Here is a 144,179-nt window from a genome sequence, read left to right as displayed (position 1 = left end):
TGCATCCAAATTCACCCATTCTTCTCAGTTGAACTACTCGCGAACGAGCCTACTCATGACACAGACATCACAAGTAGCCTATCACATCACATGAAAGAGCTTTTTCACAGCTTTTAAACTATGTTAGCCGTTAATTGCTGTGGTGAACGGTTCGCGAGAAAATTACACTTAAGTGAATAATATAATTCAATTTAATCATAATTCTACTGAAGGTTCTGCGCCCATCTCCCTACCCATTCATCTCGGTGGAATACTTCACGAACACTTCGTTCAACACATAACAATCCATATATCAGAATAAACAGCTGACCTTACCTAACAGAAAGGTGTAAAGCAGTCCCCTGTACAGTTAGCCGTTTCAGAGTAATCTAGTTCTGAATTTGCAGCAAATTTCGACATGCATGGATGTCTCCAAATTTGGGCTTTAAGTTTTACAATGTGGGCAATTCCATGCAAAGGTCATCCTTACCATGGAAAAAAAAAGTTGTGCATACGCAAATAGAACTGTTGTTAAAATCTTCATTTAGGTCTATATTTTATTGTTTGTAACTGATCTGATTGAATTTAATGGAGAATTACATCTCTTTTTACATCAGAAATATGCTGTGCAACCATACCAGAAACAAAATTTTTCACATGGTAATAAAAAAATGACGGTAAAAAAAAAAAAATTTTCTTTTTTATATTTTAAATGACTTGTCCTGATTCTTCCTGTGGATCTTAGTGGGCACTGAGGAGGCAAACATTTCATCGCTAGTTTTTCATGATTGCTATTTCAATTGTTTCATATCAAAATTCACTACTTAATTATGTGTTTTATGTAGTTTGTCGAGGACTGGTTCAGACACGTCACATCCATAACGTGAAACCGTCACATCCATAACGCCAGTTTTTCCTGGATTACGAAAATGATGCATAGTTTCAAAAACACACTTTTTGTGTTCATTCAAGTCTCCTTCATGCTACATATATCATAGTTTTGGCAGTTTTCTTCAAAATTCACAGAGTTTGTAGAAAACCTGTACAAAAGTGTGTCCATTTCATGTCACATCCATAACGCTGATAAAATGCCTTGTATTCTTAGGATGAAATTGATTATATTAAATTTGAGGATTTCTCAGTATTAAGAGGACAGAGGTTACATTAAAAGTTATGCAAATTAATTCACTGATACTAATGTTGCCCCCACTCTAAGGCATTTTGTTTACCAATATGAGTCCAATTGTCACATCCATAACGCTGGAACTGCCCATGTGTTTAAATTATTCTACATGATTTCATAATGGGCCAAATACAAAATAAATGTTACAAATATCGCCTAGATATCGGTAAATCAGAGGACAGCTGACTAAGAGTTTGTGAAAGTGGCCTTAATGATCACAAAATGCTAAGCATGCATCTATGCTATTTGAGTTTCTTAAAACTGAGCTGTGCTTATTTTTTTTATTTTTTTTAAACCTTTATTTTACCAGGAAGGTCCCATTGAGACACAATGTCTCTGCTGCCAGGGAGTCCTGGTCAAGATGGCAGCAATTATTATTATTATTATTTTTTTAAAGACAAAGAAAATACAACATGGGACATGGGTACAGAGCAAAGACATCAACAGCACACTAACACAGAGGACACAGAGTCAGAGACAACAAAGCACACTAACAACAACAGCACACTAACAACTAATTTAACTAACTAATTGTTCAATACATGATTTCATAACAGGCCAAATATAAAATAAATGTTAAATATATCCTAGATATCTAAATATTAGATGATCAGATGATTTACAGTTCTATGTAATATGTTTCATGTTTTTGTAATGTTTCATAGGCTACAGTGATGCAGGTCTACTGCTGTGAATAGGCTCAATACAACTTTGATCATTTTTATAGCCTACTACTGTATAGTTAACTTTGGCCTTGCCCTGACATGTGGCCTTTGTGCCCCCTACCAAATATGCCCGACTGAAAGTAGCCTTGCCCCTAAAATGGTGAAATTCCATTATTTAATGACATTTATGTCAAAGATACAGGAGAGTGATAATACACACATAGCAGCCAATAAAATCTGTTCAATATCTGACTGCTTGTATTGCCTCATGACCTCAAAATTTGCCTTGTTGTGTGCAGTAGAATTTTGATGCATCGCAATGCATTGCAATACATCGTAGAATCGAATTGAATCGAATCGTTACCTGGTGAATCATAATCTAATCGAATTGTGAGGGCAGTGCCAATGCACACCCCTAGCATTACATATTCTACTGCTCTTCATTCTATTCATACTGTTCTGTTTGTATTCTTTTTGTTTTTTATTTTTTATTCTTATATGTTAAGTGAGTGTTGTACTTTAAGAGCGAAGATTAACCTCGAGTCAAATTCCTTGTTTGTTTGCGCGAACCTGGCCAATAAAGCTTCTGATTGAAATTCTGATTGGAGGTAGAAACAGATGGTCAATGATTTAAATTTTAAAAGATCCACATTATTAAAGCCATTCCTGCCTACCGCTTTAACAATTTACAACAACTCCCTTTTCATGCCGCGAGACGTTAATCAATTGCTGCTGTTACACCATAATTTCCATTTGGTGATGAATAAAGTAGTCTATCTATCTACAGTATATTAAAGCATTTATGGATGTTAAAGACATGGGGGAAGGTTTTATGGTCACATGGCAATGAAATAGAGCTTTTTGGCCAATCCTCAAAGCAGGACATTTGGAAATCAAACACTGTGTGATTATGTGCAGTGATATCATTGTGTGGGGATATTTCTCATTTATGGGAACTGGGTGACCTTTTGGAATCGAAGGGACAATGAACAGAGGTTTTACACAATATCAAAAAAAAAAACTGTTGTTGGTTGTCAAACTAAGATTTGGGAGAGTTTTTACTCACCAGTTGGATAACTACCAGCATTACTCAGTCAAAGTCCTGATCAAAATCCAACTAATAATCTGTGGGACTACAGTGCAGGAGCATTATCCATCAAAGATGTTTCATACAGTATATGAAGAGGAATTGGGGGGAAACTGTGAAGAACAATGTACAAAGCTGGTATCACATCAAGTGAACATAGGTTATTATTATAAGTGTAGTATTAAAAAAAAAAAAAAAAAAACGCAGATGATTTGCAGGGGAGTTGAATAATTTTGCAAGCCACTGTAAGATGGTGTTGAAATTCTGAAAGTGCTGAGCTGTAGGTCTGTAATACAGAAGTACCACCAGGGGGCAGCACATGGCCATAGCATAGTAGTCCTCAAATCACAGTCTCAGAGTTAGAACGGGTCCAAATGAGGTGCCTTATACCAGGTGAGGTGAAATAAAGCTATATATATATATATATACAGCTCTGGAAAAAATTAAGAGACCACTGCACATTTGCTGAGTGACACTGGAATTAGTTGGGGGTCATATCCAAATTTGCAGTGGTCTCTTAATTTTGAATATGACCGTCAACTAATTTGAATGTCACTCAGCAACCGTAGGATGACATCAGAAAAATGTGCAGTGGTCTCTTAATTTTTTCCACAAATATACACACACATACACATACACACACACTGAGTGACATCTGGCTACCCTCTCTTCATGTCTGTTTTGTTTATGGTAATTGTTAGTATGGTATGTGAGAAATTAATATATGGAGTAACTAAAGGGTTTGTTAGACCCCATGGGGCAACAGAACTTTTACTAAACTCAAATGTTACTATGGGAAATAGTTGGTTATGTGTTATAACATATTTTACGATACCTTGTAATTGCTTTCATAGGCCTTATATAATGAACATTTGGACTTTATTGTATAGAAAACTAAACAGGTCTTTTGTAGCCTGTTTTTCAGAGGTGTTAAAGACCACAATCCCCCCCCCCCCCTCCAAAACACACACGCGCACACACACACACACACAAACGTGCAATTTTTCCAGTAATTATATTTCCAGTGATTGTAAACCACACGGGAACTCAAGGGGCCTTTGAGGCTGGACATTTTTGCATATGTTTCCAGTCAGTGGTTCTGTTTAGTGTGTGTGTGTACATGTATGTGTGTGTGTGTGTGTGTGTGTGTGTATATGTTCTTACTAAACTCCGCAGGGTGTGGCCTCCTCAGATGGCTCTGTTTGTCTCTGTCTCTGCCCTGCTACAGCAGGAGTGTAGGAATATCCATGGCTCATGGGGGGAAACGATCCGCTGCAACCTGTCACTCATAACTCAGCTCACTTCAGCTGCGGCCTGCCAAGCGTTTCCTCCCCACGTTTTTATTAGCCCCCCATCCACTGAGTGAAATCCCATACCCTGTACCCAAACTGACCACTAACGGAGAAAATAATGACATCGAAGCAGGACGCCAAGGAACTCTAAATCAAGTGGACGTGGAGAACATTGTGTCTTCTCTCAGTTTTATTCAGTTGGGACACAGATAAGGTTAGTTTTACTGTCATTTACCACTAGTACGGGTTTCAGCACGCTGACTCTGCAGAGTAATTCCCATCCAGAGATTACATCTGGATCATAATTTTTACAAAAGAGTGAGAGAGCGAGGGAGAAAGAGAGAGAGAGAGAGAGGATGAGGGAAAGAGACTGAGAAAGGAAGAGAGAAAGAGCACAGCCTGTCGTTGCTGTGTGATTAGTTCATCAAACAGTGTTAGCACTCTGTGAAACTCCCCCACATGGCAAAGAGCTCGCGGCCTGACAAGGCACCTGTGTCCCACCACGTCTTGCAAACAAACTGCAGCCACAGACTCTTGGACTCTTGGACATGGACTTGGACAGGTCAGATAAGGAGACGTTCCTGAAACCCTTGCACTACGATGGAGGAATTTGCTTACAAATGAAGTGTGATGTACAATAGTTTTTTGTTTTTGTTTGTGTTTGGAAGGGGGGGGGGGAGGAGAATTGAAGTGGGAGATAACTTTTTGGAAGCAGCAGATATTACCTACAGCATGAACTATTATTTGCCTCGGTTAATGGAATCCAGCCGGGTCCTCTGAACACTTTCCAATAGTATTTCATAAGAGTCTCACAAGTGGACTTCATGGGGTTCGTTTAAGGGGCTCTGCGCGAGGTGCGGCTGGCCCTGTGTACACTCTGCAGAGGAGGACTTAATTAAGGAGCCTTCCTCCTATCGCTGGAAACATTGACCACGCGGATGTGAATTTCCTTTGGCAGAGGTGTGTTTATCGGGGTGCTCTCTCAGCGCGGCCGAGCTGAGTTCATGGGAGGTGATCCCAAGACCCTCCAATGAAAAGAAATGTGTTAGAGTGATCGTGTCCTTTCAGACCATGAAGCTCCTGCAGCCAAACTCACAGGTTATGTGAAAAAGTTTGAGCGCCGCAAGACAATTGAAAATAGTTCACCGCACATAGATGTAAAGATGTTAGAGCCTGTTTTCCAAGATTGAGTGCTTTGGGTAATGTTCTGTGGCTGACACCGATAATTTATTCCTCCCTGGCACTGATTCGCCCTCTGTCCGTTGTGGAACGATGTGGATTAAACATAGAGCTGCTGTCCTCGGCAGGCGCAGTGTCCGGCCTGTTGTGCAGCTGGCAAGAGCGCATGCCTGGGACTCATGTTAGGCTCCTTGGCCCGATATATTTAGATTTTGGAGCATAGCTAAACGTGAAGCATTCTGCACGGGAACATAATGCCTCTCTCTCCACAATTGAATGTGACAGCTGGGTGTATAGTTTTATTGCCGTGCAGATTGGAGGCCTGGACTTAAAGACGCTGATGACCACCGAGGTCGGAGCACCGACTATTTGCCAAGCACACTTGTCATGGTGCACTCGTGCTTTCATTTTTGCCCTGCCGATCACGACTCGGCCATAATGTCTGGCACCGGTCCACATATTCACATGCTTGGTGTTTGCACATTTGGCCAGATTTTCTGCTACTAACGGTGGCGGGTCGTTTTAGGATAGAAAATCCTCGTCATTAATGCCAGGACATTTTTACTCAACAATCTCCATGGACAATTGTGTGATCAAATATTATATATATATATATATATATATATATATATATATATATATATATATATATATATATATTTTTTTTTCTACTTTACAGTCATAAAAACAATATCTCACTGTACAAAAGTATTCAATTAATGCTTTGTGATTCTTCATTGCCCTGTTGATTGTAAAGCTCTGAATAGATCATTTATTTTCTACTCAGGTATGAAGAATACACACTAACCTCTTAAGTTTCTTAAAAATGCAAACCAACTGGAACCACCTACGCTGAATATTTTTCCTCTAAATTTAGGATGTTTTTGTTTTGTTTTCTTCTCCAAGTGGTAAGGATACTGCCCAAACACATGATTAAAACTGAGATGTGATTGCTGGGGACTGAGGCTTACCTATCAAATACGGCAAGGAAATTGCTTCCCTCAAACCTTTTCCTTAGGTGGCCAGGGGACTTGTGTGAACTCTGGGTAAATTTGAGATCTCTCACCCACACTCTGTCAGGAGAGGAAGGAAAAGGCAGGGCGCTTGGGGAATTTTTCTTAATCAAACAATGACTAAAGCGTTTCAGTTGTAGAAGCGCTCTCTCTCTCTCTCGCTCTCTCTCTCTCTCTCTCTCCCTCTCTCTCTCTCTCCTTTCAGTTAAGTGCAAGCCATAGCAGATTACCAGATTCTTGGCTCGGAGCACACTGCTACTGGAGCGTAGCTGCTGGTGAGATGCAAGGGAGATTTCCAAGACCAAACCTGAAACTTTGGCTGAGCGTAATCCTCTATTTGAGATGACAGCATAACCCAAACAATGGCGCGATGTTAACACAATGGTGCTTATCTGTGTGCTCATCCCAGAGCCAGCTACCTTAACACTTCCCTTTCACCCTATCGGCACCAGTGTGCCAGCATGCTTTGGGTATATTATCAGTTTGTCATCATGAACTGTGTTGTGACCTGTTTCTACGAGGGTAAGAAGACAAGAAGTTCATTGTGGAGCATAGGGTGACGACCTCCAGGCCAGACAGTTACCCTGTTATTCATCTCTACACACTGTCCACCGGGATTTAGTCATCACATTCTGTCATAATAGTTTTGAGATTTCTCTTTTCTTCTGGCCTTGTCACAACAGAGTTGCTCTCACAACAGAAGTGATTGTGCCCGCAACAAAACCCCTCCGGATGTCTTGTCTCTGAACAATTAAAAAAGAATGAAAGTGGCAGGCAGTGGCCAAGTCTTTATTGGCAACATAATGGAATGAGTTGGGCCTGGATGGCGGGGGTGGGGGGACCCCACTTGTCATGCTAGCTCTCAGCTGGTGAGCGAACTGGTGAGGAACATCATCACGTTCTGCCCCCCCCCCGGGTCCTGTCCAGTCCTGTTCCGTCCCATCTTGTCTCGTACAAAGGAGAGGTTTCTGGCTGCTGCTGTGTTTGGGGAAGTGGGCGCCAGGGGAGGTTGCATTCTGAGGCTGAATGTGGATCACGCGGGGGTGATGCTATTGCATGCTTTCTCCCCCTCCGTGTACTGAACCCCAAGTGTTCCGTACAGTATGTTCCATCGAGGTTCCAGAACCCGTGCACCAGAGAGAGAGAGAGAGAGGGAGAGAGAGAGATAGAAAAAGGGAGGGAAAAGCTGTCCAGTAGCAAGTTTCAGGGGCCAATTTTGAAAGTCAAACATAACCCCAGGAGTAATGCATTTACAGCAGTGCAAGTATGAGACCATTTACGCTCAGAATTTGTTTAACATACATTAAAGCAACACCAAAGAACTTTTCCTCTGTCGCACGCACGCTATTTGTTTATCCAGCAACGGCTTTGCAAATAACGATGTCCATAGACAAGGTAGAATATGTTGCATGATTTTATGAAATTACGATGTATTGCGACATCATGCAAGTCAAATTTGTAGTTTCTTATGTCTCATTCCATCGAACTACAGATCCGCTACCCGATCTTGCAAACTTACATAGTGCGGTTATAGCCGATAGAGGGGCGCGAAGCGAATGCAGAAGTGCCGTTCACCCTGTTACGAGTTGATGAACTCGAATTTTGGAAACATTATTTTAAGGTGCAAAAAACTCTTTGGTGTTGCTTTAATGCATGCTATGCATTAAGTCTGTGTAGAATGGTCTATTCAAACGTTACCAAGCACATATGGCTGCCATATATAGAAACTAATAAAAATCAGGAACAGTATGTACAGCTGGAGTGTGACTCCCACAGGCTCTTAAACAGACACCAACCCACAACGTGAACTTTTAGTCCTCTACTTCAGCGACTTCAAAACACAGCCCATCTGTATTGTTTATTAATGGAAGTAAGTGATGTTGATGTAATGAATTGCTAATACTTTCAAACCCGCCTTTTGACCTACATCTGCACGGGCTGTAAATTCAGCCTCAACGTGCATGTGTGCCTGTCCTCCTTTCCACGAGTGTTCCTTCGTGGTGATGAAAACCACTTACAAAGGAAGGGGTTGTTCAGCCTTGTGACGGAATCTGTATGTGCTCATGTGCATTTCTTTCTCTCTCTCTCTCTCTCTCTCTCCTCTTCTCTCTCCTCTCTCTCTCTCTCTCTCTCCTCTCTCTCTGTGTGTGTGTGTGTGTGTGTTTATCCATACGTAAATGCAGTCACTGCAATCTGCGGTGTGTCCTCTCAACAGGCACTGCAGACACTGTTCAGAGGGACACCTGCTGGGCTGTAATGAGAAAGTGAACTGCAAGAGAGCAGAGCAAGCAGTGTTTCCCAAAACCTTTACAGAATACAAGGGCCGCGCGGGGGGTCATGCCTGTTTGTTTGTTTGTTGCAGCTGTGGAAGAATGCAAGTTTTCCCACCACCTCACGTGCATACAGTGGGCATAAAATGTACAGACGCCTTCCTGTAGAAATTCATTTAGGCTCACACATACACACCAAAACATGTTTGTGTACACCAAACAGATTCATAACTACAACATACATTACTACAGTACAAACCAACAAACAAGCAGACAGACAAACACATACGCACACACACACACATGCCCTCAGACATACACAGACGAACACATCTCCCTATTGATTTACAATGCTTTGGTGGGAGTTTCTCAAGCTTAACATGCATCATTAAAGAAGGCTTGCAAAAAATTATTATATCTAAAGAGCAAGGCAGCAGTGACATGGATTATGTGCCAGTTGTCGGATGGTCTTAATAATTTGAGAACAACCCAACAAGTAGAAGTCTCTCACAGTAAACCACAAAAGTTATGTTCAGCTAATAATTTGACAACTGCCTACTCGCCAAAACAAATATTTTTCTTATTAACAACAAATGTTTGCTGTAATCTTTTTAGAAATAGATTTGAATGCAGCCTTATGTGGTGAATTGACATACTCCTAGTGTTTTTGGTATTATGACACACAGTCCAATGTAAATTGCAAGCTGTCAGGCCAGTAGTTTTCTGAATGTTGCTGTACTGTCCATAGAAACATTTTGTCCTACCTTGTAACATCAGATAATGTGAAGTTGGAGGATAGTTGAGTTGAAGAGAAATTAAATTATAAAACAAATCCTTCTTTTAGCTATACTCTGACGCAATGTACAGTTGAGGACATGAGTTTGCTGGTTTGTTTGGATATTGTATTTTGTCTCCTTGAGTTGTAACGGTCTGTAGATGAGCCCCATAATCCTCTTATACTATTTCCATTTGCCTTGACATTACGTAAGAAAAGCTAACATTTCTCAATAAGTCATCTGCCTTTACAATTCTTCCTGTAGCCACTTGCCAGTTGGGCCCCAGATGTAACAGTTTAAAGCTGAACAAGCTAGGGAGACTTCCACGAAAGGAGAGGACAGAAGAATCCGGGGATCTGAAATTGTTTCTGTGAAATTGCTGCAGCTGAAGTCATTACTATTACTTGAATGTCTACAAGGGTCAATTGCGCACTACTGTAGTCTGTTGGCAGGAAGCCAGTGGGGTGTCGAGTAGTTTTCGCTGATGAGACAAGCAGTTCCCCCGGCAAAGTTGTTTCCTTCGAGAATTGCAGATATTGGATTTCAAATTTGAAACAAAAACAGTACTCTCTTGTGGTGAGACTTGGAGGGGGGTCACTTGTCAAATTGGACATATTGTTCTTTCCCTCTTCAAAAGACTCAAGTTGATAATGGAAATACATTAAATGCCAGATGGCATAGACCTAGTTTTACTGGAGCTCAGTGGGTTGCACATAGCCCAGCAGGGCCGTACGGAATTACAAAAGTGGGGGAACATGGAACAGACTGCTTCAGTCACGTTGAAACATCCACAAGATGTAAGATGTAGGCTACTCCTAATCACCATTAACCAACACGCATTCAGTACATATACAGCCTACAAAGCCCCATAATGGTAAAGTTGTACGTGTTCTCAGTTGACATCCCACTCTGGTAATTCATAAGTTCTACTGTATGTTGCATTCTAGTCCTGGAGAAAGAATGTGTCATGCATCTCTATGTATGACCCATGTATGTGGAGCAATAACAATAAACACAGACTTGATATAACTTAAAATGAAGGAGTCATATTGAGCCTCGAAACTCTGTAACACACAGTAACACATCTGAAAGAATGTAAATATGCTAAACATAAATGCTGCTGTTTATGCATCAAAGGATGTAGGGGATGTAATGTGAAATATATGACCTGCGTTATGCAATATATTGCTGAAGATATTCCCCTCATGTGGGGAGGTCCACAAAGTGTTGTTATTTTTATGCTAAAGGTAGTTGAGAAATAGAGAAGTTAGAATAGATGAATATTAAACTGGACATGTCCCTTGCCTCAAGTGCAAATCCATGTATGGCCACTGAAGTTTGCCTGTAGTTCCTGACCAATTTACCCTCCACTGACTTCCATCTGTTTTATGGCTAGTCACTTAGGGAAACTTGGCAGGATTTCCCCCTCTGCTGAAGAAATTGTGCATTATGCTATTTCAAACTGTGGAAAAAGGTAACAATAAGGCACATGGATTTGTTTACAAGCTAGCAAAACGGTTAGCATAAGTTCGGCAGACAATGTGGATGTTACAAGGTAAGAAACACGATTTAAAACAAGTTTCTTGTTTCTCACTTCTCTTTCCGGGATGGTAGTCTCAATGTTGCAAGGTTGGTTTTACGCTAAGGGCAGCGGGAAAAGTCACAATTTTCACCGGAACAGGTCATTTAACCATCCAAATGATTTCTAAACGGGTTTATTATGTTGAAATAGTTGCCAAGTGCCCCTTTAAAGGAAACACTATGCAACAATTTACCACTTGTTTTGGCATGTTTTTATGGGAAGCTCGTTTGGGTATCATTTTCAAATTCAATTTGATGATATATGGCTCTGTGAAGGACAGTCATTCCCACAAATCCTCCAGGATATACACTAAGTAGTTCTGCGTTCTGGGCTGGACCACCCTAACCTGACTCTCGCCAGATGAATTTCGTTCCAGGTTAGGACCACCCCACAGTAAAGCAAGAAAAGCTTTTACAGCAGGACACTGCCAACTATATCGCCAGTATACAGTAGTTAGTATGTTATCAGGCTATACCACTGCCAGCTAGGCAGTTGTTGGTGTTTTTGTGCACCTTTTTGGGTAGTTTAGATTTTACTGTAGTTATACAGTGCTATTAAAAGTAGTCACCCCCTTGAATATTTTCCCCTTTTATTGCTTTTATAAATGGAATCTTGGTCAATTTAATTTGACTTTTATGCCAAGAATTGACAAAAAACCTCTTTAATGTCAAAATGAACACAGATTTCTACAAAGTAATGTTAATTACTTACAGTGACTGACCTAAGTCAACAGCAGTCCAGCCAACTGATGCTAGTAGCCTCACAATTAGTGAAATGGGAATTTCTGAGTACAATGAATATGTATAGTATAATAGTATAAAGACACCTGCGTCTGGAAGGTCCAGTCACTGGTTAATCAGTATTCCTGGCTACGATTCCACCATGAAGACAAAAGAACACTCTAAGGCTACGTCTACACGAAACTAACGGGTGTATTTTCTCTTACCGCTTTCACACCTTTAACGATACCGGTAAAGAAAAAAACTTGCGTGCACACACAGAGGTGAAAGCGGCTAAAAGTGCTTTAGGCCTAGTGCATATGCCAGACCAGTAGATGGCGCCGGGCCGTGCAGGAGGCTTCACATTTAATTCGCGTAGAAGACAAAACATTGTTGAAACAGTTTGTTAAGCAGTCGCATGAAATAGGGAGACTACAGACAATTCGGTTTTCAATTCAACTGTTAAACTAATAAAGTTCAAAAGTCATTTCAGGGAGGTATCACAACCCCCCCCAAAAAAATAACTAAATAAATAAAAAATGAAAATAAATAATAAATAACTAAATAAATAATAACTAAATAAATAAATAAGTAATAAATAAATAATAACGTACTACTTAGATACTGAAATACAGATTAATATGTTTGTTCAATAATGTCTAGTACACCAAATAAGGAAGGCCTATAGATAGAAATTGTGAAAATAAAATATGTAGATTTTGGTAGTTTGGTCTTTTCATGTAGCCTTGGCAACTAGTCATCTAGTATAGGCCTGAATAATATGCACATGAATTGACACTAGTTTAACTCACCTCATGAATTATGAAAGCCTGAGTCAATTTTTTTTCATGGGTTTTTACTCTTCTTAGAGCATGAAAAAAACAAATATTAACTTTTTTTCCAAAAATATGATTCTTTCAGAAAGTTACAGACATGTCCACTACACTGGACTAGATGCGCTTAAACACTCAACATAAACAGAATAAACTTAATGGAAGAATGAATGAAATTGAATTTTATTATAAATCCATGAACAGTTATTTCATTTTATTCTTTGAAAAGCATTTAACTATACTTTCACACACTTCAACATTCTATAGACCTATTATTTAGGTCGAAATAAGAGAGCAAACAGCGCTCGCAACTGAGCTTCCATCTAAGCTTTCAAAACATCTCTAAAAGGAACAAACATACTCCATACTTCTTCAAGGATGCAGGACTGGTAAACCAGGTCATTAAACATGCATTATGTTTTCAGCAACAAGAACAGTCAGTCTCTGCATCACTGAATATCTATATCTCCAAAAAGTCTCCGCTTCTCCAAACATTTTTCTTTTCAAATGAGCCTCAGTGTATGCTCAGTTCATCAATCCTAGGCTATATGAAAATTGTCAAAGCATCCAGGGCAGAGTGCCACACGGCACTGCATGCAGATGTATTTGGTCTTCCGTGTACATGCAGCATCGTGGCATCTGTTTGCATTTTTGACCTGGGTGAGCTTGGGCCAATGATTTTCCTGTGCTGAACCTGACCTCACTGGGTACTTTGGTCACTGTTCTGCGCTTTGCTGGAGGTGGGGTCCCACTGGGTCTCCCTCTTCTGTTTTGCTGAAGGGACCCAGCATTTATCAGTGCACGGGCCACAGAAGCTTTGAAGATCAGGAGATTCATCTTTTCCAATCCAGACATTAGGTAGAGGCGCCATGCATTAACAATGGTCACATCCAGAAAATGAAAAAACACTCGGATGTACCATCGCTTGTTTCTACATCTGTGGGGATACATTGCCACACACTGGTCAACAAGAGCCACCCCACCCATGTGTTGATTGTATAGGGCCACCGAGAAGGGTCTTTGGACGCTGATCATTGTTTTTTCTTTCTTCAGCCATCTTTTGGCCGTGTCTTCAGGGGACTGACCAGCACAGGTTGACGCCAGGTGGATGACTGAACTGTCAAGCCAACGTGTGATAGTGATGTTTCCATTTGTGCTGACAACAGAGCAAGCTCCTCTGCCCTCTTGTTTCAGTTGTTTTTCGCTCTTGAGTTTTTGACTTGCTCCTTTCACTCTGTTTGCTCTGCATGTTCCTGTGCCATAAATGCCTAGGTCTTTCAAGGCTTCAAGGAGAGGAATGCTGGAAAAGAAATGATCAAAAAACACCTTGTTGTTCTTGTGTTTCATGTCATCACAAAGGCGCATCACTACATCTCCAGCCATTCCCAAACCACTGCTGTGACCCCTATTTGCTGAGCCCTGGTACACTTAAAATCTATACACATAACCTGAGGACCCTGCCCTCACCCACACTTTCACTCCCCAGGGCTTGGGCTTTTTGGTATGTATTGCTTGATTGACAGTTGGCCTTTGAAGGGAATCATCTGCTCATCAATTGAGTGGAATTCTTCAGGGTCTGCTGCCACTAGGAATGTTTTCTGAAGTGTACTTAGCACTGGTCTTACTTTGAAGAGCCTATCCGTGTTTTCTGGCTCGTAAGTATAGTTATCCACAAAGTGGGGATAACTCAGAATTTGCTCAAATCTGTTTACAGACATGGCATCTGCAATTATTCCTAGACGAAGACCATCCTCACTGGACCAGTACATTCGTGCCCTAGGATATCGAATGTACCCCATGATCATGTTGATCCCTAGAAAAATGTGCATTTCTTCACTTGTCACTGCCAGATTTTCTTTCCCTTCTGCAGAGCATACATGTTGATGTTGTGCATCTCATCAATGAGAGCTATGGGAAACAGATGCTTCGACAGACAAATCGACTGGTTCTCTTCCTTCAACATTCACTCTCCAGTCTCCTAGAAAAGGTGGCAAGTCTCCATCAAAGTCGTTGTCTTGGAGTTTCCAGACATATTTACGGGCTTGAGGTGCCTTGCGAACATTTCTCGGGGCAGTTACCATGCGGACATTTCCCACAGCTCCCTCACCATGCTGACCTTCGTCTGTATCCTGTCCCTCATCATCTTGGCCCTCATCATCCTGACTGTCAGCATCCTGACTCTCTGCATCTTCTTCATCATCCTCATTTCCTACATCTCTATTGTTCTCTGGCAGCCACTCATCATCACTGTCGTCACTATAATCATCATCACTGGAGTCGGAGGGAATTTCCTGGACCATTCTATAGTCTTCCCTATTCTTTGCTGCACTTGTGGTCTAAAAATATGATAAATTATTTTTTTATTTATTTTTTTATTAAAAAATATGATACATTTTTTTTTAACACGAACTACATCTAATCTGCACAAAAATTGACAGATTTTTAAAAATAACATAAATACACCAAAAATGAACTGAATTTCAAGATAAGATAACCAAGATAAATCATAATAAAAGATGAATAAACCACATGACTTGTATTGGAAATATACTTAGAAATGCATGACGTCCACTATATTGGACACAACGTTAATCGCAATTTATGACTTATTTGAAATAAAATTGTCAAAACTAAAAGAATTATATTGTTCATTAGATATTCCTGCATATCATCATATATTTTTTACCTCTAGGGTTCTTCTGGTATAGAAGGATTGACAAGATATCCCAGCAGGGGCCGACCCATGTGGCTGTCTGTCGGCCATCTTGGATTCAGAGGCGGTTTACTTGTAGCTCTAACAACCAAGGGGGGCAGCAGAGAGCATTCTAACAACTGATATGGAATTCCACCATAGAAACAATTGCATTAAGGAAAAAAATGACTTTTAAACAGCTGTCCACTGTAGTGACCGCTATGCGCCAGAGGGTTAAGTCGAATAGAAGGAACTTCAATTGTATAATGACCAGCAAATTGTATCAACTGGTCCTTAGTTAATGCATCAAACACAACCTTGGAAGGATTTTCCACAAAATGTTTAACAAGTGATGTCATTATTCAAGCGATTGCGCGCCTATCGCCAACTGAACGAAATAGTACAGGAAACTAATTACACCAAAGCCAGACCAGCAAAACTAAAACCGGGAAGCCCAGCGATAATTTAAACCAAGACCAACAATCATTCCCCCCAGGCCAAAGAAAACAAACCCATGTAATTAACCAAACGTGAAGCTTCAAACAGGCTGGTGGCGGGATGAATTAAACACCAAGCCCACAGGTATGGAAAAACAACCAGAAAACTGGCGATTCCACCAATGCCTCGGAGTGCCCCCGAGACAAATGGTCTAGCCACAACATATAACCACACGTCCCACAAAACACGCAAGCCTGAAAGGAAAAGTTAAAGGCCTAGCAAACATATTGCAGAACTCACCAAACCTCAATGTCCGACGTTTCGGTGTAGAATGCGCATTGATTTCACTCCAACCTAACACTTATCCCGAAGTTGTCGGAAAAGAAAGGAAACGAAAGGTGGAAAAAATACACGGTTAATGAAAAGTACAGCGTTTAAATATCCAACAAATATATCATACCAGGCCTCAGCCTGAATACTTAACCCGACTGTTCAATAACGCTACTCTCCGCATGTGAAAGTAACTTATTAACACACACTTAATGAATTAATTAAATAGCGCATTGCTTCACAGAAAGCGCCCAGGACAAATATTTTAATCTAAGGCCTAGTAGAAATTAAAACTAAACGCACCGCCGCGGCCTCATGCATCAAGAACAAAGGCGCAAGTAACACGGATATCTGCGTTAAAGGCGGAATAAACGTTTGGACAGAGCCCCCATTTCTTACCCGGCTCAACGGTAACAAAGAAATGGGGCAGGAGACAGTGTGACAATTCACGTCTAGGGTTTAATTACGTGAAAACATATCTAATACAAAATAACTTTAACAACAACAGAACAAAACACAACGCAAAGCTCCCGCCGCTTCTCTGGAAGGCCAGGCCAAATTTATCCGGCAAGGTGGGACACGCAGGATCAGGCCTACGAGAGGAGAGGCAGACAAAATGAGTAGAAAACAGCCGAGAGGCCAAAGTGGCCGTAACACTCAAGAACACTTCAACATTGTCAGGACCTTCCAGTTGCTGGACGACTCCTCTACCTCCTGAGTCACTGCCGCCCCAGAGATTTTTGTAAATTCTTCCAAAACAAATCCTAATGATATTGACCATGATTCCATTCATAAAATCAATAACAGGGCAAAATATCCAAGGGGATGAATACTTTTTATAGGCACTGTATTAGTTGATTATTTAAAATGATTCATGTGAATATTGAAGTGCTTTACCAACAAACTCTCTGAGATCAGCTCGGCAACTATAAAGTCATCACTGCAACTAGGCGAGCTGACCCATACCTGAAAGGATTTCCCTTTTGTTAAGAACAACAGCCACACTGTCATCCCAAAGGAGAAGTATTGATGTAGTGTGACGTCTGGTAATTCAACTGTAAACCAAAAAGTCTATGATAAATGAGGCCACAAATATCACACAGTCTCTGGGTTCATGACTTCCATGCAACCATGGGCACATTTTCCACTGGAAAAGCCAAATTGTTGATGGACCACAGAATTAGCCCCACATAACAAAAGGGTACCTAGAGACGTTGGGTTTATGTTAATGAACTCCATGAAACAGAGTTCAGTTGAAACAACAAGGCACTCCATCTTGTGTGGCAGCCAATTGCCATGCTTCAGTCGATCCCATATATTGGAAATGCGCAGCGTCGGTATCCCACTTACAGACCAGGGAAGCCATGTTGACACGATTTTACCAGACATGGAAACAATAGTGGTTTTGTCTGTGTTCCTGTGCATTTATCTGCTGTAGACACTCTGCGTGTCCTGCTGGGCGGATTGAAAGCATACTGTCACGATAGCTGTGAATACTCATGCACTGATGTGTGCGGGGAAGATTAGGGTGGTGGAGGGAGTACAACACTTTTGCACCGTGGGCTCTGTCACGTTCGCCAGTGACGAAGAGCGGTGAGGTAGACCCACTGTGTGAGGATGCTTCACACCGTACACATATCGTACATTTTGTCTCCGGGTCTGTTTCCGATTCAATGCTGCGGTATGTAATCTGATTATTCGGCGGCAGGGAAAGGGGGCGAAAAACAAAGCACGCACGCTAGCTTTGAGACGAACAGGAAGTGCAGGCCAAAGCCCGTAAATGTGTTTCTTTGTGAGATCAGAAACATTCCTGCGACGGACGTTCTCCCGAGCCTGGGCAACACATCATTCACAGCATGTTCCCTGGACATAGGACATCAGCCTTCTCACACACCAGTCCCGCAACATGGGACTCAGGCCCATTCAGTTCCTGACACCCTGTCAGAACCTATTCTGTGATGGGTTTGTTTTTTGTTGTTGTGTTTACGTGCGCCACCTTTTGAGGCAAGGGTTTTGGGGTCAACATGGTCTTTTGCAAATGTTATGAAGCGATTGTCTGTGAGGGTGGAATTAATTTATTCCAGATTGAACAACAAAGATGTTGTGTTTCCATGGGTGCTACTGAGCTTTCCATCATTTTCTTTTTATGCATGAAAAAGTTACTGTGGCAGTCTACCAAAGGGTCACAATGGAGCTCTCATGCCCATAACAAGACCAGTGGGGAATTGATGTTTTTGGTCAAAATTTGGTCAAATGACTCTTTTAAAATGTCTTCTTGTTGTTGGTGCCAAGATGTTTCTTCTCAAAGCACAACATTTTGACACTGGGTAGGTCAACTGGTAAATGAGATTGATCAAATTTACCATATTCAATTGAAAGATATTACAGTTTATTTAATCTGCAGGAGGTTTGTTTAAATACCCCCACAGAGACCCCTTTGGCACTGTTTCTGCTTCCCTTAATAAAGACTTCTGTTCTGCTGGCATGCCATATTCATAGTTACTAACATGGTCTTGCAGCCGCATTTAGTGTTTAGAGTTTGGGAAGAGCAGTATTTTAATTATGTAACTTGGGACAGAGATATGGCTTTGAGCCCTCAAAGCAAAACAATATTAGGTCTGAAATTCTGTCAGTGCCACAGTTTTGTTCTTAGTCGACCCTCTTTACCACTGGAGGAAGGATCAGTTAGCAGTGAGATGCTATCTTCAGAAACCATGCAGACTTAATTCAAGCGAGCCTCAAGAAACTGGACGCAGACCTTAAAACTGGCCGAGTGTGTGCTCACACTGTAACTTAAGATGAATTTGTCGTAGTGGGAGGATTTAGTTTGGAATGGACATTGTGAATAGTACATTTGCATGTCTCTCTCTCTCTCTCTCTCTCTCTGTGAGTGTGTGTGTGTGTGTGTTGTTTACTTTGTTTGGGCTCATATTTTCTCATGGTCTGATAAATTTACATGTCATCTTTTTGTAATTGTTGTGAAATATTTGACCTATGAATAAATAGTCGGGATACACCACATAAAGGCTTTTGTGTTGGGACTTACTGTGGTTGTGTAAGGAATTCCAAATCTGTTTGTTGTCTACTGACATGCATACTTTAAAGGGAAAAAAATGATTTGCTTTATATAGAAATGTACAACTGTGAGTCATAACAAATTAAATAAATCAAAATGATGGTCAAAGAGCAACAAATTAGATGACAGTAGTTACATATGTAGGAATTTGGTTACCAGGTGATTTTGAATGTGATTTTACAGGGAAATAAGGTTGTAATAACACATGTAACCTTCCATTGAGTTTTGTAAACAACTTAACAATAACAATAAAACTAGCTATAACTAAACTAGTTAAAGCTATAAAGCTAAACATTCTCCCAAACAGTACATCTATTTGAAATATGTGAACATATAGCATCATGTTTGTTTTATTAGCCTTGACAGTTCCTCAGAGATTGATATTGTGTCTGAGAAATAATGGGCTCTCTGGACTATGGAGCCCTCACCTTGTTTTGATTTGAGTATGACATGGATATTGCACCCTTAAGAATTGATGTGACTGTTTCGAGGGCAATAAGCCAGTGACTAATTTGAACCAAGCCTGAATGTTACTGATCCAGTACTTTGGGTTCTTTATTAGATTTAGTATTCCACATTTACATATCAGGCCAGGGAAATAAAATCGATCATTTGTCCTGATTGCAAAACAGAGTGAACATTGTTTTGGTCTGCTTGGATATCTGCTGTGTCATACTCTCATTATCCCCTTACCTTTTAGGCTACTATACAGTCCATTTGCCCATTTTTAGCTGTAAAATGGCTGAGTGCCTATTGCATTAGAGATGATCAGATCTTAGAAGAAGCGCAATGTGCATCAAGAAGAACTGAGAGAAGACAGGATTAGAACCCATCTCATGTGCATCTACTGTAGCAACAGTTTACCACAAATCAAAAACCAGTGTGACCTGGTGTCATCCTGACCTAAGCTGCACTGAGTGGCAAAAGGGGTATCATTTAGGACTTAATGTTAATAAAAAAAAATAAAAAAAACAGCAGGCTTAGCACGACATCAGAGCTTATCCAGTTTCCATGTATAAGGACAGCAAGGGGTTGTTAAAAAAAGAGTGCACCAAATGGGAAAAAGGGACAAAATGTCCGAGATGACCCTAAACTAATAACTTTAATTTCCACTGTGTGTCATGCAGCTGAGATGACTGTTAGCGCCTCAGTATTGTATGGGTGCCAAGGCCATAGGGGTATTTTCTTTCTTTTTGTTCTCTTTTGCTTTGCTTTTTATCTCCTCTAAATGGCCCACAACAGCCAACGTTATTGAGTCAGCACTGAAGGCTTCTTTCAGGCTGAAGTGTCATGATGCAACAGTTAGCTTTGATGTGATGGCTGGTATTCATGATGATGAAGATGCACAAAGCCATGTAGCTGACCCAGTGATCATGATACTAGAGCCTTTGCATACCTTCATATGATACCACACATGCACACTCCTTCCTATAAAAAGGGATCTGGTGTTTGGTAAGGACCACTCTGCTGGAAATTCTTTTTTTTTTTTTTTCACGGTGCCAGACACAAAGCAAGCATCCTGATGTGGATTAGGTGTAATTGCTACTTGTAAAAGTAATTCATGGAAGAAGATCCCTGTTTTTCTTCGCAGGGGGGCACTGGGAGTAAACCTGTCAGGGACTTTTATGGCCTGCACTACCTGGACAATATCACTTTTGCGTCAAATATCTCTTTGAAGTTTGTGGGGGTGTGTGTGTTTAGGGGTGGCTTTGGCAGGGAGTCAATGCTTTAATCCAGCCTTTGTGGTTCTCTGACATTTTCTTGACAAAAGTTCAACAGCAAGAAGACAAACAAACAAATCAGTCCAGCCATTCATGGCCACGTCTGCACTGCAGCCTTGTGCGTATGTCCATACGTATGCAAGAGAACTCTTGAAACAGCTGTATCAGCGGGCACACAAAGACATCCTGTGTGAGCCAAGCCTGGATCACTGTGTCCCGGAACATTAAGTTAAGCCTTTACTTCACTGTTCTTTCACAGACTCGACTACCTCCGAATATTGTCATGTGGTCTATAGTGGAGCCGGCAATGTGACCAGTGACAAATCTATTACAACAAACATCCTTAAATTGTTATCCGTGATTTGTTTGCATCGTAAGGACATAATCCACTCTATCTGATGAGAGGGATGAAGGGAATTCCCTGAGCTCTCTTGCTAACTTGGTTGTGTAAGGTACTTAGCAGGATTATGTCAGAACAGCTACTGATAATAGTTGTTGTAGGAATGTTTCACATTTTCCATGAAATGCAGACACGGTTATTACCTCATTCGAATGTTGAACATTTTCACATAAGAAAAGGGTTAATGTAAATAGGGATAATATATGCCTTTTTCGTCGTGATGAGATTTCAGCTTTCAAAGAGGCCTCATTATTTTGGTAGTGGGTATTGTGATGCAAAGCTCTATTCAAAATGTCACAGCATCATTGTGAGTGGTAGCACAGTTTGGCTTGCAACTCTACAGAAGAGAGTCAGATAATCAGGGTGTGATAACTGTCGTTTCATTGTGCTGTTCCCCGTTTCCCGGCCCTTGTAATTGCCCATTTCAGCCAGCTGCATGAGTAGTAAGGCATCAGAGGAGGAGTGAGGCAAAGGACCAGACAGTCTGGTCTCAATTATGCCTGTGTGTAATGAGGGAATATGTTTATCTTTGTTTGTGTTTGCCATGTGTTTGTGTTTTTATTTGTTCCACCCCCCACACAACACGCACACACACAAACACAACCTTTTTGTGTACGGTGTACAGTGTGTTACAAACTGCACGAGTGGTGACCGTTGCCGGTCATCCGGTCCGGCGTTGGGGTCAACGAGGACACTCTGCTTGGGCTGCACTTGTATGTGGGTGTGATAATAAACCAGGCTGAAAACTGCCCCTTCACCAGAGAAGCAGTTCGCACTGTGCACTCGGGAGGCGGACGTCTTCGTTTCTTCCCGCCCCACACACACACACACACACACACACACTTCTGTGCCTTTGTGCTTTCCACAGTGGCTCACCCCAGGACACGGCTGTCTGTGTCCTGACAAGACTATCTTCCCACTGTGGTTGTTGGTTTTGGCCAGAGGAGTGTGTGGCATTTAGAACTGAGAATATGAAAGCACTGTCCAAAACTTGCATGGGCGTTTTCACTTGCATGGGCTGTTCTGGCTCTGTGTTTTTGGCACAGACCTATAGGGGTTGCAAGGAGAGAGGTAGATCTTGAGGCCAACTCTTGCCTATCTGACAATAGGAAGGTTGCAGAACATTCCAGATTGCAAAGCGATAACTGCATTTAGGATTTTATGCTTCAGGCTCGAGTTCCATTATGTTGGGGAAGCAGCCAGTGACCGCCCAAAATAGAACTTATCTGTCTAATCTCGTCCTCTGGCAGGTTTTGACTTGGCCCTTACTGACGGTAAACCACGTAGAATGCAAATAAAGGACATTCCCTAGCTTTTCTAGCTTAGAGCTTTCATGGTAAACTTGAGCCTGATCCAGACATGCCCCTTAAAGAACACTATTGCACAACTTGGAATATATGCAAGTTATCAGAATCAGCTTTATTTGCCAGGTTTGTGTAAACAAACAAGGAATTTGACTCCGGTTAATCTTTGTTTTTTCTTACAAGTTGTTGACGTTTTTTTAATAGCTGGAGTACATTTTGTCTAATTAATGTTGGGACATTCTGTCACAAAAACAAACTCTGCCATGCTTACTGCCACTCTGTAAAGGAGCTGTGAACTTGTTTATCGCGCTCAGTTCAGGTGGAAATTCTGAAACAATTAGCACATTATGAGCTTTGGTATTAAAAGGATTTGAGGAGGAGGCAGGATCTTGCTGTTGTGGCAAGACAAATGGAACGCAAAACAAGAGAAATGGATAAAAACAACTCCTTGATTTGAATAAATGTTTGACCATCTATCAAATAGCATTTCAAAAGCATTTCAAGAGACCTAATGAAAGGAAATGCAGTTAGGAAGACATTCAAATCCTAGAACTCGGTACTGCCTCCTCCTGCTGTTTGCTATCCCTCTAAAAACCGACAGCTGATGTGCATTTGAAGTAAGGATACATTACCATGAGAGGAGAGTTTGAAAGGACACGCTGTGATCTTGTGTTTTCCTTGGCATGCGTTTGTTTGCGGGGGTGTGCTTTCGTTGGTGGTGTGACACAGTGTTCACATGTGCATTAGGCTTGGTGTTTCCTAAGTGCATTAGGCTTGGCTATGCCTAAGGAGCTGAAAATCTACTAACTATGAAATAAATCATTGGTTGACCGTAACTTGTATAACTTTGAGCGGCTACAGGATTATGACACCTTGTACTACTGATTGTGGATTGGGATTGATCCTGTTCTTTGAGAAGGGTTATACGTGAAACACTTGAAACAGCACATGTAATTGCTCTAGAAACCAAATCCAAATGCATTTGCCCATTTGTACAGTTTTGTATTGTGTAAACGATGGGTATATAGCTGGTTTCTAAGCTATCTCACTGACAGGACACAGTTTATAGATGCAGGTATAAAGTTAGACGCAGGTAGATGCAGGTCAGATGCTTTGGAGATAAAAAAAAATGGTGTTCCAGAAGGTTCTATCTTGGGCCCGCTACTCTTTACACTGTACATACTGTAAATGACATCTGTGCCTCCATAGAACATTGTAAAGCACACTTCTGCATGCTTCTGCACCTACAGTAGAGCAAGCAGTAGCACATCTTCAATGTGCTTTTACTGTTTACAACGATCCCTGCATAGCCTTAAATTGATCCTGAATGAGTTTAACACAAAATTCATGGTCTTTACTAAAGCAAGAAAACCTATCCATGATGTCCATAAATTCACTCACTTAATGGGGAAAACATTGAGCGAGTTAGTCATGTTAAATATCTGGGCATCTGGCTGGATGACAGACGTAAGGGATAATGGACGACACGGTGGTCTGTTCACAGAAATTAACGCACGGTCGAGATTGTAAAACGGCCCCGACGCAAAGCGGAGGTGCATTAATTTCTGTGAACAGACCACCGTGGAGTCCATTATCCACTGTCCACTGTTGCCACTTGCGTTGTGTTCATTTCCTGTTACAATTGAATTGTTTTAATCGCTAAAACTGTCTTGTTTGTAGAACTCATTTCTTCCAACACATATCAACTAATTTCTCAACTTGCAGGACAAACTGCCGTTACTAGTTCTAAATGGATGGTTGCTACGGCCAAAGGCCAGTCGTTAGTTCTATCTCTCCCGTTGTCAAGCGGGCGTATCCCAAGATTCTGATGAACTTTAGCTTTGAATCATCGCTATTTTACTTAGCCTGCTGTCATCCATCTAGCTAAAAGCCACCTCCGTCATATGCTACAATGTTGCCATGTTCTGAACGTCTGCATTTTACAGCTCGGATGCAATGTGACAGTTCATTTAAACTTCACAACGAGTTCGGCGAATTAATATACAAGTGTGATACGGGCAAAAAAATGGATCTACTTCATAGGTGTGCAAATAACATACGGTTAATGGTCATTCTAAATTATGTAGGACAATGGGAAATTCAACCAAGCAGTGGAATAATATCTTTTAAAACATATGTGGTCGAACTAGCTAAGAAGGTGAAAGTGAAGTTAGGTGATCACCGTTCACGTATACAGGCCATACAGGCGGGCGCCATCTTGGGAAAACAGTCACGTGACGTGACAGTTCAGCTCAAGTGCCACGTAGGGTGACCACCGCCATGACACTGAAAGTGAGGACACACACGGAATTGTGGTAACATTATGGGGAATACCATTAAAAAAGAAACAATTTCTATAGAAGGCACCTATTTATTATAACATAATTTATCATAGTAACATTTGTTGTTGTTTTTTGTGTTTGTTTTCACATTAGTCAACAATTTCCATTTCTAACATTCCCATACAAGGCAACTATAATAACTTAATAAATTAGTGAGCTCTGCAGCTGTGGTTGCTGCTGAAGCAAAAAACAATGCCACAGAGGATTTTTGGCTTTCTGTTTGTGCTTGTCTGTGAGAGTGTGCCTTTCTAAGGCACTCTTACCCTAGCCTGGTGTTACCATCCTACGTACTTCCGGCCAAAATGTGATTTCAGCCTCGCACGTAGTCTGGCCCAACCCACAGTATGCAGCTCGCGTACGACCGCGCCAAACAGCGAACAGTTGAGTGATGACGCGGAACTTGCCTGCCGAGTTGCTTGTAGTCCAGCGAAGCTTGTAGTTCAACAGCACAGCAACAATGGCGACGGAGGAAGAGACGCTAGAAGCTATCCGCGGTGTGTCTTGACGTGAGCTAGCCGGTTACCGAGTGGGGCTCAAGGCAAGGCTGCTGTGATTATGCTTGACTGGGACTAGCGGTTACCGAGCTGGGCTCAAGGTAAACCGCTCCGTGTTTGTGTTTGACAGAGGCTAGCCTGTGGCTGAGCTGGGCTCCAGGCGAGGCTACCGTGCTTGTGGACAGTAACGTTAGCCAGTCACTGAGCATGGCTCAAGGTGAGGCTGCGTTGTTTTATGCCGAACAACTGTTAGTTTAACTGAGCAAGCTCCAGGTTAAATAACACGTAGGTCGTCAGTACAATCCAACTTATCCGAGAGTGAAGTCTGAACAGCCCGTGTAGGACGAAGTAAGCTCCGTAGCTCCGACGAAGTCACCGGGCTGCGTAGAACAACAATCGTCTGATAAGTGGTGAGAAGAGATAAGAGGAAAACTGGCGTGTGACAAGATCTGATATAATCTCGGTGACATGACGCTTTTGGTATACAACTCTCGGTCTGTGGCTGGCGCAAGTTAGGGATATATCCACTACAAAGAGACTGCCCTGGCGGTCAGGTAGCCTACATACTAGCCAGCGGTCTGTTTACTACTGAGAGCAGAAGTGGAAAGCAGAGCCTGAAGTGGAAGTGGTAAGCGTAAGAGCCTGAACTCCGGCGCACAGCATACGTCATTACCAAACGTTGCTGATTGGTTAAGGGAACTCCAATGATTTTAAACCTCAAAATAAGCATCCGCCCATTACGGAGACAGATTATTATTACTTTGTTCCAGACTGTATGACGAAGAGAAACGTAGTCACAGGCGGTAAGGACCAGGCTACTCTTACCCCTGGAGCTGACATCAATGTCTGTTTCACAGTTTACAAAATGCATGGTATGCACCGCTTTTGGTAGCAAAGCGGTGTTCAGAATACCACACAGAGTTGAAAGACGTCTTTTGTTTTGTTGGCTGAGGGTCAGAAATGACACGTTGACACGTAACAGCGGTGAGTACAGAGGCCAGACGAAATCCGGACGGATGGCCAGATTGGCCACCCTAGTTCCACAACGTTGGACTGGTTGAACGCCGTGCAACATGAGCTGAACTGTCACGTAATTGTTTTCCCAAGATGGCGCCCGCCTGGCCCAGTACTGTCTTTCTAAACTATCTTTTTTTAATAAACTGTCTGTACACTTACAAAGTTCTCAGTGCTTTGGTTTACATGTAGGGACATACCGTGAAAGTATGATGCAATAGTTAAGATGAAAGGGTGGAAGGAGTTGTTTGACAGTGTCACATGAAACATGTGACAACATATCTTTAATCACGGTTTGGTTGAATTAGTTACAGGCACACACCAAGCTGCATGTGTCTGCATTCTAAATGTGAGTGATTGGAAGTACCGATGAGTGAGCCATGAGAACACTTCCTGTTGTCCAGAGCCAAAAACTCAACTCATCTCAGTTTACAAGTTTAAGTCCAAGTCCAAGTTCCAAGTGTGTTTTGTCCATACTTATAACTCAATCTTTTGATGTATTTTGTTGTACATTTTATGCATGTATTCTGTTCAGTTAAATTTGAACATGGTGCATTGATTTTGTTCTGTCTGTTCTTTCATCTTTTTCTCCCATTTTTCCGAATCTGTAAATTGTCATAGTTTCATCCATTGTTGTGGTGAATGTGGACTGGATAAAACCAAAGAATCAGTATAATTAATGTTTTCCATACAACTTCAGTGTTTTATGATGTAAACAACAGTCAGTAATCTTCACACATGCTTACAGAGTAGTGCGGGTTTGATGTGTGCTTCAGTATTGTTTTGTGATTTTTGTTTCCCTCTTGAGTGTATGCAAACTGCTTATAAATCTTTCAGATTTATCAGTCGTTTCCACCAAATGTAGATATTTCCATAAAAGTGTCTTTGCAGTATTAAGTTGGATTTAATTTCATGGATTTAATGTCTAAATATTTCTACTACTTGAAAGCCGATTGCATATATGTTCTCCATTACTTTTAAAACTATCTACTCTGATGTAATATTAAAATGCACTTGCTAGTTTTAACATTTCCTTGCTCCTGAATCTCCAGATCCTCTTACAGGTGATGTAGACGTATCATGACACGATGTCCTCATTGACTACACGAGAGATGTTCAAGAGAGCCAGCCTATTTCTTGGAGTTTATCTCCTTCTCAGCTGCTTCCAAGGGTGAACAAAAGGTTGATTTGTTCAGCTCCATCCCAGCTCATATGAATGACACTGGTGAAGGGAACAGCAGAGAAAAAGAGGAGGGGGAGAGAAAGAGAGGGAGAGAGGCACTTTTCCCAGTACAGCTTGTTCTTAGAATCTGTGTCAGATATATACTGCAGAGTAAATACTGGAAGTCTGCCAGGCCAATGCACCCCTACTACCATCACCGCAACACCACCAACACAAACAGACAGACGGGGGCGGGGACGGGGACACACACACATACAGACACACACACACACGTACAGAGACACACAAACACTCCAAGATCTCTGCACTATTTTTCAGTCCAAACATTTATTCTCTTTTGCTATTACATATAGACACTTTAAAGACGAATACATACACAAACTGCAGACATTGGCAGATACACTTATTCCATCTTTTTTTCATCCCTTTTTTCTTCAGTAGCCTATCTGGTCATTCTGTCTCATATTCAGAGACACACACACAGAGATAGAGAGAGAGAGAGGCACACACACACACACACACACACACTCACTTCCACACACGGACACTCCCACACAGTTTGAGCACACACTGAGGCACAAACATGGCATCATCTGCCAAGGAACAGAGTCTGAACTGAACGTTCTCAAGCGACCCACATTTGGCTAATGCAACGGAATCCTCTCACCTCCTCGTAGGTTCCCGTTCTCCCTGCTTTGCAGCACGTTTGCCCACTCAGCCTCTATCGCAGCCCATACCTCTGCACAGTACCAGAGTCAAGCCCTCACACAGTGCCTTAGCTCTTCCACAAATCATGTAAACAAGTGTAGAGGTTGTGATTTTCAGTGGGACTGGTTGTTATTGTATGTTGTAATTAATGCGTTAATCACAATGCCATTAAGGACGGCGGCTATTTTCTATACAAATCCTATGAAGTTCAGCGTTCACAGAGCTCAGCGCCCTCGGCGGAAAAAAGCCCTTGGTGCGGATGTTTTTTTACACAGCGCTCAGAGCACTGAAAGTTAAAATCTGCTGTTTAGAACAGCGCTAGGCTCGTAAATGTCACTTCTCTCTTGCTTGCCAATTCAAGGGGGGGACCTACATTGTTATGCAGTTAATAGATTATTATATTATATTATAAATTAATTATAGAATTATTCAGCAATTAATTATTCAGCAATTAATCGTGATTAAAAAAAATTTACAGCCATACTAACAATGCTTATTCAAGATGGACTACAACAGTTTATTACACCTCTAAATCTCCTCTTTGTTCTGTACTGTACATTCCAAAGTTTTTTTTTTCATGAAAAAAATCCCCTCCTGGCCTTAAATTTCCTAAATGTAACTTCACACCTTATCATTTTCTCACCACATACTGTTCCCCTGGCTACCGTTTGCCGCAGCCGATGCGAACTTGATTTTCACCGGATGATCTTTAAAATATGTTGTTGGATTATGGAAGCAGTGGAAACGTAATGTTTGCCCTTAAAAAATAATAATATATGCTCATTTTGTAAGTGTTCTTTCAAACTGTTTAAGGCATGGCCGTTTCAAACTATATATACTGTTTGTGTGTATGTATGTGTACTGTTAAAAAAAAGATCTTACATTAGCTCTTATCTTGAAGATGATTGAAACAGTCCTGTTCATCCTCTCCCGCTAGTCACGCTTGACAATTTGTCTCCATCACCTACTCCACCCCCTACTCTTGCAACTTTTGCATATGCTTGTATGTGCATGCCTGTGATTAAAACATGTAGATGGATTATGTAAACTGTGGAAATCACTATTTGCATAGGTATTTAAGTCATGGCCATTTCAAACTATTTCAAAACCAACTTCAAACATCCGCTCTCTGGTTTTGACCTCTGCCTTTTGACCGATATTGCCCCACCAGTAAAGTAGGTTTATTCTCTCCACTTGTACTTGGTCTAGACTCCTATGTCATCAATAAGTTTTGCTCGATGGTTATACACATATTAATGGTCACGTTACCTCAGAGGTCACTCAGGCAGCTTTATACCTTGAACAAGACCTCCATTCTCCTTGTTCAGCAAGTGTGTCTGACAGGTTTTTTTTTTTTAACTGGGGTGGCCCAAGTGGGACACAGACTCAAGACTTCCAAGGGGCACAAGGCCATCTTTCAGAAGTAACAGAAATAGTGATACGTCATTTCTAATGCGCTGTTCTCAATCAAAGTATTGCATGAGAGATTAACAGTAAGTAAGAATACACTCAGTTGCCATTTATTAGGAACAGTGAGAAAACTCTAACATGGTCAAGTACACCAGTCATGTAATAAATGTTTCATGAATGTTATAATATTCAGTATTTGTTTAAACTAATATCAGGGTTCCTATGCAGTATGGAAAAGTCTGGAATTTGATGTTAGTATTTTCCAGGTCTGGAAAAGTATGGAAAGAAGAAAGAAGCTTGTGGAAAAATATTTGTGTTTCCAGACTAGGCTGCTGCATCTACAGTAATTTGTTTTCTTAAATATAAAATTGTCCACCAAGAGTGCCCACCAGAGTGAGCTTGATGTCATTGACCTTGAAGCAAGGAAAGATATGCGACAGTGCAATTTGTTTCTGCATTGAATCTAGGCTGGGTTCTACATTGGGTGCAGATATGTTTGTATTCTCCACTAAAGTACTAGTAGATGGTTGTGTCGTGTGTGTATAGAAAATTTGTTTGGCCTTTTCCCCACTTAAATGTTGTTAAAGTTACTTAGAAATAGACACTGTATTATCTGATAACCCTGTTATTGCAATCAAAGATTATGTCTCTGGTGATTTCTGAGACCTCTGCCAGAAGTGAACTATCATAGATAGATAGATAGATAGATACTTTATTCATCCCCAGGGGAAATTCAAGGCTGACTGCTGAACTAAAAAAGAACGAAAAATGCATGCGCTGTAAAAACACAATTTTAAAATAATTAATTTCAATAATAACCATTTAGAGCCCTAATTTAAATAATGGACAAAGTGCAAAATCAGGTAAGGAGCATCAAATATGTACCCTGTGCATGTATTCTGTACACAATAAAAGTGAGCCATGACAGGATATTGAAGCTTAACATGATTTCCCTGAACTGAGAATCACTTATCCTGTTTACATATACATCCTGAGACCTATAACACTGATAGACTGGCTATTTTATTGGATATCACTTATGATGACATATTAACATGACCTGGCATAAATGAAGCATAGATGAGCTATGTCATGGGCACCATCTGAATATGAGATGAGTTATAGTGTGGGAACAAAGCTGAGATGTCCTGGACGTACCTGAAGCCTGTTCTTCCGCTTTGTGATTTGGAACAGATGTTTGTTGCTCTTAGCTGTAGAAATGGCCTCAACTGATGGGGCTTTTCTAATATTCTTTTTTTACATAGAGAAGAGTAGTCACCTGCGTTTATTAGAGCAAGCACTGCCCAGAGTGACTAAAAAAGCGGTACAGTAAATGCCACTATTCAATAACACATTTTTGACCTGGTCAGGGCACCAATAGCTTTAGTTTGGTATTGTGTCCGCCCATGGACGGATTATGAACTTTCGGGCCCCTGGTCCCAGATGTATTAAGGGCCCCCCACTTATTGTCGTATATGTGGGAGGGGGGGGGGGTTGGGGATCCTCCCCCAGAAAATGTTTAATTTGTTTGATGTGATTTCCTGTATTCTGGTGCATTTTGGGGATGGCCAATACTAAATTCAATCAGATTCATAGCCTACATCCTGATTTGTTGATATTGAGGCAATGATTCCATGCAAAGGCTTGGGCTTCAGGGCCCCCTGACCCCTTGGGCCCGGTAGGCCCGTGCAGTAATCCATCCCTGTGTCCGCCAACAGGGTCAGTAATTGCACTCAGTCGTGACCCCACCTGTCAGGTGACTGTAAAAGAAAGATTAGCACACTCGACACAGCAAGATAACTTGGTCACAGTATGTTGAGTGTGCTTATCTTTTTTTTTTACAGCATGACAACTGCAAATCCCACGGGATTAAAGATTTCCTATCCATTCATTCTTTTGTGAAGGAGAAAAAAGTTGTTCACATGCATTTGGGGAACTTTTGAAAAGCGTACGGAGCCCGGGAGAGCTCACTTTAAGTGATATTTTTTCTGGTCGTGATAATTTGTGAGCACGTTTTCCTTTAATTAAGCCCTCGAATTAATAAAACGTGAGCACGTTTTCCTTTAATTGAGCCCTCGAATTAATACAACGGACCCGTTGTAGGCCTAAATTGAGCTCTCGAAATATGTATTTAGTAATTCCCGACATTTTCTCACCGCTCGCTGTGCTGTGGTGGCAACTTCGTGTTACCTTGACATGGATTAGGCCTACAGCTGTCTGTAACAGTTCATATTGGTAATGTGATGATAACCGTAAGCAGCTAATTAAAGACTTTAGGTGGTCATGTTTTATAGCGGACTTCTACTCTTTGTAGCAGGGGCACTGTGGTGTCAACCGCCAGCTATGGAGACCCTATAATGGGGAAATTCTACTAGGCTACAAAGGCTACTCGCGGGCTCTATTGTAGCCTAATGACCGGTTTCCACTATCTCCTGGATTGTTGACTTAACTGTGAGGTCTAGAAGTCAATCGAAGCACATCACAGCGACAAGCTCCCAAACAATTACAACACGTAGACCTACTGTTAGTACAAATAGGCTACTGCGTATTAGTAGTATCGCCATATACCCACCCAATACAATAAGGTTCCCTCTAGCGCCCGATGGGCCTCACCATATATAACCCACGCGCACACCAATGATGCACACAACGAGGTAAGCTTTGATAATGGACTATGAAACGGAGACATAAACAGTGTCGCTCACGATGCTCAGCTTCTCAGGCTATGTAGCCCAGCTCACCATTCGCGATAAACACCACAGCTCTGCATACACTTGGACCTCAACAAACACTCAAAACTTCGCCAAACATTCAGCTGGACGATGTTGGCAAGGGGCCTGTACAAACACACACAATCATCTGCTTTCCCACCTACAGCCTACCTAACGGGCTATAACCAGGTGCACTGCAATCAATGAGATTCCCTCTACGCCACTACAAGCGACACACCTCCCGACGCCATTCCCGGGATACCCCTTGACACCACACTATGTTTTTGTGCACACAGTTTAATTTCTTCGAGCCCACGCTTTTAATTATTCGCGGGTGCGCTTTTAGTAGATCGAGATCTCGAATATACTATAACGTGCTCATGTTTACATGTGTCAAGACAATATTGAGTGCACGCTTTACAAATTGTGGCCACGCTTTAAGTAGATCGTGCACACAATGTTCTATAACCATGTTCACAAATTGTGCTCTCGTTTTAATAAATCTTGCCCTCGCTTTTAGTCAATCGTGGCGCTTCGTTTTTAGTAAATAGTGCACTTTCGTTTATTAAATTAGCCCCTCGTTTTACTATGCTTAAAATGAGAGCTCAATTTAGTAAAATGAGCTCACACTATAGTAAAACGAGAGCACAATATAGTAAATTGTGCACACGATTTAGTAAACCGAAAGCACAATTTAGTAAAACGAGCGTACGATTTAGTAAAAACGAAAGTGCACAATATAGTTAAACGAGGGCACAATTTAGTAAAACGAGCGACAATGTAGTAATGTAGTAAACGAAAGACATTCTCTCAACATGCAAAACATTTTGCGATGACCCCTCTAGGGCTCCGTAAAAGCGCATTATCTGAAAAATAAACCTGACAGCCTAGTCACATATGCATACCAATGAGGAATTATTTCAGTGGGTATTTGTGCCGGGACACGTGAGGGTTGAACTCTGTGATCAGGTTCAGGATAGGTTACCATCGACTGGATGGGGTGGGGGGCCTTGCTTGAGTGGTACAATTTCACTAAAGCTGCATTGTTAATTGGCCATAGCACATTATGTTCTGAACAAGGTGCAAGGGGGGGTGGGAGTAAATGGGCAGGACTGGTGGACAAAACAAAAAGATTGCTGAAATGACAAAAAATATCTTATGTAATCGGAATATTGGCATTAAAGGAAACACTGTGTTAAATGCAGGGCAGTGTTTCCCATACGTTGACTAATCTGTGGCGGGGCGCCACAAAATCAAAACCAGCCGCCCCACATTAATGTTCTATGTTGTACTATTTAAATTAAAGATAAGATAAAATCCTTTCATTGAGCTGTGCTTTTTATGCATGCAGCCTTTCCTTGCCCCGCCCCGCTCTCTCTCTAACAAGCCCGCTGCTCATGCTCTGCATGTGCATTTAACAAAACATTATAAGGATTGTTGAAGGATTGTTGTTGCCACATACTGTAGAAGCATTGCATAGAAGACGGCGTGCTGAATTGCTATTAAATCCGCTTAGCATCATGACAATGCTGCACAAAATTGTAAAGTTAACTTTGCTATGGTCTTATCACAACATATATTGAGGAGACTAAACTAAGTTAAGTTATGCAATCAAGCAGTATCTCAAAGCTAACGTTAGAATACTGTTTGGATGTCAAGTTTAGCATGCTTACCTACAGCTGCTTGTCAATTTCGTTACTCATGCAGGGCTGATTTTATTGACTCTGACACTGAATGTTTGCAAAATCCCAATGTAAATGGAAAAGTGTCCCCCATCCCCCATTGTCCAAGTCATGCTACCGCCACAAATTCAATCAAATTCTGTGGGAAACACTGCAGGACATTGTGCTCAGAAGATTGTTCCTCTGAAAACAGTTATCTCCTAATTACTAGGCTATAATGTAATTTGAAGGCTGATAACCTACTGATTTCGATATTTGAGTTATTCAAAAAGTGATAAACGATATATCGGCCGATAGACATTTTTAATAAAAAAAATTGTATGTTCTCCCATAACAAGGTTATAATCAAGGTGGGACATTATGTATTTGAATAGGCCAAGCTATCTAGATTCCTAATGAAAGGCTCTTCATGTACAGTAATTTGTTTAAGAAATAAAAGATTGTATAAAATAGAAAGAATAAGAATAAAATAGGTCTTTGTTCTGTGATAACCACATTGCCATTAACTATTGTGAGCAGTTTATACTTGCAGTGCCCGTTCAAACATGCTATTCCTGTAGAAACCCCATAGCCTGTAAGTAGGCATGCTTTAAAAATAATATGATATGGAAATAAATGTGCAGTGAGCAGAATTTAGGCATGGCTGCATGTGACATTTTTCACAGATCAAAGCCTAACAACAATTTTGAGTTAAGGCTATAGCCTTTGTTTATTGCCTATTTAATAAGTACATGATAGAGAAGACAAACCATTTTGTGGAATGATGCATCATCGTTTGCAATAATGTGACTTAAAAACAGTCTCTGGTAGGCAGCATAAGTGACATCTCGCTCTGTCTGCCAATCGTTGTCTATAGTGTTATTCTGAAATGTCCTTAAATTCGGGACCATTAGCATATCACTCGTTTTAATTTTGGACCTTGTAGTCAGAATTGTCATTTTTTTATTCAAAGTTTCAAGTCCAAAATAGCCTGAGCTATTCCAATTGTCTGGATTTCTAAGTGCAGCAACCTTGTCAATGAAGAATTGTTGAAAACTCTCACAGAGGGCGGGTGATGGCACAACAGGGGATTCATTATGAGGATTTATGAGAGAATTCAGTGTATTAAAAATAACCTGGGGTCTGTGACTGTTTCTGGAGACCAGGGTGGAAATGTACTGAGTTTTAGCAGTTTAGCATTAGAAAGTCTCTTGTAGAGCGGAGAAAGCCAATGTGTGGTGCTTTTACATATTTAACGATACATGCATTAGGCCTACTAATCCAAACAACGTCAAACTTGGCACTGCACATAGTCTAGTGAGTGTTTGGGAATGAAAGCTCAGTTGCTCATATTTATTTCGTGTAGACTTATTTTGGTCTTAAAGGGACACCAGGCAACGTTTTCGTGTTAATTACTCATCTTCGTAAGTCGGTATATGGTTAAATGACTCATTACAGGGTGAATGAAGACTCTCTCGCCGCCCCTACTGCCTGTAGGAAGAATATCCCGCTTGCAAGTTCAGTGTATTGTACCCGCCGACCGAAGCAGGATCAGTTTACATCCTGCATCCACAGCACAGTACCCTGGAAATCCAGAGTTCTCGCGAGAGCACAGTGGAATTGTCTCTGCGAGACACTCTGGCAAAGAGCAATGATGCACGTTACTTTTACCCCAACATTCCGGGAAACCAGCTAAACTGATGAAGACAGCGCTGCAATGTTGGAGGACAGTACACATTGGTCTAGTGTTATCCAATTGCATGCAGTGAGATTTTTAAATGCATGCTTGTTGCCGCCCCTCGAGTTGGGCCATTAGTCCTACATTGTTCTTTGCCAGACCCTTAATCTTTCTAGATTATCAGGGTCTGGATTTTCCAGGCTAACAGCACAGAGGCAGGCTAAGGAAACGCTAGCGATTGTTGCAAACGTGTGTATAATGCCAGAGCCGGCGAAGAAGCAGCGAAAACCCTTGACGGAAGATGCAAAGAAAAGGAATAGAGCTTCAGACCGAGCGAAGAGGAGTTTCGTAGAGAAAAAGCATCAGGCTTGCCTGGTGTCCCTTTCATGCAACATTTTACAAAGCAGCTCAGCTGACAGGGCCACCAAGGACTGTGAGCGAGTCAACAGCAGAAACCCCTAATTAGCCAGCAAAAATGTCCTAGCCTGGTGTTAAGGGAGCATCGTAGACATCGTGTCCTATATCTTCCATCAGAAAACCATCGCGAACATTAGTGTTGTGGCTAGCTAACTTAGCTCCTGTCAGTATTGTCAGAACACAATGGAATGACGAAAGAGACTGTTATCAATTTGCTTGGTATAACTGCGTTTATGTTTCACAACTACACCAACAAACTAGCCTCTATCACTTAACTTATGCAAACGTTAACATTATTTTACCTATGAATATAACATCAAGCTGGTGAAAGATTAGTAGCCTACCTGCAGTAAAACCCAAGCATGTCCAATAAACATTCTCAGGTTTATTTCAGCTTCAAGAAGAAATAGGAATCACATTTCACCTGAAAATCATCCTACCATTAGGGACTGTTCGTTATTTATTTAAGGGGCTACCGGAGGAGTTTTGGAAGCGTTAGTCAAAAAAGACGTGACCCTCAATCGCCATCAAGACATTTTTCTATGACCCTCCAAAGTGATTGAGAAAAAACGCATGACCCTCCCCAGTCCCAACAATTTATTGATGCCTTCTGTACTGGGTCAATTTGGGAGCTTGCATGCTACGACTCTACTTCTACTTCCTTGAAATGCCTTGAAAAGGCTGTCGTTTGCACAAATTCACAAATAATCACCGGGACCGAAACAAATCTGTCAACTTTTCCCGGGTTTATCGCGTATTTTACATTTTCCCTCGCTGTCTTAGGAGGAGCTGCAGTGTCGTCGCAAGGGGGTGCGAGGCCCTGTGCAAACTTGACAGATAAGGCCTTTTTCACTTACGTGCATGAAATCATGCGATAGCCTACTTTACACATAGCCAAGGCTACTGTCGGTGCATTTTAATAGTAGCCTAGCCTAGTCTAATAAGCTACACCAGCTTGTCTTTAAGAGGGGGAAATTGTATAGCCTATACCATTAGCTGAGTCACATATTTGGCCATATGGTGTTTATCATATAGGCTACATAAAAAAAAACAAATAGTGTAACAAAGGCGAACACTTTAACGGGGAGAATTAATTGGGCATGAATCATTGTGCTGAACGGTATTTGTCAATGAGCAGAAACACACACGACATTCAAACTGATAAGATGTGCACTATGGAAACTGGTCTGTAGGCTAACATTGGACAAATAAATGACACTGACTTGCCATATCCTGACAAGGAAAACATTTTCTTGCTTACTTTGCTGCAAACTCAGCAATGAAATCATAGGCCAGCAGGTAGCCTAACGTCTTTTTCAATTCATAGTAGAAGGGAGAGCCCAGTCTCCTGTGACATGGAGGTGCGCAAATAGTTTTTAATAGCCTGTTCAACTTTGAAAAGCTTCATTCACCCGATGCCAGTCACTGATCGCAATTTCAAAGTTCGGGAAGCTTCGTTCAATCTTTTTAAGTTTTAAGTGCAGTAGGCCCCTATCTGCTAACCTGACCATACGAACCTGACTCTCGCCAGATGAATTTCGTTCCGCCTAACTCCACTCATCCATCTGGGATCGATCCATTGGAGTGTTGCTTCAGAAGGCTGGGCCTTATTAAAAAATCCTTGCATAAGATTGGATAAGCCACTTGTCCGTCATCTATTGATCTGCTACTTCAACCACTCACATCGAAGCCAACCCGTGACGCTGAGAACAGAGAACTGAGACGCTGAGAACTTCTACGCTACGTCACATCTATGAAACTCCCGCCCTGCTTCCTGATTTGCTCTACCATACAATCTCGTGCTGAAATCACTCTCAACGGAACCGATCCCAGATGGATGTGAGTGGAGCTAGGCGGAACAAAATTCATCTGGCAAGAGTCAGGTTACCTATCTGCCCCCTTTGGAATTATATCTCGAGCCTATTATAAGGTCCTGGGATTCGGACGTGCTCAAAAAGAAAAGAAAAAAAAACATTTTTTTATAGATGGTTATGAGGAGCAATATGAGAGAGAAATTTGATGATCATTGATCGTTGTTTTGGGACGTTAAGCCTTTTCCATAGGCGTCAGTGAAGGAGATTGAAGAAAAACATGCTGTCACGTCAGGTTCATAGGTCTAATGACTTCATGCTACATTTTTTGAAGGTTCTTAGTGATTATAATGGACAATATGAGAGACACTTGGTGATCACTGATCGTTGTTTTAGGACATTAAGCCACGTCAAGCTTTTTTGCTTAGGCTATTGAAGAAGGCGTTAATGAAGAATAAACGCTTAATGTCATCTTTGGCCAGGTGCGAGGCCCTGGGCGACGGCCCAAATTTTGCTGTTCCATGAATACATACGTTAGGTGACCCTCCCTCCTAGACTAAATAAAGTTGGGTGACCCTCCCCTCAACAAATAATAAAAAGACGCGACCCTCCCCAATTTTCCTCCAGTGGTCCTTTCCATAAATACCGAACGGTCCCTTAATACAGAGCAGACAGGCAGCAGTTAGCCTGGCCTTCCTACGTACTTCTGCTCGATTTTCATCTCCCTCCACGACTCCGTCTGGGATTCCGGCTATTGGCCTCTCTCGCAACGAACAATTCGACCCCGAGCCAATCAGCGAGCAGGAGGCGGGAGTTGTGAGAGACGACGTCGAGATTCTGCGCTTGTTTGAATTGTAGTCCTCAAGGAGTTCCAGTAATGAAGCAATTCAGTCCGTGCTGGCTACACTTCCAAATATTCAGGAATTGAAGTCCGAACAAAAGGAGTGTTTAACACATTTTATTTCGGGCAAAGATGTCGTGGCCCTACTCCCTACGGCAGTGGTCGCCAACCCGTCGATAATGGAGCAGCGTGAATGCGGGACCGGACGGACCAACGTCTGACTTGAACCGAACGTAACCCCATGCAGACACACACACGCGCACAGCACCAATTTGCAGGCAGGTGCGCTCTCTCTCTCTCTCTCTCTCAACAGGACTTGTCACCGCTGAAGTCAAATTATGCTAGGTGCTTCTACATCAACTGCTAATTGACAGAAAATGAAAACAAAAGTTTAGCGATCAGGTATTTGTTCTCCATTTGAAGAATGTAATCGATTGCGGACGTGCACAGACAAGGAGTGCATTGTAGGCCTAGGCTTAGGTTACTTTCACTTTCTAGAGTGCGCATTCATTACGTGAAAGATGCTTCATACCAAAACAGCGATCAAACATTATCAAATTTGTCATGACGTATTGTCACACTTACTCCAATTAGAAAATCAAAACCAAAATCATGTAAGTAAAGACTATGTTAAGTGTTGTTATCTCATTGACGCCTGTATAAGGGGGTGGAGGATTTGATATTTTTGACCTGATACATTTGCCTAAATAAAAGGCCTTAAATTGGAAGTATTTTAGCTTTGATTTTCTTTTGACGCTTCAAGGTAGATCTTGCCTTTGTTCAGGGCGAGGTCAGGGATCTTGGGCTCAAAAAGGTTGGTGACCACTGCCCTACGGGATTTGGGAAAAGTTTGATTTGTATCGCGCAGTAGCCTCGATATTAAATTACAGCATGTGCGGCAGACCCGGTATGAACGAAGCGGCGTGATTTCAATGATCACATCTAGCTTTGACAATTGTGATGATAGTGTAGCGCTGAGGCTATTTGCCCCCGTGTTGGGCTTTCCCCTGTGTTCCCCTGTGTTTTTTGTTTTCCCGGCGTGTGCGCACATGTATGTGTGAGTGTGCGAGAGTGTTAGGCCTACCTACCTCTCCCTCCTGTGTCATAGAATGTGTCAATGAGTTCTGATGTGTTTTGATTGGGGGGAGGTGTCCGGGAGGGAATAATTTAGGGGTTCAGATAGGTTAGCGATTGATAAGGGGAGGGAATAGAACAGCGTGTTGAATTGTGACATGTTGTTCCCTCGTTCGTTTGAAATCTCAGCCTTTACCAGCTGTTTATAACATGTTTGTAGCATATCAATGTTCAACAGAATTATTTTTAAAAACGGAGGGGATATAGGCTATCAGTTTTTTCCCTAATAGCCTACCCTACTACGTATCTCTTAGATTTAGCTAATGTGTGTTGTAGGACAGTGTTTTTCAAACTTTTTTGTGCCACGGCACACTTTTGACACTTAAAATGTCCCACGGCACACTAACATCCTGTGTGAAGAAGAAATAAACATATCATAGCCTAAAATTTCAAATAATACACAGATATGGCCTTATTATGGCTTCTATGCAAGACCTGCTCAATAAAACAAGCGCCCTCTGTTTCATTTGTAGGTGACTATATCTAATTTAATGGTTATGAACTGGATATGTGATGATTCTGTGAATACTGGATATGGGGCCCCCGTTGTACAATGCCTGCATACCACAAATAGTGCAATCATACAATCAATGAGAGCATGTGGTTATAAATTATTTGATGCAACAGTTGCTTTTCTGGACCAGTGAGTGACATTTGGGCAATTTTCTGCAGCACACCTGATGATCTCTCACGGTACACTAGTGTGCCCCGGCATAGTGGTTGAAAAACACTGTTGTAGGAGATATTGACGGCACAATAACTTTTACAAAAGACCTGAAAACAATGTTAAGGCATTTGTGGAGAAGAAGGATGGTTTGTGTGTTTTTCCCTTCCTACACCTCACGGTAAGCTATTTCGTGGCTCTGATTGATTAGGTCTATCCAATTGAGTGCAGAGGCATTCCTCCCCTGTATCAGTTGAAACACGCCCCATAATTACGTCCCAATGGAGCAGTATCAGACTCATATTCTGACTAGAATTGAGTATGGCTACGTCAGGCTAGTTGTAAAGCTCTCTTAATTATAAATGCCAGATTAGCATTAAGGATGCTATACTGTAGATATCTGCCTAAATGGGTCATTTTGTATTCCCCAGTTCAATTATAGGGTTTTGATTGTGAATGAGCTTCTAAAATAGCATCTAATTATGATATTTCACAGACAAAAGTTCCATACCCTCTATGTTCACATCAGAGAGCAAGGTAAAATACTCTGTCCATCCATTTTAGGCTACGTCCTCTTTAACATTTTCCTTTAATCTCTTATAGCTCAAAAGAGCTCTGATAGCTCTTTTAAATAGCGAGCTGTTCACCATGTAATGCTTTTAGAAATTCAAAAGACTGAACAGAGATTAGATCTTAATATCTGTATCATCCATTCACATTGTTGACATTTCTGTGGGAAACCTCCTTTGCTTTCCTTCCAAGTTAACATAACTACAGTAGGCATAGCTTTATTTGCATGATATTCATGTCATCTAAAGAGGTGGGTGATTTACGCAAAAGGCTTACGAATGTGATGTAACGCATATTCTTTTCTTCTATCTTTAGCTCTGTAAACAGGACAGATTCAGCATTTTAGTCCATTTTGGAGGTGGTCTACCAGGCATTGTAGTCTACCAGGCATAAACACACCAGCCCCCGGTGGGATGCATCAATGTCCCAGCAAAGATTTCTACTGTGACATCAGGGGATGATTTAGTGTGAGAATGAGTGCTAAAATCACAGCCTGCTGACAAGTTAGATTTACAATAACAGGCATGAGAATGGATTTGGTGCAAATGGATTTCACTCCCAATCTTGCCTGGTCTGCAGAGTGAGTCCTTGAAACTTGGCTTGTTGCGGTTTGATCGTATCTGTTACACACTCTCACTCTTGAGTGAGATGAAACTATCCTAACAAACCCGACATGTTTCACATTGGTGACTATTTTTAGGGGCCTAGCAGGGAAGCTGCAGGACCCCATTGTGTTTCTTAGTTTCCTTATTATTATACTTTCTTCTGGCATGGGAGTCTATGGCAGCCCATAGAACCTCTGGTAAAAAGTTGTGAAATTTGGCACACTGATTAGGAACAGTCCCATGAATTATTTTACCAAGTTTCAAACTTAGTACATAGGGACAGGACCCAATTAGGAAGAGGCTCAAGAAATTACCTTAGACCTATAGGGGGCACTGTAATTAGCAAAATTAAGTTTTGGCCTATAACTAGTCGTGTCTGTTAATACTGTGAGAGGTCCAAAGGCCGACACATGCCAATTTGTGACATCAACATAATTGATCCAGCCGCCATATTGGATTTGATCAAAAACACTAAAAAGTTTTAAAGAAACACAAACTTGGTCCAATTTTCACGAAACTTGGCACAGATGATCTTCAGACCCAGCCTCACAAAAGATACCTATAGGCGTTTTGATATTCGAAAGCGTTCATTCAATACAGCCAACCAAAATTGGTGGCAAATCCGCCAAACAAGAAGTGAGCTCATATCTCAGCAAAGCTTTGATGTATGAAGTCCAAACTTGGTAAGGGGACTTGTTACCTGATTGTGATGATGCACTAGGAAATTGCCATCATTTGGCCTCTATAGGGGGCGCTGCAATACAGGAAGTCAGCTCGTATCTCAGCAACGCTTTGATGTATGAAGTCCAAACTTGGTACAGGGACATGATAGCTGATTGTGAGATCGCTCAAGGACTTTGGTGTAATTTGGCCTATAGGGGCGCTGTAACAAAGTTAATGAATTGATATCTCAGCCATTCTTTATCCAATTGCCATGAAAGTAGCTGTGAGTGCTTGCTCATGCCATGGCAATGCCATGAGCAAGCACTCACAGCAGTCCCCCACATTGCTGCTTGCAGCTATATTTTCTAAATAGTGTTGGGTGGTTTATTGTAGGCAATCTACTCCTTGACATCACATCACAATACTATTTTTCTACGTCTCATTGTGTTCTGTTGCAGCTTTTACTTCATTAATATGATCATGTTTTGTTGTATTATGGTATGTTATATTCACCTTGATCAAGTCAGAAAGTCAGTAGGATTTTTGCTGTTTGATGTTTGTCTGGAGTGATCATCTGCAGTGCTTTTGCAAATTTAAATCAATACCATACTGCTCACTCCTGGTGCCAATGTCTTGATGCAGTTTCCAAACAAGATCAAACTCATGATAATTCATGTACCCTTACCTTAAAGTGTTACCAAGTATTTTTTCAAATTTATTCATAAAGACAAACATTGCTGTACCCCACACTGTGTAATGTAATGGATACATATTAGCAATACAGACATTTAAACATAATGTAAACAAATTATGGACATAAAGTATGTAACTCTAATTCAAAGACATGTTTGTCATCATACACTGTTGTTTAAACTGGCCATGGGCTGCTTATGGGGAAAATACTGTAACCCTAATCTGTGTTTTAAAAAACAGGGGTAAGAGCCATTGTGATGTTAAAGTGTCATTGAGATGTTATCACAAAGTTTATACAAACTTTCTCATGTGGGCCAGTGGACAAACCGCCACATTAAAGGAACACACCATTTTTTGGGAAAAATAAGCTTATTTGCCATCTACCCCCACAGCTAGATAAGAGGATGCATAATCACATTTTTATGAGCATTAAATGTATGAGCGTTTTTTTTCCAAACTAAAAGCTGATTAATTACATGTAATAAAGAATGGGAACGTAAGTTTGATGAATATATATATATATATATATATATATATATATATATATATATTCATGATATATATTCTGCCCTGTATGTCCTGCTGGTGACCTGAGTGAGAAAGTCCCTGTTAAGAAGCTGTTAGTCATCTACAACTACTATGAATCACTCGTAAATCTGTCTCCACAATGTTCTTAAGCAACAATAGATTGGGAAATAGTCCTTAAATCAGAAGACCTTCGTAAGAGGGACACAACAAACTACTTTGGCTTGCAACGTTTTTGTGAAACTTGGCCCTGGGGGTAGACTGCAAATGAGCAATTTTCCTCAAAAGATGGCGTGTTGCTTTAAGTATAAGTATAATGGACTGTTGTATTTAATATTGGTCTATTGCCATAAATGAAAATCCAGTTTTGTAGCACACAATGACATTTGTGTGACTTGGAAACTGGCAAATGCTAAGTGATTAGGGTCAAAGAGTTTTATTTTTTGCATCAAAATACTATTATTAGGGTGTTACAGAATTAAGTACTGTGAGGTGTAGTACAGAACGGATTGGCAGGACAAGAGGGTTTTGCCACCTTGAAAGAGAGTATTCTAAACCAATCTGTTGGAATATGAAGAAGGCATGGAATCTGAATTTGATTCTAGGTTGTAGTCGAAGCGTATGGCCTATTTAGGACAGCAGAGGTTGCACCATATTGTATCCAGTCCATGTCTTAGATAGATAGATAGATAGATAGATAGATAGATAGATACTTTATTGATCACACAGTCAAGCACAGTTATTGTAAACTTTTGAATTTCACATCCATCATCCTTTTGGATGAATAAATGAAAACCAAAAACCATGGATAAATAAAAGTACCCGAAATGCCCTAAAACAACACATGGCTGCATATAAATCAGGACTGGAGACTGGCAATATGGATGACTACAAAGCAGCAGCATATACTGTCAGAAAAGCAGTGAAGGGTGCCAAGAGGGAATATGGAGAGAAGGTGGAGTCCAAATTCAAGAAAGGAGACCTCAAAGGTGTATGGCAGGAGCTAAAAATCATGACTGACTACAAAGCCCCGCCCCCCTCCTCAGGATGCCATTGCTCACATACTACACATTGTCCTGTCACACCTGGACAAGAGCAAGGGGAAAGTGTTGAACTATGTGAGACTATTATTTGTTAATTCAGCATTTAATACTATCCTTCCCTCCACCCTCATCTTAAAGCTCAGGAGCCTGGGGCTGAATGGCGCCCTTTGCAGGTGGAACTGCACTTTTTGACAGAGAGACCTCAGGTGGTGAAAGCGGGCAAGCACATCTCATCTTCCATCACCCTCAGCACAGGGGCCCCCCAGGGTTGTGTTCTGTCCCCTCTGCTGTACTCCCTGTACACACTGATTGTGCAGCCACCGCAGACTCCAATACCATCATTAAGTTTGCTGACAACACCGTAGTGGTAGGCCTAATCCACAACAATGATGAGACAGCCTACCTGTAAGAAGTGAGGTGCCTGACCCAGTGGTGTCAGAGGAACACCACTCCACCTCAACGTCAGCAAGACTAAAGAGATGCTGGTGGACTTTGGGAGGAAGCAGGCGCGGGACTACACTCCCTTATCCATCAACGGGACCCCTCTGGAGAGGGTGGATACATTCAAATACCTCGGTGTCCAGATCACCAAAGATCTGTCATGGTCTACCTATCTGGACACCGTGGTAAGGAAGGCCAGGCAGAGACTGTACCATCTAAGGAGGTTGAAAAAAATTCAAAGCATCCAAAACAGTCCTGCAGAGCTTCTACTCCAGCACCACTGAGTGCATCCTGACTGGGTGCATTACCGCTTGGTATGGAAACACCACCATGCAGGACCGTAAGGCTCTGTAGAGAGTGGTGCGTTCAGCTGAAAGTACCATAGGGGGGAAACTCCCTAACCTAGGGGACATCTATTCCAAGCGGTGTAAGGACAAGACCACCAAAATACTTAAAGACCCCAGCCACCCAGACTATGGTCTGTTCTCTCTGCTTCGCTCAGGAAGCAGATATTGTACACTGGCTGCAAGGACTGAGAGAGTCAGGAAGAGTTTCTTCCCCCAAGCCGTCCGGTACCTAAATGCCACTGTTTAAGCACTTTTTATTGAGTATACCACTGTTCCTCTGTAGAGAATACCATTTCTTCCCTATCTGCAATAACCCCCTGACATCTTGAATGTATTGTTTCTTGTCTGTTACTGTTTTGGTAGGTTGTTCTGTGTCAGTTTGTGTGTTTTTGCTTGGCATGGAGCCGACTGTAACATTTCACTGCATTGTATGTATGTGACAAATAAAATCTGAATCTGAATGCTGCGTTTTGGCTGAACTCAGCAGCAGTTTCAGAGGTAGCTATCTGAGTATGAAGCATTACACCAGTTTTGTTTTGTGTTTCTGCATTGTGGAATTCAAACCGGTTGGATTAACAAACCACGGGGGCAGCGAGCACAGAGAGGATCTGCCAAACATGGCTGGCTTAAGCCCATCCCAAGAACAGCTGCTGAAAACCTCGCTCTGACCTCGACTTCTCAGCCAGCTCACTGGACCGAGCCAGAACCAGTGCGATTCTCGCCATCAGACCTGGCCTTCGCCACTCGACCAGGAGTCCCAGATCTGGCAGAAACCGCGTGAGGAGACCAATGCCAACTCAGCTGTATCCCAGCCGGACAGTGAACGTTTGCTGGTTTGACGCAGATGTGTGCAGCTTCGACATTGCAGACCTAGACCTAAGGCCAAGGGGAAATTGCTTAAGCATTCAGTTTTGGCAGTGTGTTCATTAAGGACCCCTGTGAAAGTACTCATTAATCTTTCTTAGCATTGCATTAAAAACAAAGAGAAAAAGGGATATGTGCCGTGAAAACATTTAACTAGCTTACCATTTGCCAATTTTCCTTTCTTGACCCAATTTGAACATTCTGTTTATGTTTTCTATTTGAACAAATAGGTCTAATTAGTTTGCCTTACATGCACTTGATAGTCTCCTTATCTATGTAGTTGTCAAATAACAGTGAGTTTCAGGGAAACCTGACCCATTCATGCAGCTTATGTCCTTACTCAATTTGTTGTACTTGTTACAAAGCTCTGTAATGCTTGAGCGTGGCCAATAAAGAACACTAGTTGGCATCATGGCCTGCTGGCAGCCCTAATGTTACACATGCCAGTTACAAATGGAGCTGAGAAGACAGATGAGATAACGCCGGTGTGCTTTAGAGTCCGTTTTAGAAAGGTTGAGCAGTTCATGGGCCTCCTTAGGACACATGATGCTTTTATCTTCTTTTCATCGGCAATGCCAGCCCAGCCATATCTGGACGCATTTGATCCATGTGTTTTCTAGCGCAGAGAAGCACCAATGCTTTCAGTGCAAGAAGTGAGGTTCACAATTTTTGTTTGTCAAAATAAGATGATACCTTTATTCCACTGTGGCACAGAGCAAGGAAGTCACAAGAGATTTTGTTTGCAGGAAGGGTTCAAACAATGTCTGATTAGTTTCCAGATAAACGGTCAGATTTCTTGGAACAGGGGGGTTATTCCAAGTATATGGTTTAGTGACAAACCTGGGTAAGTTAACTCAGAGTAAGTAGTAAATCTCCTAATAGAAGAAGCTGTATGGCTCCTAACAAAACAATGACATAGGGCTCTTGTTGTAGGAGGTTTACCACTTACTCTGAGTTAACTTACCCAGGTTTGTCACTAAACCACGTACTTGGAATACCCCCCTGGTATAACTCTCTCTGCGTGGGTAACATTGACATCAACACACCCTATGTCTACTCCCTAACATCCCATGGAAAATTACAGTGTATAATTCCATGGATTTAACCGGTTGGTTGTAAAGTAGTGAAAATGTTGGAGGAGAAGAAATATTTGTTTGGTTCCTGTTGTCTTGATGTTATGATGTCCGTGTTGATGGACCCATTAATCTTTGAACAACAGGGGTTTGACCATAAAAATGGCATGCATGCCTATAGCCAAACTGTTTAGAACAGTGATTTATTGGTTGTTAGATCAGAGCAGACAACCAGATTTCAGCCATGTCCACATCTAAAGCATTTTACGAATACTTAGTGTTACCCATCCATTCATAACAAAACATAAAAATATCTAGAAAGGAAACAATATTCTGACTTTTTACTCTATTTAAAACAGAAGGGCATTGGGTGTCTTCAAATTGGGTTACCCTTGTGGTCAGCCAGAGTGACATAACGTTGCTTATTGTAATTGACCTACTACTCTGCTTATCAAAAGTACAACATTGTTGGCCTTGTTACATTGGAATGTCACTCACTGGTTCAGGGATGTTGGCCAAAGAAGGGTAACTTGCAGTCATCAGTGAGGGGATTTTCCTCCAGATGATAGCAACAGCCCTTTTAAAAGATGATATAGTGTTTTTAATGGATTATATCACAGATTTCTCTCTTTCTCTTCTATATGCCCACCCCATACACACACACACACACCAGTGGCAGACCGTCAGGGCCTTCAAGGCCTTCTCTGAAGGCCTAACTATTTTCAAACGAATGAAAAATAATAGTGTCTTTAATAACATTTTACTTTACCATTTATTATTCGCTTCTTCTTCTCCTTCCCGATCGTTAGGCTACTACCATAATCCTACCGCTGTCCGCTATATTGACAGATTGTGTGAACAAATAGTGAGGGCGTGTGATACATTTTTATCCAATCTCATGTCTTCCCTGGCTGGCCCGCATCAGGCCTTCACAAGGAATCACTGCATTTTCGGTACCTAATCAACCATTAGAAATCATATGTTTGGATTCGGGTTGATTGATGGCTACATCTGACTGATTAGCCTATCAAATCGACCTATTATGGCGAGGAAGGCAGGTCTGACTGCATTTGGGCCTGCAATGTTCGAAAAGAATACCCGGAACCGTTCATCACAAATTTTGACGCTATTTGACTTGAGGAACTTCCTGAGCATGATCTTCTGTCAGTCAGACTGACATTCACTGGAAAAGTACATGTCACACTGACATGGCTATGGTTATAGCTATGGACAGTATATTAGAAAAAATATATATTGATAAGCCTTCATTAAGCAAAATTATATCATGTAATGTTACAGTGTCAACTGGACTACATGTTAGCAAGATGCATATAATGTCAGCTAGCTCTGCACGTAGCTGGTCAGTAGCCTATGCAGGAATTGGTAAGTTTTGTTTCATGTTTATTTGATAACATAGACTTGTAATACATGCTTGTAATCTGGCACTTTTCTATATAAAAAAGTGTTTTTGTGCTGCTTGCAAACCGCAGCGCTTGGTTACTATATTGAATGCTAGCTTGAAGTTGTGTGTGAGTTGATGTGGCTTTGGTGAAGCTGTCTGGATCGGCATCTATGTGAAAATTGTCATTTGCCTTGGTTTCCTGCCCTGCTAGTCTGACTTTTTATATATCTGTGTTTTGTGGACATTATTGGTGAAATCCATGGCGTGGCCATCAGACATTATGAAATAGGCAACAAGCAGTAGTAGTAGCATAGGGCAATACATTTTCTGACTTTTATGTTTAATATCATGGTGGTGTGCTGAGACACTTTCTCATAAATACGTTTGGCAAACACTGTAGGATAGCCTACTGTAGTTCCACATTAGCTTTTGAGTAATCAGAGCAGCAGCACAACCTAAAACAGTTGCACTGTGACGTTAACGTTAAAGCTACAGCTAAGTAGGAGAGTCTAAAGCAAGTTTGCTGATGTCAGATTAAACTATTAAATGATTTGGACACATCATTGTAGACCTTGTGGCAGTGCCATATGTGCGTGCAAGTCATGAACATAAGTTAGGCAACCTATTTTTTTTATTATTTTTCGTCAAAAAAATAGTCATCATTGAAGGCCTAACCACTGAACACACGGTCCGCCACTGACACACACACACACACCATGACCATCTAACATTCATATTAGTAATGGTATGCCTTTCCATTGAAATGGCCTTGCAAGTTATAAGGTTATTTTCCTCCCTGGGGGAGTTTATCTAGAGTTTACAGAATTCTCCCCCTCACCTCATCTCCCTTCAAATGAAATCTGCACTTTTAGTTCTTTTGTTGTTCAGGAGAGAAATGGACTTTCAGGAAACTAGGCCACTATGCTGTTGACATCTTGGCTCTCTGTTTGGACTGTCAGGGCCTGCAAGATGTTTCTGAATGATCTTCCATCTCAGAATGTGCTTTAACCACCAGGCAGCTGACCTGGAACCTCAGATTACGCAAGACGTGCTATTCAGCATGACGTGTATGTTCAGCAGATACTGTGGAAGGTCTGTGTATAGGGGTCCTTTCAAGGCTAACCTGTTCATTAGAACTGAAAATGTCTTTTGGTTGCTTGCGTTATAATTGTTAGTCATTAGCTTTTTGAGTCAGAGAGGTTTCATTGAATGGTTCAATCAGCATACTGGAAACTCGGGCGAAATGTCATGATTCAGAAGTTCTTTTGGCAACATTTTAAAGACACTCGAAAGGGAAACTAATTGGTGAAATACACAAGAGGGGTCAGACGGGTCTGAGTCCTTTGTGTATTCACCATTTTATGCTTGAGTGATCGCAAAAATGATAACTTTATGAGGCTTGGCTGGCTGGCATGCCGGTTTTTCGATCTGTACTTGTCAATAGGTGGCACTATTGAGTCAGACAACTGTCAGCCTGGAAAGAAATGACCGTTTTACATCTGTTTGCAATGTGTCCCTCAGATGCACTGCATCATACTCTAAATTAATGTAAATCAACACCAGGATTGTAAAATCTGTGTTCGGCCCTGTAACATGCTTCCTGAAATCTCCTTCTCCACTCAGTCTTTTCAGCCTGCTTTCTTTGAGTCGCCAACCAACATCTGTTGCAACACTGCAATGGACCAGAAATTACTTTATAGACTTTCCAAAATTCTTAGCACAATATAAATGACTGGTTTCTGGATTTGGGTCTCCCTGAAAACTGATTTTATGTTTTCATAAACCCCCTGATGGGACCCTGAAAATGTCTTCTTACCAGTGCCTGCTTTGGGAAACAATGGATAGGCAGAAATGTGGTGCCCGTTCTTCTCCCTCTGCAGAAAAGACACGGTTGTGCAACAGCGGTGTGTTCTAATTTTAGGATATGCAAATGTTACACAGAAAATAAGTTAAGAGAAACTGCTTGTTTATTTTCTGTGGCAATTTTAAGACTTGTAAACCCAGTTTTGTCTGATGGATTGCATCAAAAATATCACCCGTGCCCTTTTTTTTCTGGAGACACGACACGGTTGGTAGTACCAGGTGATAGATAATACCAGTCAGTAGCTTGTTTTGCTTTGAAAGCATTCTTTGCAAACACCTGATGGAAAACTGATTTGCCACGGGTGGAGCCGTAATCCCTGCCTTAACCTAAATCTGTCTGACTCTTGTTAAATGACCGCGACCTAGTGAATGACCTCATAGTTTGATCTTGACCCCGAATGACCCTTGTAACTGGTGCCAAAGCCCTCTTTTCTCTCTTGATCTCCCTTAATGATCTACTAACGATGCTTGCTCTGTAGAACATGCCGTCGGTGGAACACTAGGTCCTTTCCCCCTGCGGTCTCTTGATCTGTTGACCTGGACCTGGTGTCTGACCTCTCCGTCACTGTGCGCTGAGACGTGTTAATTGGTGTCTGCTAGATGCCCTCCAGCATGTGGTGTGCTTGTTGCAGGTGGTCTCCCCGAAGCTGGATGCAAATATAAAGACTCCCAGAGATTTATGGTTCTGAGGGGTGTCTACTCCAATGACTACTCCTGCCCAGCAGTCCAGAGATCATAGCAAAGAGGTTGAGGCCCTTTCTGTTGTTTGGTCATTCACCAGTCAGTCATTTCAAGCCTTGTGAGTGTTCCTGAATGCAATGAATGTGGCATGTGAATAAGCCATGCTTAAAGTACACACACACATAAACACACACACACACACACACACACACGCACGCACGCACGCGCACACACACACACACACACACACATTATTTAGCAGATTCCCGGCCCTCTTCCCCTCTCTCTTTCACACATATAATCATTTACACAAAGAACACTTACAATAGATGTCACACATGAACTTTCTGTATTAGAAACAGATGAGACAGGTTCATCAGTAACCCAGGGATGAAGTGGCACTCCATCCATTGTGTGGGCATTTGCAGCTGATTAGCACCAGCACATTAAATGCACATGTGGCTTCAATTGGATTCTGCTGTACTTACTGGGGGTGGCTGATAGACCCCCTATCCCCACCTACTGTAGCTACCCACTCACCCTCCACACACACACATACACACACACACACACACACACACACACACACACACACACACACACACACACACATCCTTATTCAAGAGACAATTTTGAGATGAACAGATAAGAAGTGACCTCATTATGTAAGTTTATTGAAACACCTGACTCTCTCGGAGGTCAATTTTGAATGTGGATTTCCAAGGCTGTAGTAGAATAGTTTGGCAAAACATCTTGTAGGAGGGGAAGTCGTGGCTCGAAGTATTTCATCAACAAGCTCATCACAGACATCCAAGGTGGCACAATTGTGTGATGAAGGTGTGATAATATCACTGTATTGAATTTACAGTAATCCCTGAACCTGAAGTCTAACTTTTGACCCAGAATCAGCTCAAGAATCTGCAATGTCTAGAGATAACGGGAGTAAATCACTGAATGCCTTTCACAAGTGTAGCAGGTCTATCTAGTTTGTGTGTTTTGAATCTGCTGTGAGATATGATCACCTTGCATGTGACTGAACTTATGATTTTCAATGGGTGATTTTTTTTTATGATTGTCAATGGGTGACCTCTGCTCTGTTGAACTCAGGAAGATAAATTCAATCAGGGGATCCAAGGAGGCATGGTGCTGGCCCATGTGGTAGTCCCCTTCACACAGACACACACACACATATCCACACACACACACTAACACACACAGAGACATGTTGTGACAGCACACTAATAGGGTGTTAAGCAGTACCTAAGATTTACATTCTGCGGTTTTCAGACTTTCTGTTAACAGTAGACAGGTTCGGGAACTTTGATGATGATGACATGGTAAAATCCCCATCAGTTGATTCTCTGGTGACCAAGGAGGGCCACGGTTTTGAGGAAGGAGACAGCGTAATGGGAGTGTCACTCTGAGTTTGCAGGAAATGTGTTATTTCCAAAAACCGCGACTGAATACTCCTATTTCCAAACGAAACAAAGAAAATTGAAAGCGACCAAAAGGCATTTTTTTTATTTCCAAAGGCATAGTGATCAAGTTCATAGATAAACAGAGGCAAAAATACACTCTCAAGCTGACTGTTGCTTAACATTGGGAGAGGTGTTTATGTTTGTGTGACATTGAAGTATTTTTGTATGGGCATGAATTTAACTATGAGGTCTGTGGACAAATGCAGTGATTAGAATCATGCATCAACATAGACAAACAGAGGACAAATATACTCCTTACCTGTCACAACAGCTGGATGTAGCAAGAGAAAGGGAGTTGTTTGAGGTTTTTTTTTTAGTTTTTTGCTTAAAGGAGGCTAAGGTGACCGCACAGTCATCAGTGCTCATTCTGCTTGACTCATCAGCTGCCTTTGACACGGTTAATCACCGCATTCTTCTCTCTATACTCAAACATGGGGATCTCAGGCACGCTCTCTCCTGGTTTGAAACCTACCTCACAGGGCACTCGTTTAATGTATCATGGCTCGGACAGTTGTCCACTCCTCACTATCTCACCACAGGGGTCCCCCAGGGTTCGGTGCTGGGACCCCTTTGTTTATTGGCGTTTTATGCCCCCAACGTTGTCTTCAAGGCTGCGCTGCCTGGAAGGCGCTATGGTAAGGCATGGGTTAAGGTTAGAGTTAGGTTTAGGATAAGATGCCTTTAAGTCGACCGTGGCAGTGCTGCCTGGAAGACGACGTTGGGGGCATAAAACACCATCGAGCGACCCCTTCTCTTTGCTATCTACACACTTGCTTCTATGGATGAAGACACACCAGCTAAACCTCTCAAAAACCGAACTGCTGGTCCTCCCAGCTAAATCTGCTATACACCATCACAACATTGACAACATCACAACATTGACTCCCTGTCTGTATACAAAAAAATCTGATTGTAGCTTACAGCAGCCGACTATTTAGGTTAAGTTTATAACGTTGTGGACGGCCACCAAGCGTCTTCTGCCCCACGGCACATCTAGTTTTGTTGGTAAACGGGAAACCCGTGTATGCTATCCAACTCCTGGTACAGGCCTCAGTCATCTCACGACTTGACTACTGTAACGCCCTCCTGACAGGTCTCCCAGCCTGCACAGTGAAACCCCTTCAGATTATCCAGAACGCGGTGGCGCACCTGGTCTTCAACCAACCCAAAAGGGCACATGTTACCCTGCTGCTCACCCAGCTACACTGGCTACCTATAGCCGCCCGCATCAAATTACACTAATGCTTGCCTACAAAGTAGTCTCCAGTTCTGCTCCCACTTACTTGAATACCCTCATCCAGGCATATGTTACTTCCCGACCGTTGCGCTACTCAGATGAACAACGTGGAGCGCTCTCTGCCACCCGTACGCTCAGGACAATCCAAACTTTTCCCACCCGTTGTTCCCCTTTGGTGGAACACACTACCAGTTCCTACCAGAACAGGAGTGTCCCTCTCTACCTTTAAACAATTCCTGAAGACCCAGCTCTTCAGAGAGTATCTCCTCTTGTAGCACTACCTACAACTAGACTTGCTAATTTTAGCACTTACCACCTGACTAGAACTGACACTTGTATGGAAGTAACACTCACTGCTGCACTAACTTGTCCTTATAGTACTCTACCTGGATTGTTTCCAGTGTTGGGAGTCACTTAGGTTAAAAGGCGTCAGCCAGATGTAATGTAATGAAATGTAATGTAATGACTTGACAACATTACGGACCTCCTTAAAGCCTATTTTATGCTTCTGCGTCGAATCGGCGGCATACCCCCACAGACCCCTCTGCGTCGTCGTGAACCCCTCTCTGACCCCTCCGCCGTAGCTCGATGTGCACCTACAAAAAATTGTAACTTCGCGTTGAGGCGACGTGATTGGTCAACTCATCCTGTGTGTTGATAGTCGGTATCAGAGCCGTGTTTCAAGCAGCCTACTGTGGGGATTAGCAACATGCTAGTTCACTGACATAAGCTTGGCAAATAAACTCAGACATATTTTGGTTACAATGACGGGGTTATCCGTTTGTAAAGTGTTTATATGTCAGTAACGTTTTGAAATTAGCACTTCGCCAGCAAGCAGTACTTTGTGGGCAGTTGTGCTAAAGTTTGTCTGCTAACATAACTTAAACTGGCTGGCAGACCTCGCAAATAACCTCAGACTTATTTGCTGGTTTACTGTGTCTATTTCTCGATACTTTGTACAAAATCTAAACAAGAAAAGGCCAAACAAATAAGATTAATATTTTGGCACGACAGTCTATGGGGTTTGCCATTCTGAGTAGGCTACCGTTTCAGTCATACAGTCTTGTTTTGGTGGTGAGCGACGCACACACATGCGACACCGAACGTTATGGCGGTGAAATGCACCGCGATGCAAAGCAACTCGACGCAGAACCATAAAATGGTCACAACGCTGTAGGAGTGCCGGCGTAGCTACGCCGTGGAGTTGACGCAGAAGCATGTTGAGCCCTTAACTCTCTTGCTGTTACCGCACCATGGCCTCTTTTGCTACTGTCCTGTGACAGCCTGACGTGTGGTTTTCTCTTCCTGAAATTGGCAAAATAAAGAACAGCACATTCAGTCCAGTGCTGGCATAGCATCACCTCATGTAACATCATCAAAACACATCCCACGCAGAGAGCAGGAACATGCTCCTGTTGCATGTGCAGGCCTGTTTGTGTATGTGTATGAGTGTGTGTTTATGTTGTATGTGTGCGTATGTGTGTGTGTGTGTGTGTGTGTATGGGGTGTGTGTGTGTGTGTGTATGTGTGTGAGTATGTGTTTATGTTGTATGTGTGCGTACGTGTGTGTGTGTGTGTGTGGGTGTGTGTGTGTGTGTGTGTGTGTGTGTGTGTGTGTGTGTGTGTGTATGTGTGTATGCATTGTGTGTATGTGTGCATGTGTGTGTGTATGCAGTGTGTGTGTGTCGATGAGGATGTGGATGTGTGTGAGTATATGACTGACAGAGTGACCGATAAAGAGTGAGGGTAATAAGGAAAGTGCTGCACTGTATGGCTGCTTCTGAAGGTTGTAAATCTGGTGTGAAATTGCACACCTTATGAGTGAATGGGGTCACTGTCCGCTGGGTCTTTCTCTATCTCTTTTCCTCTCTCTCTCTCCGTCTCTCTCTCTGTTTCTTTTCCTCTCCCTCTGCCTCTCCCTTTCTTTCTCAGTTCTTTCTCTGCCCTACCCCTCCTCCCCTTCCGCGCTCCTAACATTCTGTCCTCTTTTCCCCTTCTCGTTTTTTTTTGAATGGCCAAAAGACGGGTTTGACACGGGTACACTATGTTTTCATCTTTTGTGCCTCTGGGCAGGGCTCCGACGCAGGGCATGCCGGGTCTGGATGCCCTACTGTGTTAAATGCCATGTGTACGTTGTGGGCCCACTGCTGGAGCACGAGGAGGTCATTCATCCACTTTTTTGAACGGACACAGATGGCATACGAGGACAAGTCATTAACTGGACCCAAAATGTGAACAGTGCTTGGCTCCTGTTCCGAGTGGACCACTGGCAGAAGATCAATTGCAATCTTGAAAGAGACTTATAATACCCTAAAACTGGGATTGACATTTTTTTCTCAGTAATTGCCATTATTGGGTCTTCTTTTTTTTGTCGCCGCTTAGTCCAATAATTCTAAGTGAAATGCAATTATTCAAAATTATTTGGTGAATCAGCTTGTTGGGTGGCTAATGGACTCTAAATCCCCTCTAAAACACGTCAACAATCAAACATGTGTTTGGTGGTACAGAATGGTCCAGACCCCCCCATCCAGTCTTGTGATCATCACCCATGACTAATGAACGGGTTAATATGAATCACTCTTTGTTGTAAAAGTGAGAGTGAGAGGAAGAGAAAAATAATCGGAAGTAATTGTCCCGTCTCTGGCAACAGCCGAGTGTGGTGTCAACACACACGTTCTGTGCAGACTTACAGGCTGAGGCTTGCTCAGGGAACACCATGGCATAGCCACATCAACACCTGTGAGGCTGTCAAAGTGTTTTACAGAACAATGGATCTCTTCATTCACAGGCCTCTGTAGTAATTGCCCTGTGATAACCAGTGCTAGAGAGCATCACTATTTATAGCTATTTTTTTCACAGCTTCCTCCGGGGAGAGGAAATACTTGCTTTCCTATTTAAAAATTAAAAACAATGTTGCTTGGACAATACAAAGCAGTGGATTGTGTGTGTAAAGGATTTGGGAGCTATAAGAGGACACATGCACTGCTGAGGACACAGGGTAAAGAGAAAGAAGGAAAGGAGGGGGGGCCTTAAACTGCTGTAAAACTTTGGCCATTGGGCACAGATTAGATCTCCTCCAGCGTAGTCCCTCCCCTCTCCAGCACTCTGCTCTATATATACCCAGAGAGTGGAGCCCATTCACTGGCTCTTGCACTCTGTCCGTCTGTGTAGGAAGTGTTGGTGTGTGTGTCTATCCGTGTGTGTGTGTGTGTGCTTGTGGTGCTGTGCTGTGCTGACACTGCCGTGTGTGTGTATGTGTGTGCCAGAGCTTGCATGCTTCCTTAGTGCGTCTGGAACAAGAACAGTCCAAGAGGCACATGGTTGCTCATTTATTTGTAAGTTAGATCTTCACTGTTACTGGCAGATAAGGGCAAGTGGAACTAAAGACAGATAGATAGACAGTGAGAGAAAGAGAGGAGGACAGGCAGAAAAAGAGAGATAGATAGAGAGACTACCCCCCTCCTGTCCTCTACCACCACAATGGAAGGCTGTGCACTGTCCTTCTGGATTTACATGGGCGTGATGTCGGTGTTTGTCGGCGGCGTGGTGAGGAAGGTCCTGGCGTCCCACATCAGTGCCATGCCCTCGCTGGTGGCCTGGCTGGCGGCCACCGTGCTGCTGGAGAGGCTCTGCACCCTCTGCCTACCCGCCTTCCTGGTGCTGGCTGGGCTCTGTGCCGCCTGCTGTCTCTACTCCTCCAGGCAGGCACCAAACCTGGCTACCAGCCTGCCAACAGAGGGAAAGGCTGTCCTCATCACAGGTAAGGCTGCTGGGGCTCCTGGGGCTATACAAGCAGGGGGGTGGGGTGGTGGTGGTGTGGGGAACCTCAACCTGTCTGCCAAATATGCCAATATTAGCTCCATGTTAGCTCATGTCTGAAAGCCTTTGGTATATTCATTTTTAATGTTTCTCAGTTAATGAAAGTCTTGAGATTGTCCCCTTCAGATTTTCCTCTTCTCAAACTACTAGTCTCTTGTTTTTTTTTTTTTTTCTGAACTGTGTGTGTTAGTGTCTAGTGTGCTATTAGTGATTTGAGTTGTAAATGAGAAGTATATTGGCCATGCATTTAATATATTTCCATATGCTTATCTAAATATACAGAACAAGCTATATTATATCATTCCATGTCAATAATTGTAAAAGGTCTACATTATATCATGCATTGTATTAAAACAAAATGCATGTATGTGCATTGTTACCTAAATGAAATGGTCTTATCCTACCACAGTCTAAGAGGAATTGTCTTTGTGATTAGATATGCTCCTTTTTAGGTACAACTGATAAGAATATCGTTTTCATTAATGTCTGAGCCCCAGGTATTTCATGGTGTATAGTGTTTGCATGGTGCAGGTGTGCACTGAGTCAAGTCATGTGAGTGATTCTGGAGTTGTGAATATGCATGTATTTGCGTACGTGCATTTCTAGTGGTGTTGATGTTGCTGCTGCTGCTGTTGTTTTGTTTGGAACTAATGGATTATAGATAGACGTAAGGAAGGTGTTCCTTGGTGTTTGTGCCGTTGTCCACTAAGAGCTAAGCTGCTACTCGAAGTCTAAATAATCCTTAGGTCTTGAAAGCATGTTCTGGTGAATAAATCTTCACTGTGCTGTTATTCAGACATGCATATATATTTGTTTAAAACTCCAAAAATGTATGTGGTTTTGTAGTCTAATCAAGGTCTTAGTGCACTATTGCAATGGTAATATCATTTTTGAGTGACTTGAGTAATGCCTTCAACTTTATGTTGCTCTTGAGACCCAAAATCTTTTTCTTTGTTAAAAAAAAGTTGGCATGAAATCTCCCCTTTTTGTGTAAAGCCTCACTCGCCAGCAGTTCGCTACTAAACTCTTGTTCATTATGATGCCAAGGTAACCCATGGACAACAGCTATAATTGCTTGATTTATTTGACTGTAAAGCGGTTTAGGGGTTCCAGTGCTTAATCTGCAGTCTCATCCACCTCAGTGGCCCTAAACTCACAATTTCATATGCCTGTCTCTCAATCCACGAGTGTAAAACTGTCTTGATCCCCCCGAGCTCAAAACAGCCCAAACACCTCAAAACAAATCCTTGGATACAAATTATTTGGCATTATAAGCGGCTGAGAGGCCCAGTACAGTGCCTGGAAGTGCGACTGGGGGCTGAGGGATTGAGAAGTGGTGGGGAGTGGAATATATTGGGCTAGGAGTGGGAGCTGAGGTGGAATTAGTAGGATCAAGGCAGTCTCATACAATTTCCCTACAGAGAGCACATACTTTTGAACAAATTTGAAAATGTATACTTGTGTGAATATATGTCACACTGTTCCATTTGTGGTAGGTTTTTAAGTGAGGCTTCAGACAACAAAAGGTGTGGTGGCGAAGTCAAACACACACACACACACACACACACACACACACACTCACACACACACACACACACACACACACACACACACACACACACACACCATAGCAAATGACTGCAGTCATGTTTATGAGTGGGTGAATCATCACGAGGCGCCTGCCTTTGTGTTCCGACTTTGATGTTCAGCAAAGCCCAGGCAAACTGCACAAGAGTCTCTCTGGCTCCTGCAGAAAATGACTGCCAAAATTAATCACATCCTTCCGCCAAAAAAAAAAATTGATCTTATCTAAGAGATATGGTTTGGGCACGAAAATCTAGGTTACACTGAAAGTACCGTGCTGTGTTGACTGCCCATAAAATGGACAAAAACAGAGTTGTAGACTCAACCCGTTGTTATCTCCCTGGCCTTGACATGTGCCCACTTTAATCAGAGTTAGTGTTGTGTTTTCACTTTTCAGGCTTATGTTTCCTCATTTATGTGGTGATTATGTCTCGTCATGTAAATGAATGTAATTTAACGAGACGCAACAAGGACTAGTGCATATTTTGAACCAGTTCAGGTACAGCAGCTGGAAACACAAACGCTGAGTGGTTATGGCAGCGAGGTTTGGCACCACACCAACAAGGTCAGTGATATGCTCTGCTTTGTTGTAGGCCAGTAGTACTGAGTGGGAGTAGCCGGTTTAATTTTTGCCGGATTTGGAAAAGGTGAAACCATAGAAGCCTATGAGAAGCTACTTTATCTAGGCATATTTTAGCAAAGCAAAATTGCACATTATTAAGCAACTTGAACAATGCCTCAAGCTCACTTGCTTGGACTTAAGGCTATGTACACAAGTCCAGCCGAATTACAGCTAATACAGACTTACAAGACTACAGCATTGAACTGTGCTGAAAGAACATCCTACAAGTGGATCAGGCACATCTAGAGATGCTTAAAATCAGTTGCATTGATCACCGGGCTGCTGTACTAGGAACTGACCATGGCTTTTGCTGTACATCCCCTGCAGGGAACAAAATAGTACCGACCTTATTGTTAGTTTGTGATGCCAAAAAATGAGGGTGATCAGTGTGCCCTCACTAACTCGCATTGTCTCTACCCTCTGCCTACACAGCCATGATGCCTCTTTGTGATGTAATCACCTTGGCTGGATAATATAGGACAAATCTCTGGCTGGCAGGATGGAACACCTGGAACTTTTCTTCTCATGTTAGAGTCACTACATCATGTACCATCATAGCAAAAACTGAATTCAGTTATAGCTTCCCAGGACCAGTTGAGTCCAATAGCCCCTGTATTTACAGTATGTACTGTATATATGTTTCTGAGGATAAATCATAACTACAAAAGACAGGGCTTTGGGAGAATTAGACCATGGTATCGTATACCTGAATGAAGAACGTCTCTTTAATAATATAATCCATTAACTGAATTCAACCAGTACCATTAGATCTTATAAGTTATAGAATATGAGGCAGGGTGGTGTGAGAAAATTTGGAACCAATTTCTTTGGGAGTGCCAACTATACAGGAAAGGTGTCTGACGGCGCATTAAGCACCGGCTTTAGCCTGAATGCTTTTAGACCGAACCCATGTAGGCCCACTAAGCCACTTAGAGATTGTCTAGTGGCATGGTAACTGGTCTTGAGCTCTACTACCCTCTTTGCACGTTTCTCGGCTTTTGGATTGAGCTGGCAGTGCCGTCAAACTCCAACATCCAAAGTAATGGGGTGCCAACACTTGGCTCAGGAAAAAAATAACAATCACATGGGGGAAAAAAATCTCAAATGGAGAAAAAAATCCTCAAAGCTGGAACGGTAGAGTATTTGCCATTGCACTCTTAACAGGGCCAGCAGCTTAGATATGTTCATTGCTTATGTCTTCATTTTCCCCTATGTATTATATGCATATCTTGTCATTAGTCCTTCACCATGGAAAATGTGTACTGCGACAACTTTAAGTACAAGCAAGTAGAACAAGGAAGAGTGTCAAAAGGGGTTTAAGACTTCGATCACACAGCTCGGTTTATGAGGCTTTCCCCCAAAGCTTTTTCAAGCCTATAACTGTGGAAATTAAAAAAAGCTGAAACACTGAAAAAAAAAACTTTAAACCTCTTACAAACCCTGTTGAAGGGCTCCATAGCAGCTGAAATTCTTTGTAGGATTTAGGTTATGGTCACAGGGCTGGCTGAGTGGGCACTTTTCTTGACAACTCAGTTTAGTTTTACAGAGCCAAGTGCTTACTCTTCCTGTTGTGTTGGTGTGCTTTGTTAGTCTGGCAAAATGCACAACAAACATTGTAAGCGGGACAGAGACGTTTTAAAGCTTTTTTGTGACTGAATGACCGACTGGACTGGTGACCAATGGGCTTGCTTCAAAACCTTCTGAAAAAAACCTCCCCAAAGATGTCACAATAAGCGGTGTCGTATTTCCAGGGAAGTGGCATTAGGATTACCCCATGATGAGGTCAAGAACCTGTGTGACCCATTTTCATGGGTCCAGCCTTAACTAAAGTGTGTTCCAGAATATCTATGTCAAATTGTTGACAAGGGAAAGTGAAAATATCCTCAGTGTGTGTGTGGGTGTACCGTGTTCTTAAGAAAACCTCAAGGCATGTATGGACATACTGGTCCCCTATTAATTTCAACAACCCTGTTCCTCGTATTACTGAACTTCCAGGATGCATCAAGATGCGTCACCATAAGCCATCGGAAATATAAAGACCCATTTTATCCATCAATCCGGTTTCCTGCTATATGGTTATTAGCAATTAATTGGACCTGCAAATGATCTTATCTACCTCAAAATTGTACAGAGGTATTCAGTCCCCCATCACTGTGTAATATGTGTTTCCATGTGATTCACACAGTGTGTCAAAAGCATTAAAGACAATAAAAAAATAAGATTTACTCATGGAATATAGATTTTGGTCATAACATAGTATATCAAAAGTAACATTAACAATTATCTGATATGAAATATTGCACAATAGGTAGACAATACAAGCAGTAGTACAAATCGCATTAGTGACATAATACAGAAAATAGTATTTTTATGCAATATGTTTGGAAGCCAAATTTTTTTGTACCTGTGTTACAACTCTTTGATTTTGTTTTCATGGGCTTGTGACGATTTGCATAAAATTACCTCAAAAATGGAACCACAGGAACCTGCAATCATGTAGACACTAGAGGTCTGCACTCCCGCAGTAGACCCTGCGGGTCCCGACGCAAAAGAGTGTGGTACGGGACAACTTTTGAAAGCTCTTTGCGGGAGCGGGCGGGATGAGAGAGGTGCGTTCGCGGGTGCGGGACAAACCGATGATTCACTGCACTCCCGCAAATTAAATATGTGCGTAAAATTAAATATGGAAATGATTAAAGTAGTGTTCATAACTATAGTTCAGCTGGATGGCTGCATTAAATAACGGGGTTTAAGCATAACTGATGGATAGCAGGCCTATAGCCTATATCGTCGTTTACGTGGGTTCAATTTGTTCCTGCTGCTCATTGTCAAAACTCGAAATCGAAAGCATGACAGAGGAAGAGGGCACCAGGCTAGGCCTACTTCAGTTGTTAGCTTACTTTCAGAACCAAGAAACTGACATCTGGAGTCTTTCTCAGGTGTGTGTGCTCCTTTCGTGAGACAGAAAGAAAAGCTGAATAGGCTATCCCTCCTGCATGCGGGCTTTAGCGGGCGGGAGCAGGACAGAATATTGCGGGAGTGGGCGGGCGTGGGACTGATAAATCAGTCCCGCGCAGACCTCTAGTAGACACCTTTACCTACAGTTACTTATCCACTAAATTACACAGCACAACTGAAGAGAGCCCGCTGTGGCCATTTATTTGAGCAAACAGTGCCAATTTTGTACATCTTAATGATATACTGCGTTATGAGCATAGAGACCTTTGATCACCCTCATACATATGGGGGGGGTGTTCTGCGAACTTGGCAGGCAGGCAGCATCTGGAACTGGAAGAGTCTAAAGTGAGGCCTGGAGAAAATTTGCCTGGAAGATTTAAATCAACAGCAGGCACGGGGGGTACATTTATATGCTTAGGAGCCTTGTTCAAAAATAGGGGTGGACTGTGGGTGGATCGGCGGGTAAAACATTTAATGTCCTACCATGCCACCTTCCAAAAGACCCATCCAACCATATCTGTGTCGCATGTGACATTCTGCTGTCATTTATGCTTCTGTCAACCAAGCATTTGTGTCAGTATGTTAGTGTGTGTGTGTCAGTGCATATATGTATGTGTGTATGCATTCATGCATGTTTGTGTGTGTGCATATATGTATATGTATATGTATATGTATATGTATATGTATATGTATATGTGTGTCTTTGTGTATGTGTGCATGTGTGCACACATGTGCATGTCCGTTGTTGACAGCCTGGCTGATGGGTGTAAGGTCTTGTGTTTGTTTGTTTTCCTGACCAGGACTCTTTTGGCATTGGTTGCATAAGAGGCATTCCTGGCTCTCCCCTTGGACAGCCGATTCCTCTTGAACTTTCGCAGAGATAATGTTTCCATGTGTCCTAAGAAAAACTGGGTTGCAACGGAACACCGTGCAACAACCCAACGCTTCCTTGAATGTCCCCTTTCGCACCGGTCAGCACTGCTCTGGTGACCAAGCCAACACTCTCAACACTGCAGATCTCTTAACACTCCTGAAAAAGCCTGTAGGACAGTCCCTCTCTTTATCTGAATCACACACACACACACACACACACACACACACACACACACACACACACACACACACACACACACACACACGCACACACGCACACACGCACACAGATGTTGAAAAGATCTGTTTTCTCCCGCATACCATATACATCAGAGAGCGTTGCAGGTGGTCCATATGTTGGACTTGTAATGTAGAGCTCCTAACCTCGGAAAAGTTCATATTAGATCTGAACCTTGAGCACATGTTTGTTTGCTCAATCCTGTGTAGGAAATTATTGTGTGTTTGCATGAGAGTGCATGTGTGTGGGTGGGTGGTGGTGTATGTGTATATCAGGATCACCTATTTTTGTTTTTATGAAAACACTTTGTGTGTGTGTGATTCCATACCTCTCACATGGAAAGCTGAGTACACATTTGCTTGGAAATGACCAGTGGGACACACAGGTGACTGCTATATTTGGCTATTAACACCTTCCTGGAGGTGACTTAGGCATCGGGTCTGCACTTTTGTTCCAAGTCTCTGGAGCCTCTAAATGCCCCACTCAGAGAACCTACTCACTCCAAAGCCGTCCACCTAAGAATATCCTCCACTGGGCGCTCTCAATTACGTAACCCCTGCACTTTGCATGCCATGTCATTGGGACAAGAAGATTTGCAGTTGGCATCGTGCAGAGTACGGCTGATCGACTTGATGAGAGAGAGTTCCTATGCCTATTAAAGGGAGCTATGACACAATGGCCACACAGCTCAGGATTATGTGAAGGGAACTGTCTACTGTGAAGTGATACTTCCAGTGATACTCTGCAGATGTGCACTTAAAAAAGAATCAACATAGTTGACATAATTCATACATAATTCATAGTTTTAAAAAAAAGTGTGGTAAAGTATGTGTGTGTTTTTCCTGGTGGTTGAGGGGGTGTTCTCTTTCTCCCTCTCCCTGTTCCATGAGTTCCTGGTTCCTGGCAGACGTGTGAGAATGCTCCTTGCATCTGTACAGATAACAGATAACGTGTTCAGCAGAGGCCCGACTCCCTGCTGTCCTCAGCAGCCCCCAGGCTCTGGTGAAAGAGTCTCCACAAGCATGGGATGGTTTAGAGGGGGGGGTTTTACGGCGAGGAGAGGGTTTATGAAGGTGTCATTATGATCACAACAGTCACTCTTTGTACAGCCTGGTGCTAGCATGGACAGACACACACACACACACATAAGCGCACGCACACACACACACACACACAAGCGCGCACACACACACATTCAATTCACGCATTCACACCATAAGTTCTTGTGGGACACTAGTACAAATGAGGAGGTCTGACACATGGTCAAAAATGTGTGATGTGTACACGGATCCAATAATCCTCTCTTTGTCTGTTGGATATAACACACACATATGCACGCACACACACACACACACACACACACACACATACACACGCATGCACACACACACGCACACAAACACTTTGCCCTACCAAATGGAAGACTATTCCCTCCCAGACAGACTACTTTAATTTATTTTTTATTCTGCGGCCAAGACGGCATCATGAGTCTTGTGGTCTTTTAAATGGGAAATAATCCTCAGGAGATAAAAATGTCTCAAGTGAATTTATATTCAGAAGAGTGCAGTTTTTTTGTGATTTTAAGTAGAGGTCTGCACTCCCGCAGTAGACCCGCGGGACCCACTGGTTCCGACGCAAAAGAGTGCGGTGCGGGACAACTTTTGAAAGCTCTTTGCGGGAGCGGGCGGGATGAGAGAGGTGCGTTCGCGGGTGCGGAACAAACCGATGATTCACTGCACTCCCGCAAATTAAATATGTGCGTAAAATTGAATATGGAAATGATTAAAGTAGTGTTCATAACTATAGTTCAGCTGGATGTTGTGTTAGGCAGCATTAAATAACGGGGTTTTAAGCATAACTGATGGATAGCAGGCCTATAGCCTATATTATTGTCGTTCACGGGTTCAATTTGTTCCTGCTGCTCATTGTCAAAACTCGAAATCGAAAGCATGACAGAGGAAGAGGGCAACAGGCTAGGCCTACTTCTGTTGTTAGCTTACATTCAGAACCAAGAAACTGACATCTGGAGTCTTTCTCAGGTGTGTGTGCTCAGAAAGAAAAACTGAATAGGCTATCCCTCCTGCATGCGGGAGGGATAGCCTATTCAGTTTAGCGGGCGGGAGCGGGACATCATGGTACGGATGCGGGCAGGAGCGGGACATCATGGTACGGATGCGGGCAGGAGCGGGACATCATGGTACGGATGCGGGCAGGAGCGGGACATCATGGTACGGATGCGGGCAGGAGCGGGACATCATGGTACGGATGCGGGCGGGAGCGGGACATCATGGTACGGATGCGGGCAGGAGCGGGACATCATGGTACGGATGCGGGCGGGAGCGGGACTAAAAAGGACACATTAATGCGGGAGCGAGACGGAATATTGCGGGAGCGGGCGGAAAAATCAGTCCCGCACAGACCTACTTTTAAGTATTCTGAAGTCAACCTAATTTATTCACTGACACTCATATTTTCTTACCACATACATTGTTTTATTAACTTATACAGTGGCACTCCAGAAGATTCTTTTAAGTAACTCTTTTTTTTCTTTTTGAATCTTTTGAGTTACTCTTGAGGATGAAAATGACCTTTTACCCAAAGGGGGTTAAAGTCCAACATTGTTGACACATTTACCTTTCTGACTCTGCTTGTACAATTTCAGTTTTGTATTGTTTGTGTGACTGTGTTCTGCCATATCAAAGCATTCACACAGATCAGTGTTGCCAATTTTAAATTAATTTTCTTAATATGGTTGCGAAATAGGCATCAACTTTGTAATATATTCCTTTTCATGTGTGACGACAAGGGCAAAAACAAGCCTCTGATCTCTTATCTATATTGATTTGAAAATGATAAGATTTTATGAGCTATCATGAGGGACCAGTAAACAAATGGCATAAGTGTTCATTCAGTTCTGGAATACTAATCTTTCCCTCTTTCTCTCCCTCTTTCTCTCTCTCTCTCTCTCTCTCTCTCTCTCTCTCTCTCTCTCAGGCTGCGACACAGGCTTTGGGCATGTAGCGGCCAAGCGGCTGGACGCACTGGGCTTTGAGGTGTTTGCTACGGTGCTAAACCTGGCCGGGGAGGGAGCGCAAGAGCTCCAGCGTACCTGCTCGCCTCGCCTCACCGTCCTGGAGGTGGACATCACCAGGCCTGAGGATGTCCAACAGGCCCTGATCAACACTAAGGCCAAGCTGGGCATGAAAGGTGGGCCCATTACACACACACACACACACACACACACACACACACACACGAGTATGCACACATGCACACATACACACATAAACAAATCAGGCTTGTTTGTTATTAAAGCACATGCACTTGTGGGCAAGCTTATTCACGCATAATTACACACACACAAACACACACAAACACAAACACACACACACACTCTCTCTCTCTCTCTCTCTCTCTCTCTCTTTTACACACACACACATAAATAAACAAACTATTAACAAACCCTCTCTCTCTCTCTCTCTCTCTCTCTCTCTCTCTCTCTCTCTCTCTCTCTCTCCCTGTCCCTTGCATACAAACACACAATATACAAATTCCATTTCATAACTATCTTTCCTCTCCAATACTGTAATGCCTGCTCCAAAGAGTGTAAGTTAACACCCAAGCATCCAGCGTAGTCCAGAGAACAGCTGTGCGTCTCAAAGACAAATAAGGCAAATCAGTATGGCCGCGCTGCTGTTTACTTTTAGGGGGGACTTAAGGATACGCAGCGCAACTAGGGTGTAATATTAGGAGTTTGTTGGAAGGTCATTCACACACTCAGTTACTTTCTTTCTTGTGTGTGTGTGTGTGTGGCTTGGCCGACGCTCAAGCGCTTTATTTTGAAACAGCATGCACAACCAAGCCAGGTGCCAAACAAAGGGGAAAGGGGAAAAAATGTACTGGGATTCAAACAAGGACAAAGGGCTTTTTAGTGAGTGATGGCCGACCATCTCTGTTAACCTAAAATCACCCCTACATTTTGTGCCTGCAACCACCAGGCAAAATGTAAACATCCCTCAGCAGTGTTATGTTTCACGAGCCATAAACAAACCCCCCTTCTTTCATCTCCCGCGACCTATGACCACCGAGCCACAGAAACCTGGAGATAAGTTTGAGCTTTCGCTCCCTCCCTGGTGGGTACAGTTGACAGGTAGCAGGCCCCAGTGACTGTAAGCATAGGCATTCCTTTTAAGCTAAAGTAAAACGCTTTAACCTTTAAATAGACTTGGAAATGGCACCTGCTTTACGTTTCACGATGTGGGTGGAAAGCTGAGGAAGGCTCTTAATTAAGCACTCAGATGAAAATGCTGCAGGATTGAGTATGGCAGGTTTACCGGCCTGGTCGGTTGTGCCCTTAACAGCTCGATACAATCTGACATGTCCAATCTGGTGCTTATTACAGTGACAGCTTAAAGAGCTGGTTGACAAGCTCAGCCGAAAAATTCAATAAAGATACTTCAACCAAATGAGAAACCTGGGAAACGTCATGTGGAAATAACAGTCATATGCTTACTGGTGGACACTGTTGCATAACACACCTCTTCCCCCATTTCATATGATTCCTCTCTGAGCAAATGGATAAAAACATTTAGTTAAGCTTAAGGATACAATCTCTGAAATAACTGGTACCATTCATATTATTATTTATTCACCCATAATAACAACCATGCCCATGAGAGCAGACTGAACCCTCCATCAGATATGAGAGGAATGCCCTTTCATGCTGCTCCATCTCTCCTTCTCCTCTCTGGGGTTTGGTCTAATCCTCTCCTAAACAAAGGGTTTTATGCAGCACTGATTTCCCCTGTTGACCATTCATGCTGCGACTTGAGCACCTTACTCAAGACACGTACTTGACACTTGCTCACGCCCATAGCCCAGGGGAATGACTCAGTGCACGTCCGCAATCAGAAGTGCATTGCCTAATTGAGATGGGGAAAATGGATTAACCACATTGTGTATAGCTCGATTGTTACTTACATGAAGATTCCACCAGTATGTTCACCAAATGGTGGGGGCAGTTTTGAAAAGACATGGTTAACTCATTTCATTTTTTATTTTATTTTTTATTTACAAGGACAGTATACATGTGCCAGTGTTAGCCAGCTGGCTAATTTTCAACCGCAGTCCTTTGGCGAGTTGTTTTGAAAATGTGGCAGTTAAAAATAATAGAATGTATTTCAATTAACCCAATGGACATTTATGTCATAAACACTAGCTGCTTAGCCAACTCTTCATCCATTTGTAGAGCCAGAACATGGTTTGAATCTGACCCGAATTCTTTACGTGATACTCACCCAGTTTCAGGTTTTTACTGTTGTTGTTGTCGTCTTACCTCTGAAGTGCTTGTAATAAGCGTTAGCAAAGGCTGAAGAATCTAGTATTGTCTGAGATACCACAGTCTATTGTTTTTATACAAAAATATTTTAGGATAATGACGGAACACACTTTTTAAACGCATTTGGTCACAGGCAGCTCACGTGTACTTTATCTATCTCTTTTTCTTCTTCTGTTTCGTTGTCCTTTCTTCCTCTCTCGCCTCTCTGGTCCTTGATCTCCTCACAGCCATGCATATCTCTGTGGGTCTCCAGATGTCTATAAACAGTCTGGTCATGGAGAAACATGCTGGATGGATTACTACGTTTGTGCAAGTGTGTGTGTGCCTGTGAGTGTGAGTGAGTGTGTGTGTGTGTGTGTGTGTGTGTGAGTGTGTGTGCTTGCACACTAAAATTAATAAAATGATTTGCTTTTTTCTGTTGAAGCGTGTATGTTGTGCAATGCCGTCATGGCTCTGACAGCTGAAAGTTGCAGCTTGCTGAACATCTGCAGTTGTAAGGCGGAATGCACTCAAATGTTCAAAACGGACACCCAGATTTCCAAAGTCCGACCTTAGGAACAAATGGTGGACTTCTCTCTGATCTCACAAATGGACTCAGTATTGTAGGCACTGTGTACTGAGGTGGCAACTCCACAAAGGCCTCCCCACCTGCTATGAGGGGGGAGATGGCTCATGCATTGTGTGATATCCTTTGACATACTGCTGCCCGACCTTGTGTGTTCTAGTTGATCATATGGCTTATCATAAAATCTAAAGCCTCTATAGAGTTAGCCCGGTTACTATAGAGTATCTTTTCTTTTTCATTTGGTAGATATATGGTTCTTATGCATGAGATAGATAGATAGATAGATAGATAGACAGATAGATAGATAGATGAGGATCGGAACTTAAATAGAGTGTGTTGTATACGTTTTGAGACCATTTAGCAATTTTTGTTGCCTCATCAAATAAGTCAAATGCCCACTCAAAAGATCACACCCTGGCAACACTTATTACTCAACATTCAGTTTAACTGCTCTTTGATCACCATTTATTGTTTATTGTATTAATAAACTATTCAATCATTAATTAAGAAGCATGTTCATATCCTGACCACAGAGGGGCACTCTTTTTCACACCAGTATTGGAGAGTCAATGTCACAGGGTCAGGCTGAATATAAGTAAAAAGGATATGCATGGCTGTGAGGAGATCAAGGACCAGAGAGGCGAGAGAGGAAGAAAGGACAACGAAACAGAAGAAGAAAAAGAGATAGATAAAGTACACGTGAGCTGCCTGTGACCAAATGCGTTTAAAAAGTGTGTTCCGTCATTATCCTAAAATATTTTTGTATAAAAACAATAGACTGTGGTATCTCAGACAATACTAGATTCTTCAGCCTTTGCTAACGCTTATTACAATATAAGGAATGGATGTGGCATTCAAATACGATCATGTCAGTTCACCAGGGTTCCAGGCTCACCACTTGAAAAGACAGGCAGGCTTAACTGTTGATTGACCTACAAATTTATCAAGCATTATATAGGCTAATTATAATACATAATAGCAAGTTACATGTATGGTTAATGTGAAGGTATGATGTTAGGTAAATAGAATTGCCTTAGTATTCTGGTTGAATGAAATCGGGGTTATGGACGTTCCAAACGTTAATTTATTTGTCTTTATCTTTATGTGTTTCAGGTTTGTGGGCTTTGGTGAACAATGCCGGATTATGTGTCAACTTTGGCGATGCCGAGCTCTCGCTCATCTCCAACTACAGGGGCTGCATGGAGGTGAACTTTTTTGGGACGCTGAGTATTACCAAGGCCTTCCTCCCACTGCTGAGGCAAGCCAAGGGCAGGATCGTGACCATCTCCAGCCCTTCAGGTACTACACACACACACACACCCACACACACCCACACACACACACACACCCATACATACACACACACCCACACATACACACACACCCACACACACACCAACACACACACACACACACCCACACCCACACCCACACACACACCAACACACACACACACACACACACACACACACACCCACACACACACACACACACACACATACACCCACACACACACATACACCCACACACACACACACACACCCACACACACACACACACACACACACACAGAAAACTAAAACTACAAACTCTAACACAGTAGTTTTAGTGTTATCACACCCATTTCTTTTTTGGGTTGCCTTCCATTGCTTTTTATTCCTCCTTCAAGGGTAAATGTATCTTCTGTCTTGAGCAATAAAGCTTTATTATATTGATATTATGAAACACAACACTCCCACGTGTAGCAATCATTTCCTCTCGTTAGAGGCAATTTACCATCAAAATTAAAGATTAACTACATACAGAGGAAAATACCTCACCTACATAATTAACGCTTACTGCAAACATAACTCCAGTCTGTCAGTCTGTGGATGTTTATACAACAACCATCATCTTCTCTGGCATCTGGCTGATTTTGTTTTTTTTTCCTATAAAGACAAATACGAACAGTCAAAGAGACACAATTAGTGGGAAGGTGGCTTATCTTCCAGGTGGTACTTGTTTTGTTTTAATTGTCTTTTTTGTTCCCCCCAGAGCTTTAAATTCTGTCAGCGCCTCAGCATGAATAGTATTCATAAGAGCTTTTCTATGTCATGAAATAAACCGCAGGTTTATAAACAGTCACAATCTGCAATTAACCCAAGCAGCTTCGGTAGCTTCCTCTCTGGCGTACAAAAAACCAGGAGGCTTGCCTTGGCACCGCTCTTACCTCACCACCTTCATCTACTCGCACTGTCACTTTACTGCCAAGGCAGAGCAAAGCCCTCTCCATAACAAGGGGGCCCTATTATGCTGTTGGAACTTTTCCCTATACACAGCCGCCCAGCCATTGCCAGTTCTTTACAGTGGAATGGAGATTCCTGCACTTGTTGCATATTTCTTTTTTTTTTTCGTGAAGCTCGGTTTTTTATGGGCACCGTGGCAGTCGGTTCAAAATGTTCCGCTAGCTTTCCCAGTGAAGCGTTAAGGAACGCGTTGAGGCATATGTGCAATAGAGCAGTTCCATTCTTCAGACACAGAAGTGGGGGTGCTTGTGAATGAGAGGTTTGCAGCAAACTATGCCCTACACACTTACTGCTCATTCAAGTTCCTTGCACCACAGTGCCCAAATTACCAACCACCAGGGCATAATCTGGCAAATCAGGGCAAAACATGGTAATTAAAAGCAAATTTATTGATGTTTGCATGAGCTTGTTGCTGTGATATGCTTGAGTTGGGAAACCTCAACTCTAAACAGCCAATGGCATGGCCATTCAAGCAGAACCAGCAGACGTTTGACTGCACCGCCAGCATTTGCAGTTTAGGGTCTACTTGCACAATTGCAAAATGTTGTTGCAATGTTTAATGATGAGCTAATCGTACAACTCATCTACTTTTTATTACCTTAAATACACCCCATAAAGAGCCCATTATCAGGCGTGGTTGAGATGCCTTACTAAGCGTTCTTTTTGTCCTACAGGAGATCTGCCCTTCCCGTGCTTAGCAGCCTACGGAGCCTCCAAGGCAGCACTGAACCTCTTTATCAATACACTGAGGCATGAGCTAGAGCCTTGGGGTGTGAAGGTGACCACCATCCAACCGGGAGCCTTCCGCACAGGTGAGCAACTGACTATACCTGAGAGAGCAGTGATGAATGAGGGAGGGAGGGGGGAGGGTTGGGAATACAGGTTCATAGACTCATAAAGCAGCATAGAAGTCTCTTCTGTAATCATGTTACAGTAGTTTGGAGGAGGATGGGGATGGCATGGTCTTCATTGCCGTCATGGCATGGTGGTTCAGTATTTTCCAAAACATGACAGGTCCACATTATTGTAGTTCACATTCCAACATCCTTCAAAGACCATTTCCTTTGAGAGCCATTGCAGAAGTTCCGTCCAGTGAAAAAATCTTCTGGAGGTTACAGTGAAAGCCATGTGGTCCTTGCGTAAGCTGTACATGCCCTAGTAAAGAGTTGCTGCTGCACAGCACATGAGTTCCACAGCCACCACTGCAGTCCTGTTTGAGTTTCATGCAATGAGGTTGCAAAGACAGATGGATCATCATACACATGCAAAAGGAACAATGAGTCCTCACACATACTTCAAGGAAAAGATAATAGTCTACAGCATTTAGCCGACTTGTTTACATCCTGGACGGATGAAATCGTCTTTCTCTTAAGTAGTTTTCACCCTTATGAGCATATTATTTTAGAGTGCGCCGGAGCCAAGAACTCCTCGGGGGGATTATGGTATAAATGTCTGGATCAAGTGTGCCCAGATCTGTGTTTACTTTCCTGTGCTCTCCTTCCAATCTGTCAGCCCCGCTTACTCCTTTTGTTGGTGCGTGCTGCCTGACGTCATCCTTTGAGGCCTGAATAGCGCCTAAAAGTTGGAAACTGACACTTTTTGGAGGGACAATGTGTATAAATATGTGCAAGGGACGTGAGGTATCATGGAATTTCTGCACCCAACAGTTCTGACACTTAACCACTTGCGTGTGTGTGTGTATGTGTGTGTGCTTTTCAGGACTAAGCAGTAACATGGAGCACTGGGAGAAGCAGCACAAGGTCCTGCTCGAAAACATCTCGCCCAGTCTTCTGGAGGAGTATGGTGAGGAGTACATACAGGAGACGCGAGAGCTGTTCGCCAGCCATGCGGCGACGGCTCCTACAGATGTGAGTCACGTTATCAACACCATCGTGGAGGCCCTGGTCTCCCCACAGCCCCAGGTGCGTTACTTTGCCGGTCCTGGGGTAGGGCTCATGTACTTCATCCATTCGTACCTCCCCACCACCCTCAGCGACAAATTCCTCCAGAAACTCTTTATCAAGAAGCAGATCCAGCCACGATCGCTGAGGAAGCAGAACAATCTGGGTAAAATCCACAGTCTCAATAACAACAACAACAACAACAACATCAGCAGTTTAAACAACAACAATATTATCACATCGGAAAAGTAATTATGTAGTCTGTCGTAACGTTATAAGACCACTAATGTAATACACTCATAGTTTTTTTAGCATTTTTGTTTATATTGAGCATTTGTATCCTTTCTTCTGTTATTTTATAAAAGATGTTATTTTGTCACCTTGGAAGGGATCATTGAATTGCACCAAAAAAGTATACGTCACAGCTGCAGTTTATATAAAGATCAGCACTATATAACATTTATCATATGTACCACCGAAGGTGGTGTAATCTACTGAAGGACTCAAAATGAAATATTTTTATCGCTGGTATTATTTCGTCCCATGCTCACACTGTTGGTGTAAGTGAATACAAATGTTTCAACCAACCAACACAATGTGTAGACATAAAGAGAGATCGGATATGGACTCGATGTGCCTTGGCAGCATTGGCTTTGCTTTTGTAAAGTATGTTCATAGAGACCCCAACAGGCAACTGATTGGGTGCTAATATTCCTGTCTGCCTTGTCATAGTTGCCATAAAGTATGTGTTTCAGCATCCATTGTGTAAGAACTGCATACACTGTGTTGGATCTGCTGATCAATCAGATATAAGAGCTCTATTTTATGAGACCAAGAGATGTGCTTTAGATTCAAGGACTTAATACTAAATGTTGGATTTGATGTTTAATTGATATTTTATGTTGCTGTTTTTTATGTACATGTTTGTTTTCCATACTACTACATTATTCTTTAAATTTGAATATGTATGCCAGTTCTCTTTATCAATCACTTAAACTGTGAACTTTGTAAAAAAATGCAAAAAAATCTGCAAAAAAAATATATGTAAATTGTTCACCCTGTTCATTCTTAGATGATATTAAAGTTGAATTTTTTACAAAATGATTATGTGCATAAGAGATTTGTGTTAATATTTCATAGTCCGTATTTCATCTAAACAATAGAGCAGTAAGCCCAAGTTAGACTTGCATCAAGGCCAACTGACCTTTCATGATTCACATTCTCATACTCAGTCAACCACTCATAATGTCTTAATTAGTATTTGGCAGAAGTGATGCTAATTTCAACTTTGATTTTTTTGTTTGTTTGTTCAATTAAGTCCAAAGCTTTTTCAATCTATCTTATCAACAATATAGAACGCACGGAGGCAATATCGCTTCCAATGTATAATCTGCACAAAATCACTGTGATTAGCTTCCTTGGCTGTATATGACTGTAGATTCCTGTAGATTACTATGAGCCACACTCCCAACATTCCAGCACCCCTTGACTGGAGTCTAAAACCCCTTTTCCTAGAACTGACGGTGGATTTTGTGGAATTGAGTGAGATGAAAACATTTTGAGCATACAGACCATGTTTTCTGATTGCCCCCAACTGAAATGCGAGCCAAGGATGTAGATGCAGCTCTGCCAATTATTTGATTACCAGCCATGCTAAACTCATTAATTGCGTTTATTGTTTTTGGAGAGATGCCAGTGTCCAGTTGCTTTGATAGCAGCCTTTGTTTTAGTTGAACAGAAATAAATGTTATAATGCAATCTTGCTGTTGGAGTTATGTAAATGTCCTTGATTAGAGAAGCAGTGCTAAGCTGTGGGTGTATATAAGCAGTAAGACAAGAGAGAACAATGATATATGAAAATGGTGCACCATTTAGCATATTAAATACTACTAGTTTACTGACAATTGTATGTTAAATATTTATACATGTGTATAAATATGTGTTGTGTGTAAAATACACAACAATGCATGTAACAAAAAACAGATATTTATGTCCAATTTCTTATTGTTACAGAGTTACTCATTTCCAGAGTAATTCACATTCTCACAATCTATGACTAGTGAACATCTCCATAAGAATCTGTAGAGGTGCTCTAGAATGTAGTCTAATTGCTAAGCTTATTATATTACTGGTACTATGACAACTGGTACAACGATGATGACACTTACTGTAGACTGACTCAATCGTATATATATCTATGGACTCAATGATGGTAATACTATGACGAATTTCACACTTTTCTGAACTCACTTTATTGAACAGACATTTCTGAACTCTTTCATTCTTTAATTTCTCTTTCACCATTATGTGCAAAGCATAAATGTAATGATTACAGGTTCTAGCTCTTTTATTTATTTCATAATTTGTAATTGCACGTTGTCATCCTCTGATTTGTCTCTTAACACAAAGTGTTACTGTAGCCAACACAGCAGCACAGTATATTCAAATGACATGCCTAGCAGTGCTGTGATTAAATCACAGGAATTTGCAGACAATTTACCTGTCAGCCATAGTGTCTTAGCAACCAACAGAGCATGAAAAGACAAAAGGGTCTTTGTTTTTTGTTCTGACTTCAGTTTTGTGTGTGTATGACAAAATAGGCTTTTGGCGATTGATGTCATGATTTGGGAATTTTTCCTGTCTCAAAATGGAATTTTAGTGTGATTTTCCAAAGTACAACTTTTAAAAGATTATTATGACTTGAATTTCCAAGGAATAATAAACCGTTCACAAAAATATTATGCCTACCATTAGCCGTTCACAGTGCATTAATTTGCAGATTCCTTTTGGTTTGGGCTATGCATGAATCAGGCAATGAACAGACCTGCTACGCGTCATTTTTCAACCCAAACCCACGAGCGCACATGCCTGTCCGCAGCTCTGGCATCTGATGAAGATACCAAATGCGCTCCTGCTTGCCTTATTATTGAGCCCACTGTCACTCGCTTATGGCAGGATCAATGTCCCGCTTCCCTCCTGATGATTCACAGCATGGAGAGACAGAGAGAGAGAGAGAAAGAAGGAGAGTGGGGGATGAAAGCCTGAAGAGAGAGAAGTGTGGGGCGCGTGGACAGATCCAGTGGCCTGACAGATCTAGCGGGGTCATATGTTACGGCGGCCCTTGGTCGGTTATCTGTGCAACACCTGGAAGAGGGTGAAAAACACGCTAGGTCTGATTTGCAGTTGATGTGGGTGCATGACTGTTTCAAGGAATGAAAACATAAGGTGACAAGGTAAGAGACGCCTCTGCACTGAAATGTGTGTGTGTGTGTGTATGAGAGACAAAGAGTGTATGGTGTGTGTGTGTGTAGGGAGGGGGTGAGAGATTTCGTAATTTCTCTTGGGAGGGGGCGGATGGGGATGGGGAACTTGACTAGGTCTGGCTAGCCCTTTCATTTCCTTTCCCAAAAGTCGTTGTAGTTGTGGGGCTTTTAAGAAGGGTTCAAGGTCAAAGGGGCAAGACGACTTGTTGATTTAGCTGGCCCTCAAACCAACAGATTGGATAAAGTGTTTTTACTGAGACTGACACTTTCCAAGAATAGTCATTTTGATCCATCTGTCCACCAGCAGTGTTGAGGACAACACAGAGTATTGAGCATGGCCAGATCGGAGGAGTGTGGATTAATGATAGCAGTGATCCGCTGTGGTAAATGTTTAGCCAACCACTGCCAAACTGACAATTAAATAAGTATTTGGGGCATAGGGCAGGCGATTGCCTCATGGAAACAATAAAAAAAAAAAAAGCTCAGAGATAACGTAAACAACCACAAATGTTAGGATCCCAGACCACCTCAAAGTGTAGGTCAAATGGCCTGAGTGGAGAATCTTCCTGGCCTAGTTCTACATCTGGGGCACTTGAGTTGGTCTCCCTCTCCTTAGGGCACATCCGCAGTATGTTACCCTGAGAATGACAAAGCTGATGAGGACATAGAAACAACGTACGTCGGAGCAGAGAGATAGAGCAGGAAGAGAGCTTGGAGCACACAAGGGACTCATGAACTTTTTTATTTTTTTTGGGCGGGGTGTGGGGGGCATTCAAGACACTGCTCCCACAAGGCTTTGCCTTAAGTGAAGTGGCTGTGAGTTTTTGCAAAGTGAGATGATCGCAAAACCCGTGGCTAACTCTGTGGCATTTCAGCTAATCTAAGCTCATGACATATAAGACACAGGAGGTCTCAGAGTTTAGAGAAGAAGAAAAAAAAGCTACTCAAGCATCTGTCATGTTCACTTACGTGGGACAAATCCAAGACCTCAAGTAAGGAATTCCTGGAAGCGTTGAGCACTTCTAAGTATCCTGCTGAAGAGTAAACCTTCTTTTATCAGAGGGATATGAAGATATTTTGGAAAGTAGACACCCGCAGAATATCCTCACATGCTTCCAATAATGTGACATCCGAATCACACATTAAAAATGTATGTGTTGGATTACATACTATTTATTGATGGCTCATTATGTGGATTTGTGTGTTCTGAGTGGATTAACATGGCAACCTCCCATTTGATTCACCCAAAGGTCATCCTTTTTCCCTTTCTTTCTTCTGCAGGGTATTATAGAGACTTAAGTCCCCCCAGGGCTCTTAAATTAATTCCCTCGGGAGATAGGCCAAGTCTGATGGTTACAAGACCCCCCAACCGAACACCAGTTTTTTGGGCCTTGGTCGTTGTGTATGTGACTGTGTGTGTTGCTCTTCTGGGCCACTATGACAGGACTCAAATGGTTCAGGTCCAGTGCTGTGGGAGCCACAATGGAGCCACTCTCCAGTCCACGACAGTAGGGTGCCTGTCACGGGTCCAAAAATCACACGCCACAAGGGAGAGACATAAAGCAGAGATCGGAGCGAGAAAGGACACAAGCGGTTCAAGGCAAAATTGCTGATCAGTGACCTGTGGGAAAGTGTTAAATAACATTAATTTCATCCACTGTAAAACAATAATGGACCCCATTCTGGAGGTGTGGAAACAAAGCATTTGGTCATACAATACAGAAAGGGCCCTGAATACTGATTGACTATTTAGTTCTACTGACCTGCATGCCGTCAACATTACGCAATGTTAGGTGACGTATAAGCACCCAAGCAGTGAAGATTGACATATTCAATCATCACAGTCCTTGAACAGAAACAAAATGCATTCATTGCAGTATCTTGTGAATCGCATAACATATGTCTTGTACCACATTTGCTCACATTTCATAAAGTCCAGAATCCAAATTGAATGCCATCAGCCAAACAGATTTAATGAGTCAATATTTACCAATGGGAACAGACAATTCTCATGAAGTTAGGTAGGCTGGGGACCTTTTGTCTTTTGCCAGTTAAAAAATAATCAAGCCAATTAAATGTTAGGGCCCAAATAAACTTGCTAACTCTTATGATGTAAAAGTTCAAACTTCACTAAACTTTAGACGTGCATGTAACCATAAAGACATTTCTTGGAAGCATGTCAAATTATGTGCAATTTCTGTGGGTGTATTCAAATACACTGTTGTATCTCAAGAGCTGTTAAACCTACAAAGTCCATTCCATGACATTTGTAGAATTCCAATCATCTTTTTTGTGTGGAACATTTGCTGATTTGTTGAAATGTTCTGTTTGGTTTGGCGTACCTTCTACATGCTACTTGGGCCCCCATGAATGCTACTTGCTGATATATTTATCACTGATTTTCACAAAACTTGGAAGAACATCCCAGTAAATTTTGCTGTGGTAAAAAAAAATGTCTAGATGGTGGCAGCGTCATATTTTGTAAAGGCATACGAGACAAATTATTCATATTATATTCAGAACTGTCCACTTGACAGAAACAAAGGCAACCTCAGGATACAGAGGGCAATAAATTATCCAAAAATGTGTATGACTTCTTGGCCATCTGAGAAGACAGCCAAAACATCAGCCACCAGTACTCTTGCTCTGTTTTGTGTTCAAAATTCAGGACTTACATTTTGAGCAGACAAAGATTTAAGTCTTTACCCAGCAAGACAGTCTGTTCCAAGTTCCTTGCACTGAGCTGTTGTCAGGGAAAGTCTGTAGGAATGGGAGGTCAACTGTTGACAGTTCTCAGCAAATACCATCCAAATCCCAGAGGTCTAATGTGGGTTTTGTAAAAAAACAAGGGCCAGAATTTACCAGCACGTCGTACATACATGTCAATAAACACATCTACATTCTCACTACATTACACAGTGGAAAAAAAGACTTGCATGCATGTGTGACTAGTATTTAGAGCCTATGGAAGTCCATGTGTGCGTGTGCATGTGCATGATCCTACACATATCTATACAGAACATAAATAACAGTGACTTTTTATGTACATAAACAGCTTCAGCCTCAACTTCTGAGCGCTCCTGAAACACCATGGGGTCCTCTGTGTTGTAGGGCAATGCTTAGTTGCTTCAGCTGCATGTTAGTGCTCCCAGGACAGTAACACCTTTGGTGTCCCAAATTCCAGCTTAATGAGTGTTTAATGGAGGCATCTTGAAAGCATCACCCCCCACACACACACACACACTCACCCACACCCATTCAGCACTGGGAAACTGCAGACTAGCTATGTTTCCCAGTATCAGCAGGAATGACCCAGAGGCATGTTTCTGAGTAAGCTTTGTGTCATTGTCCAACCACTAATTATGGGGATTTGTCGTCTTGGGGGGATTGATGCATAGACACCACACATCATCATGCTGATCTGCAAGAATCCTGAATCCAATTAAGTGTCCATATATTGTACTCCTGAAGCTACTTTGCTCAAAATGCTAATGGTTGGCCCTTCATGACAAAATCCCAATCAGAGCGGCGCATGTAAGGGGTCTGGCCAGTCTCAGGAGCTGGCACACTCTCCTTGGCAATAACGGAAACCATAAGTCAAACTTCTTCCTTCTTTTCTTTCGTGCTCATGCTCTTCAAAGAATCACCATCAAGCCATGCATAACGTTGAGCCATTCAGAGCACAAAAACAGATGTTCCCTCTCATTTTCAATGATGATTAGAAAGAGAATACTCTTCATTTAGCTTTTTAAATATGACCTCAATTAACTTCAGGAATTCATGTGTGTTGTGCTATAAATATAACAGGATGATGCTTGATATGAGATTCTCTTTAGGGTCCATAAATAGCAGTTGGAAAAAGAAAACATTCCTTTGCCCATATAAAGACAGCTTTGTTTATGTTTCATTTAAGACAACACACACACACACACACACACAATCAACAACTGGAAAACAAAACAGGTGCACTTCAGCATGTCTCCACACCTTCTTGTTGTACACCCTGTGTGACATTTTTCCTTATCATTGAGTTGAGAGAGCAGTCCATCACGTCTCTCCTATAACTATATATAAATATAAATCAGACAACATTCATATCAGTAATGCCCACCCAGACTGAAAGACAGTCTGTTTTCCAAAGGTCCTGCCCCCTTTTACAATTAGTTCAGGCCAGTGCTTGTGTAACCATTTTTCCCCCCATATCAACAATGTCCATCAGTCTTCAACCCCTCTGCCCAGGACATTGTTTTTGCCTCGCTCACAATATAAATGAACCCCATAAGTCACCATTATCATTTCCTAAGCCATGCTGATGACATTTTTCATTTGACTAATAGGAAGTCATGTAAGGCAAAATACAAGCGTAATCCAAGAAATGTCTAATCTATTTCTCTCCAGAACTCTACTCCAGTAAGGAGAGGTAAGTTCACCCTATTGTCCTTCTACTTGGCTGCAGAATGGCTGTTGCTGGGACAAATTATTTTCAATACAGTTGGTACCAGATTTTCTGTCCCCCTGTCAACCATAATTTTGGAGGGTTGTCTGTCAACCTCGCTGGACGTGTTCCCAGTAATTAAACAGTTTTTAATGAGCCAAGATCTTTATTTTTTTATTTCATGGAAAGAGTGGGGTCATTCACAGGGTGGCGTCTGAATGGAAAGTTAAAATGTGAACACAGGAGACAAAAAGGAATAATTTGACACGAGTGCTCGGGAAAGTAAAACATGCCCCCTTTCAACCAAAAAAACAAAACAAATGGTGTCATCTAAGACTCACTTGCTCACTGGCATTTCAAGAGTCGTGTATGTGTAAGTTTCAACTCCGTGGGAATAATCCTATAACAAGGTCATTTGTAAGACTGACTTGCAGTCAGACATTGAGATAAATTGTTTCATACTCCCCACCCCAACAGTATTATAATACACAACTACCTCCTGTCCTGGGGCAAAGAAAAACTCCCATGTGTGAACAAGCCTTGAGAAGATCCAGCATACAGACCGACTACCAGTAATTTGTGTATCTGAATGTACAAAATACTATGCCGTAAAAATAGAGTTGACTTGACTACTTCTGATTACTTTTTGATTGGCAGATTGAGAGAGGGTGGAACTCCAATAGCTAGAGCCAACATTTTAAATAGCCTAGAGCATTTAACAGTCCTCAAAATGGGAAATGATTAGAGCCTGCCTGGATGGTGAAAAGATGCAAAACATTTCAAACTTTTTTTTTTTACCAAAAAGTATATTCAGATGAATGCCTTTTGTAGTCACCAGCATTTAATCAGTAACTAAGCCTATACAGTAATTATAAGCCTAATTGAATTTAATTACAATATTTTCAGTGTAACTGTAACAGATTATAAATACATTTTGTAATGTGATCACATATCCCCCTTAAGACACTACTCCTCAACATAGCTTACCCATAGACTGTATATATAGAACTATATATATATTCTATATATACAGTCTATGAGCTTACCAGTTAGTTTTCATATCCCGCCGGCGGACCCTCCCCCACCTCCCCCCAACATTCTAAATCAATTGTATGCACCATATAGCATAGTAATGTTATACACCATTTCAAAGCTTTGGCTCTTCGGAATCCAAAAATGACAACATTTTTCATGTACAATCTGTATAGTGCTTTACATTTTCAGATTAATTATGACCGCCGCTAGCGAAGCTAAAAAAAAAATTAGGTTATGTGTACATTTAGTGACTGTACACTGATTGGCCTGTAGATGGCGGTGCACACATAAACACATGGACACACACACAGGCACCCACATACTATCGGTATTAGAACTGCCGATACATAATTACAAATTAAGTAGGATTAAAAGAAAGCCAAAATAAATATTCATCATCATCATCATCATGGCTGCATTTCCAGTATTGGCGATAAGTAGTCGTTTGTCCACTAGATGGCGCATTGTTGCAGTGAGACGTAATTTTGTTGGAAGTTAAAAGTGGGTTGGAAAAACAATGGACGCTTCCTACCAGGACTGTAGTTTAGGCTACCGCAGAGAATGTCTAAGGATAGGACGATGTTCACATGAAATGTAATTCCCATTTCTTCTTGAAGCCGAAATAAATCTGAGGATGTTTATCGGACATGCTTGGTTTTTACTGCAGGTACGTTAATCTAATATCAATAAGGACCTAGGTAATGTTACCGTTAGCGTTGGTTGAGTGATGGAGGCCAATTTGATTGATTGCATTTGTAGAAAACTATAAATGCGGTTATACCAAGCAAATTGATAGCAGCACTGTAATTGTATCTTTCGACGGTCATTTGTTGCACGTGCTACAGTTTTGCCTATACATGCGTGAGACTGAGACGCCTGTTTATTTTGTTTTAAGTGCGTGCAGGGTGTGAGTAGGGAATCGATGTGCTTTGATTCCAGCTTGGTAGTTGTAGTCTGTGAAATTAAAAAGCATGTGTGTGTGAAGTATCCAAACAATGACACCTTCATTTCATTATGGCTGCTTTAGCAACACACCTTAAGCTACTGTGTAGTGGGTCCCAGAGCCATATAAACTTGTGATAAGGGAATAGGAAATGCGGCTTCGTGCCTGCCAAGGATCGAACCCGGGACTCCTAGGGTTAGGGTTAGGGTTGGGGTTAGGGTTATGAATAGGGGTAAAAACCACCGATCAGTCGTCGACTGATCTCTGCTGATGTCCTTATCTCATCATATCTCCGGATAGGAAGGTCATAGAGACTTCAGACCAAGTGCCCTGGATTTCTAAGGGCCAGACCTTTCGATAGAGACCACCCTCGACTTCCTCCTTTATATGGCTCTGGTGGGTCCCATTTAGAAGTGGCTACTTCATTCGCGCTTTCCTTGACTCATGGAGCTGCGTGAATTTTATTACAACTTTTCGCCACGATATGGCAGTCCGCTTGATACTGTAAGGCGTAAGCCATTGGTTTCTAAAGGAGATTTTATTTGTGTCGCCAGCATAGCCTATTGACAATTTATGTTGTAAATAAGCCTACCTGTAGCTTAGGGAAGCTAACAGCTTTCTATTAGGATCTAGTTTGTTAGTTACAGTTTTGTCATAACTCCCTGATACATTTTTGCATTTAGAATAGCCAGAGCGTGGATATCTCAATCGGAAAATTAAACAATATCGGGTGCCTATGGCTGGGTGAACCCAGCCTGATCTGCCCGCTATTTATTTTTTGATTTCTTAAAAGATTGAGCTTGGTTTGGTGAAAGCCAGACTAGCCATGGACCTCAGTTACACAATGCAAGGGAACATGAATCAGCCTATATTTGCACGAACAATAACGGACAACAGCTCTTCAACTTTGGCCCGTTAAAATGTGTATGAACAGTCTAGCGACGCATTTCATCAAGGCCCATTTGGACATGTCAGTTATTTGCACCACTGGTTAGATGTAAAACAGCATTTCGTTTCAGACTACTGTTACTTAATTTGTGCATTGACAATAAAGTATTACATGAACTAAAGATGACTAAAATCTTATGTAGAAGAAGAAACATTCACAAAAAATCCATCCATCCAAAAATGACCTTTGTTTTTGATAGCTGTTGAAAACGGCATGGAACAGACGAGAGTTTTTGTGTTTGTTTATAAATAAATAAATAAATAAATAAATAGCATTATGCTGATACCTTTTGCTTTCCCAAATACAATGTAGCCTACAGGTGTAAGTGACCTTTCAATCCAGTTGCAATGGATGAACTGTGATGAACTGCCCTACTTGTGATTGTTTAGAGATTTTAAAGGTTTTATAACAATGCTACATCTTCTTTGGCTATTCTACAATCTATTCTATTCTTGAATTTCCCCTTGAGGATCAATAAAGTATCTATCTATCTATCTATTCACCTTTTCAGCACCAGTAGGCTACTTTCTGTGCAGCCGCACACACACACTCAGGCATGCCAAACAAGCATACACAAAAGTTTCAAGAGTGGGGGATGGAGTAAAATATGGAGACAAATCAGACAAAAGTGTGATTTATTTTCGCGGAACGGATGTACAGGACTGAGCGGCGGTCATATTTTGTACCGCTATGTGGTACATCTAGTTTTATTATGTCTCAATCAATTTTGATCCAAAATGACAAAATTAAATTTGATCCAAAATTTGGTGCTACCCTGACTTCTGGCTGCAGCACCATAAGTAGATGCAACATATTGGGTACTGAAATATTCACAAGAATCCATAGAAATCGAATCGTCATGTTGTATTATCCAATATTAGTTGTACAGATGTATAGTTTATCTTATACGCACTCATTGAACCAACAAAGCAAATGCAAAAATAGAGACTTTTTTGTAATTATTCCATATTTTGTGTAGTCAGTCTATATCAGAACACCTGACATAAAATCTAAATAGTCCACAAGAAACCTCAAAGTGTTACCTTTCATTTAAGACCAGGATTATGCTTCTACACAAAGGGGTTCATGTGCAGTAAGCATTTGAGTGTCAGTATGCATTTTGGATAACAAAAAGTCCTATGGGGAGTTTCCATAGGCATTTTACAAAACGCATGAGCATACCTTGGCAAATAATGGTCTAAAGCACTCATATTTTCATTCTATATTGATCTACTTTTGCATACAGCCTCACAAGACCTGGTGCTAGGGCTCAGTTGTGTTTCTAAGGGATATTAAGTGACCTAGAGGGCTAAAATGTGGTCAGTTCAGAGATGCTTGTAATCCGGCAGAAAGAAAAAACTATATTCTAGCCTCTGTAACTCTGTGAGTACAGTACATCAGTTATTTTGACTGTTTCCTACGGAAACTACAGGTTCTCAGCTTTCTATAGAGGTCCAACATTTGATGGTAGGCCCCAAAAGAGGTGGGAACAATGCCCTTGTAAATAGGCACAGTGCAATTTCAGGCAAAAACTTGAAATTTGTATTGAGATCTATGTGGTTTAACATATATTAACCTCAAATTACTTTCCCAACTCCTCATGGATGGTATAAGGCATTCATTAGCCCTGATCCAAAACATTGTGAGCCTGTGGAAAACCTTTTTTGCCATGTGTGTTATGCTGGCAAACTATACAGAGAACATAAAAAAATCTATTTATGTAAACATTGCTCTTTACCCTGCGGCGCAGCTCAAAGCACTGGCACATTTCAGCGAGCCAGCTGGCATGGCCTGTTACCTCCCAACCTCCGCTCCCTGAATCATCTCGCGTCTGAGAACAGAAGACAATCACAACGGCTCAGACTTTGATCGCGCAGGAGACAAAAGCTCTTAAAGTCCCAGCCATATTTCTGAACATGTCAACAAACCTTTGGATGAGCCAACAGTGCGGAGACCGCGTGGTGACAGAAATGACTGGTAGGATGAAGTGAATGACTGAGGAGACACTCCCCCCTGGTGGAAGCATATAAACGGCAACTTTCAGGTCTACTTGTCCCGAGGAATACCTAGGTGTACAGTAGGTAGAGTATGTATCTAGTCAGAGCAAGTAATTGACTCTCACTGAATCTCAAAACCATTCAAGTATGGGCCTTGGCAAGATTCCTGATTGGTTTACACCTTCAGTAGTAGTAGTAGTTTATGGTGTAGTTATTAAGAATGACCAAGTAACTCAACGGCACTTTAAGAGGCAAGTTTTCCATCAATGGCCTGTTTGAAGGTATATAAAAAATGGAATGCCATCGATCCATGTACTCCATACAGCTTTTAATTTCACATTTACAACAAAAGAAAGAAAACACATCATTCAATGGAACAAGGGCACACCAATGTCACTTAAAATGCTTTATATATTTTTTTTAAATATACCCTTATCATGTTGTATATCGATCTTACACTCTCAGTATTTGCAAGAGTCTGCATCCATGCAATGAAACCACTGCACAAATTAAAGACTTTTAGTTAAAGGACACAGGGTTTTTCCTCTAGACAGAAATGTTGGGTGACAATTACTGTACCTCTGAGAACAACATTTAAAGGATACTCCTCATTGTCATTTCACATACTGTATATTTATATCTTTTTTTTTTTTATACATATCACATATCCGCAACAAAGTTCAAACATTACGTCCTCCAACTCCAACCAAATCTGAGCGGTGGAGAATGCAATGTATTATTACAATGTACACTAACAGTTTGTGATGGGCAGACTCAAGCCAAAGGGAAGAAAAACTACACTAACTACAGGCTTATCAATTCATACACATCATGACATACACAGGGCACATGAAAGCTACTGATTGGTGGAATGTATGTACGGTGCCGGCAGCCTCTGCATTTTATTTCCTTTTAACCTGTGAGGCCCACAATGCTCACTGGGTGGGAAGCGGAGAGAGAGAACAGGAGAGTTGAGGTGCATCTTGGGTAGCCTCTGCTCCAAATCAAACAAGAACAGACCCATTTTCTGTTCTGCCGTTCTCTGGTGGTCTAGGGCTAGAGCAAAGCATGATGTTTGATGGCAAAGACATGTGAGGTTTGCCGCGTTGCTTTCAGCTCTCCACAGACCACCGCTAAGAGTGTCGAGAACGTGAGAAGTTTGTGCCCGACTAATTAAGCCAGTGACTGAGAATGCAGAAAATGCCTACCGAGGCCACCGCCTAGGAGTAGACTTTTTCAGGGGCGATCACACAGAAATGTTCATTTAAGATGTAAACATGATCTCTCTACAATAACAAACTGGATTTGGAGCTATTCCAGGCATGAGAAATGTCTTCTCAAATGCCTTGGCCATGGCGGTGAGAGGAGAGAGGCTGTCAGGAACAAAGCTGAGCAGGTGAAAAGCTGTTCACCAAGAAAAAAAAAAAAAAAAAAAAAATATAATATATATATATATATATATATATATATAACTGAAAGAAAACACATCTGTTTATATATATTTATAATAAATTAAAGTGTCTGTTACAAGTAGATTAGGGACTGCACAATGTTAAGGAGAGACAGAGAGAGACGGAGATAGTGAGCGAGAAATCAGAGAGTGGGTGAGGCGGTGATTATTAGAAAATGGGGATGTAGTTGTCAATTTTAGCACGGTGCCTCTGAGCGATGCACTCAGCGATCCACACAATGTTCCGGCACTCCTGTTCCTTCAGCTTGACGTAGGCGTAGAACACACTGAAGTGGAACTGGTTCAGGAAAGCCAGTTTGTTTAGCTTCACCTAATCAAGAACACCACAAGAAAGCATTGAAATGTACACACTATATAATCCTGGCATAATACATCAATAATTTATCATAACATTGCATTTCCACCTGTTCTCACAGCAGTTATGTGGGAAAAGCTTCTGGGTCATGCCTCATGTCCCTAATGGGTTTAGGGAGTTTTTTCAACAGTCTCATCTTCTGCCCATCTAAATCTACATGTCATCAATCACTTTCAAACTCACTTGGCGAAACACCTATTCTTTGACACCATAGACGGAGCCACATTCCAGTGGCACCTTTCCAGACCACAGAGAGCCTGGTAAGACTGCGCAGGGCCAGGTTAGTGGAGCAAGGGTACATCATTAGCAGTTCCAAGCTTAAAAGGCAGCCACAGAAAAGGCCTCTCCTGGCAACGACTTAATAATTAATGTGGCTTTGCTTTCCCTGGGGAGAGCTGTGATTAAGGCAGAACCATGTACAACGAACACACACAGTCAACATAAAAGACTGTTGTAAATAGAGTGACGCACGGTTCCACAGACCACTTCAAACATGTACATTACAGTAAATCCGAGGGATATAACTCAAGTGAGCCAGCCCACTCACCCAGATACGTACGGACACGCATCTGTGTGATTGGACGTCTCTCCAGAACAGTTTGTGATGTGGACTTTATGATGTGGTAGGACATCATTAGAACAGATAAGCATCTTTCTATCGGGCCTCCCACACTTCTACATTGTACAGTCAAAGTGTGTGATCTACATTCGTGTGTGCATGTAGGGGGGAATGAATCAGTTGTTGGTGCTGACTGTTTTTTTTAGAATGCCATAACTTACCTCATGTTCAAAGAACCGGTCCTCCAAAGTTTTATCCCCTGGGTTACTGCCAGCACCCTCGAACAGAAGCTTGTATTCCTGGAACAGAGTGACCAATGAATGACCCAACAAATCTCACACGCTCTAGACATTGAGTTTTTGTTTTTATTTTGTTGTATTTTGTTGTCTGTTGTTTTCCGACAAAACAAATCACAAGGTGTTGTAAAATCAAGTTAACAGTGTTAACATTCCAGTGCGACTAAATGGAACTACTTACGGGGTAGTAGTCCGCCACGGCTTTGACTTGCTCATAGTCGTCGGCACGGGCCAGCTGAGCGAGGCCCTCAGGGTACAGCTTGCCGCAGTGGGGGAAGAGCTTGGCCCGGTCCTCTTTCGACAGCTCCGTGCCAAAGGAGTTGATGGTGATGATGAAGGCTCGGCGGTCAGCCTCAAACTGATGGGAGAAAGGCAGATTCATCTTAACAAGCTTCTGTGGAAACACACAAGCTATACCACACCTAAATTGCAATTGTAATTGCAAAAGCACAAAATGCTCCAAATAAAACTAAGTAATGTTATGCTGGAGATATCAGAAGAACTTTTCTAAAGAGTGTGTCTGAGTGTAGTGGAGATATGGCAGGGCTGGTGCTGTGCTAGCATGGGCTTCTTGTCTGAGTGATGGCTGTTTTAGTTATTTAAATTAGACTTTCACCTCCAGGATGGGGCACATGGTGTCAGCTGTGGTTCCTCCAAGGCTAGAACAGAACTTGTAGAATGCCTCTAAATATGCCTGGAAAAAGAGAGATACATTGGTTGAAATGAAAATAACTGACTTTAATTGTTTGAAATGGAATGGCTAGTCTAAAATAATAAGAAATAAATTCATAAGGAAAAAATACAGTTGTACACCAGCTGAACAAGTTTTACCTTGTATAGTGTGTTTCGGATTATTTCAATGTTCATCTCATCCAAGTCCTGCTCCGATATACAGTCCTGGAAAAAGGCAGCTGGACAAAAAAAACATTCCTCAACATTAATATTTTATAGTCCCATTCTGCTATGACCATAAACAACAACAACAACAACAACCAACCTTGGATGCTGAAAAGGCCCTTTACTTTAAATCTAGCGCCCCCCTGTGTCAATACAGCATGCAAAATCCAACACTTAATCATGCTGTATTTCAAGTGCTCTGTGAGAGCAGAAACAAGCATAGGTCTATCACAGGGGTGGGCAACTAATTTCCCCAAGGGGCCACATGACAAACTGGGACTGTTGAGGAGGGCCGGACCCAAAATACCGAACTCAAGTCTGAACTCAATTCTGTCCAATTCTATTCTGTTCTTGTATAACATTAAGTAAATCATATGGTTCTGTTTACTACTCGTAAGAACAGATGAAAATGTGAGGGAGACCAAGGAAAAACAGCAATAGGCTATTTAATCTATGTCCAGTATTTAATCCTCATTCTCGAATTTTTGACATTGACATTTTTTTTTTTTTTTTTTTCAGTTTTCAAAGGCTGATAAAAAAAAAATGACTACAATATCTATATAATTAGGCTAGGCCATGAAAATGTGAAGGAGTCAGTACAACCATAGGCCTGTGCCACCATTTCATCAACACTCAGCAATATTTCATCATTAAATCATTACCATCATTACCATCATTAAATTAACTCTATGCAGAATTAGACTATGAAATTGTGAAGCAGACAATAGTAGGCTGTCATTAGTTAATCAACATGCACAAAGAAAACTATTTTAAAAATGTAGGCTATGTTTTTGTTATTGTTATGTTTTAACTTTATGCACAAAACTGTTATTGGTCAACTCGCCCTGTGTGTTGAGCCAGCTGCTTCAAGCAACCTGTGGGTAGTAGCATCATACTAGTTCGCTAACATAAGCTTTGCAAATAAACTCAAGACATATCCTCCTGGGAACCAAGAAAAAAAAAAAAAAAGTGTCCAACAATTTCTTTTTTTTTTTTTTTTTTTATGTGATTTCCTTTCTATTTAGGATTAAAAAAAACATCTTACAATTTTTATTTTTTTAAATTTATTTTAATTTTAAATTTTATAGCATGTCCCCTGTGGTGGACAAAACGACCGTTTTACTATGAAAAGGTAGCCATGAAAATAGACAAAAATGGACAAATTATGCTTTTAGTGGTATTAAATCAAGGGTAAACTTAACCAAATACAGTATAAGGGAAAATGTTATTTATCCTTCTAGAATACTTAATTTGCCTTTTTGGACAGTTGTATTTCTTTTTTCTGGATTGTTCATTTCATTTTCATGTTTTTCCTTCATCTGCGATAATTCATTTTTTAGTCTTACTCTTCCTTGCTATCTTCTTGAGGCACAGGTTCATAGTCCTCATCTCTGTTTCACTCACTCATCACCTGAGAGCTCCAAATCTGACCCCCCCTCATTCATCCTATACAAATGATCTCCTAAATTTCCCAAAAAATCTAAATATTTTGGTCCTGGTGTCCATTATAATGGACATTCATAAAGTCACTATTATTTCAAAATGTAAATAACCTAACTTCTTTCAAAATTAATCATATGATTCCTGACATTTTCATTAACAAGACCATATATTGCCATCATAATGAATGCTTAATAAGAAGATACTTTTTGACTTATCTCTCCTCCTTCCATTAAATGTGCTTGTTTTGATGTCAACCATTTTTGAGAACCAGGAAGAGGAGGTTTCCAGCAACCCAGCCAATCACATGATATATCATTAGAAAGCCCAGGATGTCCTCTTTAAAAGACCACAGGAATTGATAGAATAGCTCAAAGGGGTAAAGGGGTATGCTTCTAGAACTTATGTCCACTACAGAGGACATAGGTCTATGGATTGGTTCTCAGGAGGATATTTTGGTTACAGTGACGGGGTTATCCGAATGTAAACTGTCTATCTGCCAGTAACGTTTTGAAATTAACGCTTCGTATCTCCAACAAACAGCAGGAGTTCGTTCTGACAACCTTTGCGGTGGTAAGCGACGCAGACATAAGAGACACAAAACTTTGAAAGGTTTACACTGACTTAAAGGCAACTGTATTGTGTCGACACAGAAGAATAAATTCTATTCACCAGCACATCAGTGAGGGTGTTTACATCGTATGCATCCATGCACAAATGTATGGGCGTAAAAATAGCAGTCGCTTTCAAAATAAAAGCAACGATATTGATTTGCGTGCATTATCTCTATGCTAGGCTCTTGACTATTGTTCTTTCATGGACCTTACGCGGGCCGGTCAGGGAAAGCCCACGGGCCGGATGTGGCCCGCGGGCCGCATGTTGCCCATGTATGGTCTATCAAATCACTATCAAAGGAATGTTATGTGCAAAAATGTTAAACCGCATGTGTTATCAACTGTTTGTGATATGCTCATTACCTAACTTTTGTTGCATAAGACAGCAGGGCGCTACACTAAAAAAAAAATTCCAGGAGCTCTTGTGCGCCCAAGTTAAAGAAAAATTAGGAGCACAGACAAAAATCTCGGCGCACAGTCAGTTCTGTACTTAACTTACACATAACGTAACATAAAATTCTTGAATTTCCCCTGGGGATCAATAAAGTATCTATCTATCTCTATCTATCTATCTATCTAACGTAACATTACACTACAGCTAACAGTTAAACATGCCAGTGCACCAATTGCGAAGATTAAGAATGACTGACAACATTTACAGGAAACAAGATTTTAAAAAATGTCAGTGCCTACTTTATTTTCAGTCTGTTTATTTTTCCACATTTTGTTAATGTAAAATAATATAATGCATTGCCATATTTGCATTTAGTCTGTATATCAAGAATCCTGCCAAATGCAATTTATTTATTTGTGAATCCATTGCCCAATACTACTACTAAAACAGTCCATTTTCTCTTCCACAAAACCCAACATAGTTTAATCAAGTCAAGTCAACTTGACTAATAATCAAGGATATTTATATTTATTTGAAATATCTGCATTGATAGGAGCAGTAGGCAAATGTTACTTTTGTTTTGCACTTCAGCTTCTATTCGGTGTAAACAAGCATGCATTAAAGCCTGGAGTTGTCAGTAGTGTTCTACCTTTAAAGAGTATTACGGGAGGTTCATTTTATCCCTGTTCACTACAGCTATATTTTGCATATTGCAGCCAATCTGTCAACTGGACTAAAAGGCATGTTACCTTTCTTTCTCTCACTGCATTCTCAGAATCTCATTCCGTTCCTCCTGTATCCGATGAATTCGGTGGTCTTGGTTGGCTAGTCTAATTCCGCTTTTTCTACGGGCCCTTTAATTTGATAGAAGTGACTAGCAAGTCACATACTTAAGGTAACTTAAGGTAAAGCAATGCGAAATTGCTACCGTTGATGGGAGGTGTAGTTTTTATGCTGCATTCGCGATGTGATTCTATGGTTCGCACCAGTATTGTTTCTCAATGTTGCTGTGTATTATGTACACAAACACTGACATGGTTAGAAGTCTTTCACACCAGTGCGCCTAAACATTTTTTTGCACTCGCATGCCATCATTTTTACTTGCATGTGGAAGTAAAATGGGTGAACTGTAGAGCCCTGCAATGAGACATTTTATTTTAGCTTTCAGCCGTTGTGTTTTTCAACATTTTCTGTATATGAATTTTTTCATACTATTATTATTATCCGCATCATCATTATTATAAATATTGTTATGCCCCTTTGACAAAAGTGACTAAACCGATTGAGACTATGACTGACTATGCATCCTTACTCAGCTGTGCGTTTGTATTTTAGACAGTCACAACTAAGCTACCAAGATAACACATGAACTTCATTACCCAGGGGAGTGTCCACCAGGATAGCATTGTAAAGCTCAGCTGGAGTCTGTGCAATGTTGACCGCCTCCATCTGTTCAAAGCTGCCCAGTGGGTGGCACTTGGGCACAAGCTCAGAGATGGCGCGCTGGTGCAGGGTGCCCGTGATCAGGAGAATGACGTTGTCAATCATGTAGCTGTACCTGGAGCAGGAGGAGCAGAAGTGATGGATCATGAGAGAGATGCTGGGAGGACATGACATAACTTCCCTTCCTATACAGGAATGCACAGATTAAACACTTCTAATCAGAGCTGTAGTCAAGAAGCACAGATTAAACACTTCTAATCAGAGCTGTAGTCAAGAAGACCATCTTTGTCAAGTCCAAGACAAGTCCAAGACCAGGACTAGTTGAGATCAAGTCAAGACCGAGTGAAAAGAGGTTCAAGTCCACGACAAGGCCCAGTCTAAAGACATTTGAGTCCAAAATGATAGAGACCAAAAGGTGAATAAAAAAAAACTCACTTCGAGAACACTTATTTACCCCTGTATAATTGTATGTAATGTTACAAAAGACCATATGTCTACTTCCATTTACTTTATTAGGTCGCAGCCTTTTCACTTTCAGTTTTGGCAAGCATTCGACTGGTTCATAGACTGTATAGAACAGTCTATAGACCGGTTAATGTTCAATGTCAATGCACAGCCATAGCTGATGGGTTTTTAATGAACTCAAATTCCAAGGCTCTGAATGTTCAAAGCCAAATTTTAAAACTACACTGATTACAAATCAAATCATACCATGTGATATCTTACAAGATGACACACTTAAAACATCTGCATGAATCCCCAGTTCTTGACCAATCCGACTCCATTAAAACACAATGGCACTTCTCATGTGACACACATTACTGGTTCCTTACGTTATGAAGTCCATGAAGCTGGCCAGTGGCTCATAGGACTGATTCCTCATGTGACGGAACTCCACCACCATCTTCTCCTTGAGTTTGTCATCTATCACAGAGACGGTGAGAGGGGAGGCCTCATTGGCCAAGAAGCTTCCATAGTCTGTGCTTTGCAGATGGAGCTTTAGGTCTGGGGGAGACAAAAAAAAAGATGGAAATTATAGCTTTGTCTGCTTGAGCAGCAGCTGCAACCAACGTCAGTGACACAGAGGCACATTCAACACAGTTTCTTTCCACTTCCTCAAAGGGAATTCCCAAATGGGCCAAGTACTCTTTTAGAACCCGTGAATACACATATTACTACAGGCAAATAGGAGTGTGAACAGGAACATTCCTGCTTGCCAATACGATTATCCACAATGATTTTGCAATTCGAGTGTGAATATACTTTTCCCTGTATCACACCTTGTGTGATTATCTCTGAAAACCGACATGGCACAGTAGTGACTAATCCATTGCATTGCATTAGTCTGCCCCTCGAACAGAACAGTACAGAGTCGTAATGTCACAGATCATAACAGTTACACATACAGAGTAGATATTTCACTCTTCAGACTCGAATAGTTGACATTTCCTGTTCCACTGACGTACACTGAAGTGATACTAGTATGCAGCATTCGTAAACGCTATGTTGCACTTGACAGCAAGCATAGTCAGTGATCATTGTACCGTTAACGGTAATCTCAAAACCTTAGATATTTTACAGGATTAATACCGTCTGTCGGTCATGATACCTTCGAGCGAGCAATCAGGCATGTCGTAACAATAATTACAGTTTATTCAAGAGGATCATGTAGCGATACATCATCACGCTATGCATTAGCTAGTTAAGGTCAAACTACATCCAAGCTAGCAGCCTGGTGGGTAACGTAGCTCAGACCATGAGAAACTGAAGCATCTTTGCAACACATCCCCGCAAAAGCAATATCAGTCGTCTAAGTGTAGCGACGTTACCAACACATCTGTAAAACTACTTCACAACCCTAATTAATAATAGGACGGAACATAAACTGCGCAAACATCGCTAGTAAGCGGTTACCGTCACATTCACAGAGAGAGCTATAAATACGTTAGCAACTACTAGCTAGCTGGCTTACCTTCCAGCGTTTCGCACTGAACAAGATTCAGATAGTCCCCTTGAGTAAGGATTCCAGCCTTGAAACCCCTAACCAATCCTTCCAAATAGCCATTATCCACATTGAAATAAAGTTCGGGGAATGCAGGCATTTTGAGACTTCAAAAATAATCCTTTAAATGGGGGAAATGAAAATCAATATTTACAGCTAAACACTTCCCGACTGAGCCACTGTGAAAAATGCCCGGCTGTGAGTGGCTCAGTTAGCACGTGATCATGCGCACTCATGTGACTAGCCAGCTGATCGGTTTGACGTAATAGACTCATTTGACTTCATGCAGCACTGCGCAGATCTGACTTGATGTGGCGCAAGCTGGGTGAACCCAGGTCCCATCCAGCCTGATCTGACGGCGATTTCTTTTTCGCCCTGCAGCTCAGGCTGGAAACCTGTGCATCTTTTTCTGCTGCCTCCGTTATAATTTTGCCGGGACCAATTACAAGCTGGCTTATCCACCTGGCGCGCTATCGGCAGGTAACGATGACGATAGCAGAGTTTTCACGTTGCTCTGCGAACGTCACCCGGTTCGTTGGTTAGATTGGTGAATAGACCCATTGATATCAAGGGCCTGTCACATTACACGCGGCATGCGTTATGAAATGCATTATAGTCAATAGCTTGCGCGCGCAAGAACTGGTCTGCCGCTGCGTTGAGCAAAGTGTAGCGTAAGCGGCATTTTGTCAATCAGGTTGAACTTTGACCGCGGCATGCTGTAAGTCGTTGGAATGTTGCTCTGAGCCCAGCGGCAAGCACAACAAAAATCTTTGGGACGTTACCTCAACCAAGAGCAACCTGGCGGCGAGCGCAGCGCATACCGTGTACAATGTGATAGCTAGATACCGCATTGGGCTCTAGAACGTATGTAAATAGCGACACCATCTTGGTGGGGGCAACAATCACTGGAGACCAATCAAGGGGTCAGGCGAACGTTTGGAGAGCCTAGACACTATGGTGGATCTGAGGCTAAATAGTAGACCAGTTCCACCTAGCCATTCCATTGAACCCCGTTCAATTTGGCGTCACTTTGACATCAAAAAAACGTTACAGCTGAAGCGTTTTAAGCCTTTATATAAACTTTATTTTCGGACTAATACAACATTGTGTGATTGGCGTCATAACCTCGTAACTGACTTACCGGCTGAGTAATACACTTTTTTCCAAAATCAATGCTAACGTGACGTAATTTACGTAATGAGCATGCGACCAGAGCCGGTTAAAGCGTCGCACAGGAGCAAAATAATCGTATTCTCTGGATAAGAACGAAAGCATCGGACCACAACCTTTCAGCGAAGTTGATGGATTGACAGTAGCCTAGGCTATGAATGTGGTGAGTGTTGTGATATCACATTTATCTACGAACAACTAGGAAATTTAGGAAAAGTAGCCTAAATGTAGACGTGGTGGTAACAAAGTAAGGGGCTACATACCCAATCTCTCGGTGCAGCTATCACAAGAGTTGCACAAGTCGGACTACGTGTCTACGTCCCCTGAGCCTGCGCAGAAAGCCTCGTCGACCAACAGGAAATGGTTGAAATTTGCTTCACCCGTCTCAACTGACATCTACGTGATGACTCTGTCTATATCTTTTACTGTCTATGAGGCAAATGGAGGAGCATGTGACTCTGACTGGAAATCAGACAGGTGTCTCTGATTGCCGGCAAGTGTTGCCCATAGACAGTAAAGGTGTTGCCCCCAGCAATATGGAGGCCGCGTTTACGATGCCACCTACTACAACTCGACGGACATTGCGGTATCTAACTTTCTAAAATCTATGAATAGACTTCTGAAGTTCGCCTACAAAAAGGGTACCATTTTTGCCCAAATAAAAACATCCGGTATCTTGAGATTTTTTTTTTTATAGGAAAATAACATGGGGATGAATTGAATTATCGGAATTGTTAAATTGAAAATTTTATTGAATGATCGGAACTGTTAAACTCTCGCGGGGACGAAGAAATCGGAAATGCAGATGTTTTGCTCCACACAGTTTTGTACTCTGCCTTCGAGTGGATACTGTGATCTTCGGTGAAGATGGCACACTTTGATCTTTGCTACCCCAGAGCTAACTTACAATGCAACTTGCCATAGGTAGTTAGCTTTAATTAACACCCGGATCTCTTTTGGCTAAGATGGCAGCTTTGGATCCTTTTTGTAGGCGAACTTCAGAGGTCTATGACTATTGCGCACAGAGTCATTTGAACTGTGCCCGTTGATCACTCCTCTTGTGCAGTAGAAAATACATAGCGGACTCCCCAGACCAACATTTCAACAATCTTAGAAAGATTGATCTTGTTCTGGTGAAAGCCAGACTAATGCATGTTGGGTTGAATGCAATGCATATGGTTAGAAATACTGTTTGACTTCATCAGAGCCAAGTGGGTAACGGCTCCTACACATAGTTGCGTGCGGTGCAGTCATAGACAGTAAAAGAAATGGACGAATAGACTCGTTTTCAATGGGCACTCAGTGTTTCCCACAGAATTGGATTCAATTTGTGGCGGTAGCTGACTTGGACAACGGGGGGGGGGATTAAGATCGTCTTGGTAGTATATAGGTCTAATTGAGTGCCTGTCACTTTAAGACGTTCGTGATTAAAACAGTTAACGTTAAAAGGCTGCTAATGTGTGGATGCAATTCATAACGTTTTCTACATAAATTAAGGTTCCTACTTCTCCTTGGGACAAGCACTTTTGAATTTTGGAAAACACTTTTCCATTTACATCGGATTTTGCAAACATTCAGTGTCAGAGTCAATAAAATGAGCCCTTCAACGAAATTGACAAGCAGCTGTAAGTAGGCTAAGCATGCTAAATTCGACATCCAAACAGTATTCTAACTTTAGCTTTGAGATACTGCTTGATTGGATAACTTAACTTTTTTTAGTCTCTTCAATGTAGCCTACTATGTTGTGATAAGACCTTAGCAGAGTTAACTTCAATGCAGCAGTTTTGAACAAATTTGCGCAGCATGGTCACGATGCTAAGCGGATTTAATGGCAATTTAGCCAGACGTCTTCTATGCAATGCTTCTATGTGGCAACAACAATCCTTCAACAATCGTGAATATTTTGTTAAATGCACATGCAGGGGAGGGGCAGCAGGCTACGAGAGAGAGCGGGGCAGGGTAAGGAAAGGCTGCGTGCGTAAAAAGCGCAGCTCAATGGCAATGCAAGGATTTGATCTTATATTTAAATTAAATTAAATTAAATATAGAATATTAATCTGTGGCGGCCGATTTTGATTTCGTGGCGCCCCGCCACAGATTAGTCAATGTATGGGAAACACTGGGCACTGACGCAAATTGAATGTTTTTTCAGTTGGCTTCCCATCGTAATGCGCAGACTTGCACTTAACTTTGTGATCGAGCCATCGAACTTAATCTTGTAACTCGTCTGATAGATGGTTCACACAGAAATTCTTCTCACTCTTCCTTCGCATTCAAAGTCATCAAAGTTAAACATTTATTTATGTATTATTATTAATATCATCCTCACAAGTGATATCAAGTCTTGTTCATGTTGAAACTACCAGACATGATCATCTTCAAACACAGTTATGGTAAAACAAAACAAAAAAGTTATAGCACTTTTCCAACCTACTGTCAATCCATTGAAAACCTCTGAAATTATTAACGTTAGTGCTGTTTTTTATTAGGTTTACTTGCCTCTATGTAATGCTTTACCTTAATGGTATTGTAGGCTACATAGCTCAGTCAGTTTCCGTGCTGGCTGGACTGAGCTTCTTAACCCTCCCGCCTCCACTGATGTTTCTACTTCCGGAAATTCGCCTGCCCCCTTGGGTGCAGTGCTGGAGACGCATCTCGTCCACTTTACATGGGCTTACATCATCCGTTGCCGAACTGAATTGTGGATCTGTTGCATCGCGTTGCTCCCATCGCTCGAGAGGGACATTTAGGGGAAGGGGGCAGGCGAATTCCCGGAATTCAGCCGTGGATGTGGGCATGGGAGAGCAGTGGTCAACCACTTCCCCCACCCACATTTTCCCTACTGGTCGGGGATCTAACCGGTAACCCTTCGGTTACTGAGCCCGAAGCCTTAACCAGTAGGCCATGTATCGCAAAGCAGTACAAAATATGGCCACTGCTCAGTCCTTCACATTCTCTCAGCAAAAATAAATCACGTTTGTCAATTTGTCTCTATCTCCTACTTCATCCCCTATTTTTGCAACTTTTGTGTACAGTATGTAACTGAGTGTGTGCGTGCGTTTGCTTTTGTGTATATGTGAGCTACACTGTGTGTGAGTTTTCACTTGTGAGCAGTGTTGGGAACGTTACTTTAAAAAAGTAATTAGTTATAGTTACTCACTACTTGTTCCAAAAAGTAACTGAGTTAGTAACTGAACTAGATGTACCGCATAGCGGTACAAAATATGACCGCCGCTCAGTCCTGTACATCCGTTGCGCAAAAATAAATCACACTTCAATTTGTCGCCAAATTTTACTCCATCCCCCATCCAAACTTTTGTGTATGCTTGTTTGGCATGCCTGAGTGTGTGTGCGGCTGCACAGAAATTAGCCTACTGGTGCTGAAAAGGTGAATAGATTGTAGAATAGCCAAAGAAGATGTAGCATTGTTATAAAACCTTTAAAATCTCTAAACAATCACAAGTAGGGCAGTTCATCACAGTTCATCCATTGCAACTGGATTGATGAAAGGTCACTTACACCTGTAGGCTACATTGTATTTGGGAAAAGCAAAAGGTATCAGCATAATGTTATTTATTTATTTATTTATTTATTTATAAACAAAAACATCTCTGTCAGTTCCATGCCGTTTTCAACAGCTATCAAAAAACAAAGGTCATTTTTGGATGGATGGATTTTTTGTGAATTTCTTCTTCTACATAAGATTTTAGTCATCTTTAGTTCATGTAATACTTTATTGTCAATGCAAATTAAGTAACAGTAGTCTGAAACGTTATTGTTAATGCACAAATTAAGTTACAGTAGTCTGAAACAAAATGCTGTTTTACATCTAACCAGTGGTGCAAATAACTGACATGTCCAAATGGGCCTTGATGAAATGCGTCGCTAGACTGTTCAATCACATTTTAACGGGCCAAAGTTGAAGAGCTGTTGTCCGTTATTGTTCGTGCAAATATAGGGTGATTTATGTTCCCTTGCATTGTGTAACTGAGGTCCATGGCTAGTCTGGCTTTCACCAGACCAAGCTCAATCTTTTAAGAAATCAAAAAATAAATAGCGGGCAGATCAGACTGGGTTCACCCATCCTAGTCCATAGGCACCCGATATTGTTTAATTTTCCGATTGAGATATCCACGCTCTGGCTATTCTAAATGCAAAAATGCATCAGGGAGTTATGACAAAACTGTAACTAACAAACTAGATCCTAATAGAAAGCTGTTAGCTTCCCTAAGCTACAGGTAGGCTTATAAGGTAGGCCTATTTACAACATAAATTGTCAATAGGCTATGCTGGCGACACAAATAAAGTCTCCTTTGGAAACCAATGGCTTACGCCTTACAGTATCAAGCGGACTTAAACTGCCATATCGCGGGCGAAAAGTTGTAGTAAAAATTCACGCCCAGCTCCATGAGTCAAGGATAGCCAATGAAGAAGTAGCCACTTCTTAATGGGACCCACTACACAGTAGCTTAAGGTGTGTTGCTAAAGCAGCCATAATGAAATGAAGGTGTCATTGGATACTTCACACACACGTGCTTTTTAATTTCACAGACTACAACTATCAAGTAGCCTGGGTGTTCCCATGCTGCCTTGCGCGCGATTTGATTCACGCTGCTAAGGCAGCCTGGAGACCATGGAGCAAATTTTAAGCCTGAGATAGGGAACCAATCACAGAACAGGGGGAAAGCAAGGCGATGATGAGCTATGCACAGATGCATTTGATAGACATCCGTGGCACCCAATAAACGGATCTTGGCATTTTTTTCAAATACGAGAAAATGAACGTTTGGTTCCCAGACCACGTCTCATTGAGAAGTGGTGGCGCTAGCCAGGCTAACTACCAAGCTGGAATCAAAGCACATCGATTCCCCTCTCACACCCTGCATGCACTTAAAACAAAATAAACAGGCGTCTCAGTCTCACGCATGTATAGGCAAAACTGTATCAGACCCGGTTAATAACATAACGTTGGTAAATCTTCCATTGCACAGAATGGTTTTTGTAGCGTGCAACAAATGACGAAAGATACAATTACAGTGCTGCTATCAATTTGCTTGGTATAACCGCATTTATAGTTTTCTACAAATGAAATCAATCAAATTGGCCTCCATCACTCAACCAACGCTAACGGTAACATTACCTAGGTCCTTATTGATATTATAAGATTAACGTACCTGCAGGAAAAACCAAGCATGTCCGATAAACATCCTCAGATTTATTTCGGCTTCAAGAAGAAATGGAAATTACAATTCATGTGAACATCATCCTATCCTTATTAGACATTCTCTGTGGTAAACTACACTCCTTGTATGAAGCGTCCATTGTTTTTCCAACCCACTTTTAACTTCCAACAAAATTACGTCTCACTGCAACGATGCGCCATCTAGTGGACAAACGACTACTTATCGCCAATACTGGAAATGCAGCCATGATGATGAATATTTATTTTGGCTTTCTTTTAATCCTACTGAATTTGTAATTATGTATCGGCCGTTCTAATACCGATAGTATGTGGGTGCCTGTGTGTGTGTGCATGTGTATATGTGTGCATATCTACAGGCCAATGAGTGTACAGTCACTAAATGTACACATAACCTAATTGTTTTTAGACCCCCCCATGGATGAAATTCTACTAAACTTGGCATACCCCTAGAGAATGCCAGGTCAATCATACACATACAATTTGGTGCAGTTCTGAACATCTTAGATAGGGGCGATTAAAGCAGAATAATATTGCATTTTCATTTTTTACCGGGGGGGTGCAAATCACAAATGAGTGATTATGGGCCAGATTGATGTGGGCCCTTGAGACCAACATACCAAGATTCTTCATCCTCATTGCCACGGTTCAGGTAGTTATTTAGATTTGACAATCCCTATATGACCGCTTCGCTAGCGGCGATCATAATTACTGATAAGACTAACTCGTTACCAGGGAAAGTAACTATTTGTGTTACTGTAAAAAAAAAAAAAGTCAAACTATATGTCAAAGAATTTGATTTTTTTTAGCAGTTTTGAGCAGCCAGTTGAAATGAGTAGAACAGACAGGTGTTTGTAGGCTACATAACTTTCGATATTTATTAGATAGATAGATAGATAGATAGATAGATACTTTATTGATCAAGAGGAAATTCAAGATATTGCACATCGACAGACCTACGGTTGACTTCAGCCTGTGTCATAGGTTTTTGTTGTGAGGCAGAAAGATCTAGCTTTTGCTGCTTGGAGGACTTTGCTCCAAGTTCTTCTTTGCTAGTGGATGGCGAGCTATCATCTGTGGTGGAGGTATCGGTGTTTTTGGCCACTAGCTTTAGATGCGTGTGTGAGATGCTTCATTAAATGAGAGTTGCTTACAACGGATGTTGACGGAAGTCTTCGCTCCTGGACATAATGTACACATTACATGGACGTTCTTGCCCCTGACCACAATGAAGTGTGCTGACAAGTGTGTAAAAACACTGGCTCTGATTGGCTACCATGAAACATGACTCTGCCTTAGCCAATCATAATCGCTTACATTGTTATTAACCCACCTCCTCACTAACTGTGAGCCAGGGGTGCGTTCGGATTACACAGTTTATTCAATCAATGCATAGTAACGCACCGCATGTAACGTCCAGTAACGTTAACGGCGTTGTAACGATGGGAAAAGAAATTAGTTAGATTACCCCGTTACTGAAAAAATAACGTTGATACCTAACGCCGTTCTTTTAAACAGCGTTATTCCAAACACTGCTTTTGAGTGTGTGTGTGTGTGGGGAGGGGGTGTAGTGGGGTGTGTATATGTGTGCGTGTGTGTATGTGTGTGTGCGTGCGTGTGTCTGTTTGCCTGCGTGTTTGTGTGTGTGTGTGTGTGGGTGCGATGTATCTGCTTGCCTGCATGTGTGTGTATTTTATGTGTTTGTGTGTGTGTGTGTATGTCTATGTTCGCTTGTGAGTGTGTGTGTCGGGGGGTAATGGGATATGTGTGTGTGTGTTTATGTGTGTGTGTGCCTGCATGTGTATTTATGTCTGGGTGTGTTTATGTGTGTGTGCATGTGTGTGCTTGTGTGCGTGTGTGTGTGTCTGCTTGCCTGCATGTGTGTGTTTTTATGTGTGCGTGCATGTGTGTGTGCGTGTCTATGCCTGGGTGTGTTTGTGCATGCGTACGTGTTTGTGTTTATGTAGGTGTGTGCGTGCGTGTGCTTGTGTGCATGCCTGTGTGTGTGTGTGTGTGCGTGCGTCTGCTTGCCTGCATGTGTGTGTGTGTGTTTTATGTGTCTGTGTGTGTGTGTGTGTATGTATGTTCGCTTGTGAGTATGTGTGTGTGTGTGTGGGGGGGGGGTAATGGGGTATGTGTGTGTGTTTATGTGTGTGTGTCTGCATGTGTGTGTTTTTATGTCTGTGTGCATGTGTGTGTGAGCATGTGGGTGTGTGCTTGTGTGCATGCCTGTGTGTGTGTGTGTGTGCGTGCATGTGAGTCTGTGCGTGCGTACCTGTATGTGTGCATGTGCGTGTGTGCATGCATACGTATGCCTGCATGTCTACTGTGTGTGTGTATGTGTGTGCGTGTGTCTTTATGTGTGTGTGTGTTTATGCGTGTGTGTGAGTGTGCTTCGCTGCATGGCAGTCATAACAAAAAAGGAGAGTATGCTACAGTGGATGGTAGTACATGAATAAATATACATTTTAAACCACTTTCTCTTTCCAATTCAGTACTGGTAATGTACACAGAGTTAAATTTGCACATATTTCACTTTTTACATGACAACAGCTTGGCAGAAAATTGTGCTCAACAAAATTTAATTTGCTATTGAAAAGAAAAACAGTAAGATGTAAAATGCCAAGATGAAATCTTAAAATTCAAATACAAACCACACTCTTGACATGATGAAAGTGTTAATTATATATTATATATTTTTATTTTACAGCAGACCGTTTCCACATCTTTTCTCCCTCCCTCAATTGGTACCTTGCATGTCATATTTTATAATATGGTGGAACATTCTACCACACAATCATACCCTTGTGACCCTGAATCTGAAATGTTAGGTCTGACTATATTCATAATGCGTGGTTTGCCCATAGGTTCAAAATCATTGCCTTTTATGGTATTGGCTTTGGCAAGACCATGATGCCAGAAATTGCTTTACAGATGAATTCTCAAGCTGCCATTTCAGTGGAAGCACTTATTGTGTTATGTCGTGTTGTGATGGATGTGGACTAAAATACTAGGTACTGAGAACAGGAAATTGCCTTAATTGAATACAGAAAGGATAAAAGCCTGTATGCTTAGAGATAAGGATACACATTTGTTGAAATGAGAATTGCTTGAAGAGTTGTTACTCATCAATAAAGCAATATTAGGTAGACTTCCAAGTGAAAGGCTTGAACAATAAACTGAGTAAATCACCTGATGTTTTTCAGTTTATTTTTAGTATAAAGCTCAATATTGAATGTTATTACTTTAGCATATAAAAACATCGAAAATATATGTTTTAACCTTTTGCTATGCTGTGATTTTGAATGCTGCTTTCAAATTCTTTTCCTTCCAAACACATAATCATACAGACAAATCTAAAGACGGGAGTAAGACAGCAGCAATTTTGCACACTTTCTACGTAAACCTTAATCAGCTGGTTAGAGGAAACACTATGCTGTGAATATTTGCATTAGTTCTTCATGGAATAGTTCACCTGTCTAATTTTACGTGACAGTCCATTGCACTCATGATCTTAAATTATAGGTCATGCATGTTTATCATGGTTCTATCTTTTCCCTATATCCTCCTTGCACTATTGACACTTCAGACACCTGGCACCTGGTAAAATCTTTTTTGGATGTGCGTACCCTTCCTTTGGAACTGTATCTGTCTTTTCCTTGACCATGGAAAATTGAAAATGCAAGTGGATTTAAAAAATTAAAAAAATAAAAGTGTTGCCGTTTTCTAAGTGAATTTATGTGCTCCTTAATATGCATGTACCATAATGTTCATGAGAATTATAATCCAAAAGGATCAATAAAACAGATATCTTAAAAGAGATATTGTTCATATGAAAATGTGTAATGATGGGAAGTCATTGCTATATGCATGGTTTTATTTGCCATTTTTAGTTTAGCACAGATGCTTTAGCAAAATCGAATTGTACGTGGTCCTTTTAACTTACATATGAGCAAGGCAGCCCTGAAACCCCACCTCCTAGCCCTACTGAGGCGTCATGTAGACTCCCAGTAACCTCCCTCCTTTCAGATCATATAAAGTAGTACCACTGGACTCCACCTCAGGATCAGTCACACACAATAGGAGGGCAGAAGGTAAGCAATGGATCACACACACACACACACACACACACATTCATTACTTACTTTTTTTTTTTACACATATTTACGTATTTACACACAAACACACACACATTCATTCACATAATATTATATACGTATTTACTTTTTTTTTAACACATATTTACGCACAATCAGACAAATGGTTAGTTCAAACGAAATGTTTTTAAAACACTTAGCTTGTGTTATTTTTTAAACCTTTTATGTGGTTTGTTGACAATAAGCATATGTGTATGAAAACAGTTTGTGATATTTTTTGATAATGTAATTTTTAATTGTATATGTAGTTTGAAGACTACACAAAGTCAAGTGATTTCACCTATGTAATCCTACCATTATTTCTGTCACTTTTATCCCTTTCACAGACTTCTCACCCGTTGAGGCCTGATTGAATTGAGATGCCAAACCTTGTTAAACACTGTTGGTGGATCCTTATTTTGATTCATCAGGCCATAGGGGCAGTCCGCACCAACCGTATGGAGGACTCTAACCCCAACCTGAGGATGATGGAGGCAGCTTTTCTGTCTAATTTAGGTTAGGAGTTTTACAGAGACCCTAAATTCAATACATCCTATTTTTTCTCTTTTTTTTTCTCTATAATATCTATCATTTAGATTATCAAAATGTTAGGTGGTATTCATTAGTCTAAATGGAATACTGTATCAAGCAATGTAATTTCAGAAATATGCACATATCTTTTGGCACAAAGGTAAGGATGCCTTATCCAGAGTGGATCCTATAAATCTGGACATAGACTCAGTGGAAGATCAGCTGATGGATGAACCTGGATCATATGATGATGTAAGTACCATGGAGCAGCACTATAGCTCACCTCTGAACCCATAATGAATGAATTTACCATACCTTAGAATTGAACGCAACACATTAACCTTTTATTTATGTCCACATGAAGAAAATGGTACAGGGACACACACATATTATGAATGCAGTACAACACATACGCAAACCCATGGACCAGTGGCATGCACCAGGTCTTCACAATATCACTTAACAAGAACAATACTCAGTTCTTAAGGGTATAAGTAGCAATGTGTATAATGTGGCGGCTGCCAATAATAGCAGAGATGGCACAGTACTTTGCAAGCTGTTTAGCCCTCCCTTTGGCCATCCCAAGTTGTTGCAGCCCTCTTACTACCAACCTGTGTATGTCTCCTAGGCTACCAAATATGAAAACGAGTAGTCTGCACCTATAGCCTAGCTTTGAGATGGTGTTTAGGAGTGGTTGATATTTAATTACCTTGGTGTAGAAAGCCTCCTCCATGCTAGAATCAAAGGGGCAGCCTACCTCCAAAATGTACATCTCACTGGACTCCTCTGGTGATCTGGTGTATTGGCAACCAGGTGTAAGAAAGTACTAGGGTTACTATTGCAGTGCTGAAACATGGATGGTTTTACCTGGGAATGTTTGTACATTCTTACTCAGGGTGGAAAATGGTTTGATATGTCTTTCACTATGAGGTCTACTATTGTCATGACGTGGTATGTACATTCCTTTGTAGGCATGGCAGCCATTTAGGATGTGGGACAATGTTTCAGTGATATGTTCTCAGGTGTGATGCAAGCAATGAGGTACCTGAGTTGTGGGAAACCAGATAGAGAGGTTGAGTCTAGGACTTGTAATCTGGCTTTAACTGTAAATGTGAGAATGTCCTCATTGAGTGCAGTGTTCTTGAGAAACGAGTGAGACACAGAATGATCAGCAAACGGAAGACATGCAAGTTTTCCCTGAAGTTTCAGTCCAGTCCAGTGTTGTTGTTGTTGATGTTGGTGTAAGTCCATATGAGTTCACCGGCCACCTGCAGATCTAAGTAGATGGCTGTGACCACCATATGTGGCTGTTGCCTTGACAGCAGTGAGAGGGTCAGTTATAATGTCCTCTGAGACCATCACAGTCCCAGAGTCAGATCGCACCCACTCCAGTGACACTCTTGTTCGTAAGCAAACACACACACACACACACACACAAAATGAGCTTCAGTAATACACAAACCATGAACCCTAATGTCAAACCGTCTGTCTATCTTGAGAGTTCTGTGTCGATGCACTCCCTCCCTGTAGTTTCGACAGGACGCTCGCCAGGCTGTGCAGCTCCAGAGCAGGTCCACCAAGGCACCGCGCCGCTGCATCCCGCACCAGCAGTCCTGCCTGGGGCACCACATCCCCTGCTGTGACGCCTGCGACACGTGCTACTGCCGCTTCTTCATGGCGTACTGCTACTGCCGCAACATGGACCCCACATGCACACACAGGCATCCATAGCACAGCCAGAGCCATGGATAGGACTGCACACATATGCACATAGACTCAGAGACAGATGGAGGTTCCATTATCAGTATGTCTATGTGATTTTGTTGTTATGATTCATTAATACATGATTAATTGTGGTTGGTTTTGTGCGTTTTGTGTGTGTCATGTCAGAATAAAGCTTACCAAACTAGTTTTGGGTTTATTAATCTAGAATAATTTGGTATTTTTGGAAGCATTAATTATGCTTGATTCCAGGGTGTAAATATTTGTTTTACCTCTTCAGGAGGTTTTTCCACTAATACATATATACGAAGAGAGTCCTAGTTTGGACCACATTTGGAAATATTTGCACTCAAAAAAGTTAAACTCTGTATTGTGTATGGTGATAATAAAGATCGCTAAAGACAGTGTCATAGATAGATAGATAGATAGATAGATAGATACTTTATTGATCCCTAGGGGAAATTCAAGTGTCATTGTATTTCAAAGGACCTAACGCATACTCCTGAACATTACAAGACCATTCGGAATTTTAAGGAAATTCTTTCTCACAAAATGGTTTCATTACTGATATTCGTTGTTGTTTTCTCTCTGTTTCTCCCTCTCTCTCTGTCTGTGTCTCTGACTGATATTCTCTCTCTCTCTTTTTCACACACACACACACACACACACATACAAAATATGACCTTATTAACAAGGACACTGTTGCTGAAAAATGGTGTTAGGCTATAGACCCTTTCAACAATAAAAACAAAAACAATGCTTGAACGTTCTATTTGGGCCCCAATCTACTTCCTCTGCATTAAGATAACATATGGAATGTTCAAAAGGAAGTCTTGTGGGGCCAACTATGATGCTGATAATGGAACTCTCTTGAAAGGGTCCATATATTAAACACTGAGAAACACATAGTAACTTTCCATGAATTCCATGTGTCTCCAGTACTCAGAAAGTCTTGGCTTTAAGTTATTAAGTTTGACAATGTTTCAAGTGTTGGCAAATGACCTGCTACTGCTTCTTCAAAGCATACTGGTGCTGTTGAAATATGGACTTCTGCAGGCACGAGCACCTGCATGCACTGGGGGGATGGAACTGCACGGGTACACACTGAAAGTTTGTATGATAATTACTGTTATAATATTAGGCCTTTTCACACTGCCAAAATTGCCGCGATTTTATGTATCAGAATCAGACCTCTCAAGTCTCACGCATTGAGTGTGAGACACACGCATTTCAATGACTTCACACGCCACACATGGCATTTCTCACTCCGAGAAATTATTAACTTGCCCGCACAGAAATTTCTAAGGGCTATATTTTACAAACGTGTCACACAACGTTGCTGTCTGTGCGCTCATTCAGCTCAGAGAGCTGCTGTTCAGTTACTAACCTATCGGCCAATCAGAAAATAGGATTTCTCAACCAATCAGGAAATAGTTTTGTTTTGATGTGGGTCCACAACGTGGAGACTGCTGGTTCGCGGAATCGTGGAGTGAAATTAGGCCTGGTGCTTCGTCTGATAATTTGCTGCGCAGTTGATCAAGATACCGCGGACCGACAACAAAAGAAAACAAACGTTTCTGCTATTGATGTCATTAAACATGGAGACATACAATAAAGTGGTGGTATGAGTGTTCAATCAATGCAGGCGTCTGCGCGAGAGAAACTGAAACTAATCGATAACGTTGGTATCAAAGCTCTGCTTCAACCTGTTGAATGCTATTTAATTGTTTTACGACACTTAATAGAACAACGTTGATTTGCGGAACTTCCATAGAAACAGAGCAGAGACTTATAATACACTGACTTATAATAGCACTGAGTATTGTATATGTAACCTGCGTTGTGTTGAACCTGCGCGATTCAGCCCTGCACACGCCCGGACTCGAACCCGCGAACAGCAGCACCTCGGATCGGGAGGCGAGCGCGCTAACAATTGAGCCAATAGCCCAGGCTACTGGCTCGCATGCCAGCAGCACTCTTGAGGCGTCGGGGAGTGAGGTTTACTAACGTTCCACAAGCACAGCTTAACATATAGTCAAATTTGAATATAATGTGGCCAAAAGCTATTGTAGCCTTCTTTCTATCTGATAAAGATCAACAGCTCAGGGATTTCCTCCCATCTGCTCGCCAAAAAAGCTGGTATTGTGTTTCCTGAATCCTTACATTCAGGCATTCAAATTAAACTTCATTAAAAAACATGTATTTTTTTCTCCTTTATTTCCTACCAATGTATGATGCTTGCATGAGGGAAACATCCCAAACAATAGCTCTTCAAGACTGCTTTGACACAACAGACTGGGAAATGTTTAAGCAGGCAGCCACTTACAACAACCGGACAGACATAGAGGAGTATACAGACACTGTAACCTCTTACATCACCAAGTGCATGGATGATGTGACCCACACAAAAGACATCAAACTCGGGCTAACTGGAAGCCATGGCTGACAGGGGATGTCCTCAGGCTGCTGAGGGCCAGAGACAAAGCCTACAGAGCTGGGGATGAAGCTGGCATGAAAACAGCGAGAGCCAACCTGTCCCGTGGCATCAAGGAAGCAAAAAAGGAATACACTCACAAGATAACCACCCACTTCAAAGACAGCAGGAACGCACAAAGCCTATGGCAGGGCATTCAGGCCCTCACGGACTACAAGCCCGCCGCCACAGAGCTGTGAGAGCAACATCCCTCTGCTCAACAACCTGAACCGCTTCTTTGCTCGCTTTGAAGCACAAAACAGCACCTGCCCACAGAAGACCCATCCCCCTCTACATGAGCAGCCCCTGTGCCTCTCTGCCGACAGCGTGAAGAGGACACTTGCTGCTATCAACACCCGTAAGGCAACAGGTCCAGACAACATCCCAGGTCGTGCGCTGAAGGACTGCGCAGGGGAGCTTAAGGATGTCTTCACAGACATCTTTAACACTTCCCTGAAGCAAGCCATCGTCCCATCATGTTTCAAAGCTGCCACCATCATACCTGTGCCGAAGAAAACTGCTCCATCCTGCTTCAATGACTACCGCCCTGTGGCACTGACACCCATCATCATGAAGTGCTTTGAGCGGCTTGTCATGTCACATATCAAAGCCATTCTCCCCCACCCTGGACCCCTTCCAGTTTGCATACCGAGCCAAGCCCGGTCTACAGAGGATGCAATCTGCTCTGCCCTCCACCCAGCCCTCACCCACCTGGAAAAAAAAGAGACTCATATGTGAGATTGCTGTTTATAGACTTCAGTTCTGCATTCAACACCATAATACCACAACAACTCATCTGCAAACTTGACAAACTGGGACTCAGTACCTACCTCTGCAACTGGCTACTGGACTTCCTCTGTCAGAGGCCCCAAGTAGTAATGTGTTGGCAACAATACCTCAAGCAGCATCACACTGAGCACAGGGGCCCCCAAGGCTGCGTGCTCAGTCCGCTGCTCTTCACCCCTGCTGACGATGACTGCACTGCAACCTACAGCAACAATCACATAGTGAAATTTGCTGGACGACAACTCTGGTGGGTCTCATCACCAAGGGCAACGAGACTCAATACAGGTTGGAGGTCGACCATCTGACCACGTGGTGCAGGGACAACAACCTCCTGCTGAACGCCAGCAAGACCAAAGAGATTGTTGTGGACTTCCCAGAGAGGTCACACCCAACACCTGCCACTGACCATCGACGGTGCTGTGGTGGAGAGAGCCAGCAGCACCAAATTCCTGGGGTGCACATCAGTGAAGACCTCTCCTGACCACCAACACTGCATCACTGGCTAAGAGAGCTCAGCAGCCGCTGTACTTCCTGGCGGAAACTCAGGCAGCAAGTGCTCCACCAGCCATCATGACCACATTCTACCGAGGCACCATTGAGAGCATCCTCTCCAGCTGTATCGCTGTGTGGGGCGGAAGCTGCACTGAATACAACAGGAAAGCCCTGCAGCATAGTGAACACAGCTGGAAGGATTATTGGTGCTTCACTCCTCCCTGAAGGACATTTACACCACCCACCTCACCTCAAAGGCGACCAAAATTGTGAGTGATGCAAGTCACCCCGCTCACAATCTGTTTGATCTACTGCCCTCTGGGAAGAGGTACAGAAGCCTGCGCCCCAAGACTACCAGACTCACCAACAGCTTCATACACCAAGCTGTAAGGATGCTGAACTCTCTCCTCCTCTCCCCCTCCACCCTCAGCTACATAACATCCTGGACATTGGACCCACAATGGCCGCCTGCACTACTCCACTTGCACACTTGTACACTTTACAACTTGGTGTTGTTGTCCTGAAAACACAACACTTCTGCTGCTCTTACATAACTTGCACCACTATGCCACTTTCTTTCTTACTTAGGTCAAACAGAACTACCCAAGCCTTTTATTGGCCTGACTTTGCACTAGTATTTTATTGACTGTCTATGCACAATTTCAACCAAATTTTGCTGCTCTTATTTTTTCATTATTATATGTGCCCTCTTATTTACTTATTTACTTACTTTTTTGTTTACGTGAATGTTATATTTGTCTGTGGACTTAAATTGGTAAAATATTTCTTGTCTTCACCGTGGGATAGTGAGAAACGTAATTTCGATCTCTTTGTATGTCTGGAACATGTGAAGAAATTGACAATAAAAGCTGACTTTGACTTTGACCCATATAATTGTTGCTGTTTTGAGAAGTATTTCTTTTCTTATGCAAGCATCATGCAGCAAAAGCAATGAAACTAATTATATTTTACGTGCATGTCACAAAACATTTAAGTGAAAGTGCATGTATAACAATATAGGCATAATAATGATTGTGATAATGATAATGACAATTTGATTTGGAGGGAGTGGGGTTGGGTAAGTGTAGATGAGCCCTATGACCCCAAAGTCTGCCATGACTGGGCCTCAGGTCAAAGAAGTTTGAGAAAGGCTGGTTTACATAACCTGCATCAGATTGAGGTTTGCAGTGATGCGCCTGAAGGCACGGGTTGAGGACCCAGTCAGTTACGTCACAATATGCACATTTGTTTCATACCTATGTAATCACCATGACCAAAATTGACCAGGCCTAGAGAAAAGACAGCTATGGTAACCTACTGTAATAATTATTTGCTTTGCCTACACTGCTGTTTGGTTGTCCCAAACTTTGAGACGATCCATACTCGCATTAACTGAATCTTATCAACCGATGTTCCAAACAGAGTGACAGGATGCAATGCCTAATAATCTCACTGCCTTCGGCATAACTGCTAACAGTGCGCCTAGGCCTACTGTTAAACACCTGAAAAATGCTAATGCATTAGCATAATTAACATAATTCACATACTTTTTGGTTTTGCCATCAGATATCATAAGAATTACAAAAAATAAGGCATTAATATACTCTTTATGTATCAGATATGTTGTAGGACAGGACAGGAATTACCCCAATGACCCTCAAGAAGCAAATGAAAATAAGCTCCAACTAAAATATAAATTAAAATAATAGCTAAAATTCAGTATGACGTTTAGAAACAAAATAGATTCCTTGATAATAAATTGATAGAATAGTAGGTGACTGCTCATTTTTCTGTAGAAAGTACTTTGTCACTAACTATTATGAACAGTTGTCAGTTTTTACAGAGGATTTACAATGTATTTTTTTTTTTTTTTTTACTGTAAAGGCGACTGTGCTTGCCTACTTAAAACATCTCACTGGTGCTCTTTCCTATTATTCAAATTCCAGCCATGCAGAAAAATGGAAGAGTGTGCATGTTTGAGGAGTGCTGAAGAGTGCTATGGAGATTGCATTATTTGCAAAAAAATGTATGGTTATGGTTATGGGATTTTGCAGACGCCTTTGTCCAAAGCGACACACAAAATATAAAAAACAACATAATATTTAAAATATAACAGGGAACAGATTAGAATGTTGGTCAAACTATAATAAGGAGGATAGCAATAATAAACAACAATGCCAATTCAATCAATAACCTAATAAAATAAGCAATGAAAATGAGGGAAAAATAAATAATAAACAATAATGTCCATTCAATCAATAATATAAAAAACAATGACATGGTAAGACTATATTAAGGAGAATATCAATAATAAACAATATTGTCAAATTAATCAACAGCCTAATGGAAATAAAACAATATTATACAAACCATAACGCATAAGAAGCACTTAAAGAACTAAGTGCATGTTGAACAAGAATGTCTTAAACAACCCAAAACTACCACAGGAATGGAGACCACTGGGCAACTCATTCCACCAACCTGGAATCACTGAGGAAAAGAGTCTTGAATTAGACCTACAGTGGTGTTTATGACTGGTCGACATAACAGACGCTCATCAGAAGATAGCTAAAATAATAGCTAAAATTCAGTATGACGTTTAGAAACAAAATAGATTCCTTGATAATAAATTGATAGAATAGTAGGTGACTGCTCATTTTTCTGTAGAAAGTACTTTGTCACTAACTATTATGAACAGTTGTCAGTTTTTACAGAGGATTTACAATGTATTTTTTTTTTTTTTTTGTAAAGGCGACTGTGCTTGCCTACTTAAAACATCTCACTGGTGCTCTTTCCTATTATTCAAATTCCAGCCATGCAGAAAAATGGAAGAGTGTGCATGTTTGAGGAGTGCTGAAGAGTGCTATGGAGATGGCATTATTTGCAAAAAAATGTATGGTTATGGTTATGGGATTTTGCAGACGCCTTTGTCCAAAGCGACACACAAATACAAAAACAACATAATATTTAAAATATAACAGGGAACAGATTAGAATGTTGGTCAAACTATAATAAGGAGGATAGCAATAATAAACAACAATGCCAATTCAATCAATAACCTAATAAAATAAGCAATGAAAATGAGGGAAAAATAAATAATAAACAATAATGTCCATTCAATCAATAATATAAAAAACAATGACATGGTAAGACTATATTAAGGAGAATATCAATAATAAACAATAATGTCAAATTAATCAACAGCCTAATGGAAATAAAACAATATTATACAAACCATAACGCATAAGAAGCACTTAAAGAACTAAGTGCATGTTGAACAAGAATGTCTTAAACAACCCAAAACTACCACAGGAATGGAGACCACTGGGCAACTCATTCCACCAACCTGGAATCACTGAGGAAAAGAGTCTTGAATTAGACCTACAGTGGTGTTTATGACTGGTCGACATAACAGACGCTCATCAGAAGACCGCAGTGGGCGGTTGGGGATGTATGCCTTGATTATTGAATTAAAATAACTAGGAGCAGATCCAGTCAATGTCGTATAGGCCAAAGTGAGAGATTTAAATTTAATTCTGGCTACTATAGGGAGCCAATGGAGAGTAACTAGGAGAGGAGTTACATGTGTCCTCTTTGGCTGATTGAAGACCAGGCGTGCTCCAGCATTCTGAATCAGCTGTAATGATCTTATTACACAAGCGGGTAAGCTAACTAATAGTGAATTACAATAGTCCAGCTTGGAGATGACTATGGTTTAAACAAGAAGTTGTGTGGAATCTTGTGTCAGATAAGGTCTGATCTTCCTAATGTTGTAAAGCATACACTGACATGATTTTCCAAAAGAAGCTACATGCTCAGAGAAGTTAAGTCAGTCATCAATTCCAACGCCCAAGTTACGTGCCGATCTAGTTGGGGTTAGTGAAGTTGAGTCAAGCTGGATGTTAATCTGTTGGGGAATAGCTGTTTTACATTACATTACATTACATTTGGCTGACGCTTTTTTAACCAAAGCGACTAACAACATGGTAAACAGTAAGTTTTAGAACAATTCTCACAATTTTAGGACAGTTTAAAAAAACATTAGAGTACAGTAAGAGTAAGTGCGTCGGTGAGTGCTGTTTTTAACAGTTACTTGTCAGTTTAAAACGGCTGGTGAGTGCTAGGATCAGTAAGACTTGTTGTAAGTGTTGCTATGAGAGTAGATGTTCTCTAAAGAGCTGGGTCTTCAGGAGTTTTTTGAAAGTGGAAAAGGATGTCCCTGCCCTTGTAGGAACTGGCAGTGTGTTCCACCAGCGAGGAACAACAGATGAGAAAAAGTTTGGATTGGCTTTGAGCGCACGGTGGTAGAGCTAGGCGTCGTTAGTCAGAGGAGCCGCAGCGTCTGGAGGTAGTGTAAGTCTGTATGAGGGCATTCAAGTAGGTGGGAGCAGAACCGGAGACTACTTTGTAGGCAAGCGTTAGAGACTTGAATTTGATGCGGGCCGCCATAGGTAGCCAGTGTAGCTGGATGAGCAGCGGGGTAACATGTGCCCTTTTAGGTTGGTTGTAGACCAGGCGCGCCGCCGCGTTCTGGATCATCTGAAGTGGTTTCACTGCGCAGGCTGGGAGACCTGTCAGGAGGGCATTGCAGTAGTCGAGTCGTGAGATGACTATTGCCTGAACCAGAAGTTGGGTAGCATCTTGAGTCAAGTAAGTCCTGATTTTCCATATGTTGTAGAGTGCGAAACGGCATGACCGGGCGACTGAGGCAACATGATCTGAGAAGTTTAGTTGGTTGTCGAGAACAACTCCTAGATTTCTTGCAGTCCTGGTTGGTGAAACAGACAGGGAGTCAAATTTGATGTTGATGTCGTGGTGTATGGTAGGTTTAGCTGGGATGACCAGCAGTTCAGTCTTTGAGAGGTTCAGCTGGAGGTGGTGTGCCTTCATCCATGTAGCTATGTCTGAAAGGCAATCCGAGATCCGTGCTGAAACCAGGGGGTGCGTCAGGTGGAAAGGACAGATAGAGCTGTGTGTCGCCTGCATAGCAGTGGTATGAGAAGCCGTCGCGAACGGATAATCTGTCCCAAGGAGGTGGTGTAGATAGCAAAGAGGAGGGGGCCCAGCACTGAGCCCTGGGGACCCCTGTGGTGAGATGGTGAGGTGCAGATAGCTGACCAAGCCATGATACGTTAAACGAAAGTCCCTGTGAGGTAGGATTCAAACCAGGAGAGAGCAGAACCGGAGATTCCCATGTCAGCGAGTATAGAGAGAAGGATACGGTGATTAACTGTGTCAAAGGCAGCCGATAAGTCAAGCAGGATGAGTACTGATGACCGAGCGGTCGCCCTGGCTTCTTTTAAGGCTTCTGTTACAGACAGCAGAGCCGTTTCGGTAGAGTGGCCGCTTTTGAACCCAGACTGATTTGGATCCAGAAGGTTGTTCTGTGAAAGGAAGTCAGAGACCTGTTTGGAGACTGCTCGTTCAATGCCTTTGGATAGGAAAGGCAGTAGTGAGACAGGGCGGTAGTTCTCGACTTGAGCAGGGTTGAGAGAAGCTTTCTTAAATAACGGTGTTACCGGGCCATTTTGAACAGCTGTTGAAAATGTGCCGGAGGTTAGCGAGGCATTGATCACATGTGTGATAGCTGGAGCGATGGTCGGGCTGATGGACTGAAGTAGGCTCGGAGGGTATAGGGTCCAGCGAGCATGTGGTAGGACGGCTGCATGTCAGGAGTCTGGACACTTCACTCTCGGAGAGAGGCGTGAATGCTGAAAAAGATGTTCCAGCAGTCCCTAGAGGTTGTAGGAGTGCGGTATCTGAGTCAGATGCGTTGAGTGGGCATGTAGAGAATTGACTGCTGATTGCCGCCACTTTGTTTGTAAAAAATGAGGCGAGGGGTATCTTCAGTAAGGCTGGATGGAGGAGGAGGCAGCTGAGGGTTGAGTAGCGATTTGAAGGTTGAGAAAAGTTTTTGAGTGTCTGTAGCTGTTGATTTTGTCATGGTAGAAAGCAGTTTTAGCAGCAGTGATGCTGGCTGAGAAGGAGGTCAGGAGTGTCTGGTAGTTTTTTGAGGTCGTCAGCTAGTTTGGATTTGTGCCATTTCCTCTCCGGCTCTGAGTTTGGTGCGCCAAGATCGAAGGGTATCATTTAGCCATGGATGAGAATGTTTGGATCGAGCTGGCCTTGTGGTAAGAGGGCACAGCTCGTCTAGACACGAGGTCAGTGTGGAGCAGAGCGAGTCAGTGGCTTCATTAACCTCCAGAGAGGAGAAGGTGTTGAGTGGAGGTAGACCGGAGGCAACCACAGAGGAGAAGTGCGTTGGAGACAGGTTCGGATGTTGCGGCGAACGAGACCATCGGCTGAGGAGCCGGAGGCTGTTCTGACAGGCTGGCGTTGAACTGGATGAAGAAGTGGTCAGAAAGATGGAGAGGCGTCACTATGAGGGTGTCTGTGCTGCAATTCCGAGTGAAGATCAAGTCAAGCTCTTTGCCAGCTTTGTGAGTCAGTGGGCTTTGAACCAGTTCGAGGTCAAAGGAGTGGACCAGGGCCAAAAAGTCCGCTGAGCCTGGGGCATCTAAGTGGATGTTCATATCACCGAGAACAAGAAGCGGACAGTCATGCTCAGGGATGGAAGATAGCAGAGTGTCAAGTTCGTCAATAAAGTCGCCCTAGTTGGCCTGGAGGGCGGTAGATGACCAGCACGTGAGAGTTTTGCTGGGGCGTCACTGTGATGGCATGGAATTCAAATGAGACATATTTGTTTGAAGGCAGTAGCGGGGTGAATTTCCATTTGTTGGAGATCAGCAGGCCCGTCCCATGCCTCCCTCGTCCAGATAGGCGAGGGGTGTGGGATAGTGTAAGGTTAGTAGAGAGTGCAGCCGGGGTGGCAGTGTTCTCTGGTTTGATCCAAGTCTCAGTGAGAGCAAGGAGTTCCAATGAATGGTGGTTGGCATAGCCAGCTATGAAGTCGGTTTTGTTGACTGCGGATTGACAGTTCCACAAGCCCATGGAGAAGGAGGTTTCTGTCGGTGAGGACCGTTTAAGTTCCTGGAGGTTAAAATTTCTGCCCCTTTTGGCATGATGCCGTTTTCTGCAATTGCCGGTGATAACAGATATGGTGGAACGCACATTTTGCCTTTTATCGGGTGCCTGTGCTCGGTGAACTTGCACAGGTAAACTTGCTTGTCTTGACCAGCCGTCTTACTGGCTGAAGCGAGGGCTGCCGCTATGCTGGCGCTTCAGCAGCAGCCACTATTTTTTATGCTGCTAGGAATTGCATGCAGCTGTCCTCCTGTCTCACTAATGATGCATCAGCGTGGGCCGCCCTCTGGCGTTCGCACAGCTTAGATTGTTCAAAGGGTGTCAATTACTGTCAACTGCAAGTCCGGCTCACTCACACCGACCCGAAACTCACAGTTTCAAGTAGCCTCCTCCCTCAGCTGTTCCCAAACGCCCAGAGTCCAATTCTAACAATTGGAGAGGATTTGGCCAGTAGTAGCCTATGTGTTCTTGCTTTCTCTCTCCCAACTCACTGCAGTTGTTGTCTGATTACCTGAGAGGTGCTCCGATATTATAAGGAGCTAGTCACGTCTGATCCCGCCCTCTGACGTTCGCACAGCATAGATTGTTCAAAAGGGTGTTAATTACTGTCAACTGCAAGCTGGAAACACCAAAACAATTTAGACAAGATATCCTTTATAGTGCAACAAAAAGAAACATTCTCCAGTGCATCATTACTGCATATGATGCTGAAAGGGAAGTGGACCTAGGACACATTCTTAGCTATGAACTGATTAATGTATTGTAGCTATTGCAGATAGCGATGGTTATTTGTGAAGTGGAAATAAGTCTATCCTCACTCAAGTGCTGTCTAGCAATGTGGAATGTCCAGTAGTGATCACTGCAAAAACTGCTCATTCAACACTGGTAATAGATGCTCAAGATCTAGTTATGTCTTTAGGACACCCATCTGACTGCAGGAAAGTTTGTAAGAAACTTTTGTATTGTTATTTGGTATATGTTGTGTGGTAGCAAATTATGTTAACTATCAAAGAAATAGACCTAATGTAGGAATGCACACAGATATTGCAACAGATAATGGTGTAGGCCTATCTGATTAAGACCTGAGTGGTTGAAATATACTTATTAAATTACACTGGGAGCAAAGAAGACTATCTTCACTTTTTTCCCTTTGCAACTGTCAAAGAAATCCCATAAACACGGGAAGGCCTAGGTAGCCTATCAGATGGCCTAAAGATTCTGCATAATTTATGCATAATTTGAACACTGACCTTGATCTAGCCTACTTTGGCTATTTATAGGTAATTTATTGCCAAAACACAACACAATATCAATGAGCTATAACAAACAATAAAGGACTTAATCACACACAAACTACTACTTTACTGACTGCAAAAATAATAAAAGGAAGTTAAAACCCAGAATTGACCAAAAGTGCACCAAATTCAACACAAATGACTCAATACACTTGGAGGAGGCCTGCGTCCTTTTTCCTCCAGATATTTTAGGATTTGGATATCGTTTCAGTATCGAGTTTTAAGATATTTATGGCAGGTATTGTATCGAAGTCATAATTTTGGTATTGTGACAACACTATGCCAGAGCCACTCTGTTTTCTAGATGTCAAGGATCGGAGGCTCTACCACCAACAAGTGATGCTGCTCAATGGCATATTAGAAGAGCTCATTATCAAGCTCTAGTATGGAGGCAAGCACACATACCAAATCCAGTGTTACTAGAGGGCAATTCCATGCAAAGGTCATCCTTACCATGGGAAAAAAAAGTTGTGCAAACACAAATAGAACTGTTGTTAAAATCTTCATTTAGGTCTATATTTTATTGTTTGTAACTGATCTGATTGAATTTGATGGAGAATGACACTCTTTTTACATCATAAATATGGTGTGCAACCATACAGAAACAACATTTTTCACATGGTAATATTATACATATTTAAAAAGTGGATAAATGGACCCAATGTTCAAACAAATTGTGTCATTCGACAAATTCCAGATTGACAAGGGAATGGTAGAGCAATGTCTATGCTCAGCTTGCCTTTAAGAGCACAACTCCTTACATTTGTAAGGCTTTTGTTTTTAAGTCAGCAAGTTCCATTGCCATGTCACATCCACAATGTTTTATAGGAAAAGTTTATGCTACACATACAGTGTTGATGCGACAATGTCCATAGTGTCTGTGCAAAGCTGATTTATATCAATGTAAAGTGTTATGACCAAATTGTGCCCCTTTCTTACTTTTAAAACCTTTAATGGTGCGTTATGGATGTGACGTTATGGATGTTACATAATGTGAATTTACAAGACTGGGGACTTTATTATACCTCAAAGCCGATAAAACGTCTGTTCTGGTGGCATGTCAGTTTCAACGCATTTTAACTTAGTGTTTACAATTGACATTTCAAAGATTTTTAGGATGATCAAAACCTCAGGGAGGCCTTGCCTAACCATTAGCAAAACAAACATAATATTAAAATACCTCCAGTGATTAGCCTAGCCATAGCCTATTTTCAAGTGGCCTAATAACGAAAATCTGAGCGATTATCTTCCTGTAACTGTCATACTGCATACGTGCCTGTGTTTGTGTGTTTATGTGTGTGTGTGTGTGTGTGTGTGTGTGTGTGTGTTTGCATGCGCACATGCGTATGTGTGCCTGTGTTTATGTGTCTGCATTCATGTGGGTGGGTGTTTGTGCATGTGTGTGTTTATGTGTCTGCATTCATGTGGGTGGGTGTTTGTGCATGTGTGTGTGTGTGCTTGCCTGTCTGTGTGTGTGTGTGTGCTTGCCTGTCTGTATGTGTTTATGTGTGTGCTTGCCTGTCTGTATGTGTGCGTGTGCGCATGTGCGTGTGTGTGCATGTGTGTGTGTGCACGTGCATGTACTTTATGTGTGCAAATCACAAATGAGTGGGTATGGGTTAGGTTGATGCGGGCTCTTGAGACTAACATACCATAAATATTTTGTTATCTTGGGTGCAACTGTTGAGCTGGTGTTTCAGTAACCCGGGAATCACTGACCAAAATTGATGACGGTAAAAGAAAAAAAGAAATGTCTTTTTTATATTTTAAATGGCTTGTTGTCCTGATTCGTCCTGTGGATCTTAGTGGGCACTGAGGAAGCAATAATTTCATCGCTAGTTTTTCATGATTACTATTTCAATTGTTTCATATCAAAATTCACTACTTAAGTATGTGTTTTATATAGTTTGTCGAGGACTGGTTCAGACACGTCACATCCATAAGTTGAAACCGTCACATCCATAACGCCAGTTTTTCCTATATAATGCATTACGAAAATGACGCATAGTTTCAAAAACACACTTTTTGTGTTCATTCAAGTCTCCTTCATGCTAAATATATCATAGTTTCAAAACTATGTATTCAGTATCAAAATTCACAGAGTTTGTAGAAAACCTGTAAACCTGTAAGTGTGTCCATTTCATGTCACATCCATAACGCTGATAAAATGCCTTGTATTCTTAGGATGAAATTGATTATATGAAATTTGAGGATTTCTCAGTATTCAGAGGACAGAGGTTACATTAAAAGTTATGCAAATGAATTCACTGATACTAATTTTGCCCCCACTCTAAGGCATTTTGTTTACCAATATGAGTCCAATTGTCACATCCATAACACTGGAACTGCCCTAGAAGTAAAATGTTTTTTTACTTGTCGGTTGTTGCTGACGGTAGATGCAGTTCTGCATTAGGCTTATTCCCGCTATCTAAGTTCATATGTACTGTAGGATATATTCTGAGTTGAAGGTTATCTGTGCAACTTGTTATTGTGATAAATGCATTAAACACCACATGAGTGACTCATGTTAGCAATAAAAATATGGTTGTGTTTTGATTAGAATTTCCGAGTTTATAACATGTTAACTGTAATCATGTTCCCATTAAATACATTAATAAACTATAGTATGGTTTCTTTAATGCTCAAACATGTATTTAGTGTATTTAGAGAACACTTTTATTTGGTTTTAGTGATTATTTTTTAAATGAACCCAATTTAGGGAAAAATAAGCAAAGAAAATCGCTATTTTAATGCTGATTATGTGGCTTAGAACTCAGAATTGAGCTTGGTAAACAAAATATTCAGAATCAGCACCCTCAAATTAGGTAAGAAGGGTGGTTTACCAACTTTTCCTCCAATTTGCCGTCAGAAGTTCTCTTCTGTGAAGCTGCTCTCCCTATAAACACCTTGGAAACACTCTAATGTCAAAATCCACAAGCTAGCACTCCGACCATAGAGAGTATAAACCATGACTCCGACGATATCACAGATCGATACTAATGCGTTTAACTGGTAACTAAACCACAGCGGGACTGTAAACAGAATCCAATGTCCCTTTCTACTCACCCTGAAGCCAGTTGTTTACCGTCTCAGGGCAGAATGTTGATGCGAGGGAGTTTAACTCGCAGTGCTGCTATCCAAGAGACTCGTGCAATATCAACATCCACAAGGTAAAAATCTGCAAACTCTCCACTAACGTTAGCCTAAAATAAGCAAGCAAACTCGTGTATCCTCCATGTATCTGGGGTCAACTTGGGGTGACGAAGTTTTTAACAGTTTCAAGGGAGGGAGAAAGAGAGCCCGTGTGAGTTGCTGTTACGAGTGCCAGTAGTCCAGACTGCGTTAGCCTACATTGCCGTGACAATGCGTGTTATATAGCTTATTTGTATATGCACCGTAGCCTTCGCATAGGCCTAATGTAGTGGTGGTGAGTGAGTATGCAGTTGTGTGGAGGATGTACAGTAGGTAATGTGTGTGTGTGAGGGATGGAGGAAGAAAGAGACAGCGTGCGTGTTGCTGTCTCAAGCGCCCCTCGTCCAGTTTTCTACATGACCTGTAGGTCTACAGTAGCCTATGTTGTGCCGCACAAAATGTATCTATGTTGTACATTGCACAAAATGTATATCCCCCGAAATAAACACATACATAAATAAACATATTTTTCCCGTCACTTTGCCTTCCTCGAACATTTTCCCTACGTTTCGCCACTGCAACAGATAGATTCCAGTGTCCATGCTCCGGCAGCGCCTACACAGTCATTTTCACCCAAATGATCCTACTGAAGGTTGAGCTGGAGCCTGAAACCGATCGTCCCCCATCAAGACACTACAGGCCCGTCCCTCACAGGCTCAAATGTGTAACCCATGCCATTAAAATTACTAATTTTCGTGTATACATAATATGCTGCAGCTGTTGCCTATAGGGAGGGAAAGTAATCTCATCGCCATCTAGTGGTTGCGTTCCTAGAGTTTAGCGGAGTGGATGGGATTTTTCTTTAGAAAAAATATATCTCGGTGCACATTGGGATCTTAATTTAATGCCTTCCATATGTGAGGCACTGGGGTCACCTCTATTGCTTCAAGTGGCCATACCTTATTTTTAGGATCAGTTGAATTGTTTTGAGTTTTTGTCGTAACATTGTGATAATGAACTACAGTTGCATGTGACGTCACAGGTTTGGGCACTTAATCTCTAACTGATCAATACGGCAATTTGCTTAACTGGCTTAACATATTTTTGTGATCATGGAACGTGATGTAAACCGCGTGGTGATAACTTTTATGTCTGGATAACTGGTGTTGTGCTTCTACTTACATGAAGATCTGGCAGTAAGTGTTAAGTGTCAATGCTAACCAGGCTAATAAACAAACCATGCTACCGTGACTAACGTCGAAGGGTAAAGTCACGTGACTTCTTTTGTAGTTCGTTTATGAAACAAAAGGAGCAATTTCGATTTTTTAAAATAAGGCAAAATAGGGTCTGACATTTTCACAGTTAGAAGATTATTACTGTATAGACACTGAAAAATATTTTTGGTGGATAACATCTCTGATTTGGCTTCACAATATTTTTAAAAAAATAGGTCTATAGAGTCCAGTGACGCCACTTCCATTTGCCTCCATGGGACCTATCTTTCAAAAAATTTTGAACGCCAGTCTATGGCGAAAAAGAAATTATTTTCTGGTCCCGGTTGACTTGTGCCTTAAATTACCCATATGATGTTTGTCAATTTTAAAGACAAATTTTCATGTAAATACATTTTCAGTTTGTTTCGTAACTATTGAATTACAACATTGTGAAAGATCGTAATTCCAACGACTACAAACCCATCAGTCGCGCTAGTGACGTTAGCTCATTCACAGCCACACTAGATTGTAGCAGAGCCCGTCCCCTTATTAGACATTCTCTGATTGTAGCATACCAGCAACAGGTCTTAATTGGGCTTTCCTTGCCGATGAAAATACCATGAGTCAGAGGATTAAACACATCAGGTAAGTTGTATTCGTCCATAGACTGTACATTAGATACTGTTAAGTGACATAGCAGGCAGCAAGATGCAACCGTTAACTAGCATAACAGCTAATCTTATCGTTAATTACGTTGGTGGCGTGCACATCGTTGAAAGTCGAGATGTAGTCCACTGAGCGGATTCGCACAAAACCAACATAACTTTTGAAGTCTATCGAACAACAGTACTTCCTTGACGTGAAAAATTCACACACAAAAATCTTTTAAATTCACACACATCATATGTGAAATTCGTGGCACAATTCAAACTGGACCAAAAAATAATTGTTATCTCTCCATTAACTCCCGTTCATATTTTTTTGAAAGATAGGTCCCTTGTAGCGGAAGTAAAACGGAAGTCACTGGCACACTCTATGGGACTTAACATTGGAGCTGCTCTTCGATAGGAACGCAACCACTTGGGGCGCTGGTTTTCACTTTCCCTCCCTATAGAACTTCTCAGGTCCTGCCATGCCAGTGACGTCATTGAAACTGGCAGCGTTCTAATACTAACAAACGCAATTTTGGTGTTGCTTAAAAAAGGCTACGTATTGATTTTTTTAATTACATTTTTTGGTGTCATTTATTTTTAATTGTCATAATCAACACATTATCAATGTTGATTCTTTCAGTTCAGTTCACCTTGAATGATTTATGACTGAATGGAACCTTGCGTTTTTAAAGGCTGTGTTGCAGGTTTAATTTTTCAACGAATTTGTGCAATTTGCTTGTTGGAAATAAACATTTAAACTGTTATCCATTGTATTTTATGTTGTTGGGTATCACAAAACAGAATATAATACGAAAAAGTAGTACTATTTTTACAGCGGTTTGCAACGATTCTCCTTTCCCCCACAATGCATTGCATTACGTCACCTTGGGGAGAGAATAGACCAAAGCCCGGCTTGAGAGCATTGAGAGTGACTAGAGACAGTTGTAGACAAGAGTATTCAGAGAGCGCAAATTATAGATAAATACGTATATATAGATAGACTAGATATATAGATAGACAGACAGATAGATAGATAGACAGATATATATAGATCGATAGATAGATAGGTTAGTATAGAGAGAGAGACATCCAGATAGCATAACGTTAGCATAGATAGATAGAAATATATAGTAGGTAGATTGACAATGGTAAACTACTGTGTTAGTGCTGGGTGTAAAAACTCAACCCAAACAGGAAACAGGGTCCATGGCTTCCCTTTGAAGGACAAGGCAACCCTCAGACAGTGGGTACAATTTGTCCGTGTTAGGTGGGCAAATTTTTCAATGACCTCCGTCACCACAAACTCCAAGATCTGCAGCGCGCATTTCAGGGAGGAGGACTACGACCCAGGGGATATCAGGATGGTTTCTCTTGGGCTGAAGAGGCTGAGCCAGGTACTGCTTATTCCGACCGCCGTGCCGTCTGTGCACACGCACCTCTCTGCCTGCCCTACGCCAAGACCGAGAAGCACTAACATCGGTGCCGCCCGCCGCAAGCGAGAGCTAGCTACGGTAAGTCTCATGCTAATGTTTACAAGCTGCGCGTTAGCTAGCCCTGTGTATACTACATACCGTGTTTGCCTTCTACTATGGTCAGTCTGACATCAGAAAAGCACATTTCGTGATACATGAATATGAACCAAAACAAAAGTGCAATGTCCAGAAGGTTGTCATATTTAGCTAGATATGCTAGGGCATTGGCTAAAGTTAGTGTTTGGACGGTGATAACCAAGCGACTTTCACAACTTGTGTGTATTTAGCTGCTTGATTAAAGTGGATGGAAAGTGACTATTACGGTTTTCTTTCATATGTATTTAACCGTGATCGTGTTGCTGACCCTTTTGGATTTCTTTGCGCAAGATGTTGACAGATGCCTCGACGCAGGAGACCACGGACTGTGTCGGTGAAACAATAGATGACCCCTTGCCCTCCTCCTCCACTTGTGACACAGGGACACAATGTAATTTGAAGCCCCCTGGAAGGTCTCACGGTAAATCTTGGGTATTTCTGGGATGATTCAATGTTTGAGTAGTTGATATGCTGTCTAAAACATACGTTGCCAAATTGCATGCAGGACATTTCTATACACGTTGATGAAATTAAAACATAGCCTACACCAAAACATAACCTATTAGATTTGCCATGATTGTCATATGTTTGGGTATGTTTACTGCCTCTGCCACAGCTGTGCAGGTGAACCTAAAGCCCAAGATGGTCAGTGTGGGGACTCAAACAACTTTCAGGATGCAAACTTCCACCCCCCTCACTAGTCCTGAACAAACTGATGATGAAGAAGAGGATCCCTCAGTCATCATCAGTGATTCGTCATGGCTGCCAGAAGACCAGATGTCTGATGTTGTACATGCCAATATGCTTTTTATTCATTTTCATCCAAACGAGGCCATTGAAAGCCATGATAGGTCTCGTCACCACTATGAAATTGTTGCCTGACAGCTGAAACCAGACAGGAGGGTAGAGGCTTCCTTATATGCCTGCCAAGAACTCCATATGCCCAGCGTGTATAGCCTGCCTGTACGCAGTGTACCGGTATTGCCTAGGGATGAGTATGTTGGAAACATGTTTATTGTCTATACAACACATCTCTAGTCACCTATAACTGTTTAAGTTGGTTCATAGGATTTTGTGTATAAAAAAAGAATGGTAAGGTAAACAAACAATTAACATACTCGTGTGTGCTGGCTTGAAGGGGACCATGATCCTGCCTGAAATGGGTGTAAGCTATCTTCAGTACAAACAGATTCAGGCAGCATGCCTCAAATCCTGGATGCTGAGTGAGGCATGTCACATCTGATGCCTCGCAGGGGTGAGCTCCTCGACCAGCGACCAAAACGCACTCACTTCCCTACAGCACAAGCTCTCCAACGCAGTTTCCATGGGACAGCACTGCCCACACAAGCACCTGTCAAACACAGCGACAGACACGCGGCGGCTACGTTTGCAAAAACATTTTCACCGGAGGAAGAGGTAAACACTTAAAAACACTTGGCAATGATGCTGTTACTGGAGCTAGTAGGCTACCATCAAAACGTGGAATAACTAATCATTAATGTTAGCTAGCATGATGTCTAATTGTAGATGACAAAGACAAAGTTTACCAGTACTACGACACTATGACAAAGTTTACCAGTACTATCTGAATGAACGTCATGATCACTGCCACTAGATATAAAGAAACGTTGATTTTTTCCCCCCCACTCGGTGCTATTCACTGACAGTACAAAAAATGTCGTTATTGTGCACGGCTGCTCGTAGACCAGGCTAGCTCCGGTGCTCATTGCTGCGTTGCTAAATGATAGCAACTCACCAGGACACTAGGCCAACTCTCCACTCATTCTCCTCGGACCATGCATTTAATTGGCTTTGAAGGCCATCAGTTCTTGGCAGTTCCTCATTTGCCCTCTCACGTCTCACAGGTTCGAAATTATACGGCTGCGGGCCATCATACATGTTATTGGTCCTTGCCAACTCTTCCTCGTCCCAGTCAGTCGCCATAGTTCTAATACTAGGCTGAGGCTACCTTTCCTCCACGTCTTCCCAACGTGACATCACCACCGAATTGCGTAAAAAAAAGACTTTGGTCTTTAAGACGGTCTTCAAGACCATTTTTGAGACATTTTAAAAATGATATACATATCTTGAGTGCTTTATGTACCAATTAATCAACAGTGATGGTTAACCTGCAACACAGGCTTGAAGCGCCAGAACTGCTTATTACGTCGTGTGACAAAGTTTACACCAATCATCATCTTCTAATGTATCCTTATGTTGAGATGTCCATTCTCTTTGCCCTAGGCTATCATTTGTCTTGTGGCATGTTTCAATTAAGACAGTACACAAGCTATTTTTATTGTTGTAATATTGAATGATTTCATGAATAAATTGTACGCACAGTGCGTACAGGATTACGGCTGGCGGCGCCACTGACCAAGGCCACAGTAGCCTGTGAACATGACACAAGGGAAATCACGGCCAAAGCAGGGGGCAACTCTTCTCTTCAATTTCCCTTCCAAATGACTTTTTATTGTCTGAAGACATCTATCGCAAGAATCTAACATTCTAAGCAAATGCAAGCTAACCAAAGTGCAGTCGGTTCTCCCGCCATGGTTTTGGAAATCACACACCTGCTGCATCTGAAGGCCCACGCATAATAATGGTGCATTCAGAGCACCAGTGGGTTATTTAAACTACATCATAAGAATTTATTTCGTCAGTCATCATGCTCATTTTAATGAGTAAGAATGATAGTTCTGCTGTATTTATTACAAACAAAATTCCGCGATGTCTCCCGCGAGTCACGTCAGGCAGACTGTAGCCTGTCTGTCCAGGATGAGCTGCCCTCTGTTGTAGCTCCTCCCGGCTAGCCTCTGAAGATCACGTTTACGTAGAAAGCCAGACCAATGGTGCATTCAGAGCACCTCGGAATGACAAGGACCGCCCCCATGGCTACTTTGTTTTTCCGACAGCAAGTGTTCATGTGCTTTGCCATCGGAATGTGTGACAAACACGGATGCCACAACAAAGGTTAAAACATACACTCACTAATCCTAAACAAACAACTGTATTTGCTTAAAATATAGTGTAAGATGCTCGTGAAAGAAAGATATGCAGCTTTCAAGTGACAAAAACGGCAAATTCCCAAGTTCACATTAAAACTGTTGGACATGAAAGGCCACATGGACTACAAACGAACTACAATGTGACGACAAAAGTGATGACGAGCCCCTAACTGGGCAACTCTGTTAGCAAAATCTAGCCCCAGTTTCCGACCTCTGACTCACACATTAAGTGACGTGAATGATGCTGAATGATGATGTTTTCACTCGGAGAAAGGTTTTTCCGAAGCCCATGAACGCTAGGTAAGGCCTACGACTATCACTCTACACGCCCCCTGTTGCACGTCACATTTTAATTTGTTAGCTGATCCTGGCTCCCCAAAATGCCGCATCATGTGAACAGATCAGCAGGCCGGCAATTTTTTTTTTACCTCGTTTTCAGACACACGTTGCGGCAAAAAGACGTCTCCTTTTCCCACAAATTTAGCATGATCTCTGTGTGAAAAGGCATATTGGTTAACTGTGGTTCTCTTTCAGTCAAGTTCACAATACATTAGGCGTGTTCGACTTGAGGCAGATCTGACTTGGTCTGGCTTTCTACGTAAACGTGATCTTCAGAGGCTAGCCAGGAGGAGCTACAACAGAGGGCAGCTCATCCCGGACAGACAGGCTACAGTTAGGGTTGCCAACCGTTCCGTAAAATACGAAATCGTCCTGTATTTGCAAGGAAAAAGATGTGTTCCGTATTGAACTGATACGGAACGCATTTTGTTCCGTATTATTGAGAATCAACTAGTGCAAATCCATGACAGATCAGTATTATAAGTTAGACTAAATGAATAATTCACGATTTATATGAGATAAAGGGAAACTTTGCTGCTGTCCTTTATCCCTCTCAGTTTGTCTGTCATCACTATCCCAACAGAGAATGCACTTTTCGTTTGAGCCACTGTGAGTCACGTTTATTACGCTGATAGCCTAGTAGCATGAGATGACATGTCTTGCTCAGAGTTTTACAGTGCATCTGTGCAAGATAAACACATAGGCTAGCCTACTTGCTGCAGAGACAGAAAAAAGCCAGAAATAAAATAAGGCTTCACCAAATTCAGAGCTTCTACAGCTGCTTGTGATGTGATGTTTCCTATGACAGCATATCTGCCAGTTCAGTTTTCAGAGTTGTTTGGTTTGAGTATAATAGGCTACAAACAGTTATTTTTTATAAAGTGTTTTAGCATCGAAATTATTCTTGTTTTGCACCAGATAGAAAATGAGTAGGCTAGTAGGTTACATTAATTCAATTTGGAGCCCTGGAGGCGTCACTGCAAGATTTGTTTTAAAAATATATTATGAGAATGTGCGCTCATTTGACCAAACTGTGCACTTGTTTTACTCAATTATGATCTCATTTTACTAGATTGTGGATAGAATGTAGTATATTATGTACGCATTTTAGTAAATAATGGCTCACAATGATGCACTATTTAGTACAATAATACATACATCATTTCAATACCCCCACTAACTGAAGTGGATGCCAGTGTACTGAAGTGTATTACCCCCCTCATTTTCATATCAGAAAGTTGGTAACCCTAGCTACAGTCTGCCTGACGTGACTCGCAGGAGATATCGCGGAATTTTGTTTGCAATAAACACAGCAGAACTTTCATTCTTACTAGGGCTGTAACGATATACGATTCGAACCGGAAATCGTGACATTCATATCGCTAGAAAAAACTAGAAAAGCATTTCCTGAAGGAAATACAGTGCATGAAAATGCTAAAATATGATGTAAAATATCATACAGAGTAAAAACAAACTATATTGGTTGGTAGGTAGATGAGGTTTAATATAGTTGGAATGACTGAACAGTAAAATAGGTGGATAGTTTAAATGGTTAAATTATTTAGGTAGATAGTTGACGATAACTGACAGTTGGAATGGCTCTAATGTTTGCTAGCAGTTATGCTAACTATGTTAACAAAGATAATAATACTAACCAAGTTACTTAACTTAGTTAATTTAGCTAATGTTTTCTAGCAGTTTTTTTTTAAATATTAATAATGTTAATGCTTTTAACTATGTTAACAATGCTAACTATGTGACTTAGCTAACTTAGCTAATAATTTATAGCAGTTATGCTAAAATATTAAGAATATTAACATGCTATCCATGTGACTTAGCTAACCTAGCTAATCATTTTTAGCAGTTTTGTTTAAAATGCTAACAATGTTAGCAATGCTAACCATGCTAACTAGCTACAGTGGGTAGGAGTCATAGTTGATGACAAGTAACAGTTACAATGGCTGAACAGTTAAAAAGTTCAGTAGTTTAAAGGGTTAAATTGTTTAACAGTCAAATATTGTAGTGTGGACTTTTATTTTGAAACAGTTTTTGGCAGAGGAAACAGTTGAACAGGCAGTATGTTTTGCACACATGAAATTGTAACTCATCCCCAGTGTGATTGGCTCATTCAGTCATTCCCTCACTCTCTACCTCAAGCTGGTGGGTGGTGAGCGTTCTGGCACATAATGGCTGCCACGCATCACCCAGGTGCAACACTTTGGCGGTGGTGAGGTTCCCCCTTCACTGAAAAAGCGCTCCTGGTGCCTTGAAAAGTGCTATATAAATGCAATTTGTTGCTGTTGTAGTTATAAAAGGTATAAAGTGTGTTGTGAAAGCACACTTTATAAGTAACGTTTTGTTAAGGAAAACATGATATCAGTGTCAATTTGGTTTATAGTAATTTAATCAGTTTTATGCTATGTTAAAGCTAAATATTTTGGAGGATTTGTTCTTAAGTACCAATTTAGATTTGCTGGCACTTCTCAGTTCACTTCCAGAAATACAATGAGAATAATATTAGTTTAACTGAGTGAAAGTGTGCAAATATGTGTTTCAAATGTGTCTCTTATATGTTTGAAAGGATTAGGCACTACTGACTGTCCTTGTTATTGTGTTTTGATGAAATGATTTCCCTTATTGGAACTGCACACTGAAATCCCCAACAGTAGAACACAAGTTAAACAACCGCCCACTGCGGTCTTCTGGTGAGCGTCTGTTGTGTCGACCAGTCATGAAAACTGGGTCTAATTCCAGACTCTTTTCTTCAGTGGTTCCATGTTGGTGGAATGAATTGCCCAGTGCTCTCTGTTCCTGTGGTAGTTTTGGGTCGTTTAAGAGGGGTCTAAAGACATTCCTATTCAACATATACTTAGTTGTTTAAGCGCTTATGTGTTATGGTTTGTATAATGTTGTTTTATTTTAATTGGGCTGTTCATTAATTTGACATTATTGTTTATTATTGATATTCTCCTTAATGTAGTCTTAGCATGTAATTATTTTTATATTATTGATTGAATGGACATTATTGTTTTATTATTGCCTTTCCCCTTTTTTTCATTGCTTTTTTATTAGGCTATTGATTGAATTGATATTATTGTTTATTATAACTATTCTCCTTATTATATTTGACCAACATTCTAATCTGTTCCCTGTTCAATTTTAAATATTATTATGTTGTTTTGTATTTATGTGTCGCTTTGGACAAAGGCGTCTGCTAAATCCATAACCTAACCATAACCATAAGTATTGAGGTTAAATAACAAGACAGAGTACATGTGTTCTGATATCACAAGCTCTCTTTATTGGTCATAAAGATGAAACTCGACAAAGTCATGGCAGCTTTAGTTAGCGGCGAGGGTCTGGTCCACCCAGGCGCGGAGAGCGGTGACGCGGGCGTACACTCCGGGCATGGTGGGGGTGCAGGTGCCGCTGCCCCAGGACACGATACCAACCAGGGTCCAGGCGCCAGCCTTCTCACAGACCAGGGGGCCACCAGAGTCACCCTGCAGCACACACACACAGCAGAGGGACATTAGGGAAACGCTCACAGGGATAGTAGGGAAAGGAGTTAGAAAGGAGTTACAAATTAGCTAAGGGATCAAAGTAGTGAATAATAAAGAGAAGCTAGTTGATGTTAGTAAAATGTTTATATGTATTTGAGTCATATTTATTCAGAGGAGCATGAGGAGCTACCATGCAAGGATCAAAGTAGTGAATAATAAAGAGAAGCTAGTTGATGTTAGTAAAATGTTTATATGTATTTGAGTCATATTTATTCAGAGGAGCATGAGGAGAGGAGGCTGCGTACCATGCAAGAGGAGGGATCAAAGTAGTGAATAATAAAGAGAAGCTAGTTGATTTTTGATAAATTTGAATTTTAGAACCTTCAATTGTTGCGGAACTTAGAACGTTCAAAAACCTACTCCTTTAAGGGTTAAAGTAATGTACGTTCCAATGGGATTAAGCTGTAAACACAACAGTAACAGATAGCCTGAGGGCTCGTACCATGCAAGAGGAGGCACCGGAGGCACCAGCACAGATCATGAGGTCGGAGATGTTGCTGCCCCAGTACTGCTTGCACTGAGTGTTGGTCAGGAGGGGCAGGGAGGCCTGCTGCAGGAGAGCGGGGGTATCAGCAGCTGAAAGGCAGAGTAATATGACATGTGAGTGTATTTCTAGTGTATTCATTATTAGTTTAGCATAATTATGTTGTTTTTATATCATTCGGTATTACACAAATTCATACACATTTTAAATGGGTTTCTACAAAAAGACTACTGGTAATCAAAGATTCTACAGCGCTCCGCTCTAGAATCTTTGCTGGTAATGGTGATCTGATTCAACTTACCATTGTGCTTGGTCAGACCCCATCCAGAGGTGACACACCTCATGCCACCGGCGAAGTTGTCGCTGGTCTCAGCCATGCACACGGGAGATACGCGGAGGCCCATCTGGGCGGGAGAAGCCAGCTTGATCAGGAGGATGTCGTTGTTGATGGTGTAGCTGTTGTAATTGGGGTGCTTGAAGACCTGATGTAGAAGAGGCAAAAAGGATCATGAACAATTTGATGCAAACCATGCGACCACCAAACGACTCACTGAGGAGGACTCACAGCCTCGGGATGTATTGCTTGTTTGATATGTCTGCTTCAGATCACAATGACTGATTGACAGTTGATACGCACCTTGCCGACACTCATGACCTGGGTGTCCTCAGCATTAGAGGAACGGTCGTGCTCACCCAAGACGACACGGTGGGAGGTCCTGAAATGAACATTTAAACCTTTATACAACGTTCACTGTCATTTAGGAGACTTGAGATTTTTGTGACGCTTCAATTTGGTGAATCAAAACCTATGTGTGTGCAAAAATGGCAGCAGTAAAATAATTTATGATGAAACATTTTTTGTCTTAGTGAGCAGTAATGTGTGTTTGCCTGAAGTGGTGAGTACATTAAAGCTCTCTCACCTCACGTTGCAGTGGGCAGCAGTCACAACCCAGTTCTCGTTGATCAGAGAACCACCGCAGAAATGGAAGCCAGTGTAGTCCTGAATTGCAGACATTTTGGAAAATTACGTTTTTTTTCTTCTATTCGTCAAATAAATCATATTTTCATAGCTTAGCAAAGGTGCTGTAAATGGTCCACTGTCACAGAACAATATTACTGAAGTATGTTCTAATGTAGATTTTTTTTAACTTTATGTTTATTGGGTAAAATTACACATTCATATACATCAATATGACATTTTCATTTTCAAATCCAAAGTTGTTTACCACATCTGGTAACCCAATATTAAACAGATATTTATGTTATTGAGTATGTAGTAAAATGTAATGATAAAGTGTATGTAATCAAAGGCAACACACCCTGAAAGGCATATCATTGAATAAGGGGGCACTTGGAAATGTAGAGTTAAAGTCATGGGAGGATTATGAACTTTCGGGCCCAGATGTATTAAGGGCCCCCCACTAATTGTTATATATGTGGGAGGGGGGTTTGGGGGTCCTCCCCTAGAAAAAAAAATGAATTTGTTTGATGTGATTTCCTGTATTCTGGTGCATTTTGGGGATGGCCAATACTAAATTCAATAAGATTCATAGCCTACATCCTGATTTGTTGATACTGAGGCAATGATTCCATGCAAAGGCTTGGGCTTCAGGGCCCCCTGACCCCTTGGGGCCCGGTAGGCCCGTGCAGTAATCCATCCCTGGTTAAAGTGTGCGTTACCTGCAGAGACACCTGCCAGGGCCAGGAGTGGGGAACAGCCTCCTCACCGTTGACAATCCTGGAGTAGCCAGTGACAACGGGCTTGATGGCAGGAATGCCACAGCCTGAAAAAAAGTTGAGGAAATCACATTATTAGTCAAGAATTCGGCACTTTAAGAAAGCTAAAGCCTCCTAGACTGAAACCTATTGTAGTAGCAGCAGTAACACGTTTCATCACATAGTAGTAGCTATAAGCATTTAAACACTGAAAAAATACAGCCAACAATGCACTTCTTCTGACTGAGATCCAGCTCTGGCTATCCGCTGATTTGTTTGGGCTCTGTGTAGGTGCTCTCTGGAGCACCAACACCTTTGGTGTTTCTCCTTACCGAAGGCTGAGCTCACAAAGGCGAGGCAGGAGATGATCCACAGGAAGGCCATGTCTACAACATGCTGAACAGACCACAGCCGAGACCTTTTATACGGTCGAGGGGAGCTCACATCAGCATATTGTATACCTTATCTCATCGTGGGACAGAACATACCTTGCATAGATGGGTTGAGGCTTGCAGGACCCCCCCACCCCGTCTTTGTAGCACGTGTTAGAGAATGGCCTGATTCTTTAGGGCTTACCTTGGTAGCATTGTGCTTCAGACTGTACTGTAGGCCTACTACTCAGCAAACACACTAGACTAAAACAATTGTGTGCTTATGGTTTAAAATTCACTTGCACCCTTTTCTATAATCTTGTCGGCTCTGATAAATAATGGGTCCTATAAATGTTTTCTTTTAAGAGCCATTAAAATGATGTATTCACTTTCAATATTGTTCTATTCCATATGGCACCATACCATTTTACCATGGCACCAGCATTGCAAACACAATGCTACAACATGTGCACATTAACTGCATGTGACTGTACATTATTATATTGTAGGAATCATACAGTACATGCTTTGTTAATGTAATCCACAAAAATGTATGCACTAGTGACCTTCAAATATGCATTCTACACAGAACTTGGGGAAAGTGTAAGTGATAACTTATGTTCAATTTCTCACGGCCTTGCCTTGAGACATCTGCACCTGTTCTCAATGTACACTTTTTTTCTAAGACATGAGGGATAGGTGAGTGTGCAACACAAGCATAAAGCATATGGGCAATGTTTTTGACAATGCATTTTTATTGTGAATATATAATATGTCACTGTCAAATATACAGTAAATGCTATAGATAGATAGATAGATAGATAGATATATACTTTATTGATTCCTAGGGTAAATTCAAGTATATGTAAGACACAAATGTTTGCAAATGATTTCATAATAAAGGCCTAATTCATCATGAACAAGAAATTTGTGAATACACACCTAACAAATGGTTAATGTTGCCTAACACATGCCTTACAAGTCACTAATACAGATATTAATTAGGTATGTATTGGTGGCTAACATGTGGACCTTAAAATAAAGTGTTACCCAATTTTTTGTTTTTGTGTCACACTCCTGATTGACAGCCTCTGCTGTTATATTGTTTCATGCTGGGGTTATATATGTGAGAACAGATGTCATTAGTGATGTTAGGATAGGCAAAGGGGTCTGTGTGGCAGTCAGGTCTCCACTTTGGAACTACCAGCAGGACCCCAAGCTAAAGCAAGTGGTCAATAAACCCTTTCCAGAAGTGAGAAATGTCCAATAGGAGTACAAGCGTCCATCTTTCTGCTCAACCTGTGCAGTGCAAAATATCTCCTGATTTCATTTAGCAGGTACACGTCACATTCTATTAGATCATATTTACAAAAAAGAGAGCAAGAGATCTGCAAATAACCTTTCAGTGTCTCTGCCCTTACCTATGCACATTTTCCATCCACTGACATTTCAAAAATATTTCCACACACATTATTTCACAAAATAAATTGAAATTGATTAAATTATTATTGTTCTCCTCTACTTTCTCCTTTGTTTTTTTTTTTTTTTTTTTTTATCAAACCCTTGTACCGCCCCAAGGAAAATAGCTGGCTACTTTTCATCTCACAGAAATAAATCAATATTGGGAGATTACTGAATTTCTAGCTTGTGTCTAGCCCTTAGGAAGAAACAAAGAACAAACAAAGAAAAGAGTGTTGCTACATGCAAAATATGTCGTTATTAAGCCATTTTACCAGGTAGAAAGGTACACTACTCTATTCATCCCCAAAGGGAAATTATGGTGTTATCGCCGCAATTACTAATATAAGATAAGATAAGATATGCTTTTATTGCCACAATGTTAGTGGTAGCCTAATTGATGGTACAGAGAAAAGGGAGAAAAACTAAATAAAATAACACTAAATAAATCAATAAATAGTTCAGATCAGTTTTGTGTTCAGGAGTCTCAAGGTCAGAAGCGTCTGTAGTGTCTTCCAAAAGTTAGAAGCTAGAACAAGCTGGTGGTTTGGATGAGAGGGGTGTCTTATTTTGGTAACTCGGTATGGTAGCCTCATCCATATATCACACACATATACACACAAGTGAAAATAAATAGAGTTTACGATATTCAATTCAATTTCAATTTATTGTGCTTATAGAGCGCCAAAACATTACATGGCGCTTTACAGAATGTAGGCAATCAGAGAAAAAGGAAAGAAAGGAAGAAAAGAAAAGAAAGAGAGAGAGAGAGGCCCATGGGTAACAGGGGCGACAGGGGCAGTAGAATGCAATAGTGAGGCCCATGGGTAACAGGGGGGAAAAACTCCCTAGAATTGGAGATACATATAGGAAGAAACCTCAAGCAGATCCACGACTCAAGGGCCTGACCCATCTGCCTAGGGTCAATACAGGACAGTAAGGTCTGTATACAGTACATGACAAATGCATATGATAGTCAGGTGTAGAGAATAAGACATGGTGTTAAAAAGCACTTGAGCAGAAAGTTACAAGAGGTGGGGTGATTACGTATTTGGTCTGATAATTCATTAATCCTGATTTAGTGACAGAAAGTTCAAATAGTCTAGCATTGAATTTGTCCAGGGGAAGGGAGTTGTCATGGGGCATGTGGTGGGTCGGCAGACAGGCCAGGAATCCGGGCAGAATTGCCATAGGCAGGTGATGGGTCGCTAGGCTGTACGGGCCAGGAATCCAGATAGAGGGACAGTAATAGGGCAGTCGAGGATGGGACTTCATGAGATGGGTGAGAGGAGGGCCAACACATGGATGGTTGATGACTGGTGATGATATACCTCACAAGTGAGGTACAGTAAGGGGAAAAAAAGAGAGATGTAGAGTGGGTTAGTATTACTGAAAATCAAAATGGTTAATGTCAATAAGTAATTAGTGGTACTATATATTGTTACAGTATATCATACAGTAGTGAGAATATGCAAGAGAGGGAGAGTTGAGAGAGAGAGAAGGGGAGAGAGGAGAGGGGGGGGTTGTACGGCGTGACACATGAAAAGTCCATGACAGCACTATGCTATAGCAGCATAACTAAGGCATGGTGAGGGGTAGTCGGCACCAGCGCAGGTATGGTCAGTGACCACCATCGCGACGCCACGACTGGGGTGCCAGTCACACGAGGACTCAGCAGGGTGGTCAATTCCAAAATCCCTGAGGTGGGTGAAGTTCCACACCGCACCATACCTAACTATGGGAGGCAGTAAAGAGGTATGTTTTAAGTCTAGACTTAAAAATAGGGAGGGTGTCTGCTAGTCGAATTGAGGAAGGAAGATTATTCCAGAGGAGGGGTGCGCGGTAGCTGAAATCGTTGCCTCCTACTGTAGTTTTTGAGATTCTTGGAATTACAAGAAGGCCAGTATTCTGTGATCGTAGCGATCTAGGTGGGTTATATGGGACTAGGAGATCTTTAATATATTCTGGTGCCTGGCCATTAATGGCTTTGTATGTTAGAAGTAATATTTTGAAGTCAATGCGACTTTTAACAGGCAGCCAGTGTAGAGATGCCAGGATTGGGGAAATATTTTTTAGTTCTATTGAGTGTGCGAGCAGCTGCATTTTGTATAAGCTGTAGGTTCTTTAGATATGTGTTATTGCAGCCAGCGTATAGAGCATTGCAATAATCAATCCTTGAGGTGACAAAAGCATGGATTAATTTCTCAGTGTCTGGTAAGGATAAAGACTTCCTTATCTTGGAAATGTTCCTTAAGTGATAAAATGAAGTTTTGGTAATCTGTTTTATGTGATTACTTAGTGATAGGTCTTGGTCAATTGTAACTCCTAGATTTTTAACACTTGTGGATGAGGATAGTTGAAGATCAGTAAATGTAGCCTGTGATGAGGATAGGATATCCCTCGTCTTTTTAGGACCTAAAACCATGACTTCTGTTTTATCGGAGTTCAAAAGCAGGAAATTATTTGTCATCCATGTCTTTATGTCTCTTATACATGTGTCAAGTTTGGCTAACGGAGTTAATTCGTCAGGTTTTATGGAAAGGTATAGTGTATCGTCTGCATAAGAATGAAATTTAATGCCATGTTTTCTAATTTCTGAGCCTAGAGGAAGCATATAGAGAGAAAATAACAGGGGCCCTAGTACTGAGCCTTGAGGCACCCCATATTTTACCATAGTCAAATTGTCTGCGGTTAGAAAGGTATGATCTAAACCAAGCGAGTGCTGAGTCTTTAATGCCTATCGAATGTTCAAGCCTGTGGAGTAGTATATTGTGGTCTATGGTGTCAAAGGCAGCACTGAGGTCCAGGAGGACCGATATTGATATATGTCCATTATCGGCAGCAATGAGGAGGTCATTAAAAACTTTAACTAAGGCTGATTCAGTACTGTGGTGAGCTCTGAAACCAGACTGATATAATTCTTGGATTTTATTCATATGCAAGAAGGTACCAATTTGTTTCGACACTATTTTTTCTAGTATTTTTGACAAAAAAGGGAGATTAGATATAGGCCTATAGTTGGCCAGGTTGTTAGGGTCAAGGGTAGGCTTTTTGAGGGATGGCTTAATAACAGATAACTTAAACGACTGTGGTACATGGCCTGATAGTAGTGAGTTATTTATAATCTGGAGCAGAGCATTATCCAAGAAAGGGAGAGCAGTCTTCAGAAGATGGGTAGGAATAGGATCTAGTAAACTAGTTGTAGATTTTGATGAAGAGATTGTGGAAGTGAGGTCTAATATGTCTGTAGTATTCAGCTAAATTAGGTACTGCATGTTGTAATGTCATTGTAAAAGTAATTAGATGGTGGTCAGTTAAGGTCGGGTGTTGTGGCAAGATTGTTAACTGCTCTATGCTTATGCCGTATGACAAGACTAGATCAAAATAGTATGGTTATCTCAGTGCGTGGGTGAATTAACATTTTGGCAGAACCCGACATGGTCAAATAGGGATTGAAATGAAATTGTGAGACAATCGTTCACATTATCCATATGAATATTAAAATCACCCAATATAAGTATTTTTCCTGTTTGGGTAGTTAAAGTAGAAAGGAAATCAGAAAATTCCTCTAAGAATTCAGTGTAGGGGCCAGGGGGTCTGTACAATGTGACCACAGTTACAGGCTGATTAGTTTTCCAGTCTGGCGGTAAAAAATTGAGGACTAGAACTTCAAAAGATTTAAACTTGTGTGTGAGCTTGGGAGATGTGAGAAGACTAGATTGATAGATTGTAGCTACTCCACCTCCCCTGCCAGTGTGGCGTGGTACATGATAATTCAAATGGGAGGGAGGTGTAGAATCATTTAATGGAAGGTATTCATCTGGTTTAAGCCAGGTTTCAGTAAGGCACATAACATCTGATATCTCATATGATTGTCAGTAATAATTTCATTAACCAAGGCAGTTTTATTTGACAGTGATCGAATATTAAGTAAAGCAAGTGTAAGTTGCGTTGTTGGAGGAATTTGCTTAACCGAAGAAGTTTTTATCATAATAAGATTGCTACGAATAATTCCCCTAGTGGGTCGAGTAAGAGTTGACAGTCTTGGTACAGACACCCTCTGTATTTGGCCTTGTATGCCCTGTATACCTGGGTGACTGTTAGGACGGCAGAGATCTGTGTAAGACATTATCTCTGCTTCCTGGATCTCTGGTTCGTCAGGAACTAGCCTCGGTTAGGTGACAGTCTATGTTCCTTGAAAGGAGGGACCGTCTCTTTTCAACAGTCCAGGTTTCCCCCAGAAGGAGCTAAAGTTATATATAAAGTATCTGTCACGATATAAAGTATCTGTGCAATTGAATGTAAACTGTGAATTGTCTATCAGAATATGATTCTCCTCACCCAGGGGAGTCATTGTAAATTGTTAGCAGTGGGCAGGAATGACTTTCTCTGACTGTCCTTATTGCAATGAAGTTGAAGCAGTCTCCAGCTGAAAGCACTCTGACCACTAGTTCACGTAGTAGATGTAACAGCTAACAGCTTTTGCAACATCCTTCTTTCAACAACCAACTCCAGTGGCTCAAGTGTACTTCCAAGCACAGAGCCAGCTCTTTTAATCAGCTTGTTTACTTTTTTGGTGTCATCGGCTCTAGTATAGTATAGTATATAGTATGGTATATAGTATAGTATAGTATAGTATAGTATAGTATATATACTCTTTTGATCCCGTGAGGGAAATTTGGTCTCTGCATTTATCCCAATCCGTGAATTAGTGAAACACACACACACACAGCACACAGTGTACAGTGTACACAGTGAGGTGAAGCACACTAATCCCGGCGCTGTGAGCTGCCTGCATCAACAGCGGCGCTCGGGGAGCAGTGAGGGGTTAGGTGCCTTGCTCAAGGGCACTTCAGCCGTGCCTACTGGTCGGGGTTCAAACCGGCAACCCTCCGGTTACAGGTCCGAAGTGCTAACCAGTAGGCCACGGCTGCCCCAAAAGATGCTCTGCAAAGAAAATTGCACTAGAAACAGGAGACTGGTAAAACATATTCAGCATTCTACTGCACACATTAAAAGACCTAAGCTTTCTCAAGCAGCATGTGCTCTGCCCCTTCCTGTAGACAGCCTTGGTGTTGCACTTTCAGTCCAGTTTGTTGTCCGTACACCCTGGTACCTGGAGCTTTGTACTACCTCCACCTCTTCCCCATGATGGAACAAATATGCAACTTGGTCTTATTTATTTATTTTAGATTATTTTATAATATGTATTATATTTATTTAACATATGTATTTTATTTAATGTTTAAATTGTATTTATCTTATTTAAACACTTTGGTAAATATTTAACATTATTTAAATTATTAATATTGATAATGGTTGGAGATGAACAGAAGATGCCTCGTGTACAGGTGAATTGAAAATTCATATACAGTAATATGGAATTATTGAGTAATATTATTAATAGTATCATTACTTTAAGAGCCTGAAACATACAAATGACATACCATGGCTGTCAGAATGGAGATGGCACCCTACATAAATGAGAGCACACTAGCTAGCAACCTGCGCAGGTC

General features: G+C 41.6%; 4 protein-coding genes and 1 long non-coding RNA gene across 5 annotated transcripts; 2 read left to right on the top strand and 3 right to left on the bottom strand.

The window, feature by feature from the left end:
• Positions 1–57,223: 57,223 nt before the first annotated feature.
• hsd11b2 (hydroxysteroid (11-beta) dehydrogenase 2) lies at positions 57,224–75,379 on the top strand. Its single transcript, XM_048262758.1, has 5 exons — positions 57,224–57,852; positions 67,181–67,393; positions 71,203–71,388; positions 73,049–73,186; positions 74,094–75,379. The coding sequence occupies exons 1-5, from the start codon at positions 57,573–57,575 to the stop codon at positions 74,525–74,527; spliced, it is 1,251 nt and encodes a 416-aa protein (XP_048118715.1). The 5' UTR covers positions 57,224–57,572; the 3' UTR covers positions 74,528–75,379.
• A 4,743-nt stretch (positions 75,380–80,122) lies between these two features.
• Positions 80,123–86,914, bottom strand: LOC125307474. The gene is made up of 3 exons (XR_007195726.1): positions 86,829–86,914; positions 86,639–86,731; positions 80,123–80,360 (listed from the first exon to the last, which is right to left on the bottom strand). It is a non-coding gene; the product is annotated as an uncharacterized LOC125307474 (long non-coding RNA).
• A 294-nt stretch (positions 86,915–87,208) lies between these two features.
• On the bottom strand, positions 87,209–96,562 carry atp6v0d1 (ATPase H+ transporting V0 subunit d1). Its single transcript, XM_048263633.1, has 8 exons — positions 96,339–96,562; positions 95,200–95,371; positions 94,303–94,481; positions 90,410–90,489; positions 90,195–90,272; positions 89,760–89,936; positions 89,504–89,581; positions 87,209–88,678 (listed from the first exon to the last, which is right to left on the bottom strand). The coding sequence occupies exons 1-8, from the start codon at positions 96,466–96,468 to the stop codon at positions 88,517–88,519; spliced, it is 1,056 nt and encodes a 351-aa protein (XP_048119590.1). The 5' UTR covers positions 96,469–96,562; the 3' UTR covers positions 87,209–88,516.
• Positions 96,563–106,784: 10,222 nt separating this feature from the next.
• On the top strand, positions 106,785–109,315 carry LOC125307358 (agouti related neuropeptide). The gene is made up of 4 exons (XM_048263290.1): positions 106,785–106,832; positions 107,222–107,390; positions 107,566–107,657; positions 108,936–109,315. The coding sequence occupies exons 2-4, from the start codon at positions 107,255–107,257 to the stop codon at positions 109,134–109,136; spliced, it is 429 nt and encodes a 142-aa protein (XP_048119247.1). The 5' UTR covers positions 106,785–106,832; positions 107,222–107,254; the 3' UTR covers positions 109,137–109,315.
• A 25,037-nt stretch (positions 109,316–134,352) lies between these two features.
• LOC125307484 (chymotrypsin A-like) lies at positions 134,353–137,218 on the bottom strand. Its single transcript, XM_048263491.1, has 7 exons — positions 137,167–137,218; positions 136,799–136,902; positions 136,039–136,118; positions 135,756–135,834; positions 135,420–135,600; positions 135,077–135,210; positions 134,353–134,574 (listed from the first exon to the last, which is right to left on the bottom strand). Exons 1-7 carry the CDS (start codon positions 137,216–137,218, stop codon positions 134,413–134,415), a joined length of 792 nt encoding a protein of 263 aa, XP_048119448.1. The 3' UTR covers positions 134,353–134,412.
• Between the last annotated feature and the right edge of the window lie 6,961 nt (positions 137,219–144,179).

Source organism: Alosa alosa, chromosome 14 (assembly GCF_017589495.1).
Source record: "Alosa alosa isolate M-15738 ecotype Scorff River chromosome 14, AALO_Geno_1.1, whole genome shotgun sequence".
In the NCBI taxonomy this organism is placed as follows: domain Eukaryota; kingdom Metazoa; phylum Chordata; class Actinopteri; order Clupeiformes; family Clupeidae; genus Alosa; species Alosa alosa.
Note: the sequence above shows the minus strand (reverse complement) of the source record. Positions and strands in the feature narration are given on the sequence as shown.

Coding starts and splice junctions, on each gene's coding strand:
- hsd11b2 (XM_048262758.1), top strand. CDS start 57,573: ATGGAAGGCTGTGCACTGTCCTTCTGGATTTACATGGGCGTGATGTCG. Junction 57,853..67,180: donor AAAGGCTGTCCTCATCACAG/GTAAGGCTGCTG, acceptor TCTCTCTCTCAG/GCTGCGACACAGGCTTTGGG. Junction 73,187..74,093: donor ACCGGGAGCCTTCCGCACAG/GTGAGCAACTGA, acceptor TGTGCTTTTCAG/GACTAAGCAGTAACATGGAG.
- LOC125307358 (XM_048263290.1), top strand. CDS start 107,255: ATGCCAAACCTTGTTAAACACTGTTGGTGGATCCTTATTTTGATTCAT. Junction 107,391..107,565: donor AGCTTTTCTGTCTAATTTAG/GTTAGGAGTTTT, acceptor TTTGGCACAAAG/GTAAGGATGCCTTATCCAGA. Junction 107,658..108,935: donor AACCTGGATCATATGATGAT/GTAAGTACCATG, acceptor CCCTCCCTGTAG/TTTCGACAGGACGCTCGCCA.
- LOC125307484 (XM_048263491.1), bottom strand. CDS start 137,218: ATGGCCTTCCTGTGGATCATCTCCTGCCTCGCCTTTGTGAGCTCAGCC. Junction 136,119..136,798: donor CCTGGCAGGTGTCTCTGCAG/GTAACGCACACT, acceptor TCTGCAATTCAG/GACTACACTGGCTTCCATTT. Junction 135,835..136,038: donor GCTGCCCACTGCAACGTGAG/GTGAGAGAGCTT, acceptor TGTTCATTTCAG/GACCTCCCACCGTGTCGTCT.
- atp6v0d1 (XM_048263633.1), bottom strand. CDS start 96,468: ATGCCTGCATTCCCCGAACTTTATTTCAATGTGGATAATGGCTATTTG. Junction 90,490..94,302: donor CCTGGTGGACACTCCCCTGG/GTAATGAAGTTC, acceptor TTTTTTGTCCAG/CTGCCTTTTTCCAGGACTGT. Junction 89,937..90,194: donor CCATGTGCCCCATCCTGGAG/GTGAAAGTCTAA, acceptor TTCTCCCATCAG/TTTGAGGCTGACCGCCGAGC.